Raw genomic sequence first — 144,179 nt, forward strand, 5'->3', positions numbered from 1 at the left:
CAATGCACCCCAGAACAGCAGGATATACATTCTTTTCAAGTGCTCATGGATCTTTATCCAGGATAGACCATATGTTGTGTCACAAAGCAGATCTCAATAAATTCAACAAAATCAAAATTATACAAAGCACTTTCTCTCATCATAATGGAATAAAGTTGGAAATCAATAAGCGGCAAACAAAAGGACAATTCACATATATATGGAGATTAAACAACACACTCTTAAATAATCAGTGGGTCAAAGAAGTAATTTCAAGAGAAATCAGTAAATATCTCAAGATGAATGACAATGAGAATACAACATATCAGAATCCATGGAATGCTGCAAAGGCAGTGTTGAGAGGAAAATGTATAGCCCTTAATGCTTACATTAAAAAAGAGGAAAGAGCTAAAATCAATGACCTACACAGCTGGATGAACTAGAAAAAGAGCAGCAAGCTAATCCCAAAGGAATTAGAAGGAATGAAATAACAAAAGATCAGAGCAGAAACAAATGAAATTGAAAGCAACAACAACAGAAAAAACAATAGAGAAAATTAACAAAACCAAAAGTTAGTTCTTTGAGAATATTAAGAAAATTGACCAACCCTTAGCTAGAATGACTAAGAAAAAAAGAGAGAAGATGCAAATAAATGAAATAAAAAATGAAAAAGGGGAACATTACTACTGACCCCATAGAAATGAGAGATCATAAGAGGATACTATGAACAACTTTATGCTAAAAAACTAGACAATGTAGATGAAATGGAAAATTTCCTAGGAAAGTACAAACAACCTACACTGATGCTAGAAGAAATAGAAGACCTCAACAAACTAATCACAAATAGATTGAAATAGTCATCAAATAGCTCACCAAAATGAAAAGCCCGGGACCAGACAGTTTCACAGGTGAGTTCTACCAAGCATTCAATGATGATTTAATACCAATCCTACTCAAGCTTTTCCAAAAAATTGAACAAGAAGGAACACTACCAAACTCATTCTATGAAGCCAATATCATTCTAATACCAAAGCCAGTTAAAGATATTAGAAAAAAAAATTGCAGACCCATTTCTCTAATGAATACAGATGCAAAAATCCTCAATAAAATACTTGCTAATTGAATCCAACAAAACATTATAAAATTTATTCATCATGATCAAGTGGGTTTTATACCAGGCATGTAATTCTGGTTCAACACAAGAAAATCAACCAGCATAATACATCACATTAATAAATCAAAGAAGAAAAATCATATGATCTTATCAGTTGATGCAGAAAAAGCATTTGACAAAATATAGCCTCCTTTCTTGATAAAAATACTACAAAAAATAGGAATTGAAGGAAACTTTCTCAATATGATAAAGGCCATATATAAAAATCCACAGCTAACATTGAACTCAATGATGAAAGACATAAAACTTTCCTTTGGAGATCAGGGACAAGACAAGGATGCCCACTGTCACCACTGTTGCTCAATATAGTGTGGGAGATTCTAGCTAGAGCAGTCAGGCAAGAAAAAGAAATAAAAGACATCCAAATTGGAAAGGAAGAATTAAAACTTTCACTAGTCACAGATGATATGATTGTATATTTAGAAAGACCCAAAAAATCTACAACAAAGCTGCTAGACCTAATGAATGACTTCAACAGTGTCAGGATACACGATCAATACACAAAAATCAGTGGTGTTTCTATACACTAATAATGCACAATTTGAGGAGGAAGTCAGGAAAAAAATTCCATTTACAATAGCAATTAAAAGAATCAAATATTTAAGAATAAACTTAACCAAGGATGCAAACCACTTGTATTCAGAAAACTGTAATGCATTGCTAAAAGAAATTTAAAAAGACCTAAATAATTGGAAATCATTCCTTGCTCATGGATTGGAAGACTAAATATCATTAAGATGTTAGTTCTACCAAAATTGATATACAGATTCAATGCAATCCCAATAAAAATTCTACCAGCATTTTTTAAGCTAATGGAATACACCACTATCAAATATTTCTGGAAGGGTAAGAGGCCCCGATAGCCAGAAACATCTTAAAAAAGAAAAGTGAAGTTGGAGGAATCTCACTTCCAGACTTTAAATCATATTATCTAGGTGCAGTGATAAAAACAGCATGGTATATGGGGACCTCATATTTTTTTAATGTAACATAAAAAATAAATAAAGACAAAAAAAAAGTTTCACAACAATGCAAGGTATTGGTGGTAGGGTGAGGTATGAGAGCACTGTATGATGTTATGTATGTTTGTTTTGTAAGTTCACAACTATTACTATACATTTATTGTTTATGTATGAGTGATATAATTCAATAAATTCTTTTAAAAGTAAAAAAAACACAGCATGTTTTTGGCATAAAGACAGACACACAGTCCGATGGAACAGAATGGGTGGTTCAGAAACAGACACTCACATCTATGGCCAAGTGATTGTTGACAAGCCTGTCAAGCCCTCCCAGCTGGGGCAGAAAAATTTATTCAACAAATGGTGTTGTGAGAACTGGATATCCATAGCTAAAAGAAAGAAAGAAGACCCTTATCTCAAACCTTATACAAAAATTAACTCAAAATGGATCAAAGACCTAAATAGAAATGGAAGTACAATAAAGCTCCTAGTAGAAAATGTAGAGAAACATCTTCAAGACCTGGTGGCAGTGGTGGATTCTTTAACCTTACAACAAAAGCACGAGCAATGAAAGAAAACATGGATAAATGGGACTTCCTCAAACGTAAACATTTCTGCGATTCAAAGGACTTCATCAAGAAAGTGAAAAGGTAGCCCAGTCGATGTGAGAAAATATTTGGAAACCAGTTACTGGTTAAGGGTTTGATTTACATTCTATATAAAGAGATCATACAACTCAATAATAAAAGAGCAAGCAATCCAATTTAAAAATGGACAAAAGATTTAAATAGACATTTCCCCAAAGGAAATACAAATGGACAAAAAGCACATGAAAAAATGTTCCATATCACTAGCTATTAGGGAAATGCAAATTAAAACAACAATGAGATATCATCTAATGCCACGTAGAATGGCTATTATTTAAAAAACAGACAACAATAGTTCTGGAGAGGATGGGTAGAAATAGGAACATTCTTTCACTGTTGGTGGGAGTGTAAAATGGTGCAGCCTCTGTGGAAGACAGTTTGGCAGTTCCTCAGGAAGTTAATATAGTACTGCCATATGATCCAGCAATTCCTCTACTAGGAATATATCCAGAAGAACTGAAAACTATGACAGGAACAGACATCTGCACATCAATTTTCATAGCAGCATTGTTCACAATTGTCAAAAGATGCAAACAACCCAAGTGTCCACCAATGAATGGATAAACAAAATGTAGTATATACATACAATAGTATACTATGCAGCAGTAAGAAGAAATGAAATTGGGACATATGTGATAACATGGATGAATCTTGAAGACATTATACTAAGTGAAGTAAGCCAGCCACAAAAGGACAAATATTGCATCGTTTTATCAAAATGAACTAAATGCAAATAATAAACACATGGAATTAAAACCTAGAGTATAGGTTATTAGGTGATAAGAGAAGGGTTGAGAAGTACTATGGATGCTTTATGTATTTAAAGTTTTAATTAACTTTACAGTAAAAGTGTGGAGATGGATTGAGTTGATAGTAACACATTATAGTGAGTAGCAACTGGTTTTAAGTGGGATTGTGGCTGAAAAAAGTCTGCGGAAGTAAATGTCAATAGAAAGAAAATTAAATAATAATCTAGGGACTGAATAACACAGTGAACCCAGAGGCAGTTGAGAATTGTGGTTAAGGATACAAATGCAAGAGAGTCCTTCTGTGAGCTAGAGGAGATATATATCACTATTGCAGGGTGATGGGAATACAAAGAAGCATGGGAAAACTACAATTGTTGTGAACTATAGACTGTGGTTAACAGCAATACTATAATATTCTTGCATCAATGCCAAAGCTGTACTGTGTTGATAATGGAGGTATATATGGAAAAAGTATGCAAATGTATGCTATGGACCATGATTGGTGGTAGTAGTCTGATGATATTGTCTCATAATCTGTAACAAATGTCACACCAGGGTGTGGAGTTGTATGGGAAATCTACACATCTGTATGATTGTTTTGCAAGTTCACAATATCTGTAACAAAAATACATTTTCTAAAAATAGTATGAGTTGGGGAAAAATACATCAAATGTAAGATAAGGACTATAGTTAGTAGTAATATTTTGATGATTCTCTTGCATAGTTTGTAACAAATGTTTCACAACAATGCAAAGAGGTGGTGGAGGGGTGATGTATGAGACCCCTGTGTGATGTTATGTATATTTATTTTGTAAGTTCACAATCTTTACTGTACACTTATTGTTTATGCTTGTTCATGTATGAATGATGTATTTCAATAAAAAATAAAAAATTAAAAAAACTAATTTATCTAAAAAGTTATATAGAAGGAAGAAAATAATAGTGCAAATTTGTGACAAAGAACAAAAATTACATTAGAGAGGATTAACATGGAAAAGATGTTTTCAATGAAAAGACAATTAAATTGATGATATTGTTAAAGAAAATATGGAAGCAGTCACAAATAATTTATACCTGTAATGAAAATGGACACACCATTATGGTTTTTGCAGAATTTAATAGATAAAAAATGTACATTATGAATACATGTTAATAGCAACATGAAGTAACAAATTCCTATAAAATGCATTTTACAAAACACAGAAAAATAAATAGAAAATGTAGGTATTCCTACCTGTGTTGAAAAATTGAGTTTTTGGTGAGTGGATGTAGCTCTAGTTCAGTGGTTGAGCACCTGATCCCCATGTATGAGGCTCTGGGTTCAATCTCTGATACCTCCTAAAGTAAAAAACAAAAAATAATTGTTTTTTTTAATGAATCTTTACACAGAAGATATCAACAAACATAGATACCATAAATAACCAATGATAACTCTTAAGTATATGATACCACAGTTACACAAAAGCTTCAAGGTAATAGAAAAATTGGACCGCTTCACTATATTAACTTGATAGCAAAACCAGTAAAGTACATGGAAATAACAAGCAAAATCACTCTTGCTAACACGGATGAAGAGAAAAATCTTAAATATAACATATATGGTGATTTAAAAAATAGTCACTACAGCATGTACAATGTGGTTTATTTCAGAAAGGCAACATTGGTTTAACATCTGAAAAAAACGTAGTTTACTTCATAAACATAAAGAGAAAGCATGTACTGTCATAACAATACAAAAATAATAAAATGCAACACCATTATCTATAAAAACTATTAATATTAGAAAAATAGGAAAAAGCAAGTAATAATGCATATAGAACCCTTAGGATAACTTTTATTCAACCTGGAAAGGAAACATAAGCCAGTGAAAGTAAGTAAAAAAAAAAAGTAACAATGAAATAACTGGGTAAAATACATAGGATCATAATTGCATAAAATCAAGAAAGTTACTAAGATGAACTTTCCTACATCAATTGTATTTCTATTAACAGCAAAAATAATTACAAAAGGAAATTAAATAATTTGACAAAAGCATAAATGTGAAATACCTATATTTTTGTAAGATTTGAATATAGAAAAATATAAAATATTCTAGAGAAACTAAAGAAAACTTAAATGTAGAGGGATATTCCATAAAATTGTTTGAAAGATTCATATCGTAAAGGTAACAAATGTTTACAAATTACTTTAAAGGTTAATGCTGCCCTAAACAAACCATGGCAAAGTATTTCTTTAATAACTTTACTGAAATTAAATTCATATAACATAAAATGCAACCATTTAAATTGCTTACTTCAGTGGTTTTTCATATACTCACAGAGTGTCGCAGTGTGGGCTCGCCCGGAGGGCCGCTGCAGGGGCGGTGTGGGCTCGGGCGGAGGGCTGCAACACACGGAGGGGCCTTCCGAGAAGGCGCTCCGGGGCCGGCAAGGTGCGGAGGACGAGCGGTAGGAAGAAGACTACCGAGGAGACCAGGATCTGTGCGCAAGTCTGATTTATTCAGGAAGTACAGCAGTTAATATAGGGTGAAGATGGGGAAGGGGCAGGGGGCGTGGCTGGGGGCGGCAGACGGCTGATAGGTTCATGCAGGGGTGCATCACTGGTTGCGGGCAGAAGACGGGGTAGCCAGGGTTCTCGGCGGCAGCGAGGTGGGGCTGTCATGGCGCAGCGGTGGCCCTCGGGGGAGAGGCGGGGTTAGGCCACCGAGGGGGAAGTGGGTGCAGCTGGGCAGAGGGGCGGGCAGTACGCCCGAACCCCAAGCGGAGGGCCTTAACGCCCGTTCCCGCCACCCGGGTCCTACTCGCACCGGTGCCTGGAGACGAGCCGACCCTTGCTGTCGCCGTGCTTCCACACGGTGCCACCCTACATTTCCCCCTTTTCTTTTATTAAGCGCCAAAGAAGGTGGAAGAGGAAGGGCCAGCACTCATTTTGTTGGGGGGGGCCTTGCCAGGCAGCGCGTTCGAGAAGCCTGTCTTGGGGGGGGTGAAGGTGGGTGGCGGCGGCCGCCGGGCCCTTTCAGCTTGGGCTAGGTGGAGTAGCTGCAGAACTTGTTGGCGGAGAGGGTCGGGCTCGGCATTCAGGGTCATCGTGGCCATCCGAGGGGCGAGGTGTCGCTGGCGATGTTTCTCTCTCCGGGTCAGGCAGTTCGGTGGTGGCGGGCCGGATGAGGCATCCTGGGATCCAGATGGGCTGGGCGGCGTCATCTGGAAAGACACAAGCAAAACCCCTTCCCTGGGCAAGGAGGGGGGCAGACCCTGACCAGATGTTAGTCTTGGGGTCTTTCCACTGAACAAGGGGGGCCTGTGTGGGCCGGTAGGACAGGCCCCAAAGAGCATGTACTGGGGAAAGGCCATCCTCATCAAAGCAGAGGAGGTTGTGGTGCATTAAGGCAGAGGTGACAATTTCTCCAGGTGTGTGGCAGGGATGGTTGCTCCTTTCCTTTTGAATAAGATGCTTGAGGAAGAGATGAGTGCATTCAACCATGCCTTGACCTTGGGGGTTGAACGGAATTCCAAAGTGATGAGTGATGTTGTATAGCCTCAGGAATGCGGCGAAGGAAGCGCTGCGATATGCTGGTCCATTGTCGGTTTTTAGGTCCCATGGGACTCCCATGAAGAGGATGGCTTGTCTGAGGGCCTGAATGCAGTGCTTGGCTGTTTCTCCTGGGAGGCAGGATATTTCTGCCCCGGTGTCAAGGATTCCCTCGAACCATTGGCCTTCAACCTCTAACTCCATTATTGGTTTCTTGGGTCCCAGTGGAACGGTCCACATTATGGCAGGGGGTGGTGGTGTGGGTGAGCGGCCTCTTGCTGGCGGGGCTGAGGCCTGCCCCCTCTCGCGTTTAAAGTCTGTCATTGGCTGTTGGCGGTGCGGCAGTCACGGGCCCAATGGTATCCTTTGCCACAGCGGGGACGCGGGGTGGGAGGCGCGCGTGGTCTGGCTCCTCCGGTGTCTCGAGGCGTGTTCGTGGATGGTCGTGGTCGGGCGGCATGAGGGCATTCGCGGGCAAAATGTCCGGTTTCTCTGCATTTGAAGCAGTCGGAGGAGAGGGACATGGCCGTGGCTATGGCCTGAGCCAGCGCAGTGGCCTGCAGGTCTATGTGGGAGCAGGCCAGGATCCAGTCATGTACTCCCCTTTCCTTCATTGGTAGGATGGCTTGTCGGCAGGCATTGGTGGCCCCTTCCAGAATGAGTTCCCGGGCAAGGGCTTGTTGCGCACGCTCGCCAGGGACCTTGCGCTTGCAGGCCTCCTGAACCCGGGATACGAAGTCGGCGAAGTCTTCATCTTTTCGTTGGACTAGCTTGGCAAGTGGCTCAGGTCTGGTGGCGGAGCAGCTGCGGAAAGCGCGGAAAGCCAGCTCGCGAAGTTGGAGCCAGAACTCGGGGGGGGCGTTGTGATATTGGCCAGATTGGCGAATTGGCCCGTGCCTGTGTAAGCTTCCGGGGGATGGGCATTGTGTGCCACTTGCTTTTCTGCCTCTGATGTAAAGTGAGCACGCCAGTCGATGAATTGGCCGGGGGTTAGAATGGCCTGAGCGAGGGAAACCCAGTCATACGGAACTGCGAGCTGAGTGCTAAGCTCCTCAAGCAAATGTTGGGCGTACGGGCTACCGAGGCCGTCCTCTTTAACAGCCTTGCGGAGGTTTTTTATTTCGTCGGCTGTAAAGGGGTACCAATCCTGCGGACGGTGCCGCGAGGGGGCGGCATTCAGCGGGTATAAGAGCGGCGTCTGATGCGCGGGGGCCTCTGCCCGCGGGGGCCAAGTACCCATGGGCCCTCTGGCGGATGAGGGATCCGCGGCGGGGGGTGCCCAGGGGGTGGGGCAAGAACGTGGCTCGTCCCAAGATGGCGGCGCCTCACAAGATGGTGGACTGCCCCAGGGGGTAGGCGGCTTGTAAGATGGCGGCCGCTCCTCTTCCGGTGGGGGCCAAGATGGCGCCGTGGCCGGAGGGGGCGGGTATAGGGGGAGGGACTTCCCTTTATCCTCCCAAGAAGAAGGCGGAAGTTCGCCATCTTGGGGCGAGGTAGGCATGTCCGGTTTGGGGGGGCAAGAGTCCAGGGCGTTGTTGAGGCGGCTGGACAAGGACTCGGTGTCGGAATCACTGTCTGACTGAGACCCCTCTCCCTTGCTCTTACCGCAGGTGCAGTGGAAAGCGTCCTGATTGACGGGGGTGCCCTGGAGGCACGAGCAAATGGCGATGAGTGTGGGGAGAAGGCTGGGGGGAAAACGCTTGTTCTCATACTCCATAGCCGCCGTGACGTGGTCAATGAGGTTAGTGTACATGTCCGGGTCCCACAGCTGGCAAGTGGAGAGCCAGGGGTTGAAAGGCAGCAAAAGGTCCCAGTACGTTTGGAGCTGCTTTACTGAGACATTCATATGATTGGTGTCTAAAAGGCCGGCAAGGGCCCTAACCTGAGGCGCCTGGCGGGAGGCCACCCATGGCGCCGATGGTGGGGCCTAGCGAAGACGGGGGTCCTTACCTTGCAGGCGAGGCGGATGGGGGTCCGGCCGGGAAGTTGTTGCCCCCACGTTGGACGCCAAATGTTGCAGTGTGGGCTCGCCCGGAGGGCCGCTGCAGGGGCGGTGTGGGCTCGGGCGGAGGGCTGCAACACACGGAGGGGCCTTCCGAGAAGGCGCTCCGGGGCCGGCAAGGTGCGGAGGACACGCGGTAGGAAGAAGACTACCGAGGAGACCAGGATCTGTGCGCAAGCCTGATTTATTCAGGAAGTACAGCAGTTAATATAGGGCGAAGACAGGGGAGGGGCAGGGGGCATGGCCGGGGGGCGGCAGACGGCTGATAGGTTCGTGCAGGGGTGCATCACTGGTTGCGGGCAGAAGACGGGGTAGCCAGGGTTCTCGGCGGCAGCAAGGCGGGGCTGTCATGGCGCGATGGTGGCCCTCGGGGGAGAGGCGGGGTTAGGCCACCGAGGGGGAAGTGGGTGCAGCTGGGCAGAGGGGCGGGCAGTACACCCGAACCCCAAGCAGAGGGCCTTAACGCCTGTTCCCGCCACCCGGGTCCGACTCGCACCGGCGCCTGGAGACGAGCCGACCCTTGCTTTCGCCGCGCTCCCACACAGTGCCACCCTACACAGAGTTTGCAATTATCACCATTATCTAATTTTAGAAAATTTTCATCACCCCAAAAGAAATCCTTTCTCTGCTAGAAGTCATTCCCATTCCCACCTCCTCTTAGTCCTTGGCATCCACTAATCCACTTCATATCTATATGGATTTGCCTAGTTGAGACCCTTAATGAATGAAATCATAGGATATGTGATCTTTTGCTATGTATGGATGCCAAAATATAAAACTGAAAAGAAGCCAGATGCAAAATAATTCCTACAGTATGATTCCCAGTACATAATTTTTAAAAAGTCAATACAAATCTATGGAGTTAAAAATAGATGACAGTGAGTTTTGGCCAGACATAGCAAATGGAAACTAGCAGGGGTAGGGCTTCTTAGTTGCTGGATTTATTTTATTATTACTGAGTTATGTTGAAGTTACAAGGGTGTATATTTGCTTTGTGATAAATCATCTGATGAGATATTAATGATTTGGTTTTTGGTGTGTGCATTGTATTTCAATACATGTGTTATAATACATTATCATTATTAGAACAAATAATAAAATTTGTTATAAGACTTTCACAATCTTAATATCATCTCCACTTCATGAACTATAAAGTCATTTTTGGACTCCAAACTCAGCTGTTTTAACTCAAAATCTAATGCTTACAAATCTAGTGTCTTGAAGATATACAACTGACTGCTCAAAGGCCATCAGAGCATAGCCTAGCACAGTTAATGTACAATTTCTTGGATCTGTCATTTATAATGGAGAAAAATGTATAACTCAGTTATGTTTTATAGGAGCAATTCATGAAACAATGTCATTTTCCAAATAAGCATATTACGAGAATATTGTGAAAATGGATAATGAGATTTTTCATGTTATATTTGTAATTGCCCTGGTTATTGTGAGCAACAAGTATACCATTCTTAACTAAAGTTAACTGGCATCTCATGTCACTAATTTCAGTATCTTTCTACATGTCTATAATGCAAACAAACTTATTAATACTATTCTTCCAAATTTTTCTTTTTTATAGCTTTCTTCCTCTATACAGCATCATTCAGAAAAACTTACTTTCTGTTGATAATTAAGAACTTTTTCCATAGCCATGGATGAGTATTGTTTTCACAAAGAGTCCAACCCATAATTCTAAAGATAGGGAACTCAGCAAATTCTATGAGAAAACAAATTCCATTTAAATAATCATTTATTAAAATTAATATTTTAATGCAGATAGTGTTTCCTTTTATATGTTCATTGATTTTCAAAACCTGATGACAATGCTGGGTTTTATTCTTACAACAAAAATATATTAAAGTTTAAAACAACTTGTTCATATTACCAAAAATTTTCAAAATGCTTTTAGTTTTGACTGCAAATTGACTCAAATTTTTATACCTTATAATTTTATTTCTCTTCTTATGTTAATGTTAACAGTGAAAACTGGGATTTATATCAGTTAGTAGTTAATCAGGTTAACAAGATTAACATAACAATGATTTTTAAAGGTTTCCAGAGACTGACATTTCTCCCTCTAAATGAACGATTTTTCTATGTTTTTTAGAGTTAGGGTTTTGTAAAGGAAATTAAGTCATTACCAATGAGGAGATAAAAGACATGAAGACCAAAATTTGTTTTCTGGGTCCCACACAGTTCTTTAACTAGATTAGTCTCACTTTTATCTATTTCTATACTGGTGGAATACCAAGGGCCCAGACTAGGTGGCATAGCCAAAGATTTCACTGCTACTCTCTGCTAAGTACAAGTATAAATACTGGAAATGAAGAAAGACATAAGCAAAAGACAACTCTGAAAGGGATAAGAGAAAGACAATATTATTTGGGACCCCAAGACTGGACAGAAAACAAACTGGCAGGGTACCTATATCCTCCAACCAACAAAGGAAAGAAACATAGGACTGGAATTTCCCAACCTCCAACCTGGTAACAGAAGTTAGCTTAGGTAAAGGCATTCCTTCTCTGAATTATAAAAGAATCATGGGGGAACAGATGTAGCTCGAGCAGTCGAGCACCTGCTTTCCATGTATAAAGTCCTGGGTTTGATTGGTGGTATCTCCTAAAAACAAAAACAAATTTGAAAAAACTCTTATCAACGAGCAAATGTTTCTCAGTGGTGGAACACCTGCTTCCCATGTACGGGGTCCTGAGTTCAATTGTTGAAGGTAACTCCTGAAAAAAAAAAGGATCCTGCAACACCACCAGGTGAACCCAGCACTGCTGGAGAGAGGCGTCTACCAAGAGATCTACCAACAGTAAGTAGGCGAAGGAAGAGCTGCTCTTCCCCCAGCAAAGAGTATCCATAAGAGCAATGCCACACACAGGAAGTCTTTTCAACCCCAAAGTCAGCAGACACACCTCCCCCACACAGACACCAAGCTCTAGTGGCACTAGCAAGGAGGATCTGGCAGGTGAGTTTATACTTATCTCACAATCAAACATTTACATTTTTTAGAAGTTAATACAGTTTGGAACAGCTCATAGCATTCATTTGAAATTGTCATGAGATACTCTTGAGACTGCAACTATGCAAAAGAATGACAATCCAAGTCCCAGTCTATGTTACAATAGATGGTACTAATAAAGCTAACTACTAAAATAGTTGGGAGATTATTTTTAATTATGCTATTTTTTAAAGCTGTAGTATTTAGGATCTTCTTCCATTACCCAGTAGGACATATAAACAGAAAATTATTACGTATATACAATATTTGTACAACACCATAAACCATCTTGACCTAATTTACATTTGTGGAATACTCCTCAAACAGCAAATACACATTCTTCAAATGCACACAGTTCATCCACATTTGGCGCCATAAAACAAACTTCAACAAATATTAAAAAATTGAACCATAAATACATTCTTTGATTATAATGGAGCATAATTAGAAATCAATTAAAAAAGTTATGGAGACTCTAAAGAATTCAAGAGATCAAAGAGAAAGTCACAAGGAAATTAGGAAAAATATTGAATATAATGATATGAAAATTTGTGGTATATATCTTAAGCAGTAGAGTTAAATTAAAATTTAATAAAAGTGAATATGTCTTCAGCTAATCATCTTAGTGTCCACTTTAAAAAATAGAAAGAGAAAATACATTTAAACTCAAACCAAGAAAGAAGAAATATGTGAATATATGAGCATAAATCATTGAAAATGGGAAACGATAAAGAAATGAAGCAAATTTTTTTTCCTTTGGAGGATCAATTAAGGTAATAAACCTCAGCCAGGCAGATCAAACAAAAAGAGAAGAAACAAATTTTTCACACAGAAATGAAAGAGGAGAAATATCTACAAAACTTACTTTTATAGAAATATTAATATATTATGAACAATTATATGCTAATGAACAGGAAATTTGGGTGATGAAAACCATTTCCTGGAAAGATACCTAAAATCACTCAAGAATTGATACTAGAAAATATGACCAGCAATATCAAGTGTTAATAAAGATGTGAAGCAATTGAATTTGTAAATGAGTTTAGAAGAGGAAAATGTAAGCACATGGAAAACAATATGCCAAGTTTTCTTTTTAAAATTTCTTCTAAAAACACACTTCACCTATAAGCCAGCAATTCCAATATAATTCCACAAAAATTGAAAACATATGTTCCTATAATTTCTTGTACAAAATTCATAAAAGCAAACTTCTGGAAGCAATTCAAATGGCATCAACAGGTGACTAGATAAACATGTTATGCAATGTGTACTCACTGTATTAATATACAAGAAAAAATGGTTGGTATATGCCTAAATTTGAAAAATATATATATACTATGTTGAATGAATAATTCCCATTACAAAAATAACTGACGGGTTGCAACTGTGGCATGGGAGGATCACTGGTGTTGGGTGTAGGTGATAGGGGAATGTGTGGGGAGGGTGTACTTGGAGCATACTTCTACGGAATATGAATGTGCTCATGTGGTCATGGGGTGTTGTCTCAGTGGGTGGAGACCCACACAATAACTGACAGAATATTGAATTTCTATCCCAAGGAGTCTCTATACATTCTCTAATAGAGTGGCAAAAATCTTTAGAATATATGGGCCATGCCTTGTGAAGGAGGACAGACCTATACGCTAGGCCCTTTGATATTGATGCTTGTACTTATGAACCTCATTCTTGTGAAATTGAAACTTAGCCTGGTTTTATATATTGCCTAAGAGTTACTTCCTGAAAGCCTCCCTGCTGCTCAAATGTTGCATCTGTCAAAGCCTAACTCAGCATATATGCTCATTACCTTCCCCGCCAGCACAGGACACGACTCCAGGGATGATCCTCCCTGGTGCCAATGGATTATTACTTAGCACACACTAGCAATGCATTTGGAAAAAGTCCATTATCAAAAGGGGGAAACTTTAAATACAAATGAATTTTTATGGCTAAGAGATTTCAAAGTGAGTTGGGAGATCATTCCAGAAGTTATACTTATGCACATCTCAGGAGGATCTCACTGACTGCCACAGTTATCAGTGTCTCAAGCAGGGGGCTTCTGTGGGTACTAAAGAAATCTAAACTCTATAGGCAGGAAAGACAATCCCAGGAATTCAGGACCCTGTCAGTGGGCTTTATATTGGAATATATGATAACCTATCCCCAAAACATATCAGAGTTGGACTCATTTATAATTTTCCTACACATGGTTCATCTGCCCCTTTTATATGAAACTATAATTAGAACTATACCAATGAAATGTGTCCCAGAGACTTAAACTGTCTAGCTGTTAATATGCCAGTTGAGCCTTGAATCTCAGCAGAGTTGTAGCTAATACCTATTCTCCAGTTCATCAGACCTGTCCAGTACAACTAACAAAAGGATGATAATGGACAATATCAACACCAAAAAAAGAAAGAAGGAAAAAACAGAGATTATCTGCAACTGCAAGCAAGTCAGTGCCATCCATCTGCCCCAGAGATCTAAGCCCCTTCTCAACTGGAAGCAGAATGGACATTACCACGTCAAAATCCTCAAGATAGAGGAATGGATAAGGGGGAATGTAACTATAGACTGAGGTAGACTTATTATTCTAGTAATGAAAGAACTTGTAACTTTGATATAAAGGCAGTGGTCAACAGATGTTCTAAATGGAGGGAGAGGGAAGAATTTGTATAATATGGGACATTTTGGGGACACTGGAATTGTTATGTATGACATTGCAATGATGGGTACAGGCTATTATACACTTTGTCAAAAGCTATAAAATGAACAGTACAAAGTAAAAACCATAATGTAAACTATAGATGATGGTTAGAAGCAATGCTTCAAAATATGTTCATCAATTGTAATAAATGGACCACATATATGAAAGATGCCATTAATGGGAAAAAGTGTAGGAGCAGTAGGGGTGGGGTATATATGAATTCCCTATATTTTCAATGTAACATTTATGTAATCTAAAGTTCCTTTAATTAAAAAAAGATAACTACAATGATATATCATTTCACACCTATTACAATGACCATTATTAAAAAGACAGAAAAGTAAGTGTTGGAGAAGATGTGGGGAGATAGAAATGCTTATTCACACTTGGTGGGAATATGAAATGGTACAGCCACTGTGGAAGACTGTTTTGCTATTCCTAAGGAAGTTGAATATAGACTTGCCACGTAACCCAACAATACCATTACTAGATATATACCCAGAAAATAGACATCTACACACTGATGTTCACAATGGCATTAACCACAATTGTCATAAGATGGAAATAACCCAGATGTCCATCAACCAATAAATGGATAAAGAAATTGTGGTGTGTACATACAATGTAATATTATGCACTGTTAAGAAATGAAGATGTGAAGCATATGACAACATGGATGAAACTGGAGGACATTATGGTGGGCCAAAATAGTCTATTCAAAAAATGGTGCTGGAAGAAATGGTTAGCAATGTCAAAAAGAAAAAAGAGGACCCTTATCTCACACCTTATACAAAAATTAACTCAAAATGGATCACAATCCTAAACATAAAAAGCAACAACAATAAAACCTCCTAGAATAAAATGTAGAAAAACATCTTCAAGATCTTGTGGTAAATGGTAGCTTTTTAAACTTTACATCCAAAGCATGAACAAAAAGAGAAAAAATAAATAAATGGGACCTCATCAAAATTAAACTCCTTTGCACCTAAAAGGAATTTGTCAAAAGAGTGAAATGGAAACCAAATCAATGGAAGAAAATATTTTACAATCACATATCTGATAAAAGGTATATGCATGACATATAAACAGATCACACAACTCAACAATAAAAAGACAAACCATGCAATTAAGAAAAAAGGACAGAAAGTTTTAAAAAAATAATTTTTACTGCTATTCATTGATCACAGGTTTGAAACCTCAAATAGTGACCATTTATGAAAACACATCACTCATTCTTTATTAGATAATTTTCCTAACAAACTCTTGTCACTTAATGGAGACAAGTAGAGAATGTGTAATCTGCAAAAAGAGAAAATCTTTTAGATTCATTACTTCCCTTTGCTGTGAAAGTCACAGACACATGGTTAGGGGCCATCTTCCTGCACTCTCCTTCCCCCACCACCTATTCAATTTGTGTGCAGATGTTTCAGTCTGTTTTCATTCCATAGCCCCGGTGGTAGTGTTAGTTATGAAGAAAAGGCCCAACTATACCTTGAACCTGGAAACAAGGAACAAGCATCTCCAAATGCTTATGAGGGCCAGAACTCTTAGTGTCAGAATTCCCCCTCTAGGGATCTTATAAATAGAGTACAGACTTGTCTCTTCCCTCAGGTATAAAGTAGGGTGTGCCTTCCACCGGCCCTGACAAACCACAGTGGCATCTCTTCCCCGGCTCTTTTGGATCCTTTGTATTGTGTAAGTAATAAACTGGTCATTTGCTGAAGCTGTCTGTTGTACCAGAACCTGTATTCTCACAGTAATGCACCACATACCAATTCCCACTACATTTATAAAATGCTCATATAAGAAGAGCAGAATTATCTCCTCTTAAGACAGAAGGGCTATGGCAGTTTGAAATTATTTTCAAAAATCCAAAAAAGAAATATTATGTTTGTAATCCAATCTATTACTCTGGGTGTGATATCCTTTGATTGCATTAAATTTAGTTTGTGGCCCTTTGATTAGATTACATGGTAAGATCAATTTAGGGCTTTTGATTGGAGTACATCAGTGAGGTGTGACACAGGTTAAGTCTCCTCCCACTTGCAGCATCTTATATAAATTGAAACATACAGACAGACACACAGAGGAAATGGATGCCAGCGTATTTGATTCTGCAATGTGTGAGAGAGAGGACTGCAGGAAAACAGAATCCCCCAAGAGGCTGAGAGTGTCTGGGCCAACAGAGCAGCTCAAGAGGAGACAGTAAGACCTCAGCAGAGATCGGCAGCCATCTTGCTTCACCACATGTCTACAATACAAGAATCCAAGTAGGTGATTTTGGTGAGAAACCACTTCTTTCTGTGCCCTGATTTGGACTTTTTATCCTTGGAAATGTAAGCTTTTACCACATATAAATCTCCTTAATAAAAGCCAAAACATTTCTGGTACTTTGAATTGGCACAACTTTGGCAAACTAAAATTGGCTTTCTGATCCATATTTATCTGACACAGATTCCTTATGTTATCTCATAGATTCACTTAACAGGAATTATTTTGACTGTATGATCACCACTACTAATATTAATTTAAGAAAGATAATTGCCAGAATCTCAGGGATGAATTTCCATTGTAACAACAGAAAGTCTGTAGGGATTAAATAGGGAAAATATGAAAGGTTTAAAGCAAATAACTGAATTTTATGACTACATATATGAGAACAGACTCTCAGAAAAAGTCAGGTGATCAAAACAGTACCCAAAATGATTGAAATCATTGTCTCAGAATACAAAGTTGGTTTGTTTGGTTATAGTACTTAATGAGCTATTTGAGACTACATATTTTAATAATAACCTCTACAATAATAGCCTCCAGAACTCTTATAACAGTACATATGGGAAGATGGCTTTGGGCTCAACTCAATCACAAATTAAAAAAAAAATGGAGGAAGGGCAAAAAGCTGACTAAGGAGATGCTTTGGGCATTCATAGTCCAGGAGAGTGCTGTGCACGCTCCAGAAGGGTAAGCAATAGAGAGCAAAGAACCCAAGATAGAAAACCGTGAATTACTATTCCCCATGGCTGGGAATGACATCCATCCCCCACCCTCAAGGCAAAAATCCTGGATAAAGCCCATGGTTCACAGCAGCCAAATGAGATGGGAAAAGATATCTTCCTCCCTAGAAAGAGGGAGGGTGTGGGAGGACAGAAAATGATTTTCCTTCATGAATTTCACCCATAGAGTTGGCTTTGAATTCCAGCTCTGGCCAGAGTAGAATCATGGGCAAGTGGAGGTTAAAAAAGACCCCTCTGTGGAAACATTCGCCAACAAGTGCCATCTGTTGGCTGGCTGAGAAACTGCAAGGAGAAAATAAAAGCACGCTTTTTGGAGTCTTTTGTCTGAGATGATTTGGATCAGATATGCACCCCATTGGTGAATCCCTGACCCAATTTTGATACTTACACTGGGCAATTTTAGAATAAGTTGAACCAAAAATCAAAGAAGAGCCATGAAACAAAACCAGTAGGCAAGAGACAGAAACTGACCGTCAGAATAAATTCAACAACATACTCAGATGCCTAGACATCAGCAAAAATTTACAAGCCATACTAAGAAACAGGAAGAGATGGCCCTGCCAAAGGAAAAAACCAGAAATCCTAATGAGACACAAGATTTAAGACAATTAATCAATGAAAATCACATGAATCTCTTATATCAATTCAAAGTGTTGAAGAAAAATATGTGTAAATTGATACAAGATATTAAGAACACCATGGGTTAGTATAAAGAACAATACTAAAGCCTACAAAGAAAAGTAACAGGACTTATGGGAATAAAACATATGATGGGTGAAATTAAAAATAAAATAGAGGCAAATAACCTTAGATTTGAACTGGTGGAAGACCGAATTAGTGATTTGCAGGATCGAGCACCTGAACTTGAAAAGACAAGAGAATAGAAAGGAAAAAGAATGGAAAAATGGAATAGCATCTCAGGGAATTGAATGGCAATGTGAAACAGAAAAACATATATGTTATCAGCGTCCTAGAAGAAGAGAACAGAAAAGGGTCAGAAAGAATATTTAAGGAAATAATGACTGGAAACTTCCCAAAGCTTATGGAAATAATAAATATCAATATCCAAGAAAGACAACATCCCCCAAACAGAATAAATCTGAATAGACCTATTCTGAGAAAACTAGTATTCAGAATGAAAAATACCAGAGAAAAAGAAAGGATCTGAAAGCAGCACAAGAAAAGCAATGCATCACTTACAAGGGATCGTCAATAAGACTAACTTCCAATCTCTCAACAGAAACAATGGAGGTGAGAATGCAAATGGCATATTAAGGTACTGGAAGAGAAAAACTGCTAGCCAAGAATTTTTTATCTGGCAAAACTGTCCTTCAAAAATGAGGGTGAGTTTAAAGTCTTTACAGACAAACAAAAACTGAGCAAGTACATTACCAAAAGACCAGATATACAAGAGATAATAAAGGCAATGCTTCAGTCAGAAAGCAAAAGATAGAGGCAATAGACTTGGAGAAAAGTGTAGAATAGAAGATTATTAGTAAAGGAAACTGAAAGGTAAGAAGAGAGACCTAGTAAGATATAGCCGTGGTAAGTCAAATAATAAAATGGACAAAGCAAGAAATGCCTTTATAGAAACAACACTGAATGTTAATGGATTGAACTCCCCAATCAAAGACATAGACTGACAGAACTGATTAAAAAAATAACACTATCTATATGCCTTCTATGAAAGACTTACTTCGGATAATAGGACACAACCAGGTTAAAAGTGAAGGGTTGGGAAAAGATATTACATGCACTTCATGGAAGATCTGGAGTAAGGTACTAGTATCAGATAAAATAGATTTTAAATACAAAACTGTGATAAGGGATGAATCAGGTCATTATATATTAATAAGTGGTACAATTCAACAAGAAGAAATAACTATAATAAATATTTATGCACCCAAGAAACATGAGGCACACATTGGCAAACTGAAGGGAGAAATAGATGTCTCTCCAATAATAGTGGGAGACTTCAGTGCACCACTCTCAGTACTAGATAGAACATCTGTACAGAGGAAAGATAAGGAAACAGAAAGCTTGAATAATATAATAAATGAGCTAGATCTAGCAGACATTTATATAACATTATACTCCAAAACAGCAGGATCTACACTCTTTTAAAGCACTCATGGATCCTTCTCCAAGATAGACCACATGTTGGGTCACAAGACAGGCCCCAATAAATTTAAAAAGATTGAAATTATAAAGAGCACTTTCTGTGATCATAATAAAATGAAGTTGGAAAACAATAACATATGGAAAAATGGAAATTTTGTTAATATATGAAGATTTATCAAAACAGTCTTAAATAATTAGTGGGTGAAAGAAGAAACTGCATGAGAAATCAATAAATATCTCAAGAAGAATGAAAAGGTGAAGACAACATAACAAAACCTATGGTAGACCACAGAGGCAGTGCTGACAGGGAAACTTACAGCCCTCAATGCTTACATTAAAAAAAAAGGAGGGCAAAAATTGCAGATCTAATTGCAAATCTGGAGGCACACACACACACACACACAAAAATAGCAAACTTTCCCAAACCAAGCCAAAGGAAAGAAACAATAAAGATCAGAGCAAAAATAAAAGAAATTGAGAATAACAACAGTAACAAAAAATGATAGAGAGAATCAACAAAACCAAAAGTTGGTTTTTGAAGAAGATCAACAAAATCAAACCCTTAACTAGACTGATAAGAAGAAAAGAGAGAAGATGCATATAAATAAAATCAGAAAAGGTATGGGGACACTGCAACCAACTCCACAAAATAAAGACATCGTATGTGGATATTATGAAGAGCTGTATGCCAAGAAAGTACACAATGTAGGCAAAATAGAAAAGTTCCCAGAAACACACTGTAGCAGTCTGAGATTATTTGTGAATCCCAAAGAGAGAAAAATTATGTTTCTAAACTAATCTATTCCTCTGGGTGTGATATCCTTTGATTGCATTAAATTCAGCTGAGGCTTCTTTGATTGGATTATCTGTTAATATTGAGTTAGGGTTTTTTTATTTGACTGCCTCAGTGGGTATAACTTAGGTTGAGTCCCACCCCCTTGCTGGGCCTGATATAATCAGACAATACTCAAGAAGACATGAAAGAGAGAGCTTTGTCATTTTTTATCCTTCCATATGATAGAATGGAAAGGCTCAAACAACTAAAGCTCCATGGAAAGATGAATGATTTTTCCTGACAGCTTAGAGCTGAGGTTGGGAAGAGACCAAGACTGATATAGGAGTTCCAGAATGAAGCAAGCCCTAAGCCAAGGGAGAGAAGAATTCACCTAAGTACTAAGCCTAAAGAGGAAGAGTAAGCCAAGAGGGGAAGGCAGACACCAGCCAGAGATGAGTGACCAACTTCTTCAACAAGTGGCAACTGACTTTCATGAGAAAGCAACCTTGAATTGTGCTTCTTACAGCCATGTAGCTGTAAACTTTTATCTCTAAAAAATACCATTTATAAAAGCCAACAGATATCTGATAGCTTGCATCAACAACCCTTTACTGAACTACTATGCACATGGCCAACCTGTGATACTAGAAAAATTAGAAGACCTCAACAAATGAGGAAACTGAAACAATCATCAAAAACTTCCCAAAAATGAAAATCCAAGGATGAGATGGCTTCACAGATTGATTCTAACAATCATTTGAAGATGATCTAATAGCAGTCTTGCTCAAGTTCTCCCAAAAAATTGAACAGGAAAGAATGCTACCAAACTCAATCTGTGAAGCCAATATCACCATAATATGAAAGCAGATAAAGATACTAAGGGAAAAAAAATTACAGATTTTCTAATAGACACAAAAGTCCTCACCAAAATACCTACAAACTAAGTCCAAAAGCACATTAAAAGACTCACATACTACACTCAAGTGGTTTTATGCCAGGAATACACAAGTGGTTCAACACAAGAAAAAAAAATTAGTTTAATAAACCACATTAATAAATTGAAAAAGAAAAATTACATGACTCAATTGACACAAAAAAGTTATATGACAAAATACAGAATCCTTTCTTGATGAAAACCGTCCAAAAGATAGGATTAGAAAGAAGCTTTCTCAACATGGTAAAGCACATATATGAAGAACCCAAAATTATACAAATGGTGAAAGACTGAAAACATTCCCACTGAGATCAGGAACAAGACAAGGATGCCCACTGTCACCACTCTTATTCAGTATTGAGTTATTTCTTGTCTATAGCAATTAGACAAGAAAAAGAAATAATAAGACACCGAATTATTAAAGGAAGAAGTAAAATTTTACTATTCTCAGATAAAATGATACAAATTCTAGAGAATCCTAAAAAATCTGCAACAAAGCTTGTAGAACCAATACACAAGTTCAGCAAAGTGGCAGAATACAAAATTTATACTCAAAAATCAATAGTGCTTCCATACATTACAGATGCGCAATCTGAGAAGGAAGTCAGAAAAAAAATTCCATTTAGAAGACTGACTAAAAGAATAAAATATTTGGAAATAAACTTAACCCAGGACATAAAGACCCTGTATTCAGAAAACTACAAAACATTACTAAGAGAAGCCAATATGAATGGAAGGATACTCCATGTTCATAGACAGGAAGACCAATTATTGTTAATACATCAAATCTACCCAAACTGATTTACAGATTCAACACAATCTAAAAAAATGGCCAACTGCCTTTTTTGAAGAAATTGGAAATCCATCTATCAAATTATTTGGAGTGGTAAGGGGTCCTGAATAACCAAAAATGTCTTTTAAAAAGAACGATGTTGGAAGACTTTCACTTCCTGACTTTAAAGCATATTACTTAGCTACAGTGGTAAAAACTGCATGGTACACAGAGATAGAGAGATTGGCCAATGGAACTGAATGAAGAACTCAGAAATAGAGCCTCACGTCTATGTTCAAGTGATTTTTGACAAGACTGTCAAGCCCTTCCAACTGCACCAGAATAGTCTGTTCAACAAATGGTCCTGTGAGAACTGGATATCCATATCCAAAAGAAATATCTCACAGCTTACACAAAAAATAACTCAAAATGGATCAAGGACCTAAATATAAAAAATAACAACCATAAAACTACCAGAAGAAAATATAGGAAAATATCTTCAAGATCTTGTGGTAGGTGGTGGGTTCTTAAACCTTACACCCAAAGCAAAAGCAACAAAAGAAAATATAGATAAATGGGACCTCCTCAAAATTAAACACTCTGACCAGGGGAGGCAGGTTCCAAGACCCTAGCACTTGGGGCTGCAGTGTTCCAACAAAGGTCCAGGAGCATAAAACTATCTAAAGAGATTTGAAAAATGGCAACAAACTTAACTGTCAGCATCTTTAGTTGAAAATATTTGGCTGTGGAATATGTCAATTCATTTATCCCTAAGAATCCGCTGCAAGAACTATTTAAATATGCTTGGAAGTATATGGTGAGTAATTATACAAAGTTTCAGATCGTGATATTGGGATCCATTAGACAGCTCATGAGGCCCCATGTTTCTTGTTCTCTTTACCTGGATTTTTGAAAAAGGGCAAAATTGGAAACATGGGAAGGCTAATGGAAATGTTTTAAATCTCTTTCTTTAATCACTTTCTTATCCAGCTGCCTTTGATTTGTGAAACCTATTATTTGACAGAGTATGTCAGTGTTCCTTATCATTGGGAAAGAATGCCATATAGTATTTGATTCTGGCAAGATGTGTTTGCTGTGCAGTGATTGAGGACACCTGGCACTGTTTCCTGCATGGGCTCTTATACCACACAAGTATATATTTAAGTATATTCATAAAATTCATCATGAGTTAGAGGCTCCATTTGGAATGAGATCACATCCTCTGAAAACCCTAATTCTTGGAAGTGGATTTTTCACTGGACTCATGCTTTTGTGTGACCATGTAATATTATACTTCTTTAGGCATGGATAACCATGTAGTTGATAAAAACTGTTGTTGTCCATAGTGCTTATGATACTCCTCTCAACCCTTTAAATCTCATCCCATTCTATGCTGTTTCTTGGCGTCATGAGTTTTACCACATGATCTTCATTAGAAACTATGGTTCAACATTTAATTTGTGAGACAGAAGTTTTGGATGGACTCTACATTTATTCCACATGGGAGGTCCGCGGTTCAAACCCCAGGCCTCCTTGACCCGTGTGGAGCTGGCCCACGCTCAGTGCTGATGCACGCAAGGTATGTCCTGCCATGCAGGGGTGTCCCCCGCGTAGGGGAGTCCCACGCACAAGGAGTGCACCCCATAAGGAAAGCCACCCAGCACGAGAGAAAGTGCAGCCTGCCCAGGAATGGCGCCACCCACACTTCCCATGCCGCTGATGGCAACAGAAGCGGACAAAGAAACAAGACGGCAGCAAATAGACACAGAGAACAGACAACCAGGGGAGGGGGGGAATTTAAATAAATAAATAAATCTTTAAAAAAAAAAGAAAGAAAAGGACTAAATAATCATTTTCATAGACCTTCAAATTTTCTGAATTGAAAATAGAAGCTCACATTGCTCCTGTGGATGCATGTGCCTTGTCTGCTGAGTGATAAAAGGAACATTAACACCTTTAATTATATTTCTAGTGGGAACTTCTACTTTACATATAAGTTCTCTATATGTAGAAAAAAAGTAAGTATTTATTTAAGTACAGTTTTTTGAAGAAATTTTAAAGACCATATTACTAACCTTATAAAAAAAGTTTAAGTACTGGAGGAAGTATTAATTTATCTCCTTTCTGCTGTAATACTATAGGCCTGGAGTTGGAACTGGACTTCAAGTCTTTTAAATAGATAGGACCCATTTTAGAAAGCTCCTAGAACTGTAGCAGTTGGATATTGTTTATGAATTCCAAAAATAGATATTGGATTATGTATGTGAACTGGTCTGTCCCTCTGGGCATATTAGATTGGATTGGATTCAGAGGTTTCACTTTTACTTGATTGAATAATGATAAGGTTTTGACAACACCAAATCAATAGTCCCCCTGGTAAGCAGAGACTCACAAAGAAAATGACAAGGCAGAAGGATCAGTTGGAGTTTTGATATTGCAGCCCTGGGAAGTAAACACACAGGAAAAGAACAAAGGAACAGAGATGGCTGATGAAAGACATGGCAGAGGCCCTGGGAAGAGAGAAAGAGTGCCTGATAGTCTACAGCTGACCTTGTGGACAGAAGAGAGCAGCTGAGCCTGGAGAGAAATGAGCCCTGGGAGAGAAAGGAGATTTATCCCAGCCTACAGCTGATGTTGGAAGAAGCTGGGACCATGTAGCCTTAAGAGGAAGAGGAAGTCTGAACCTATGCAGATGTTGGCAGCCTCTTTCTCTAACACGTGGCAACAGACTTTGGTGAGGGAAATAGCTTATGCTTTCTGGCCTGGTAACTTTTATCTTCTACGTTAAAAAAATACCCTTTATGAAATCTAACAGATTTCTGATATTTTGTTTCAGTACCCCTTTGGCTAAGTAATACAGCCTCATATTGAATTTTAAACATGTTTTTGAAGTTGTGTAAAAATCAAAATATCCTGGGTTGAATCACATAAGTTGCTGAAATGAATGACTGAAGCTCCTGAAACAGTAGTAGCCAGCCCTGAACTTCTTAATTTATTTTTCTTCTCCTGCCCCCCTCATCCTGCTGTTTTTGCTGTGTCCATTCACTATGTGATCTTCTGTATCTATTTCTCTCTTTTTTGTCTTCTCTTCTCACCTTTCTCCCCTATGATTCATGAGGATTTATTCTAGGGACCTGGCATGGAGTGAGTTTCCCTGCCAATTGCACCACCTCAGTTCCTGGTCTTTGCTGCATTTCACCCTGACTCTCCCCATCATCTCTCTTTTGTTGTGTCATCATCTTGCTGCATGACTCATTTGTGTGGGCACTGGCTCACTGCGTGGCACTTGGCTTGCTGCACAGGCACTCGGCTCACCACATGGGCACTCATGGACACTCAGCTTACCATGCAGGCACTGGCCTGTTGCACAGGCTCACTTGCTCCATTTGAACTTTGAGCTATTGAGATAAATGTGATTTTTGCCTGATAGAAGAATTTAGCTGTTGATATTCATTCTTAAGATTTCCACAACAGAGACAAGAAAAATAACTTTCTCACACTTTTTGTATGTCTGGTTGTGGCAGCCAAGACTGAATGGAAAGTCTAAAAACAAAAGAAAGGAGAAATTATCTCTGCAATTCAGAAATAAACTTATAAACAGTGAATAGCCTTTTCACAATTGCTAAAAAATGGAACCAATCCAAGTATCTATCAAGTGATGAATGGACATAAATATGTGGTCTATACATACATGGAATACTATTCAGCTGTTGCAAGAAATGAAATCGGATTGCTATGAAAAAATGGATGAACCTTGTGACAATTATTGAGTGAAACAAATAACAAATATCTACAAATTACTTTGAAGCTTAATACAGTCCTAAACAAAATCATGTGTTTTTAATAGATTTATTGAAATGAAATTCATTTAACTTAAAATTCAACCATTTAAATTACATAATTCAGTGGTTTTTCATATGCTCACAGAGTTTGCCATCAACATCACTATCCAGTTTCAGAAAATTTTCATCAGCCCTAAAAGAAATCCTTTCTCCATTAGCAGTCATTCCCTATCCCACCTCCCCCCAGCCCTTGGCATCCACTAATCCACTTTATACCTGTATGGATTGGTCTATTCCAGACACTTCACATAAATGAAATCATAAGATATGTGATCTTTTGTAACATATGAATGCCAAAAGATAAAACTGAAAAGAAGACAGACACAAAATAACACCAACAGTATGATTTCCAATCCATATATTTATTTATTTATTTTGGTGCTGAGGCCTAGGGATTGAACCCAGGAACTCATATGTGGGAATCCAGAATTCAACCACTGAGCAACATCAGTTTCCTTGAGTTGGCTTTCTTGTTTGCTTTTTCCTTGTTGGGTGTTTTCATTTTCTCAGGTGGCACTGGGAACTGAACCCAGAACCTCCCATGTGGGAGGTGGGTGCTCAACCACTCGAGCCAATTCCACTCTTAATACATAAAGTTTTAAATTCAATACAAATCTATGGTGTTAAAAATAGATGATTAACAAGAGAGGGTCTTATATGAGTTGCTGATTTTATTTTATTTTATATTATTGAGTTATGTTGAGATTGGTTACAATGATGTGTCTATTGTGATAAATCAGCAAGAAATAAATTAACAATTTTTGATTTTTGTTTGGTGTATGTTATATTTCAAAACTTGTTTTTATTATGTTATATTAGCCCAAACAATAGAATTCCTTAAAAGACTTTTGCAATCATATGATTTCCATTTCATGAAATATAAAGACCCTTCAAGGACTCCAAACTCAGGTGTTCTAACTAGAAAATGCATGCTTACAAACATAGGGAATTGAAGATTCACAACTGACTGCCTGGAAGCCATGTGAGCTTAGCATAGCACAGTTATATGTATTATTTGGTGGATTTTTCATTCTGTAATGAAGAAAAATGCATAATTAAATTATATTTCATAAGGGTGTTTCATGAAACTATGTTATTTTCCAAATAACAGTATTAAAAGAATATTTTGAAGATGGATAATGACATCTTCCATGAAAATTCATAATTGCACTGGTTATTTTGAGCAATGAGCATACCATTCTTAATTAATGTTTATATTGACTTATCATGTCACTAATTTCAACATTTTCCTACATTTCCATAATGCAAACAAATTTATTAATATTGTTCTTCTAAATGGTTCTTTTTTTATAGGTTTCCTTCTTCTATAACATTGTTCAGTAAAACTTACTTTCTACGGATAAGTGAGATCTTTTCCCATTGCCATGGTTGAGTATTGTTTTTACGAGAGAGTCCAATCCATAATACTAATGAAAAGGGTCTCAGCATATTCTACCAGAAAACAAAGAAATTCCATTTAAATCATCATTTCATAAGATTAATATTTTTAATGCAGGTAGTGTTTTCTTCCATATGTTCATTAATTTTCAAAACAAGATGCGAATGCTCGATTGAAAACCAATTATTCATATTACCAAATCAAAAGTTTAAACTTCTGACTACAAAATAACTCATAAATTTTTATACCTTATAGTTTTATTTTTCTTCTTATGTTTATGTTGACAGTGAAAATTGAGATTTATATCATTTAGTAGTCAACTAGCTCCACAACCTGAACATAATAATGATTTTTTAAAGTTTCTGGATACTGTGACATTTTCCCTCTAACTAAATATATTTTTCTATGTTTCTTAGAGTTAGAGTTTTGTGAAGGAAATTAAGGCATTGCCATTGAGGAGATAAATGACATGAAGGCCAAAATTTGTTTTCTGGGCTCCACACAATTTTTTAACTAGATTAGTCCTACTTTTATCTGTTTCTATATTGCTGGAATATATAGGTAATGTCAGACTCAATGGCACAGACACATTTTTCACTGCTACTGTCTGCTAAGTACAAGGATAAACACTGAAAATGAAGAAAGACATAAGCAAAAGACAACTCTGAAATTGGAAGAGAAAGGCAAAATTATGTGGGCCCCCAAGAGGGTAAAACAAACAGGCAGTGTATTTTATGTCCTCCACCCAACAGAAAAAAGAAATGTAAGCCTACAATTTCCCAGGCCCTAAACCAGTAACAGAAGGTGGCTCAGGTAAATTCGATCCTTCTCTAGATAATAAGAGTCCTGCAACAACGCCAGGTGAACCCAGCACTACTGGAGAGAGGCATCCACTAAGAGATCTGCCAACAGTAAGTGGTCAAAGGCAGAGCTGCTCCCCCAGCAGAGAGGATCCATAAGAGCAATGCTGCTCCCAGGAAGTCTCTTTGACCCAAAAGTCAGCAGGCACACCTCCCCCACACAGACACCAGGCTCCAGTGGCACTAGCAAGGGGGGCCCTGCAGGTGAGTTTACAACTATCTTACAATCAAACATTTGCATTTTTAAGAAGTTAACACCTTTTGGAAAAGTTAATAGTATTTGTTTGAAATTTTCGAGATTCTCGAGAGTACAACTTTGCAAGAGAGTGACAACGTAAGTCACAGGCTACGTTACAGTAGGTGGTACACATAAGGTTAACTACTAAAATGGTTGAGAGATTATTTTTAATCCTGTCACTTTTAAAGCTGTAATATTTAGGATTCTCCCACTTAAAAAATAGAAAGAGAAAATAAAATTAAAACCAAATCAAGGAGGAAGATATGTGTACATATGATCGTAAATCAATGAAAATGGGAAAAAATAAGTAAATAAAACAAAAATAAGATTCTTTGAAAGATCAGTTAAGTTGATAAACCTCCAGCCAGGCAGATCAAACAAAAAGAGAAGACACAAATTCCACACACAGAAATGAAAGAGGAGAAATATCTATATATCTTACTGATGTAAATATATTAATATATTATGAACAATTGTATGCTAAGAAATAGGAAATTTGGGTAACGAAACCATTTTCTCGAAAGACATCAAAGATCACTCAATGAAATGATAAGCTGAAAATGTGACTAGCAAAGCCAAGTGTTAACGAAGATGTGAAGCAAGTGAACTCACAAATGATTTTAAGAGGAAAATGTAAACACATGGAAAGCAATATACCAAATTTTCTTTTCAAAATTTCATCTAAAATATACTTCACCTATAATACAACAATGCCAATATAATTCCACAAAAATTGAAAACTATGCCCCCATAACTTCTTGTACAAAATTCATCACGGTAGTTTTCTTCATAAAAAGTAAAGTTCTGGAAGCAAATTAAATGTCCACCATCAGGTGACTAGATAAACAACTTATGGAATGTACATAGTGTATGGATAATAGCTAGTGTATGGAAATATATAGAGATTTAAATGTCCAAGTATAATATGGTGCTATTGAATAGAAATGTGATTGAATTATATAATGTACTAATATAAAAATTAATACCAGTAAATTTGACCATGTGATCTTGGTGCAAAAAAAAAATTGAACTGTGGAACTCAAGTGATGTAAAGAAACAGACAAACACATACACATACCTGTACACCCACATACTTAATTTATGACAAAGGTGCCAATAAACAGAAAGGAGACATTATCATCCTTGCTATACATTATGCTCCATCAATTAGATAGCGATATAGAAAGGTCAACTTTTCTTCTAATGTGCAGCACTATAAGAAGAACATCAGAAGAAAAAAAAACTAATAGACTGGAGGTCTAACACTTAAAATCTTACCATTTCTTCTTCAGTATCCATATAAAACAGATGAGATTTCTTTGTAGCACAGGCCATCAAACTCTCTTTCCATGTTTTGAGTTCAGGACTAATGTAATAACAATTGTTGGAATATGTAAACCACTCCTCTGGACAATGCCAACAATGAGAGGCTGAAGAAAGATTATGAATTACTATACAGAAACCATTTGAATTTTAAAAGGAAAATTAATTGGCATTTTTGCACAGAAAACATATATGCATATAAATTTACGCACACCCTCACAGGCTGACATAGATAAAACACCCCCACACACACTCACAGATAAGGGTCAGTCTATTAAACCCTAACTTATGTACCCATATAAAGCAATCTATCAAAAACTTCACACTATACATGTCCTGAAAAGCACAGAGCACTCACCAGCATTTGATTAGAATAGGAATATATTTGCTTGTTTTCATGTTGTAGAATATTAAAACAAATTGGCATAAGTGATTTTAAATGAATACCCCTCAGTGTGGAACAAGAAATGTCCTTATAAAATTTTTTATTTGTGAAAATTTATTCCTCAATTTTATAATTTTTAGATTCATTTTTATGTATCCTAAGACAGACAAAATGTAACATGTACCAATATATGAGAAATTTAAAAACCATTACATACCTTCCTGGGATCTTTTTATCAGGGAATCATTTTTCTGTTCCTGTATTTCTGTAGCTAGAAATATAATTGTAATTCTTATGAAATTAATACTGCTATTAATAAATCAAATAGTTTTAGACTCAGTTTGAAATTTCAAGTATTATTTAGAAAGTAGACCGTTGCTGAATAAAATAAATATTTTACCTGGGAAAATTAATAAAGCAATTGAGGTTTGGGAGATAAAATTTCAAAAGCCTAATGGACCAAAACCTTCGTGTTCAAAATTTGGTTTAATGACTGCCAAAAATTAATTTGCATTTCTCAGTTTTTTCAGTAACCTTGCTACTTCTACAGCAAGTCTTTGTATGACATCAGAAGCTGCATATATATAAATACAATTAGATTTCAAAATAAAAACTCTCTGCAACCATTCTATAACTTAGACTTTGACAAATTCAGATACCCTTCTACATCATTCAAATACATACGTTTAGTCCAAATAAATACATTAAAATGACACTTTTATATCTAGCTCATAATTTATGAAATATTTCGAGGCATTTTCAAAATCTTGAAAATGAAAATTTCCTTATGACCTTTCAAAAACTCACTTACATGGAGTAATAATTATGACTACCGTGGTTATTACAGAGGCCATCAAGACAACGCACAATATTCCCAGGATCCCAGCAATGCGTCTTCCCGGAGGTGATGAAGAATCTGCAGGGAGAGCAGGTCAATAGAGGCAAGTGTTTGTTTTACACACACAGAGTCATATTCTCAACTGCTGGACCCACACCCACCCTTGTAATGTTTCTCTCAGAATATACCACTGAATTTTCAAGAAATATAATGATCCACAAGTCTAATTACCATAGCTCTTCAGAATTCAGACTGAAATACCATATCCACACTTTGAGCACTGATCCAAAAAATGAAAAAAAAATTGCTTTTTCTCTAAATCTGACTATCCATGTTGCATGTCTATAATCTTTGCTTTCCCTTCTCCTCTGCCCCCCAAGTGCACATCCTAGAGCAATTATATTGAGAAACTATTAAAGGTTTTACCTTTGCATGGTGAATTCTTGTCTTTCTTTTGAAGATCATGAGAAGCATTTTGAAGGTTTAATTCCACATAGGTTATTTGCTGCTCAGGGTCTGAAATGGAGAGTACACCCTTAGGTTTGATTTGCTTCCTCTTCGGGTTCTTGGCCAGATTCAGTTCTGTGTAGGTCATTCTGTCGTTATCCATCTGGGCAGCTCAGTGCTCACAGAGACTCTACTCTGGTATAACTGCTCTTAAGTTGATACCTGATGTATTTAGAACAGATCCCTAGTCCACCCACAACAATGGAGGGAGGGGAGCAGGTGCGCTGAAGACAGTGGCCACTTCTCAGCTCAAGAATCTAAAGGTCTGGTTCTAAATGACTCAGAGATTTAAACATGCGTCTCATGGTATAGTAAGTATGTCTCTAAATATTCTGCATTTGACAAAATACTATTGGTTGGATTGATGTAAAGCTAAAATGTTGAACAACAAAAAAAGTTCATAAAGGGTATATGGGGACTTCATGTTTTCTTAATATAATTTAAAAAATAAAGAAAAAAGTTCATAAATAAGAATAGCTTCATTTCTTAAGAGTCAGATTCTACTGAAATATTTTAACACTATAACACCAATATTAGAGTTTTATTTTGGAAAGAATTATGCATCAATCTTCATGGTAGTTTTGAAATCCAATGACAATTACTGAGAGTTCTGGAAATGGGGGGAGTGGAAAATTAACATACATTTAATTTATTACATTAAATTATTTTGATTTACTATTATTCATTTATTTATTAAAGGATATACAGTATTTTCTATGATCTTTTTCTTATTAATGAGGGTGTGGAAAGTTTTTAGAACTCATTAAAAATTTAAGGAAACATTTTATATGTTTAAAAACGTCATATGACACACTAAATTTACCTACATCCTAAAGAGTATTGGAAACACCGCCCCAAAAAAATAGCATTTTAAATATTTATTTTGGAGAAGGAATTTTCAATGGATTTAATGATAAAAATAAATGACCATAAGTTCACAAATAAATGTGCAGAGCACGTATGGAAGCAGGTAGCGGGCTCAAGCTTCCAGAGTGATACTATGGTGTCAAAGCTCCAAGAGTTCCTTCGGTTATATAAGTAATTGCAATCATTGTTAATGCAATTTCATAATTTAGTCAAATGCTCTGGCAGCTAGAATTTAAGTCTGATTTGAAACTTAAAATGTGTGGCCTTTAAATAATTATAACTGTCTCTAGGACCTAGTTTTCTAATGTAAAATACAAATAAAAAATATCAAAAGTAATGTCTAAAACACTTAATAATCAACTTCTCAATAAATGTTTAGTTTAATTATTATTTTAGTCACAGATGCCATGTTATTCTTTCTGATTCATATCAGTTAGAAACTGTAAAACAATCCATTACAAAGGAGTCTCTTAAAAGACCGTGACTCTTTTTTTGTTTGATTTTTGCTGGTTTACCTTCAATTTTTAAGTCTTTGGGGATTAATTAAGTTTAGATTAGATTTTATGGAAGCTAGATGATTCTGATTTTTTGGGAAAAAAACAAACTATATGTATTTAAACGAATTTTTATGAGGATTTATGTTTTGCTTTCCATCAGTCAATTAATTCCTTTTTAAGAACAGTTATAAAGTATGGGTTAATTAAATATAAAAGAATTCATTATTATACAATGACAAATTTTTGACCAATTATTAAATTCAAAATTAATGATTCATTGTCATGATGATTATACAATTTCCATTTAAAATACATTCATTAACAAACTCAAATGTGTGTGTGCATGCATTTGACAAATCTCCACACGAAATTATCAGAATAATTTATGACGTGATCTAAATATTTCATATCTGAGGCATGCTTTTTATCCTGAATTATTCAAAGAAAGACTCCAATGTTCCACTTTGTTTTTCTTATATATGAATCCTGTAGCTGCAGCAGGCACAGCATTTAGCATCTCCCACTCAATGAGGTGGGGCAGCAGGCAGACAGGGGGGCAGTGGACATACATACCTCCATCAGCCAGAAAGTCATGCATCCTTGGCTGACTCTCCTAAAGAGGCTGGCATAGTTGGGTAAGAAAGGAGATGTTTAAAGGATCAATCCAGGGCCAGAGCAAACCATATCTGTCCTCTTCACTGACTGTCCTGTGTTGACTCAGAGTGAAGTCAGAGGGTAAAAAGCAGGTGGTTCATGAAAGTGTCACCTAAGGGATGAAGAGGAAATTCTCATAATTGGGTTATTTTAAGCCAGCTTATCACCCTGCACACCTACAGAACATACAAGACTTCAAACTCCTATTAAAAATAGCTTGAAAGGTGTGACAGTCCCTTTCAAGGGACTCTTGAGAAAATTGTTTCACCTTCGATGGGTTTTGGTGGGAGAGTTCCATTTGAAAACAGTAGTACTATTTGATTTGTTCATCTTGATGTAGTTATTAAAGCATTACGGACATTTTGAAAAATTGCAATTTTAACAGAAGGACATATAAAAGTAAAATTGCTTTTAAAAAACCATGCAGGTTACTTTCCTTCTCAATCAAAGATTCTGCAAATTTAGTCCATGTTAACACTATCTTAGATGTCTAAGCCCAACATTTAGGGTTGTTTGCTGAATCTTGACATGCTATACTTCTTTTTTATATTTCTCTCCTACAACCTTTCTATTATTATGTCAAATAATCAAAAAGAATATCACCATTTTCAATAGATAAAGATTTTTGTCACTAATTATTCTGAGGAATTACTACGTTTTCTACATTATTAAAACTGACACAAGACCCTAACTCTAGAACTTATCACCTTGATTTCTCGGCTCTAGTTCCTAAAATTCTGTGTTCAATTGTATTCTTTTAAAATGAATTATTTAATCTTCAGATATTCCTTGATAAAAATTAATGGTCTTGTAAGGAAAAACACTACAATATCAGAATATGTCACATTGCTAAAAATTGAAATGCCAAATACATACTCATTATGTTGCTTATTTATTCAATTTCAACAATAAGTAATAGTATTTTAATAGGAATCTTTAGGTGAAAATGACAAAATTCACGTCAAACTATGTAGGGAAATGAAAAACTCTTTTTTAAAAAAATCTCTTCTAAACAAAGTAGGGGAGGCATAAAAAGGAAACTTTTAACCCACAAGATGAAATAACACAAGAGCATAGGAATAAATAAAATTTAAAATCTTAAGTATCTACTTGTACCAAATAGAATTATTTTAATCATTTCTCATCTTGAACCAATAAAGGGAGAAATGTTAGTTTGTCATCTAGCATTCCTAAGGAAATTCACTTCCCTGCCACTGTTAGAAGATTGGGGACTGATTCAACGCCAAACCTTAAGCTTTGTTATTTCTAAGAAATAAGGCACATAAATCCATAGTTTCGTTCCTGGATTCTCTACTTATTTTTGTGCCCTCAATAACAATTTTTAATGCTGGCTAGCTATATGTGTACTTTTATTCATTAAATTCTCATAAACTGAATTGATAATATTCTTTCTGTGCCTAAATATATTAATTTTTGTGCATATATATACAAATATATAATGACACCAATACATGCCTGTGACCTATACACAAATATTTAAAGCAACATTTTTATAAATGCCATAAATTAGAGCAACCAAGATATATTCCAACAGGTGAATGGATAAACTGTGGTAAATGCGTACAATGGGATATCATTCATTGATAAAAAGAAATGCACTATTAAGCCATAAAAAGACACAAAAGAAACTTAAATCATATTTCCAGGGACGATAGCCAGTCTGAAGAAGCTACAAACTATACCCTTCCGACCTTATGACAATCTTGAAAAGGTAAATCTATAGAAAAATATCAGCACTTGCTGGAAGTTCAGGAAATGGGGATGAGGAATGAATAGGTAGAGAATGGGGCATTTTAATAAAGAATAATTTTGTGTGATAGTGGAATGGTGGATACATGACATTACCCATTTGCCAAAGCCTATAGAATTGTAAAACACAGATTGAAACCTAATATACCTGTATAGTTTGATATTGTTTATGAATTCCAATAATAGATATTGGATTGTGTTTTTAAACTGGTCTATTCCTCTGGACATATTAGATTGTATTAGGCCCAGAGGTTATACTTTTTATTATTAATTCAAGATTAGGGTTTTTATTTGACTATGTCATTAGGACAACTCAATTGAAGTCCCTGCCTATAGCCAGCCTACACCTGTGGCTATATAAAGAGATGCTTAATCAAAGACAGAGATGTAAACGCATGGAGAAGGAAAACACAGAGGGTTTAGTTTTGGGCACCGGAGCCCTGGGGAGAGAGCCAAGCACTTTGCCTGATAGTTTGCAGCTGCAGAGACCTGTGCCCTGAACACCTGAGAAAGTCCCTAAAGAAGGGAGCCCAGGGAGAGAGACAAGCCTTCTCCTACCTATCGCTGAGAATAAAAGGAGCTGGGACTACAGAGACTTAGGAGTAACAGGAAGGCTGAACCCTGGCAGAGACTGGCAGCCATCTTGCTCCAACATGTGACAACAGACTTTGGTGAGGGAGGTGACAAGGCTTTATGGCTTTGTGACTATAAGCTCTTACCCCAAATAAATACCCTTTATAAAAGTCAACAAATTTCTGGTACTTTGTATCAGCACCCTTTGGCTGACTAATACAATACCCTATGAGTTTTAGTTAATCTTTTATTAACATTGGCTCATCAATTGTAACAAATGCATCATACCAAAAGAGTATGTTAATAATAGAGAAACATTGGGGTTGAGGGAAGGCGGGTATACAGGAATTCTGCACTATCCCTATAAGTTTTCTGTACACCTAAAACTGCTCTAAATATTAAAGTTGTTACAAGCAAGAGAGAACTTCCTTTATCTGAAAGAGAATTTATACACATAAAAAAAGGAGCTTCATACTTATAGCTTTATTTCAAAGATCAGATACATGGCAATAATACCTCTTCTCTTCAATCTCTGAAGGAAGGATCTAGCAAGTATAGTATAGGAATAAAGAAATAAAATATATACAGTTTTTTAAAAGGTTTGTTTTATTTATTTACTCCTTCCTAACACCTCGTTTCTTGCATTTGCTGTGTCTGTTTATTGTGTGCCAGTCATCTTTTTTTTAGGAGGTAATGGGAATCAAACCTGGGACTTCCCTTGTGGGAGGGAGGAACCTAGCCATGTGACCCACCACTGCTCACTGCTTGCTGTGTTTCTCATTATGTTTTTCTCCATGTGTCTCTTATTGATTCATCTTGTTGCATCAGCCCACTGTCCTGCTTCTCTTCTTTAGAAGAAATCAGGAACCAAAACTAGACCTCCCATGTGGTAGGCAGGAGCTCAATCACTTGATCCACATCTACTTCTCCTAGATTTTTAAAGTAAAAAAAATACAAGTGTACTTATTTTTAGATTATCAATTGTGTGTGAAGTAAAATCAAATTGATCCAAAGATAAACGTCTATAAATAAGAGACTTCTATAAATAAGAACTCTTGGTCAAAAATTTAGTGCATGAATATAAATTGTATTCATATACCAAATGAATATCTATTATCTATAAACATCTATTTAAAAGTTAGTGTACCACAACAACAACTGAAAAAAAAAACAGCAACAAAACTTTCAGAATTGCAGGGAAAGAATTGTGAGTATGGACAGTAATACAATGGAATATACAGTGCAATGAAATTGTCAAACCCTAAATATGGAGAAATAAGAATGCAATTTTAAAAGCATAACATTGAGTTAAAAAGCAAGACATTAAATAGCATATATGATTAACTTCACTTACAATCTAACAAAAGAGCAAATTACATTACATTGTTTAGAGATGTGCATGTACTTAGAAACACTAGAGGAAAAAAGCAAGGATATTGTCATCATTAAAGAGTAGATAGTGGTTGCAAATTTTAGATGAAGGGAATTTTTATTTAAAAATGTATATGTGTGATTTTTCAAGATATATTCTTTGACTTTTCGTAGATGGTAAAGAAGTTATGTCTCTAGTGCTGTGTTCAGCTGTGGAAAGTTATTTAATGAGTTTCTACTTATGCATTTATATTTCAAAATAAAAGAGATAAAACTCAGTATTGTTGCTGCCTTTCAAATGTGCCTGGAATGATCCTGATTTTTTAGATAACAGTCCCTCAGGCTCTCATTCCAGGTTTTTCTATACTTAGAAACTAAATAACAACTGCTGCTGTAGGTAAGCCACATATGTGAGCAAAACACACAAGGAAGTGCTAGAGAAAGAATATGAATTAATATTTGAAAAAAAATTGCATTTTAATATAGAAATTTCTTGGTATTCATTCATGAGAATAAAGAACTTATTTGCGAATACATGTGTGCACATACACATACATAAATGAAAACAGTGTAACCCTTACTCCACTACTTGTACTATGTAACATTTAAAATGTATCTTAAATAAACATGTCCTTAAAAATTTCCAGAAAAAGTAACAGCAGTACTTAATCTTAAAAACTAGAAATACATAGTAGTGTACCACATAATAGAACATTCAGATTTAAGTTACTCGAAGAATGGAGGGCATAGTGTTTTTAAAAATAATGTTTACTTCTAATCATTGATCACCTAAACAGTGACTTATTGTGAAAAGACATCACTCATTCTTTATTCGGTACTTTTCCTAATATTCTCTTGTCACATCTAAAGACACAGAGAATGTATAACTGCAAACTGAGAAAATCTTTTAGACTCATTTCTTCCCTTTCAGTTGAACTCACTGCCACGTGCCCAGGGGTCATCTTCCAGCCCTTGCCTCCCCCACTGCCTATTCTATTTGTGTGCAGACGTTTCAGTCTGTTTTCATTCCATAGACTTGGGGAGATGTTAGTTTTAATGAAAAGACACAACTGTACTTTAAAACTGGATCCAGGATCAAGCAGCTCCGGATGCTAACGAGGCAGGAACTCTGAGAGGCAGGGTTCCCTCTCCAGGGATCTTACAAATAGACCACAGTTGGCAGCCCAGATTTGTCACTTCCATCTGATGTAAAGTGAGTGTGCAGAACTGTCCTCCACCAACCCTGACCAGCCGTGATGCGATCTCTTCCCTTACCCTTTGTACCCTTTGTACTGTGTCAGTAATTATGTGGTCACTTGCTGAAGATGTCTGCTGTGCCTGAACCTAGTTTCCCATGATGCAACATGAACCAACTCACACCACAATTACAGAATGCTCGTATATGAAAAAAGAGAATTATCTGAAATAATATTAAGACAGAGGGTCTATGGCAGTTTGAAGTTATTTCATGAATCCCAAAAAGTAAAATACTGTGTTTATAAACTAGCCTGTTCCTTTGATTGCACTGAATTTAGTTGAGGGGTCTTTGATTAGATTACTTTATGACTTTGACTGAGGGCTTTTCATTAGTGTACATCAGGTTAAGTCTCCACCCCCTTGCTGGATCTGATATAAATGCAAACATACAGAGAGACACACAGAGGAAATGGAACCAGCATATTTGATTCTGCAGTGTGTGAGAGAGAAGATTCTAGGAAAATGGAATCCCTGCAGAGGCTGATAGTGCCTGGGACCACGGAGCAGCTCAAGAGGAGACGGTGAGCCCAGAAGGCAAGGCTGAGACCTCAGCAGAGCTCAGCAGCCATATTACTTCACCACATGGCTGCAATGCCAGAATCCACAGTAGGTGACACTGGTGAGAAAGCACCTCGCCTGGAGCCCTGATTGGGATGTTTCACATCATTGGAGGTGTAAGCTTTTACCCCAAATAAATCCACTGCGTAAAAGCCAAAACATTTCTGGTACTTTGCATTGGCAGATCTTTGACAAGTTAAAACAGAGCCTTTCAGATACGTATTCATCTGGCACAGATTCCTTACATTGTCTCAGTGATTTTTTTAACAAGAATTATTATGACTCTGTGATAACCACAATGATGATTCATTTCAAAATGTTGGCCAGAATCTCAGCAATGAGTCTCCAAAGTAGGAACAGAGAATCTACAGGGATAAAAACAGTGAAAATGTGAAAGAATTAAATCTGTGGAAATAATTGGATTTTATGTGTTGGCCTGTAAGAGAACAGGAGGTCAGAAAAAGTGAAGACAGCAAAACAGTACCCAAACTGAGTAAAATAACTGTTTTAGAAAACAAGGTTGCTTTGTTGGATTATAATACTTAATGAACTATTTGAGAATGCATGTCTTAATAATTCCTGTGTGATAATGGTCTCCAGAACGCTTATTTTATAATTTAATTTAATTTATTATTCTATTAATGTTTGTATATTATCTATTACAACAAATCAAATATTTTACAAAGGCATTCTGTTTTCTTGAGAAAGCCAACAATAGGACTGTTTAGAAATCTATGAATTAGTTATAACTTTAAAGTTTCATGGTCATTTATTTACTATTACTATTTATAAACATTAAATATTGAAAACAACTTGCAAAACTGATTGTGACGGTTTGAAGTTGTACCATCACATTCTTAAATTGAATCCCTTGTTGAGCATGTATCCATTTTAGGTAGGATCTTTTCATAAGGCTACTTCAGTTAAGGTGATCCCCCTGATTCAGGATGGGATTTAAATTACTGGAGTCGTTTATAAGCATAATGAATACAGAGAAAGAGAAAGCCACAGAAGCAAGAACTGAAACCCAGAAGAGAAGGGAGAGAGCAAAAGATGCCACCATGTGCCTTGCCATGTGGCAGAGGAGCCAAGGATCGCTGTTAGCCAGTCCTTGGGTAGAAAGCATCACCTTGATGATGTCCAGATTTGGACTATAAACCAATAAAACTATAAACCAATAAATTCCCATCACTCAAACCAAATCATTTCATGGTATTTGCTGGATACACAAGGAAACTAAACCACTGACCTTTCATAAAAGTTTGAAATAAAGTATCAATTAAGTGTATTAACATTTAAATTGTATCAGTGTTTGCTCCCATCCCTTGTCTAATAGGGGATACACCTCTTAGCAGGATAACTGCTACCATCTCAGTTTGGTAAATATTAGGTTCCTTGTAATGATGTATATTCAAAGTTAGGAACCTGGCCTTTATCCAGAACATATTTTTTCTTCCACCCCTTTCTAACTGTAATGACTTAGAAAGAACCGCCTCTCCTTGTGCTGCCTTTCTCCAAATTTCCAAGCAGTTTATCTTAATAAGTTAAGTCATAAGTTACCCAAAAGATATATATGGCTTGGGATCCTGGGTTAGGGGAAATCAAACAGCCAGCGGCAAGTGAAGCAGTAGAGGACATAGATGAGAGCTCTAAGGGGTTGAAAAGTTCTGACAATTCATACACATTTTCAGGGCTAGCCAAAGTCATCTGGATTTGCTCTTAAACATCTTTTTCTTTTTTAATTGACATTGTAATAATATTACATTAAAAATATATATATATGAGGTCCCATTGAACCCTACCACCCCCACCCCACCTCTCCCCCGCCCCAGCAACACTCCCTCCCATCATCATGACACATCCATTGCATTTGGCAAGTACATCTCTGGGCACACCCACACCCCATGGTCAACGGTCCACACCATGGCCCACACTCTCCCCCATTCCATCCAGTGGGCCCTGTGAGGATTTACAATGTCCGGTGATTGCCCCTGAAGCACCATCCAGGGCAGCTCCAAGTCCCAAAGACGCCTCCACCTCTCATCTCTTCCTGCCTTTCCCCATACCCATCAGCCATCATGTCCACTTTTCTCAATCCAATGCCACCTTTTCTATGTGGACATTGGATTGGTTGTGTCCATTGCACCTCTATGTCAAGAGGAGGCTCAGATTCCACATGGATGCTGGATGCAATCCTCCCACTTTCAGTTGTAATCACTCTAGGCTCCATGGTGTGGTGGTTGTCCTTCTTCAACTCCATCTTAGCTGAGTGTGGTGAGCCCAATAAGTCAGATTGTAGGTGCTGGAGTCTGTTGAGGCTCAGGACCTGGCTATCACATTGTCAGTCCAGAGATTCAAATCCCCTAAATATATCTTAAACCCCAACACTAACTGCACCTCCAGCACATTAGCATGAAAGTCTTATGAAGAGAGATCCTATCTGAGTCCAGATTCATCACACATAAACACCAGTTCCAAAGAGGGGCCATCTGACCTGGTAGTTAACCCCATCGGCCATGACCATAACTCCCATGGGTCTCTTTAGCCCTCGAAGGAACCGATATCTGGGGGTTGTATCTGCTTTATCTGTCTCTCAGCCTCTGCTCAGTTGTGCATAAGGGCAATCCTTCTGACAGCCTCCAGACTCTTTTTTAGAGACTCGTAGCCATATAAACTCATTTCTCCTTTCCATTTCCCCCTTACATTAGGTCAAACAGCATTTTAAAGTCATGTTATTTTATGTAGACAGGGATATTCCGCTGATCCGCGTTGAACCTTCCGTATGAGGTCATTTTCCAGTTGCATCATCAGTTGGTAGTTGATAGTGGTCCCTCGGTGCCAGGGAGGCTCATCCCCGGGTGCCATGTCCCACGCTGGGGGGAAGGCATTGCATTTACATGCTGAGTTTGGCTTCGAGACTGGCCACATTTGAGTAACATGAAGGCTGACAGGAGGAAATTCCCAGGCACAATGCTGCTCTAGGCCTTGTTCTTATTTTAGGCTTATCAGCTCACAAGCATAGTCATTAGCATCATGGGCTCACTGTTGAACCCTCACTCCCTCCTGGTCCCCACCACTGCACCTGGGAGACTGTCGCTGCTCCCCTAGGGACCATGACAGAGCACCACTGGCCAGGAACCCAGTACCCCCCCTGCTGTGGTTTTTAATTGTTGCCACTATAAGTATATCCAAACATTGCCATGCACCCTGGGCATATGTTCTGTACAGCTCCCTGTCAGCCATATATCCCCTGTCAATGGTATCCCATACCAGTATTCCTCCATTGCCTTTGTTGAACCACTCTGTGATCCAGAACTCCCTGAAATTTGAAGCCCAATATAATGTCAGGGTCCCTTACTAGGAAATGGCATATAGCGATGGGTTTAAAGGTTATATAAAAAATACGTGTTGACTTGGAAAAAATTCTACATCCTATCCCCCCCCCCCCAATTATTGAGCTTCTCTTCACAGGAGCCCTAGACCACAGCAATGCATATATATAGTATACAGCACTCCCATACATCCACCACAAAACCTTTCCCTTCCACAGCGATACTCTTACACCCTATTCACATCATATTTACTTAACGTAATGTACAGAGTCTGAGACAATAGCTTTCAAACAAGGTGACATTTGTGCTTACATTGTGGTGCATACTTTAGGATACACAGTTTTTTACATTCTTAGTTATCCTATGTTTTACATTATGGTTTACATTATCAGTCTGTCATCTCCTATATGTTATGGTGTAATATTACATGTTTTATATCCATCCTTGTGTACTCTCACGAAACTCCTCTCTTACCCCCCATTTACCTTGGTTACACACATTTAACGTCCATTTTCCCTTCCACCTTGGTGCCCACAGCGACAGCCAGCCTCCATTTCCCAAGGAACCACTTCCAGCTATAGATGGAATAGTGTTCAGAGTCTAACTTGCTCAACTGCCCCAATGCCCTGGGAGCCACCCTTTCTTTTGAGGGATACAGTTCCCTCTATTTGATGGCATTAGTCCTCTCCAGGATGTGGGTCCACCCCCACTCTCACTACTTGGGTTTCTACCCCATTGTGTCACCCACTCTGGCAGAATGAGCATTTAGACATTGCCCAGGAGCCCGTCCTGCATCAGACCCTCCCCTCCGAGCGTTCTAAGCAGGTAACCCTCTTTATTATATTTTGATATGATTTTCTCGGCATTTTACTCTCCACCAACACCTGACCCTCTCCTGTGTTCGTATGCTACCCCTCCCTCCCCCCACTTTTGGGCAATGCTACCCATCCGCCCATCCCCAGCCTCCCTCAAACCCGCAAAGCCCCAACCAAAGGCAACCCCTGCCTCCCTTTTATCTCTTCTTTGTGTTCATACTTACCACCATCTCGTCTTAAATTCCACCCCTGCAGACATCGGCTCACATCCTTCCTCCACCCTCCTATTTCCTGTAAGCCTATCGTTCAGTCTCTTGCTATCTAGGGCAGCTTGGTTATTTCAAATCATTGAGATCATGTAGTATTTGTCCTTTAATGTCTGGGTTGCTTCACTCAACATAAGGTTCTCAAGATTCATCCATGTTATCACATGTGTTTGTAGTGTGTTTGTTCTTACAGCCGAGTAGTATTCCATTGTGTGTATATACCACATTTTATTGATCCACTCATCTGTTGATGGGCATTTGGGTTGATTCCAACTTTTGGCGATAGTGAACAATGCTGCTATGAACCTTGGTGTACATATATCGGTTTGCATCCTTGTTTTCAGTTCTGCTGGGTATATACCCAGCAGTGGTATTGCTGGGTCATATGGCAAATCTATGGCTAGTTTTTTGAGAAACCGCCATACTGTCCTCCAGAATGGTTGGATCCTTCTGCATTCCCACCAGCAGTGGATGAGTGTTCCCCTTTCTTCACATCCTCTCCAGCACTTGTATTCTTCTGTTTTTTTCATAACTGCCAATCTTATGGGTGTAAGATGGTATCTCATTGTGGTTTTGATTTGCATTTCCCTGATAGCTAGAGATTTGGAACATTTTTTCATGTGCTTTTTTGCCATTTGTATTTCTTCTTTGGAGAAGTGTCTGTTTAAGTCTTTTTCCCATTTTTTAAATGGGTTGTTTATCTTTTTATTTTCAAGATATAGGAGTTCTTTATATATGCAAGTTATAAGTTTCTTATCAGATATATGATTGCCAAATATTTTCTCCCACTGTGTGGGCTCCCTTTTTACTTTCTTGACAAACTCCTTTGAGGTGCAAAATGCTTTAATTTTGAGGAAGTCCCATTTATCTATTAGTTCTTTTGCTGCTCGTGCTTTTGGTGAGATATACATAAATCCATTACCTATTACAAGGTCCTGTAGATGTTTCCCTACACTGCTTTCTAAGGTTTTTATGGTCTTGGCTCTTATATTTAGGTCTTTGATCCATCTTGAGTTGATCTTTGTATAAGGTGTGAGATGGTAATCCTCTTTCATTCTTCTACATATGGCTATCCAGTTCTCCAGACACCATTTGTTGAATAGGCCACTCTCTCCCAGTTGAGAGGGTTTGGTGGCTTTATCGAATATTATGTGGCTATATATGTGAGGTTCTATATCAGAGCTTTCAATTCGATTCCATTGGTCTATGTGTCTCTCCTTATGCCAATACCATGCTGTTTTCACCACCGTAGCTTTGTAGTATGTTTTGAAGTCAGGTAGTGTGATTCCTCCAATTTCATTTTTCTTTTTCAGTATGTCTTTGGCTATTTGGGGTCTCTTTCCTTTCCAAATAAATTTCATAGTTAGTTTTTCTAGTTCCTTAAAGAAGGCTGTGTTGATTTTTATTGGGATTGCATTGAATGTGTATATCAGTTTTGGTAGGATAGACATCTTAATAATGTTCAGTCTTCCTATCCATGAACAAGGAATAGTCTTCCATTTATTTAGGTCTTCTTTGATTTCCTTGAACAATCTTGTATAGTTCTCGGTGTATAAGTTCTTTACTTCTTTAGTTAAATTTATTCCTAAGTATTTGATTTTTTTATTTACTATTGTGAATGGTATTTGTTTCTTGATTTCCTCCTGATCTTGCTCATTATTGGTGTACAGAAATGCTACTGATTTTTGCGCATTGATCTTATAACATGCAACTTTACTAAACTCATTTATGAGTTCTAGAATCTTTGTTGTAGATCTCTCAGGGTTTTCTATTTATAGGATCATGTCATCTGCAAATAATGACATTTTGACTTCTTCCTTTCCAATTTGAATGCCTTTTATTTCTGGCTCTTGCCTCAGTGCTCGAGCAAGTACTTCTAAGACAATGTTAAATAGGAGTGGAGACAGTGGGCATCCTTGTCTTGTTCCTGAGTTTAGAGGGAAGGAGTCTAGGATTTCTCCATTGTACACAATATTGGCTTTAGGTTTTTCATATATACTCTTTATCATGTTCAAAAAATTTTCTTTTATTCCAATCTTTTGGAGTGTTTTTATCAAGAAAGGGTGCTGTATTTTGTCAAATGCTTTTTCTGCATCAATAGATATAATCATGTGATTTTTTTCCTTCAATCTGTTTATATGGTGTATTACGTTGATTGATTTTCTTATGTTGAACCATCCTTACATACCTGGGATGAATCCCACTTGGTCGTGGTGTATAATTCGTTTAATGTGTTGTTGAATACGATTAGCAAGTATTTTGTTAAGTATTTTTGCGTCTAGGTTCATTAGAGAAATTGGTCTGTAATTTTCCTTTCTTGTGATGTCTTTGTTTGGCTTTGGTACTAGGGTAATGTTGGCATCATAGAAGGAGTTGGGTAATGTTCTTTCTGTTTCGATTTTTTGGAATAGTTTCAGTAGGATTGGTGTCAGTTCTTTCCGGAATGTTTTGTAGAATTCACCTGTGAAGCCATCTGGCCCTGGGCTCTTCTTAGTTGGGAGATTTTTAATAACTGATTCTATCTCTCTGCTTGTGATTGGTTTGTTAAGATCATCAATTTCTTCTTTTGTCAATATGGGCTGCTTATGTGTTTCTAGGAATTTGTCCATTTCCTCTAGATTGTCATTTTTGTTGGAATATAGTTTTTCAAAATATCCTCTTATGATAGTCTTTATTTCTGTGGGGTCAGTGGTGATATCGCCTTTCTCATTTCTTATTTTGTGTATTTGCATCTTCTCTCTTTTTTTCTTTGTTAGTGTCGCTAAAGGTTTGTCAATTTTGTTAATTTTCTCAAAAAACCAGCTCTTGGTCTTGTTTATCTGTTCAAGTGCTTTCTTATTTTCTATTTCATTTAGTTCTGCTCTTATCTTTGTTATTTCCTTCCTTCTTCTTCCTGTTGGGTTACTTTGTTGTTGTTTTTCTAATTCCTTCAAATGTGCAGTTAGTTCTTCAATTTTTGCTCTTTCTTCTTTTTTGATATATGAATTTATGGCTATAAACTTCCCTCTCAGTACTGCTTTTGCTGCATCCCATAAACTTTGGTATGTTGTGTTATCATTATCATTTGTTTCAAGGTAGTCATTGATTTCTTTTGAGATTTCCTCTTTGACCCACTGTTTTTCTAAGAGTGTGCTGTTTAATTTCCAAATTGTGGTGTGAAATCTGGGCTTCTGTCCCTTGCAAATCTCCAGCTTGACTCCACTGTGGTCAGATATAATGTTTTGTATGATTTCTATCTTTCTGAATTCGTTCAGCCTTTCTTTGTGGCCTAGCATATGATCTATCTTGGAGAATGATCCATGTGCGCTTGAGAAAAATGTATATCCTGCTGTGTTTGGGTGTAGAGATCTATATATATCTATTAGATCCAGCTCCTCTAATATACTGTTCAGATGTTTTGTTTCTTTGGTGATTGTCTTTTGAGATGTTCTGTCCAGAGTTGATAGTGGTGTATTAAAATCCCCCACTATAATTGTAGATGTATCTATTGTTTCACTTAGTTTTTCCAGCATTTGCCCGACATATTTAGAGGCACCCTTGTTAGGGGCATAAATATTTATGATTGTTTGATCTTCTTGACAGATTTTCCCTTTCACTAAAATGTAGTATCCTTCTTTGTCTCTCACAATTGTTTCACATTTAAAGTCTATTTTGTCTGATATTAATATAGCTACTCCTGCCTTTTTTTGGTTATTGTTAGCTTGTATGATTGTTTTCCAGCCATTCACTTTCAATCTCCATGCGTCTCTGGGTCTAAGATGTGTCTCTTGTAGACAGCATATGGATGGGTCATATTTCCTTATCCAATGTCCCAGTCTGAATCTTTTGATAGGTGAGTTTAATCCGTTGACATTCAGTGTTATTACTATCAAGGAATTATTTGTGTTAGCCATATTTTGACTGGATTTGTGTTTGTCATATTTTGTTTGTATATATATATTTTTTGTCTTTTTTGTTGTTGTTGTTGGTCTTATACTCTCCTCCAACTCTGCCTTTCCTGTTTTTTCCTTTCTTCCTGCAGAACTCCCTTTAGAATTTCTTGAAGGGGAGGTTTCTTGTTGGTATACTCTTTCAGTTTCTGTTTGTCTGCGAATATTTTGAACTCTCCATCATGTTTGAATGCTAGTTTAGCTGGATAGAGTATTCTTGGTTGGAAATTTTTTTCCTTTAGTACCTTGACTATATCATACCACTGCCTTCTTGCCTCCATGGTTTCAGATGAGAAATCAGCACTTAATCTAATTGAGCTTCCCTTGTATGTGATGGTTTTCTTTTCTCTTGCTGCTTTTAGGATTTTCTCTTTGTCTTGAGTATTGGATAATTTGACAAGTATATGTCTTGGGTTGGGCCTGTTGGGTTTTATGACTAGTGGAGTGCGCTGTGCTTCTTGGATATGTACATTTGTCTCTTTCAGTAGATTTGGGAAGATTTCAGCCATTATTTCCTGCAACACTCCTTCTGACCCCTTTCCCTTCTCTTCACCTTCTGGAATGCCTATAATACGTATGTTTGAGCGTTTTGCATTGTCATTCAGGTCCCTAAGTCCTACTTGGATTTTTTCTATCTTCTTATTGACCCCTTCTACTATCTGTTTGATTTCTGATGTACTGTCTTCCACATCACTAATTCTCTGCTCTGTCTCTTCTAGTCTGCTGATATTTGCTGCAAGTGTATTTTTGATTTCTTGAACTGTGGTGTTCATTCCCATCATATCTGTTATGTTTTTTCGTATGTCTGCAATTTCCCCTCCAAGTGATGTCTTCATGTTGTTAACCTCTTTCATTACTTCGTCAAATTTGGCGGTGATAAATGTTCTGAGATCTTTCATTGCTTGTGCCAAGTTTTGCTCCCCTTCGTGATTATTGGTTTGTTGGTTGGATTCAGCCATGTTTTCCTGATTACTGGTTTGGTTTGTAGATTTTTGTTGCTTTCTGGTCATCTCTTTATCTTGACGGATTTAATCAGTTCCTTAGCTTCTTTGTCTGCTCTTGGAGGTTAATTAGCTGTTATTTTTGCATAGGTGTTATATATTCTCTTTGTCACTTTTTTCTTCTTATTCTAGTTTCTTGTTGTTGGTTAAGTTCACGCTGCGCGGGTGGGACACGGGGTTCCCAAGGGTGGGCGAGCGCTCTTCGCACCCCTCCATGCGCCCCGACCCTTAAACATCTTTTAATAATTGTCAAAATAAATAAGAGACTTACTATAAAAGGTAGTTCTTTGTATCTTGCCCTTTTGTATCCATCCCTTTCGAATCCACAGTTAAAAATTATAGCAACAATATCAAGAATAATTTTTGCTAAAACCACTAATGGATCAAAATATCCCAAAATCTGGAATAGGTACGAGGGAATAAACACCAAACATAATCGTATATAAGGTTCTGAAGTGTATTATGTTAAATAACTTTTCGTTTGTTTCATTAAAAGTTGTAGTCAATTTAGGCAAAGATTACAGCAAGATATGACATCTGTCATATGAGTGGTTCATAAAATGAGAGTGGTTATACTTCTGAATCTTGTTTACATCACCTTCTATGCATATTATGTAATACATAAATGTCCTGGTTTTGCTTCTTAAGAGGTTACCAGCTGATGGTTCCAAGTTTCCAAGAGAAACACATATGGAAACCTGGTCTATGCAACTAGCCCTGTCATTAAAAGAAACAGGATAAAGTCATATGCCTAACATGTTATAAAGGAATAGCATATGATGTGCAATTATAATAGAGAAAAAAATAAGCCAAATTCTGTATAAGTATTTTAAAATTCCTCAGTAAACAAAAATCGAAGAGGATTTTCCTGTATTTCCAAATAAGGTAATGTTGGACATACCTTATAATGATCTTCATCATTTGAACTACTTAGTAAATACAGTTGCAAACCCTGAGTTGCAGACCCTCCTTTAAAAAGTTTTCCCTCTTAACACATACCCCTTTCTGGGATGGTTAAGATCACTTGGCACAGTAAGGAGCTTCACCCAGGAAGACACCTGAGAGGGAAAGCATGAGCTCCCTGCCTCCTCCGTCATTTTTTCTTTTCTTTAGGTTGAGGTTTTATGTCAAAATATTAAGTCTTGTAAGGTCTTAAAGTAATCCTGTCACAAAATAAGGCAGCTTAAAGCTGTAGAAACGTTTAATTCTTTGTCAAAGTTTGTTTTTCTGTTCTTATTTGCTTTAACCAGCTGTCAGCATCTTTTTTAGAGATCAGTTTTTTCTTCATAACGACACCGGCATGTGGCTGTTTGGCTCTCCAGGTATGGTTACAGCCTAAACATGTAACACTGACAAGAGCTCCACTGTTGTTTCACACACTTGAACACGCTGAGCTAGTCCTAGTGTTTTCTGCACATTTCAGCAGATCTTGGAGAGGCAGTACTGGAACTCCACACCACAGTCATTCTTGCTTTTGCCACAGGTCTCACAGCACCTGTCAGGTTGGTTGCAGCACTTTGTCAGGGAAGGGATGTCAGAGTTAAGATGAAAACCAAACATCGGGGACCGACATCCATTCGGGATTTATAACTGTAATGTGGGGATGACTTAGATCCGTCACTGCACTTGTAAGGACAGAGCCCATCCTTGACTCCAATGAGGTCCAAGGCGGCATTCAGGGACGTGTCTATCTTGTGCACGTCGTTCCGGATGATCTTAAGGGTGGCCCTCCAGTCAGAGGTCTGGGCCTCCCCTTGGCAGGTCAGGGTGGCCACCAGGAGCAGGAGGGTGAGCACGGGCCACGGAAGCACAGGCATCTGTGCAGCGCCGGGCCTTGCCAGGCTCTATGGGTCCCTGGAGCTGCAGCCCAGGGCACGCCCCCATGGAGTCCCGGGGATGCCCATTTTATTTTATTTTTAAAGAAGCTTTAGAGTACATAAATGATACATCCAAATATAGGGGGATTCCCATACAGACCACCCCTCCCCTCTGACACTTTTCCCCATCAACAACATCTTTCTCTAGTAAGGCACATTTGTTGGACTTGATGAGCACACACTGAAGCATTGCTACTCACCATGGTCAACAGTTACATTAGAGTTTGCACTTTGCACAGCACATTTTTATTCATTTCAACAAAATGTGAAATGGCCTGTATCCATCATTGCAATGTCATGAAGAACAATTCGAACACCCAATGTTTCACCCTCTCCCTTCCCTCAGAATCTCTGGGGACCTCTGCCTTTTTATCAGTGTTACAAGACCATCCATTGCTAATATAGTAAAAAGTCTACTCTAGTCCAAGTTGCATTCCTACACTTCTGTTTGTTCATTCCTCTATCTTTAGGATTTGGGGATGGTGATGTACACTCTGTGTGTTATTGAAAGGGTGCTTAGATCCCATGGGTCAAATGGATGGAGACATCTTCCTTGCAGTTGAAGATCCTCTGTTTTTTGAGATGTCCATTGTACATCATTGTCATTTTATTAGTTGTTCTGGGTGAGTACAATGAACTGGAGTGTAGGTGTTACAATGCTGCTGAGATTCAGTGCTCAACTAGCACCTAAACCATAGTCCACATGTTAGAGGGAAATGGCTCTCATTGGGACATGGAGTCTATGATGGTAGGCAAGACATTTATTGAAAAGTTCTCCTGGTGGAGGGGGCCTGAAGGATAGACTTCAGCCCAACCATGGAAGGAATGTTAGGAATTTATACAGTATTACAAAAGGAGGGGGGAATTGTTAGTCTATGTGGTGGGGTTAGAGACTGAGAAGAGCTCAGGGCCAATGACTGTTAGAAAAAGCAAATTCTGTCCCATGTATGGTTAATGGGTTAGTGGACTAGAAAATGATGAATTCTGGGAATATAAGAGGGGCTGTCTAAACTTGGGTCAGGAGGGAGTGGAGATACTTATCTCACCATGTTTTGTGTGATGTGGTTCCTTTGTTCTTGTGAGGAGATGGTTGTTTGCATTTATGCACATAGGCTATGGTTTGCTCCATCAGTCATGTGGTCCCTGGATGGGTGTTACCTTTACTTGTGTCACAGTCTGTTAATCATATATTGTGAACCTTTCAACAGGGAAACTCTCTTTGATGTGTGTGTGTGTGTGTGTGTGTGTGTGATGAGGGACCTGGGGAACTGGGGGTGTCGAGTGTTGGACTGGACACGAGGGTCAGGGGATTTGAGGCATCAACTCATCTGGCTACTTCCTTCTCTTTGGGGTTGGAGAGAGGTTCCCTTCCATCATGCCTGGTGCATTTTGTCTTTTGGTCCTACAGGGGTTGGTACTGCTGTTCATGCAGCAGGAAGATGCCATTTATGTATTACTTAATTGTTGACTGTATAGTTCACTATATGAACCAGACAAGAAGCTATAAGAGGAATGACAAAAAAGAAGAAGTAATATTTTTAGTAGCGGTGTTAAAATGGGTAAAATGATTAATTTTAGGTATGAGGAAAAGTAAGAGAGAAATGAGGATAACCATGATTATTTCTATAGCTCTTGTTTTGGGCTTTTACAATGATTTCCATGGTTTCCTTAAATTTTGAGATTTTCTTCCACCTGTCCTGTTCTGTTAATATAGAAACAACAGGTTTAATTTGTCATTGCACAAGTGCTTCCTGTGACAGCAGTGAGGACATCCAGTGCTCTTCTATTTTGTATGACTACCAATGCCAAGCTATTAATTTCTAAGTGTTGATTGTTTATGGCCTGTGTGGTGGCATTCCAAGATAATTGCAATTAGAGGGAGATAGTCAGGATTGCTCACTCTAACACTGGAATACCCTCAACCAGAACAGACTGCAAAGCTGCCATGTCCTAGGCTGGGGTTTTCTAGGATTGGATTATCATGGGCATGATATCCAAATTCTGGGTTTCCTAAAAAGTGCCTTTTTTCCATTCATCTAGTTGTTGAGGCTGAACTGAGGTTTCAAGAAAAGAGCCAAGGTTAGGTATCTGTCCAGAGGAGGCCATGTCTTTGGATTTTAGGATGGTGGCATTTGGGATGATAGATGCTATAGTGCAAGTTTCCACCCACTCTGTAAGAAGGGAAAGGTTAGCTATGCATTATTACCACAAAGAAAATAAAAACTTGTACTAGCAAGCGTTACTGCTTTTGAGGGGACCGAGGGGGATGAAATAACAGTGTGGGTGATTGGGAATGCTCAATATTTGGAATCCGCCATACATTACATTAACACAAAGAGGAGAATAATAGGGTTTGCAAGGATCATATGTTAGTTTGGCTTGACAGAGGAGATTTTGGAAAAGAAAGGTGAAGAAATTTTTAGGTTTTTTCCTGGGTTTTAATCTGATTAAGTTGTATAATTGCCCCAATGGTGCTCCTACTCCAAACAATTCAGTCTGTCTATAAGAGCTATTATAGCACAGATTTACTACTATTTTTGTCACTTATTTGTGTATGGTTGTGTTTGATTAATGCCTGACTCATTCCAAATAGGGTGAGTTTGACTATTTTGGAATGACTCAAGCATTAATCAAACACATTTACAGATAATAAAATTCAGCCTTTTGTAGGTATACAGTTCTATGAGTGTTGACCAACGTACACAGTTATGTAGTCACCACTACCATCAAATATAGAATATTTCCATCACTCCAAAAAGTTCCCTCATGCTTCTTTGTAGTCAATCCCCTCACTCCCATCCCATGGAAACCACTGACATGTTCTTCATCATCATAGTTTTGAGTTTTTGAGAATGCCATATAAACATAATCATAGAGAGGGCAGTTGTGGTTCAGTCGTTGAATACCTGCTTCCCATGTACGAGGTTCCAGGCTCAATCCCTGTTCCCTCCTAAAAAAAAAGAGTAATCATACAACCTTTTATGTCTGACTTGTTTCACTTAGCAAAATACTTTTGAGTTTCATCCATGTAGTTCTGTGTATCAGTAGTTAGTTCCATTTATTGTTCAGTAGTATCCTATTACATGAATGTAAATATTTTATTTATATGTTATGCAATTGATAAAAATTACAGTTATTTCCAGTTTGTGGTGATTATGAATAAAGTTGTTATAAATTTAAAAAAAGAAGATGTTTGCTTGGCACCTTTAAATCTGACTGCCAGTGCAGCATAGTAGTGTTAAAGAGTAGAGTATAATTAAGGGATGCAGTGGATACATAGTCTAAATTATTTTCATGAGGTTGGGTGGACAGGTTTTAAAGCTAAGAAAGGTCTGTGCATTAGGACTGTGACCATACCAAAGGAAATTGAAAAAATGCACAGCCTTGAATTGCGCTTTTTACGGCCCTGTGACTTTAAGCTTTTATCCCAAATAAATACCATTTCTAAAAGCCAATAGATTTCTGACACTTTGCATCAGCAACCCTTTAGTGGACCACTATGCACACAAACCAACCTCTGACACTAGAAAAAAATAAAGACCTCAACAAACCAATCAAAGTGAAGAGACTGAAATAATCATCAAAAACTTCCCAGAAATGAAAAGCCAAAGATGAGATGGATTCCCAGGTTAATTCTAACAATCATTCAAAGATGATCTAATACCAATCTTGCTCAAGCTCTCCCTAAATTGAACAGCAAAGAATGCTACCAAACTCAATCTGTGAAGCCATTATCTCCATAATACCAAAGCAGATGAAGATACTATGAAAAAAGAAAATTACAGACATATTTCTCTAATAGACACAAAATCCTTACCAAATTTACCTACAAACTAAGTCCTAAAGCACATTAAGGGAAGTGGATGTGGCTCAACGGTAGAGCGTCTGCCTACCACATGGGAAGTACAGGTTTTGAACCCAGGACCTCCTGACCCATGTGATGAGCTGGCCCACATGAAGTGCTGATGCACGCAATGAGTGCTGTGCCATGCAGGGGTGTCCCCCACACAGGAGAGTGTGCCAAAAGGAGAGCTGCCCCATGTGAGAAAAGTGCAGCCTGCCCAGGAGTGGCACCGCGCACATGGAGAGCTGACATAGCAAGATGACGCAACAACAAGAGACACAGATTCCTGAGGGGCTCACAAGAATACAAGTGGACACAGAAGAACACACAAGGAATAGACACAGAGAGCACACAAATGGGGGAGGGGGGCGGGGAATGGGAGAAAATACATAAATAGGAAATCTTTTAAAAAATAAATAAATAAGGCACATGAAAAGATACATACACTATACTCAAGTGTTTTTATGCCAGGTATGCAAGGGTGCTTCAACACAAGAAAAAAATTATTTTAATAAACCACATTAATAAATTGAGGAAAAATTACATGATCCTCTCAAGTGCCCAAAAAGGTTATATGGGAAAATACAGAATCCTTTCTTGATGAAACACTCCATAAGATAGGATTAGAAAGAAGCTTTCTCAACATGGTAAAGCACATATATGAAAAACCCAAAACTATACTCGATAGTGAAAGACTGATAGCATTCCCACTGAGATCAGGAACAAGACAAGGATGCCCACTGTCACCACTCTTATTCAGTATTGTGTTAGAAGTATTATCTAGAGAAATTAGACAAGAAAAAGAAATAATAAGACACCCAATTATTAAAGGAAGAAGTAAATCTTTTATGATTCTCAGATAAAATGATAAAAAATCTGCAACAAATCTCATAGAACTAATAGACAAGTTCAGCAAAGTGGCAGGATACAAAATTAATATGCAAAAATCACTAATGCTTCCATATATTATAGAAGAGCAATCTGAGAAGGAAGTCAGAAAAAAAATTCCATTTAGAAGACTGACTAAAAGAATAAAATATGTGGAAATAAACTTAACCCAAGACATTAAGGTCCTATATTCAGAAAACTACAAAACATTGCTAAGAGAAACCAAAGAAGACCTAAATAAATGGAAGGATATTCCATGTTCATAGACAGAAAGACTAATTATTGTTAATACATCAAATCGACCCAAACTGATTTACAGGTTCACCACAATCCCAATAGAATGCCCAACTACCTTGTTTTGCAGAAATGGAAAATTCATTACCAAAATTATTTGGAAGGGTAAGGGGTCCTGAATAAGGAAAAGTGTCTTTGAAAAAGAAGAACGATATTGGAAGACTTTCATTTCCTGACTTTAAAGCATATAACTTACGTACAGTGGTAAAAACAGCATGGAACTGGCATAAAAATAGGGATTGACCAATGGAACTGATAGAAGAACTCAGAAACAGAGCCTCACATCTATGTTTAAGTGATTTTTTACAAGGCTGTCAAGCCCTTCCAGCTGGACCAGAACAGTCGATTCAACGAATGGTCCTGTGTGAACTGGATGTCCATATCCAAAAGAAAGATCTCACAGCTAATAAAAAAAAAAAAAAAAAAAAAAAATCACCTCAAAATGGATGAAGGACCTAAGCATAAAAAGTAACAACCATAAAACTCCTAGAAGAAAATGTAGGGAAACATCTTTAAGATCTTGTGGTTGGTAGTAGGTTCTTAAACCTTACACCCAAAGCAATAGGAAAAAAAGAAAAAAATAGATAAACGGGACCTCCTCCTCAAAATTAAACACTCTGACCAGGGGAGACAGGTTCCAAGGCCCTAGCACTTTGGGCTGCAGTGTTCCAACAAAGGTCCAGGAGCATAAGACTATCTAAAGAGATTTGAGAAATGGCAACAAATGTCAGCAACTTTAGTTGAGAATATTTGGCTGTGGAATATGTCAGTTCCTTTATCCCTGAGAATCTGCTGCAAGAACTATTTAAATATGCTTGGAAATACATGGTGAGTAATTATACAAAGTTCCAGATTGCGATATCGATCCATTATAGCTCATGAGGCCCTGTATTTCTTGTTCTTTTTACCTGGATTTTTGAAAAAGTGCAAAATTCAAAAGAATATTTTGGAAATATGGGAAGGCCAATGGAAATGTTTTAAATCACTTTCTTTAATCACTTTCTTATCCACCTGCCTTTGATTTGTGAAACTCATTCTTGACAGAGTGTATCAGTTTTCCTTGCAATTGGAAAAGAATGCCAAGATGGTATTTGCTTCTGGCAAGATATGTTTGCTGTGCAGGGATTGAGGGCACCTGGCACTATTTCCTGCATGGGCTCTTACCCCACAGAAGAATATATATAAGCATATTTATAAAATTCATCATGAGTTAGAGGCTCCATTTGGAATGGGATCATATCCTCGGAAAACTCTAATTCTTAAACTTGGATTTTTCATTGGACCCATGCTTTTGTTACCATGTAATTCTTCCTTGAGCATGGATAATCATGTAGTTGATAAAAACTGTTAATGTCCATAGTGGTTATGATATTCCTCTCAACCCTTTAAGTCTCATCCCATTCTACATTGGTTCTTGGCACCATGATTTTCACCACATGATCTTCATTGGAGACTATGGTTCCACATTTACAATGTGGGACAGAAGTTTTTGATGGACTCTGTTTATTGACTACACTGAAAAGAAGAAGTTTAAGAAAAGGACTAAATCATCATTTTTCATAGATGTTCCTGAAGATACACATTTTCCTGAATTGAAAATAGAAGCTCCCTTTGCTTCTGTGGATGCATGTGCCTTGTCTGCTAAGTGATAAAAGAACATTAACACCTTTAATTGTATTTCTAGTGGGAACGTCTACTTTACATACAAGTTCTCTATACATAGAAAAAAAGTAAAAAATTGTTTAAGTACAGTTTTTTTAAGAAATTTAAAGGCCATATTACTAACCTTTTAAAAAATGTTAAGTTCTGGAGGAAGTATTAATTTATCTCCTTTCTGCTGCAATACTATAGGCCTGGAGTTGGAATTGGCCTTCAAGTCTTTTAAATAAATAGGGCCCATTATAAAGAGCTCCTAGAGGAATGGTGTTAGTCTCTGTAGCAGTTGGATATTGTTTATGAATTCCAAAATTAGATATTGGATTATGTATATGACTTGTCTGTCCCTCAGGGCATATGAGATTGGATTGGATTCAGAGGTTTCACTCTTACTTGATTGAATAATGATAAGGCTTTGCCTGGGCTACATCAAGCGTCTGCTTGGTAAGCAGTGACTAACAAATAAAATGATAAGGCATTAGATTAGTTGGAGTTTTGATATTGGAGTCCTGGAAAGTAAACACACAGGAAAAGAACACAAAGGAACACAGTTGGCTCATAGACATGGCAGAGGCCCTGGGAAGAAGAAATAGTGCTGATAGTCTACAGCTGACTTTGTGGACAGAAGAGAGCAGCTGAGCCTCGACAGAAATGAGTCCTAGAGAGAAGAGACTTATCCCAGACTATAGGTGATGTTGGAAGAAGCTGGGACCATGTAGTCTTAAGGGAAAAGGAAGCCTGAACCCTTGCAGATGTTGGCAGCCATCTTTCCTTAACATGTGAAAATAGATTTTAGTGAGGGAAATACCTTATGCTTTATGACCTGGTAACTGTAAACTTCGACCCCCCAAAAATACCATTTATAAAGCCTAACAGATTTCTGGTATTTTGTGTCAGTACCATTTTGACTAAGTAACACAGATTTCTATTGAATTTTAAACATATTTGAGTTTGTGTAAAAATCAAAATATCCTGGGTTGAATCACATAAGTTGCTGAAATGAATGACTGAAGCTGCTGAAACATGTGTAGGCAGCCCTGAGCTTTTCCACTTTTTATTATAAATTTTATTTTTCTTCTCCGGGTCCCCCCACCCCCTGCTCTTTTTGCTGTGTCCATTCACTATATGATCTTCTGTATCTATTTCTCTCTTTTTTGTCTTCTCTTCTTGCCTTTCTCCTCTAAGATTCATGAGGATTCAATCCTGCTGACCTGATGTGGAGAGGTTGTCAATTTCACCCCCTCAGTTCCTGGTCTCTGCTGCTTCACCCTTACTCTCCCAGTCAAATGTCTTTTGTTGTGTCATCATTTTGCTGCGTGACTCACTTGTGTGGGCACTGGCTCACTGTATGGGCACTTGGCTTGCTGCACAAGCACTCAGCTCACCATGTGGGCACTCATGCAGGCACTTGGCTCACCACTTGGGCACTCAGGGGCACTTGTCTCATCAAGCAGGTACTGGATCATTGTGTGGGCTCACTGCCCACCATGTAGGCACTTATGACACTTGATGTGCCATAGAGGCACTCAAGCAAACTCTTGCTCACTGTGAGTGCACTAGACTCTCCATGACGGCACTTGGCTCGCCACGCGGGCACTGGTTTGCAGCACAGGCACACTTTCTCTTCTTCTATTTCACCAGAAGCCCCAAGAATTGAACCTAGGTACCCCTGTATGGTAGGCAGAGGCCTTATCACTTGCCACATCCACTTCCATCTACTTTTCTTAGGAGCTGATCATTTGGGGTCATTCTCTCTTTGAGGAGTCTTTCTGATTGTAATACGCTATTGGCACTAGTAATTTAAAGCTTTTCTGTATTGATGCAAGTGGAATAATTTAGTCTAAAGATTTTCCAACTTACTTAAAATTTTTAAATTGAGCTTTGTTTCTGCTATTTAAACTTTCATTTTTGTATATCAAGTTCTCTTTGGCCTTTAATCTATAATTCAAATCTATGTGAACAGCCTTGCTCTATTTGAACCTTGAGCTGTTGAGGTAAATGTGATTTTTGCCTGATAGAAAATTTAGCAGGTAATATTTGTTGCTAAGAGTTCCACGACAAAGACAAGAAAAATAAGGTCTTAACACATTGTATGTGTCAGGTTGTGGTAGCCAAGACTGAATGGAAAATCTAACAAGTAGTGAAAGGGGAATTAATCTTTGCAATTCAGAATCAAACTTGCAAACAGTGAATAGCCTTTTCACAATTGCTAAAAAATGGAAGCAGTCCAAATATCCATCAAGAGATGAATGGAGGGGCGGCGGTTTTGGCCCAGTGGTTAGGGGGTCCATCTACCACATGGGAGATCCGTGGTTCAAACCCCGGGCCTCCTTCATCATGTGGAGCTGGCGCATGTGCTGTGCTGATGCGCTCAAGGAGTGCCCTGCCATGCAGGGGTGTCCCCCACGTAGGGGAGCACTGCGTGCAAAGAGTGCCACCCGTAAGGAGAGCTGCCCAGCGTGAAAGAAAGTGCAGCCTGCCCAGGAAAGGTGCTGCACACATGGAGAACTGACACAACAAGATGATGCAACAAAAAGAAATACAGATTCCCATGCCACTGACAACAACAGAAGCGGACAAAGAAGATGCAGCAAATAGACACAGAGAACAGAAAACCAGGGTGGGGAGGAAGGGGAGAGAAATAAAAAAATAAAAAATAAAAAATAAAAAAATAAATAAATCTTAAAAAAAGAGAGAGATGAATGGACATAAAAACGTGGCCTATACATACATGGAATACTATTCACTGTGGCAAGAAATGAAATTGTATTACTATGACAAAAATGGATGAATCTTGTCGAAGTTATTGAGTGAAACAAATAAGAAATGTTCACAAATTACTTTGATGCTTAATACAGTCTCCAACAAAATCATGTCAGGGTATTTCTTTAATGACATTATTGAAATGAAATTCATATAATTTAAATTGCATAATCCAGTGGTTTTCCATATGCTCACAGAGTTTGCAATCAACTCCACTATCCAGTTTTAGAAAATTTCATCACCCCTAAAAGAAATCCTTTTTCCAGCAGTCATTCCCTTTCCCACCTTCCCTCAGTCCTTGGCATCTACTAATCCACTTTATATCTGTATGGACTGGTCTATTCCAGACACTTCATATAAATGAAATCATAAGATATGTGATGTTTCGTGACATATCAATGCCAAATTTTCAGATAAAACTGAAAAGAAGCCAGAGTCAAAATAATACCAACAGTATGATTTCCAATACACAAATTTATTTATTAACTTTTTTGGTGCTGGAGCCCAGGGATTGAACCCAGGAACTCACATATGGGAATTCAGAATTCATCCACTGAACAACATCAGTTTCCTTGAGTTGGCTTTCTTGTTTGCTTTTTCCTTGTTGCGTGTTTTCATTTTCTCAGGTGGCACTGGGAACTGAACCCAGAACCTCCCATGTGGGAGGTGGGTGCTCAACCACTAGAGTCAATTCCACTCCCTAATACATAAACTTTTAAATTCAATACAAATCTACAGTGTTAGAAATAGATGATTAACAAGAGAGGGTCTTATATGAGTAGCTGATTTTATTTTATTTTATATTATTGAGTTATGTTGAGCTTACAAGGATGTATCTACTTTGTGATAAATCAGCAAGAGGTAAATTAACGATTTATGTTTTTTGGTGTATGTTATATTTCAAAACTTGTATTTAATACATTATAATTATTAGACCAGACAATAGAATTCATTATGAGACTTTTGCAATAATAGGATCTCCATTTCATGAAATATAAAGTCCCTTCAAGGACTCCAAACTCCGGTGTTCTAACTCAAAAATGCATGCTTACAAATATAGCGTCTTGAAGATTCACAGCTGACTGCCTGGAAGTCATGTGAGACTAGCATAGCACAGTTATATGTATGATTTGAGCTGTTCATTCTGTAATGGAGAAAAATGCATAATGAAATTACATTTTATAAGGGTGATCCTCACAGCTGCTTTACAAATAACAGTATTAAAAGAATATTTTTAAAATGGATAATGACGTCTTTCATGAAACATTCATAATTGCACTGGTTATTTTGAGCAATGAGCATACAATTCTTAACTAATGTTTATATTGACTTATGTCACTAATTTCAATATTTTCCTACATTTCCATAATGCAAACAAATTTATTAATATTATTCTTATGAAAGGTTCATTTTTTTTATAGGTTTCCTTCTTCTATAATATTGTTAAGTAAAACTTACTTTCTGTGGATAGTTGAGATCTTTTCCCATACCCATTGTTGAGTATTGCTTTTAAGAGAGAGTCCAATCCATAATCCTAATGAGAGGGATCTCAGCATATTCTACCAGAAAACAAAGAAATTCCATTTAAATCATCATTTCTAAACATTAATATTTTTAATGCAGGTAATGTTTTCTTCCTTATGTTCATTAATTTTCAAAACAAGATGCGAATGCTGAATTGAAAACTAATCGTTCATATTACCAAATCTCAAGTTTAGACTTTTGACTCAAAAAACTCATAAATATTTATTACTGATATTTTTATTTATCTTCTTATATTTGTGTTGACAGTGAAAATTGAGATTTATATCATTTAGTAGTCAACCAGCTCCACAAAATTAACATACAAATGATTTTTTAAAGTTTCCATACACTGTGACATTTTTCCTCTAACTAAATGTATTTTTCTATGTTTCTAAGTTAGAGTTTTGTGAATGATTGAGGTATTGCCATTGAGGAGATAAATGACATGAAGGCCAAAATTTGTTTTCTGAGCCACACACAATTTATTAACGAGATTAGTCCCACTTTCATCTGTTTCCATATTGCTGGAATATATAAATAATGTCAGACTTGATGGCACAGGTACATTTTTCACTGCTACTCTCTGCTAAGTACAAGGATAAACACTGAAAATGAAGAAAGACATAAGCAAAAGACAACTCTAACAGGCAGGAAGAGAAAGGTAAAATTATGTAGGTCCCCAAGGCTGGTAAAACGGACAGGCAGGGTATCTTATGTCCTCCACCCAAGAGAGAAAAGAAACGTAAGCCTAAAATTTCCCAGGCCCTAACCCAGTAACAGAAGGTGGCTCAGGTAAATTCGATCCTTCCCTGGATTATAAGAGTCCTGCAGCAACGCCAGGTGAACCCAGCAGTACTGGAGAGAGGCATCCACTAAGAGATGTGCCAACATAAGTGGTCAAAGGCAGAGCTGCTCCTCCCCCAGCAGAGAGGATCTATAAGGGCAATGCTGCTCCCAGGAAGTCTCTGACCCAAAAGTCAGCAGGCACACCTCCCCCACACAGACCCCAGGCTCCAGTGACACTAGCAAGGGGGGCCCTGCAGGTGAGTTTACAACTATCTCACAAGCAAACATGTACATTTTTAAGAAGTGAACACATTTTGGAGAAGTTCATAGTATTTGTTTGAAATTTTGGAGATTCTCGAGAGTACAACTCTGCAAGAGAGTGACAACCTAAGTCACAGGCTATGTTACAGTAGGTGGTACGCATAAGGCTAACTACTAAAATGGTTGGGAGATTATTTTTAATTATGTCGCTTTTAAAGCTAGAATATTTAGGATTCTCCCACTTAAAAAATAGGAAGAGAAAATAAAATTAAAACCTAATGAAGAAGGAAGATATGCACATATGATCCTAAATCAATGAAAATGGGAAACAATAAGTAAATAAAACAAAATAAGATTCTTTGAAAGATCAAGTAAGTTGATAAACCTCCAGCCAGGCAGACCAAACAAAAAGAGAAGACACAAATTCCACACTCAAAAATGAAAGAGGAGAAATACCTACAAAACTTACTGACGTAAATACATTAATATATTATGAACAATTGTATGCTAATGAACAGGAAATTTGGGTAATGAAACCATTTTCTGGAAAGACATCAAAGACCACTCAATGAAATGATAAACTGAAAATACGACTAGCAAAGCCAATGTTAACAAGGATGTGAAGCAAGTGAACTCGCCAATGATTTTAAGAGGAAAATATAAACACATGGAAAACAATATACCAAATTTTCTTTTCAAAATTTCATCTAAACATATACTTAACCTATAATAAAGCAATTCCAATGTAATTGCACAAAAACTGAAAGCTTATATCCCCATAACTTTTTGTACAAAATGCATCGTGGTAGTTTTCATCATAAAAGTAAACTTCTGGAAGCAATTCAAATGTCCACCAACAGGTGACTAGATAAACAAGTTATGGAATGTGCATTCATTGTATTAATATATAGGAAGAAATAGTTAGTGTATGGATAAATCTGAGAAGTATACTATGTTGAATGAATAATTCCAATAACAAAAATAATATACTGTTTGATTCAATTCATGTGATCATTGACAGAGTAAGAACCAAACGATGAAGTTAGAAATAAGTTTGAAATTGAGGTTTGAATAGATATAGACACCCAGGTATTTTATGGGTTAAAGGGAATATTCTGTCTTGATTGGGGAGGTAGCTTCATAGGTATATACAATTTTCAAAAGTCATTGAATTATGTGCTTAAAATTGTGCAGTTGAATGCAAGTGAAACATGGTAAAAAAACCCACCAGATGAATAGATGAGATCACCACCTTAACATAAACACCCACATGTACATCAACACGCAAATGAATAAGCAAATTTGTTAAATAAGTACAATTACTATTCAACAATAAAAAGGAATGTGTTCTTGAATCACCTGTGGATGAATCTCAAAATAATTATCTTGAATGAAAGATCCAGGCAAAAAAGTTTATGTATCACATGACTCTATTTTGTTTCGGTCTAAAATATTCCAAATAATTCATGGTAAATAAAGCAGATCCATATTTGCCTTATGATCCTACAAGTTGTATAAATATATCAAAACTTATGAATTATATGGTATAAATATGTGCAATTAATTGTATATCAATTATACCTCAAAAATGTGCTAAAACAGGAAAAAAAGAAACTTCTTTATTCAGACAGAGTTCTCATAAAAACAACAAAAACAAGAGTAAACCTAAACAATGTTGAAATGTTCCCTTCTGTTACAGGTAAATAAGACCATGATGTCCTATATCACTATTTTTAATTAACTTTCAATGGACAGCTTTTCAATGGAAAAAATGAAATAATTAAATATATATCAATGGGAAAGAAGAAGTGAAACTGACACCTTAGAGATTTAAAAGTCCAAGTGTAATATGGTGCTATTGAATAGAAATGTGATCGAATTACATAATGTACCAATATAAAAATTAATACCAGTAAATTTGACCATGTGATCTTGGTGCAAAAAAAAAAATTAAACAGTGGAACTCAAGTGATGTAAAGAAACACACAAACACATACACATACCTACACATCCACATACTTAATTTATGACAAGTTGCCATTAAACAGAATGGAGAGATTATCATCTTTGCTACACATTATGCTCCATCAATTAGATAATGATATAGAAAGGTCAACTTTTTTTCTAATGCTCAGCAAACACAAAGAGAACATCCAAAACAATAAAACTAATAGATTGGAAATCTAACACTTAAAATCTTACCGTTTCTTCTTCAGTATCCATATAAAATAGATGGGATCGCTTAGAAGCACAGGCCATCAAACTCTCTTCCCATGTTTTGAGTTCAGGACTAATGTAATAACAATTGTTGGAATATGTAAACCACTCCTCTGGGCAATGACAACAATGAGAGGCTGAAGAAATTTGTGAATTACTGTATAGAAATCATTTGAATTTTAAAAGGAAAATTAATTGACATTTTTGCAAAGATATAAACATATGTATGCACACAAATATATGCACACCCTCACAGGCTGACATATATAAAACAACCCCACACACACACAGATAAGGGTCAGTCTCTTAAACTCTAATTTATGTACCCATATAAGGCAATCAGTCAAAATCTTCACCCTACACATGTCCTGAAAAACCCTGAACAATACTATTTGATTAGAATACGAAAATATTTGCTTGTATTCATATTATAGAATATTACAACAAATTGGCAAAAGTGGTTTTAAATGAATACCCCTCAGTGTGGAACAGTAAGGAATGTTTTTATATAATTTTTTATTTGTGAATATTTATTGCTCAATGTTAATTTTTAAATTCATTTTTGTGTATCCTGAGACAGAAAAGATATAACATGTACCTATATGTGAGAAATTGAAAAACCATCACATACCTTTCTGGGATCTTTTATGCAGGGAATCATTTTTCTGTTCCTGTATTTCTATAGCTAGAAATAGAATTGTTATTCTTATGAAATTAATACTGCTATTAATAAATCACAATAGTTTTAGATTCCTAGCTTGAAATTTCACCTATTATTTAGAAAGTAGACCAGTGTTGAATAAAAAAAATATTTTACCTGGGAAAATTAATAAAGCAATTCAGGTTTGGGAGATAAAATTTCAAAAGCCTAATGGACCAAAACCTTCTTGTTCAGAATTTGGTTTAATGACTGCCAAAAATTAATTTGCATTTCTCGGTTTTTTCAGTAACCTTGCTTCTTCTAAAGCAAGTCTTTGTATGAGATCAGAAGTTGCATATACATAAATACAATTAGATTTCAAAATAAATACTCTCTGCAACCATTCTGTAATTTAGACTTTGACACTTCAGAATACCCTTCCACATCATTCAAATAATGACGTTTAGTCCAAATAAATACATTAAAATGACACCTTTATATCTAGCTCAAAATTTATGAACTATTTCGAGGCATTTTCAAAATCTTGAAAATGAAAATTTCCCTATGACCTTTCAAAAACTCACTTACATGGAGTAATAATTATGACTACCGTGGTTATTACAGAGGCCATCAAGACAACGCACAATATTCCCAGGATCCCAGCAATGAGTCTTCCCGGAGATGATGCGAAATCTGCAGAGAGAGCAGGTCAATAGAGGCAAGTGTTTCTTTTACACACACAGAGTCATATTCTTAACTGCTGGACCCCAAACCCCCACCCACCCTTGTAATGTTTCTCTCAGAATATAATTTTCAAGAAATATAATGTTCCGAAAGTCTGATTGCCATAGCTCTTCAGAATTCAGACTGGAATACCATATCCACACTTTGAGCACTGATCCAAAAAACGAAAAAAAAAATTAGCTTTTTCTCTAAATCTGACTATCCATGTTCCATGTCTATAATCTTTGCTTTCCCTTCTCCTCTGGCCCCCAAGTGCACATCCTAGAGCAGTTATATTGAGAATCTATTAAAGGTTTTACCTTTGCTGTGTGAATTCTTGTCATTCTTTTGAAGATCATGAGAAGCATTTTGAAGGTTTAATTCCACATAGTTTATTTCCTGCTCGGGGTCTGAAATGAAGAGTATACCCTTAGGTTTGATTTGCTTCCTCTTCGGGTTCTTGGCCAGATTCAGTTCTGTGTAGGTAATTCTGTCATTATCCATCTCAGCAGCTCAGTGCTCACAGAGACTCTGCTCTGGTATAACTGCGCTTAATTTGATACCTGGTGTGTAAAGAACAGTTCCCTAGTCCACCCACACTAATGGAGGAGGGGAGCAGGTGCGCTGAAGAAAGTGCCCATTTCTCAGTTCAAGAATCTAAAGGTCTGGTTCTAAATGACTCAGAGATTTAAGCAAACGTCTCAAGGTAGAGTAAGCATGTCTTAAAATATTCTGCATTTGACAAAATACTATTGGTTGGAGTGGCGTAAAGAAAAATTGTTGAGCAATAAAGTTCATAGGTAAGAATAGCTTTATTTCTTAAAAGTTAGATTCTACTGAAATATTTTAACACTCTGACACCAGTGTTAAAAATTAGAGTTTTATTTTGGAAAAGATTATACATCATTTTTCATGATACCTTTGAAATCCAATGACAAATCCTGAGTTCTCTGAAGATGGGGGATGTGGAAAATTAGCATACATTTAATTTATTACACTAAATTATTTTAATTTACTAATGTTTGTTTATTTATTAAAGGAGATACAGTATTTTCTCTGATCTTTTTCTTATTAATGAAGGTGTGGAAAGTTTTTAGAACTCATTAAAAATTTAAGGAAACATTTTATATGTTTAAAAATGTTATATGACATACTAAATTTACCTACATCTTAAAGAGTATTGGAAACACCACCCCCAAAAAATGGTGCTTTAAGTATTTATTTTCAGAAAAGGAATTTTCATTGATTTAATGATGAAATAAACGACCATAAGTTCACAAATAAATGTGCAGAGCACGTATGGAAGCAGATAATGGGCTCTAGCTTCCAGAATGATACTATGGTGTCAAAGCTTCAAGAGTTCCTCTGGTTATGTAAGTAATTGCAGTCATTGTTAATGCAGTTTAATAGTTTAGTCACACACTCTTCCAGGTAGAATTTAACTCTGCTTTAAATCTTAAAATGTGTGGCCTTTAAATAATTATAACTGTCTCTAGGACCTACTTTTCAAATGTAAAATACAAATAATAATATAGCAAAAGTAATGTCTGTAAAGCACTAAAATAATCAACTTCTCAATAACTGTTTAGCTTAATTATTATTTTAGTCAGAGTTGCCATGTTATTTTTTCTCATTCATATCAGTTAGAAACTGTGAAACAATTCATTAGGAAGGAGTCTCTTAAAACAGCGTGATTCTTATTTTGTTTGGTTGCGTTTTTTTTTTTTTTGGTGGTTTACCTTAAATTTTTTAAGTCTTTTGAGATTAATTAAGCTTAGGTTAGCATTTTATCGAAGCTAGCTCATCCTAATTTAAAAAAAAAAACTGCACGTATTTAAAATAATTTTTATGAGGATTTATGTTTTGCTTTCCATCATTCGATTAATTCCTTTTTAAGAACAGTTATAAAGTACAGGCTAATTAAATATAAAATAATTCATTATTATGCAATGACAAATTTTTTACCACTTATAAAATTCAAAATTAATGATTCATTGCCATGATGATTATACAACTTCCATTTAAAATACATTCATTAACAAACTCAAATGTGTGTTTGCATGCATTTGACAAATCTCCACAGGAAATGTTTACAATAATATATGAAATGATTTAAATATTTCATATTTGAGGCATGCTTTTGATCCTGAATTATTCAGAGAAAGACTCCAATGTTCCAAATTGTTTTTCTTGTATATAAATCCTGCAGCTGCAGCAGGCACAGCATTTAGCATCTCCCACTCAATGAGGTGGGGCGGCAGGCAGACAGGGGCAGTGGACATACATACCTCCGTCAGCCAGAAAGTCATGCATCCTTGGCTGACTCTCCTAAGGAGGCCTGGCATAGCTGGTGAGAAAGGAGATGTTTAAGGAACCAATCCAGGGCCAGAGCAAACAATATCTGTCCTCTTCACTGACTGTCCTGTGTTGACTCAGAGCGAAGTCAGAGTGTAAAAAGCAGGTGGTTCATGAAAGTGTCACCTAAAGGATGAACAGGAAATTCTCATAATTGGGTTATTTTTAAGCCAGCTTATCACCCTGCACACCTACAGAACATACGAGACTTCAAACTCCTAATAAAAATAGGAGTCTGTCTTGAAAGTTGTGACTGTTCCTTGCAAGTGCCTATTAAGAAAATTGTTTCACCTTCGATGGGTTTTGGTGGGAATGTTCCATTGGAAAATAGTTCTGTTCTAGCTGTTCATCTTGATGTGGTTATTAAAGGATTACTGACATTTTGAGAAATAGCAGTTTTAACAGAAGCACATGTAAAAGTAACATTGCTTTAAAAAACTATGCAGTTAACTTATTTCATTCTCAATCACAGATTCTGCATATTTAGTCCATGTTAACACTAACTTAAATGTCTAAGCCCAACATTTAGGGTTGTTTGCTGAATCTTGACATGATATGCTTCTTTTTTTTTAACAATTCATTTTATTTTATTTTTATTTTTATTTTTTAAAAAGATTTATTTATTTCTATCCCCTTTCCCCTCCCCCCCAGTTGTCTGCTCTCTGTGTCCATTCGCTGTGTGTTCTTCTGTGACCGCTTCTATCCTGATCGGCGGCACCAGGAATCTGTGTTTCTATTTGTTGCATCATCTTGTTGTGTCAGCTCTTTGTGTGTGCAGTGCCATTCCTGGGCACGCTTCATTTTCTTTCCTGCTGCGCAGCTCACCTTATGGGGCACACTCCTTGTGCATGGGGCTCCCCTACACAGGGAACACCCCTGCGTGATACGATATTCCTTGCGCACATCAGCCCTGCGATGGGCCATTCTCCACACTGGTCAAGGAGGTCCAGGGTTTGAACCTTGGACCTTCCATGAGGTAGGTGGACGTTCCATCTATTGGGCCAAGATATACTTCTTTTTTCTATCTCTCTACCACAGCATTTCTATTATCATGTCAAATATTCAAAGAGCATATCACCACTATCAATAGATAAAGATTTTTGTCACTAATTAATCTGAGGAATTACTACATTTTCTACATTATAATAACTGACACAAGACCCTAAATCTAGAACTTATCCCCTCTGTTTCTCGGCTCTAGTTCCTAAAATTCTGTATTCAGTTATTTTCTTTTAAAATAAATCATTTAATCTTCAGATATCCCTTGATAAAAATTAATGGTCTTGTAAAGAAAAACACTATAATATCAGAATATATCACATTGATGAAAATAAAAATGTCAAATATCTACTCATTATATTATTTATTCATTCTACAATAATAAATAATAGTATTGTAATAGGAATCTTAAGGCAAAAATGACAAAATTCACGTAAATCTATGTAGGAAATGAAAAGCTCTTTTTAAAAAAAAAAAAAATCTCCTCCAAACAAAAGTAGGGAAGGCATAAAAAGAAGACTTTTAACCCACAAGTGAAATGACACAAGAGCATGGGGGAAAAAATTTAAATCTGGATTATCTACTTGTACCAAATAGAATTGTTTTAATCATTCCTCATCTCGAATCAAGAAAAGGAGAAATGTTTGTTCATTTGCTACCTAGTATTCCTAAGGAAATTCACCTTCCTGTCACTGGTAGGAGATTGAGGACAGATTCAATGTCAAACCTTAAATTTTGTTATTTCTAAGAAATATGGCACGTAAATCCATAGTTTCATTTCTGGATTCTCTACTTATTTTTGTGCTCTCAATAATAATAGCTAATGCTGACTAGCTATATATGTATTTTTATTTGTTATATTCTCATAAACTAAATTGATAATATTTTTGTGTCTAAATATATTAATTTTTGCATATATATACAAATATATAATGAATCAATACATGCCTGTGATCTATACACAAATGTTTATAGCAACATTTTTATAAATGCTAAAGATGAGAGCATTCAAGATACATTCCAACAGGTGAATGGATAAATAAAGTGTGCTATATCCACACAATGGGCTATCATTCATTGATTAAACAAAATGTGCTATCAAGCCACACACACACAAAAATAAAACACAAAAGAAACTTAAATGCATAATTCCAGTGAAGGAAGCCCGTCTGAAGAAGATTCAAAATGTAACATTCCATCTATATGACATTATGGAAAAGGTAAATCTACAGAAAAAATATCGACACTTGCCAGAAGTTCAGGAAATGGGGCTGAGGAATGAATAGGTGGAGAATGGAGCATTCTAATATAGAGTGATTTTGTATGATAGTAGAATGGTGGGTACATGACATTACTCTTTTGCCAAAGCCCATAAAATTGTAAAACACAGATTGAACCCTAATATACCTGTACAGTTTGATATTGTTTATGATTTCCAAAATAGATATTGGATTGCATTTTTAAACTGGTCTGTTTCTCTGGATGTATTAGATCGTATTAGACTCAGAGGTTATACTTTTTATTATTAAATCAAGATTAGGCCTTTTATTTCACTATGTCATTAGGCCAACTCAGTTGAAATCCCTGCCTATAGCCAGCCTACAGCTGTGGGCTATATAAAAGAATGCGTAACCAAAGACAGGGATGTAACTACATGGAGAATGAGAACACATAGAGTTTAGTTTTGGGCTCTGAAGCCCTGGGGAGAGAGCCGAGCACTTTACCTGATAGTTTGCAGCTACAGAGACCCGAGCCCTGAACACCTGAGAAAGCCCAAAGAAGAGAGCCCAGGGAGAGAGACAAGCCTTCTGCTAGGCTGTAGCTGGGAATGGAAGGAGCTGGGACTACAGAGACTTAGGAGTAACAGGAAGGCTGAACCCTGGCAGAGACTGGCAGCCATCTGATTGCTACAATATGTGGCAATAGACTTTGGTGAGGGAAGTGACTTAACTTTATGGCCTTGTGACTATAAGCTCCTACCCCAAATAAATCCCTTTTTAAAAGTCAGGAGAGTTCCGTACTTTGCATCAGCACCCTTTGGCTGACTAATACAATTCCCTATTAGTTTTAGTTAATAATATCATATTAATCATTGGCTCATCAATTGTAACAATTCTATCATGCCAAAACAATATGTTAATAATAGAGAAACATAGGGGCTGAGGGAAGGCAGGTATATAGGAATTCTGTCCTATCCCTGTAAGTTTCATGTACACATAAAATTGCTCTAAATATTAAAGTTGTTACAACCAAGAGGGAACTTCCTTTATCTGAAAAAGAATTTATGCATACATAAAAAAGAACTTTATACTTAAAGCTTTATTTCTAAGATCAGATACATGGCAATAGTATGTCTTCTCTTCAACCTTTGAAAGAAGGATCTAGCAAGTATAGCACAGAAATAAGGAAATAAAATTTATAGTATACAGTTTTTAAAAATATTTATTTTATTTATTTATTCCTCCCCAACTCCTCATTTCTGCATTTGCTGTGTCTGTTTTTGTGTGCTGGTCATTGCTTTTTTAGGAGGTACTGGGAACCAACCTGGGGCCTCCCATGTTGGAGGGAAGATCCTAATCATGTGACCCACCACTGCTCCCAGCTTTTTTTGTTTCTCATTATGTTTTCCTCCACATGTTTCTTGTTGCATCATCTTGTGCATCAGCTCACCATCTGGAATCCCTTCATCAGAAGGAATCAGGAACCAAAACTAAACCCGTGTGGTAGGCAGGAGCTCAATCACTAAATCCACATCTACTTCTCCCAGATTTTTAAAGTAAAAAAAAAAACTAATTATTTTCAGATTATCTGTAGTGTGTGAAGTAGAATCAAATTGATCTAGAGATAAACTACTATAAATAAGATCTCTTGGACAAAAATTTAGTGGATGAATATCAATTGTATTCATATATTAAACGAATATCTATTGTCTATAAACATTTATTTAAAAGTTAGTGTATCACAACAACAACCAAAAAAACAAAAAAACCACCAACAAAACTTTCAGAATTAAAGAGAAAGAATTGTGGGTATGGACAGTAATACAATAGAATATACAGTGCAATGAAATTGTCAAACTCTATATATGGAGAAATAAGAAAGCAATTTAAAAGCATAACATTGAGTTAAAAAGCAAGACATTAAAGAGCATATATGATTAACTTCACCTACAATCTAACAACAGAGCAAATTACGTTACATTGTTTAGAGATGTGTATGTACATAGGAAAACTAGAAGAAAAAAGCAAGGATGTTGTCATCATTAAAGAGTGGATACTGGTTGCAAATTTTAGATAAAGAAGGGAATTTTTATTTTAAAATGTATATGTATGATTTTTCAAGATACATTCTTTGACTTTTCCTAAGTGGTAAAGAAGTTTTGTCTTGAGTGCTGTGTCCGGCTGTGGAAAGTTATCTTATGAGTTTCTTCTTATAACCTTATATTTCAAAATAGAAGAGATATAAACCAGTATTGTTGCCTGTTTTTCAAATGTACCTGGAACAATCTTGATTTTTTAGATAATAGTCCCTCAGGCTCTCATTCCAGGCTTTATCTATATTTAGTAATGAAATAATGACCACTGCTATAGGTAAGCCACATATGGGAGCAAAACACATGAGGTGCTAAAAAAGAATATGATTTAATATTTGAAAACAAATTTCATTTTAATATAGAAATTTCTTACTATTCATTTATGAGCATAAAGAACATATTTGTGAATACATGTGTGCACATATAGATACATAAATGAAAACCATGTAGCCCTTACTCTACTACTTGCACTACGTAACATTTAAAATGCATTTTAAATAAACATGTCCTTATAAAATTCCAGAAAAAAGTAACAACAGTGCTTAATCTTAAAAACTAGAAATACATAGTAGTGTACCACATAATAGAAAATTCAGATTTAAGTTACTAGAAGAATGGGGGCATAGTGTTTTTAAAAATAATATTTACTTCTAATCATTGATCGCCTAAACAGTGGCTTATGGTGAAAAGACATCACTCATTCTTTATTCGGTACTTTTCCTAATATTCTCTTGTCACTTCTAGAAACGAGTATAGAATATATAACTGCAAAATGGGAAAATCATTTAGATTCATTACTTCCCTTTGCTGTTGAAGATACAGACATGCTGAGCAGCCATCTTCCAGCCCTTGCCTCCCCCACTGCCTGTTCTATTTGTGTGCAGGTGTTTTAGCCTGTTTACATTCAATCACCTGGGGCGATGTTAGTTCTAATGAAAAGACCCAACAGTATTTAAACCTGGATGCCAGGATCAAGCAGCTCCAGATGTAATGAGGCAGGAACTCTGAGAGGCAGGGTTCCCTCTCCAGGGATCTTACAAATAGACCACCCTTAGCAGCACAGATTTGTCACTTCCCTCCGATGTAAAGTAGAGTGTGCGGAAATGTCCTCTACCAACCCTGACCAGTCGTGATGGGATCTCTTCCCCTACCCTTTGTACCCTTTGTACCGTGTCAGCAGTAAAGTGGTCCCTTGCCAAAGGTGTCTGCTGTGCCTGAACCTGATTTCCCATGATGCAATATAAAGAAACTCACAGAACAATGATAAAATGCTCATATATGAAAAAGAATTAACTGAAATAATATTAAGACAGAGGGACTGTGGCAGTTTGAAATTATTTTATGAATCCCAAAAAGTGAAATACTTTGTTTAGAAACTAGCTTGTCTCTTTGATTGCACTAAATTTAGTTGAGGGGCCTTTGATTAGATTATTTTATGAGTTTGACCACGGGCTTTTGATGAGTGTACATCAGGTTGATTCTCCACCCCTTGCTGGGTCTGATATAAATGGACACAAACAGAGAGACACACAGAGGAAAAGGAAGCTGGCATATTTAATTCTGCAGTGTGTGAGAGAGAAGATTGCAGGAGAACAGAATCCCTCCAGAGGCTGAGAGTGGCTGGGCCCACGGAGCAGCTCAAGAAAGACAGTAAGCCCAGAGGGCAAGGCAGAGACCTCGGCAGAGCTCAGCAGCCATCTTTCCACATCACGAGGATGCAATGCCAGAATCCACGAGAGGTGACATTGATGAGTAAGCACCTCTTCTGGTGTCCTGATTGGGATGTTTCACATCCTTGGAGGTGTAAACTTTTACCCCAAATAAATCCACTGCATAAAGCCAAAACATTTCTGGTACTTTGCATTGGCAGTTCTTTGACAAGTTAAAACAGAGCCTTTCAGACACATATTCATCTGGCACAGATTCCTTATGTTGTCTCAATGATTTATTTAACAAGAATTATTATGACTATGATAACCACAATGATGATTCATTTCAAACGTTGATTGATGGCCAGAATCTCAGCAATGAGTCTCAAGGTAGGAATAGAGAATCTACAGGGATAAAAACAGTGAAAATGTGAAATAATTAAATCTGTGGAAACAACTGGACTTTATGTGTTTGCCTATAACAGAAGAGGAGCTCTGAAAAAAGTGAAGAGAGCAAAGCAATACCCAAACTGAGTGAAATAATTTTCTTAGAAAACAAGAGTGCTTCTTTGGATTATAGCACTTAATGAACTATTTGAGAATATATATATTAATAATTACTGTGGGATAATGACCTCCAGAACTCTTATTTTATAATTTAAATTAATTTTTTTCTATTAATGTTTGTATATTATCTACTACAACAAATCAAACATTTTATAAAGATATTCTGTGTTCTTGAGAAAGCCAACAATAGGACTGCTTAGAAAATCTATGAATTAGGTATAACTTTAAAGTTACCTGGTCAGATATTTACTATTATTATTGATAAAGATCAAGTATTGAAAACAACTTGCAAAACAGACTGTGATGGTTTGAAGTTGTACCATCACATTCTCAAGTCTAATACATTTTTGGGCATGGATCTATTTTAGGTAGGATCTTCTGATGAGGCTACTTCAGTTAAGGTGTGACCCACCTGATTCAGGACGGGATTTGAATTACTGGAGTCCTTTATAAGCAGAATGAATACAGAGAAAGTAAAAGAGAAAGCCACAGAAGCAAGAACTGAAACCCAGAAGAGAGGGGAGAGAGCAAAAGATGCCACCATGTGCCTTGCCATGTGGCAGAGGAGCCAAGGATCGCTGTTAGCCAGTCTTTGGAAAGAAAGCATCACCTTGATGATGTCCAGATTTGGATATTTTCTCAGCCTCAAAACTATAAACCAATAAATTCCCATCACTCAAACCAAACCATTTCATGGTATTTCCTGGAGTAGCTTAGGAAACTAAAATTTCACTGACTTTCAAAAAAGTTTGAAATAAAGTATCAATTAAGGGTATTAACATTTAAATTTGTCAGCATATGCGCCCTTCCCTTGTCTAATAGGGGATATAGCTCTAGGCAGGATAGCTGCTACCATCTCAGTTTGGTAAATATTAGGTTGCTTATATTGATGAATATTCAAAGTTAGGAACCTGGCCTTTATCCAGAACATATGTTTCCTTCTGTCCCTTTCTAATTGTAATGACTTAGAAAGAACCACCTCTCCTTGTGTTGCCCTTCTCCAAATTTCCAAGCAGTTTATCTTAATAACAAGTCATACGTTACCCAAAAGATTTTTATGGCTTAGGAACCTGGGTTAAGGAAAATCAAATAGCCAGTGGCAAATGAAGCAGTAGAGGATATAGATGAGAGCTCTAAGGGTTTGAAAAGTTCTGACAATTCAGACACATTTTCAGGGGTAGCCAAAGTCATCTGGGATTTGCTCTTAAACATCTTTTAATAATTGTCAAAATAAATAAGAGATTTACTATAAAAGGTAGTTCTTTGTATCTTGCCCTTTTATCCATCCCTTTCGAATCCACAGTTAAAATTATAGCAACAATATCAAGAATAATTTTGGCTAAAACGACTAATGGATATTTTTAAAATATCCCAATATCTGGAATAGTTACTAGGGCATAAACACCAAACATAACAATATATAGTATTATGTTAAATAAGTTTTCATTTGTCTCCTTAAATCTTATATCCCATTTAGGCAAAGATTACAGCAAGATATGACATTTGTCATATGAGTGGTTCATAAAATGAGAGTGGTTACACTTCTGAATCTTGTTTACATCACCTTCTATGCATAATTTGTAATACATAAATGTCCTGGTTTTGCTTCTTTAGAGGTTACCAGCTGATAGTTCCAAGTTTCAAGGGAAACACATATGGAGACCTTGTCTTTGTAACCAGCCCTGTCATTAAAAGAAAAGTCATATACCTAACATGTTATAAAGAAATAGCATATGATGTGCAATTAAAATAGAGAAAAAAATAAGCCAAATTCTGTATAAGTATTTTTAAATTCCATAGTAAACAAAAATAAGAGGGTTTTCCTGTATTTCCAAATAAGGTAATGTTGGACATACCTTATAATGATCTTCATCATTTGAACATTTTTGTAAATACAGTTGCAAACCCTGAGTTGCAGACCCTCCTTTAAAAATTTTTCCCCTCTTAACAAACCCCTCTGGGATGGTTAAGATCACTTGGCACACCAAGGCAGCTTCACCCAGGAAGACACCTGAGAGGGAAGGCATGAGCTCCCCGCCACTTCCTTCACTTTTTCTTTTCTTTAGGTTGAGGTTTTAATGTCAAAATATAAAGTCTTATAAGGTCTTAAAATAATCCTGTCACAAAATAAGTCAGCTTGAAGCTGTAAAAACATTATTTTTTTGTCAAAGATTGTTTTTCTGTTCTCATTTGCTGTAGCCAGCTGTCAGCATCTTCTTTAGAGATCAGTTTTTTCTTCATAACGACACCAGCATGTGGCTCTTTGGCTCTCCAGGTATGGTTTACAGCCTAAACGTGTAACACTCCCAAGCAAGAGCTCCACTGTTGTTCCACATGCTTGAACAAGCTGAGCTAGTCCTAGAGTTTTCTGCACATTTTGGCAGATCTTGGAGAGGCAGTACTGGAACTCCACACCACAGTCATTCTTGCTTTTGCCACAGATCTCACTGCACCTGTCGGGTTGGTTGCAGCACATTGTCAGGGAAGGGATGTCAGAGTTAAGATGAACACCAAACCTCGGAGAGCCACATCCATTCGGTGGGGAGGGTTTATAACCATAATGTGGAGAAGGCTTCCGTCTGTCACTGCACTTGAACGGACAGAGCCTGTCCTCGACTCCAAGGAGGTCCAAGGCGGCGTTCAGGGACGTGTCTATCTTGTGCACATCTTTCCGGATGATCTTAAGGGTGACCCTCAGGTCAGTGTTCTGGGCCTGCCCTTTGCAGCTCAGGGTGGCTGCCAGGAGCAGGAGGGTGAGTGAGGGCCACAGAAGCACAGGCATCTTTGCAGCGCCAGGTCTTACCAGGCTCCATGGGTCCCTGGAGCTGCAGCGCCGGGCACACTCCATGGGGTCCCGGGGACGCCCATTTTATTTTATTTTTAAAGAAGCTTTAGAGTACATAATTGATACATCCAAATATAGGGGGATTCCCATACAGACCACCCCTCCCTTCTGACACTTTTCCCCATCAACAACATCTTCCTCTAGTAAGGCACATTTGTTGGACTTGATGAGCACACACTGAAGCATTGCTACTAACCATGGTCAACAGTTTACATTACAGTTTGCACTTTGCACAGCACATTTTTATACATTTCGACAAAATGTGAAATGGCCTGTATCCATCATTGCAATGTCATGAAGAACAATTCCAACACCCTATGTATCACCCTCTCCCTTCCCTCAGAGTCTCTGGTGACCTCTGCCTTTTTATCTGTGTTACAAAATCATCCATTGCTAGAATAGTAATAAGTCTACTTTAGTCCAAGTGGCATTCCCACACTTAACTTTGTTCATTTGCTTTGTGACTCACTTGTGTGGGCACTGGCTCACTGTGTGGGCACTTGGCTTGCTGCACAAGCACTCGGCTCACCATGTGGGCACTCATGCGGGCACTTGGCTCACCACTTGGGCACTCAGGGGCACTTGTCTCATCAAGCAGGTACTGGATCATTGTGTGGGCTCACTGCCCACCATGCAGGCACTTATGGGGACACTTGATGTGCCATGCAGGCACTCAAGCAAACTCTTGCTCACCGTGTAGGCACTAGGCTCTCCATGAGGGCCTTTGGCTCGCCACGCGGGCACTGGCTTGCAGCCCAGGCACACTCTCTCTTCCTCTTTTTCACCAGGAGGCCCCAAGAATTGAACCCAGGTCCTCCCGTATGGTAGACAGAGGCCTAATCACTTGAGCCACATCCAGTTCCACCTACTTTTTTAGGAGCTGGTCATTTGGGGTGATTCTCTCTTTGAGGAGTCTTTTTGATTGCAATACAGTATTGGCACTAGTAATTTAAAGCTTTTCTGTATTGATGCAAGTGGAATAATTTAGGCTAAAGGTTTTCCAACTTACTTGAAATTTTTAAATTGAGCTTTGTTTCTGCTATTTAAACTTTCATTTTTGTATATCAAGTTCTCTTTAGCCTTCAATCTATAATTTGAATCTATGTGAACTGACTTGTTCTAGTTGAACCTTGAGCTGTTGAGGTAAATGTGATTTTTGCCTGACAGAAAATTTAGCAGTTACTATTTGTTGCTAAGAGTTCCATGACAGAGACAAGAAAAATAAGGTCTTAACACATTGTGTATGTCAGGTTGTGGTATCCAAGACTGAATGGAAAATCTAAAAACAAGTGAAAGGGGAATTAAACTTTGCAATTCAGAAACAAACTTGCAAACAGTGAATAGCCTTTTCACAATTGCTAAAATATGGAACCAGTCCAAGTATCTATCAAGAGATGAATGGAGGGACAGCGGAATTGGCCCAGTGGTTAGGGCTTCCTTCTACCACATGAGAGACCCGAGGTTCAAACTCCGGGCCCCTTGACCCATGTGGAGCTGGCCCACACACGGTTATGATGCGTGCAAGGAGTTCTCTGCCACGCAGGGGAGTCCCCCACGTAGGGGAGCACCATGCACTAAGAGTGCCACTCATAAGGAGAGCCGCCCAGTGCAAAAGAATGTGGAGCCTGCCCAGGAATGGTGTCGCACAACAGAGAACTGACACAACAAGATGACGCAACAAAAAGAAACACAGATTCCTGTGCCGCTGACAACAACAGAAGCGAACAAAAAAGATGCAGCAAATAGACACAGAGAACAGACAACCGGGGTGGGAGATGGGGGAGAGAAATAAATAAATAAATAAATAAATAAATAAGTCTTAAAAAAAAGAGAGAGAGATGAATGGACATAAAAACATGGTCTATACATACATGGAATACTATTCAGCTGTGAAAAAAATAGATGAACCTTGTGGAAGTTATTGAGTGAAACAAATAACAAATGTTCACAAATTACTTTGAAACTTAACACAGTCCCCAACAAAATCATGTCAGGGTATTTCTTTAATAGCTTTATTGAAATGAATATTATATAATTTAAAATTCAACCATTTACATTGCATAATTCAGTGGTTTTTCATATGCTCACAGAGTTTGCAATCAACTCCACTATCCAGTTTTAGAAAATTTTCATCAGCCCTAAAAGAAATCCTTTCTCTATTAGCAGTCATTCCCTTTCCCACCTTCCCTCAGTCCTTGGCATCTACTAATTCACTTTATATCTGTATGGACTGGTCTATTCCAGACACTTCATATAAATGAAATCATAAGGTATGTGATGTTTTGTGACATATCAATGCTAAATTTTCAGATAAAACTGAAAAGAAGCCAGAGGCAAAATAATACCAACAGTATGATTTCCAATACACATTTTTTCTTTTTTTTTTTGGTGCTGGGGCCCAGGTATTGAACCCAGGAACTCACATATGGGAAGCAGAATTCAACCACTGAGCAACATCAGTTTCCTTGAGTTGGCTTTCTTGTTTGCTTTTCCCTTGTCGTGTGTTTTCATTTTCTCAGGTGGCACAGGGAACTGAACCCAGAACCTCCCATGTGGGAGGTGGGTGCTCAACCACTAGAGTCAATTCCACTCCCTAATACATAAACTTTTAAATTCAATACAAATCTACGGTGTTAAAAATAGATGATTAACAAGAGAGGGTCTTATATGAGTAGTTGACTTTATTTTATTTTATATTATTGAGTTATGTTGAGCTTACAAGGATATATCTACTTAATGATAGATCAGTAAGAGGTAAATTAATGACTTATATTTTTTGGTGTATGTTATAGTCCAAAACTTGTTTTTAATACATTGGAATTATTAGACCAAACAATAGAATTCATTATGAGGCCTTTGCAAGCATAGGAGCTCCATTTCATGAAATATAAAGTCCCTTCAAGGACTCCAAAATCCGGTGTTCTAACTCGAAAATACATGCTTACAAATATAGCGTCTTGAAGATTCACAGCTGACTGCCTGGAAGTCATGTGAGACTAGCATAGCACAGTTATGTGTATGATTTGATGGATTTTTCATTCTGTAATAGAGAAAAATGCATAATGAAATTACATTTTTTAAGGGCGATCCTCACAACTACTTTACAAATAACAGTATTAAAAGAATATTTTTTAAATGGATAATGACATCTTTCATGAAACATTCATAATTGCACTGGTTATTTTGAGCAATGAGCAAACCATTCTTAACTAATGTTTATATTGACTTATGTCACTAATTTCAATATTTCCTACATTTCCATAATGCAAATAAATTTATTAATATTATCCTTATGAAAGGTTCATTTTTATAGGTTTCCTTCTTCTATAACATTGTTCAGTAAAACTTACTTTCTGTGGATAGTTGAGATCTTTTCCCATACCCATTGTTGAGAATTGCTTTTAAGAGAGAGTCCAATCCATAATCCTAATGAAAGGGATCTCAGCATATTCTATCAGAAAACAAAGAAATTCCATTTAAATCATCATTTCTAAAGATTAATATTTTTAATGCAGGGAATGTTTCTTCCTTATGTTCATTAATTTTCAAAACAAATGCAAATGCTGGATTGAAAACCAATCGTTCATATTACCAAATCTCAAGTTTAGACTTTTGACTACAAAAAACTCATAAATTTTTATTACTGATAGATTTATTTATCTTCTTATATTTGTGTTGACAGTGAAAATTGAGATTTATATCATTTAGTAGTCAACCAGCTCCACAAAATTAACATACAAATGATTTTTTAAAGTTTCCGGACACTGCGACATTTTTCCTCTAACTAAATGTATTTTTCTATGTTTCTAAGTTAGAGTTTTGTAAAGGAAATTGAGGTATTGCCATTGAGGAGAAAAATGACCTGAAGGCCAAAATTTGTTTTCTGGGCCATACACAATTTTTTAACTAGAGTAATCCCACTTTTATCTGTTTCCATATTGCTGGAATATATAGATAATGTCAGACTTGATAGCACAGGCACATTTTTCACTGCTACTCTCTGCTAAGTACAAGGATAAACACTGAAAATGAAGAAAGACATAAGCAAAAGACAACTCTAACAGGCAGGAAGAGTAAGGCAAAATTATGTAGGACCCCGAGGCAGGCAAAACAGACAGGCAGGGTATCTAATGTCCTCCACCCAACAGAAAAAAAAAATGTAGGCCTAGAATTTTCCAGGCCCTAACCCAGTAACAGACGGTGGCTCAGGTAAATTCAATCTTTCTCTGAATTATAAGAGTCCTACAACAACACCAGGTGAACCCAGCAGTACTGGAGAGAGGCATCCACCAAGAGATCTGCCAACAGTAAGTGGTCAAAGGCAGAGCTGCTCCTCCCCCAGCAGAGAGGATCCATAAGACCACTGCTGCTCCCAGGAAATCTCTTTGACCCAAAAGTCAGCAGGCACACCTCCCCCACACATACACCAGGCTCCAGTGGCACTAGCAAGGGGGGCCCTGCAGGTGAGTTTACAACTATCTCAAAATCAAACATTTATATTTTTAGGAAGTTAACACAGTTTGGAACAGCTCATAGTATTTGTTTGAAATTTTCGAGATTCTCGAGAGTACAACTGTGCAAGAGAGTGTCAACTTAAGACACATGCTATGTTACCATAGGTCGTACACATAAGGTTTACTACTAAAACGGTTGCAAGAATATTTTTGATTATGTCACTTTTAAAGCTAGAATATTTAGGATTCTTCCACTTAAAAAATAGAAAGAGAAAATAAAATTAAAACCAAATGAAGAAGGAAGATATATGCACATATGAGCCTAAGTCAATGAAAATGGGAAACAATAAGTAAATAAAACAAACATAAGCTTCTTTGAAAGATAACTAAGTTGATACACCTCCAGCCAGGCAGATCAAACAAAATGAGAAGACACAAATACCACACACAGAAAAGAAAGATGAGAAATATCTACCAATCTTACTGATGTAAATATATTAATATATTATGAACAATTGTATGCTAATGAATAGGAAATTTGGGTAACGAAACCATTTTCTGGAAAGACATCAAAGACCACTCAATGAAATGATAAGCTGAAAATGTGCCTAGCAAAGCTAAGTGTTAACGAGGATGTGAAGCAAGTAAACTCGCAAATGATTTTAAGAGGAAAATGTAAACACATAGAAAACAATATACCAAATTTTCTTTTCAAAATTTCATCTAAAAATACACTTAACCTACAATACAGCAATTCCAATGTAATTGCACAAAAACTGAAAGCATATATCCGCATAACTTCTTGTACAAAATGCATCGTGGTAGTTTTCTTCATAAAAGTAAACTTCTGGAAGCAATTCAAATGTCCACCATCAGGTGACTAGATAAACAAGTTATGGAATGTGCTTTCATTGTATTAATATATAGGAAGAAATAGTTAGTGTATGGATAAATCTGACAAGTATACTATGTTGAATGAATAATTCCAATAACAAAATAATATGCTGTTTGATTCCATTCATGTGATCATTGACAGAGGAAGAACTAAATGATGAAGTTAGAAATAAGTTTGAAAGTGAGGTTTGAATAGATATAGACACCCAGGCATTTTATGGGTTGAAGTGAATATTCTGTCTTGATTGGAGTGGTTTCTTCATAGGTACATACAATTTTAAAAAGTCATTGAACTATGTGCTTAAAATTGTGCAGATGAACACAAGTGAAACATGGTAAAAAAACCACCAGATGAATGAATGAGATCACCGCCTTAATATAAACACCCACATGTACATCAACACGCAAATGGATAAGCAAATTTGTTAAATAAGTACAATTACTATTCAACAATAAAAAGGAATGTGTTCTTGAATCACCTGTGGATGAATCTCAAAATAATTATCTTGAATGAAAGATCCAGGCAAAAAAGTTTATGTATCACATGACTCTATTTTGTTTCGGTCTAAAATATTCCAAATAATTCATGGTAAATAAAGCAGATCCACAGTTGCCTTATGATCCTACAAGTTGTATAAATATATCAAAACTTATGAATTATATGATATAAATATGTGCAATTAATTGTGTATCAATTACACCTCAAAATGTGTTAAAATACGAAAAAAAGAAACTTCTTTATTCAGACAGAGTTCTCATAAAAACAACAAAAACAAGAGTAAACCTAAACAATGTTGAAATGTTCCCTTCTGTTACAGGTAAATAAGACCATGATGTCCTATATCACTATTTTTAATTAACTTTCAATGGACAGCCTTTTCAATGGAAAAAATGAAGTAATTAAATATATATCAATGGGACAGAAGAAGGGAATCTGACACCTTCATAGATGATAGAATTGCATGTGGAGAAAACATAAAGGAATTCCCAAATAAACATTTGGATATAAAACTGAGTTTTGCATGATTACTAGATATATGGTCAATGTACCCAAATAGATTGTAGAGTGATATATTTGCAACAGCAGAAGAGTGAATATAAAAGAAACCTGGAGTCAAATAAAATGAAATGTGCTAGATATATACAAAACTACAAAATAGCCAAAGGAGATAAGAAAGATGAAAACACACTAATGCATAATATCAAAAAGATGTCAATTTTCAACAATTGATCTGTTGACTAAATGTAATTTCCATAAAATCACAGCATACTTTTATGAGTGCATTTATATAGAGATTGAAAAGTCCAAGTTTAATATGGTACTATTATTGAATAGAAATGTAATTGAATTATATACTATACTAATATAAAAATTAATACCAGTAAATTTGACCATGTGATCTTGGTGCAAAAAAAAAAATTGAACAGTGGAACTCAAGTGATGTAAAGAAACACACAAATACATACACATACCTATACACCCACATACATAATTTATGACAAATTGCCATAGAATAGAATGGAGAAATTATCATCTTTGCTACACATTATGCTACATCAATGAGATAACGATATAGAAAGGTCAACTTTTCTTTTAATGTGCAGCAAACACAGAGAGAACATCCGAAAAAATAAAACTAATAGATTGGAAATCTAACACTTAAAATCTTACCATTTCTTCTTCAGTATCGATATAAAATAGATGGGATCGCTTAGAAGCACAAGCCATCAAACTCTCTTTCCATGTTTTTTGTTCAGGACTAATGTAATAACAATTGTTGGAGTACGTAAACCACTCCTCTGGACAATGCCAACAATGAGAGGCTGAAGAAATTTGTGAATTACTGTATAGAAATCATTTGAATTTTAAAAGGAAAATTAATTGACATTTTTGCACAGATATAAACATATGTATGCACATAAATGTATGCATACCCTCACAGGCTGACATATATAAAATAAACTCCACACACACACAGATAAGTGTCTCTTAAACTTTAATTTATGTACCCATATAAAGCAATCATTCAAAATCTTCACCCTATATATGTCCTGAAAAGCCCTGAACAATACTATTTGATTAGAATACAAAAATATTTGCTTGTTTTCATATTACAGTAGAATATTACAACAAATTGACAAAAGTGATTTTAAATGAATACCCTTTACTGTGGAACAACAAGGAATGTCCTTATATAATTTTTTATTTGTGAATATTTATTGCTCAAATTTATAATTTTTAAATTTTATTTTGTGTATCCTAAGACAGAAAAGATATAACATGTACGTATATACGAGAAATTTAAAAACCATTACATACCTTTCTGAGATCTTTTTATCAGGCAATCATTTTTCTGTTCCTGTATTTCTATACCTAGAAATATAATTGTTATTCTTATGAAATTAATACTGCTATTAATAAATCATAATAGTTTTAGATTCCTAGCTTGAAATTTCAAGTATTATTAAGAAAGTAGACCACTGTTGAATAAAAAATATTTTACCCGGGAAAATTAATAAAACAATTGAGTTTTGGGAGATAAAATTTCAACAGCCTAATGGACCAAAACCTTCTCATTCAGAATTCGGTTTCATGAGTGCCAAAAATTAATTTGCATTTCTCAGTTTTTTCAATAAACTTGCTTCTTCTAAAGCAAGTCTTTGTGTGAGATCAGAAGCTGCATATATATAAATACAATACTCTCTGCAACCATTCTGTAACTTAGACTTTGACAAATTCAGAATACCCTTCCACATCATTCAAATACATACGTTTAGTCCAAATAAATAACATTAAAACAAGACTTTTATATCTAGCTCATAATTTTTGAAATATTTCCAGGCATTTTCAAAATCTTGAAAATGAAAAATACCCTATGACCTTTCAAAAACTCACTTACATGGAGTAATAATTATGACTACCGTGGTTATTACGGAGGTTTTCAGGACCAGGCACAATATTCCCAGGATCCCAGCAATGAGTCTTCCCAGAGGTGATGCCAAATCTGCAGGGAGAGAAAGGGTCAATAGAGACAAGTGATTGTTTGACACACACAGAGTCATATTCTTAACTGCTGGACCCCAAACCCACACCCATCCTTGTAATCTTTCTCTCAGAATATACCACTGAATTTTCAAGAATATAATGCTCCAAAATTCTGATTACCTTTGCTCTTTAGAATTCAGACTGGTATACCATATGAACACTTTGAGCGCTGATCCAAAATATGACAACTAAATTAGCTTATTCTCTAAATCGGACTATTCATGTTCCATGTCTGTAATCTTTGCTTTCCCTTCTCCTCTGCACCCCAAGTGCACATCCTAGAGTAATTATATTGAGAATCTATTAAAGGATTTACCATTGCATGGTGAATTCTTGTCATTCTTTTCAAGATCATGAGAAGCATTTTGAAGGTTTTGATCCACATAGGTTATTTGCTGCTCAGCGTCTGAAATGGAGAGTGTATCCTTAGGTTTGATTTGCTTCCTCTTCGGGTTCTTGGCCAGATTCAGTTCCGTGTTGGTTACTCTGTCATTATACATCTGGGCAGCTCAGTGCTCACAGAGACTCTGCTCTGGTATAACTGTGCTTAAGTTGATACCTGGTGTGTATAGAACAGATCCCTAGTCCACCCACACCGGTGGAGGGAGGGGAGCAGGTGCGCTGAAGACAGTGGCCATTTCTCAGTTGAAGAATCTAAAGGTCTGGTTCTAAATTATTCAGAGAGTTAACCAAATGTCTTAAGATATAGTAAGCATGCCTTAAAATATTCTGCATTTGACAAAATACTATTGGTTGGAGTGGTGTAAAGCTAAATTGTTGAGCAATAAAAATGTTCATAAGTAAGAATAGCTTTATTTCTTAAAAGTCAGATTCTAGTGAAATATTTTAACATTCTAACACCAGTGTTAAAAATTTGAGCTTTATTTTGAAAAAAATTACACATCATTTTTCATGATAATTTTGAAATCCAGTGACAAATACTGAGTGCTCTGAAGATGGGGGAAGTGGAAAATTAGCATACATTTAATTTATTACACTAAATTATTTTGATTTACTAATATTCATTTATTTATTAAAGGAGATACAGTTGTACTATTATTTTTTGCTTATTAATGAGGGTGTGGAAAGATTTTAGAACTCATTAAAAATTTAAGGAAAAATTTTATGTGTTTAAAAATGTCATATGGCATACTAAATTTACCACATCCTAAAGAGTATTGGAAATACCACCCAGAAAAATGGTTCTTTAAGTATTTATTGTAGAGAAGGAATTTTCATTGATTTAATGATGAAATAAATGACCATAAGTTCACAAATAAATGTGCAGAGCCGTTATGGAAGCATGCAATGGGCTCGAGTTTCCAGAATGATACTATGGTTGTCAAAGCTCCAAGAGTTCCTTGGTTATGTAAGTAATTGCAATCATTGTTCATGCAGTTTATAATTTAGTCAAATGCTATTCCAGGTAGAATTTAACTCTGCTTAAACCTTAAAATGTGTGGCCTTTTAATAATTATAACTGTCTCTAGTACCTAGTTTTCAAACGTAAAATACAAATAATATATCAAAAGTAATGTCTGTAAAGCACTTAATAATCAACTTCTCAATGAATGTTTAGTTCAATTATTATTTTAGTCACAGTTGCCATATTATTCTTTCTCATTCATATCAGTTAGAAACTATGAAACAATCCATTAGGAAGGAGTCTCTTTGTTTGTTTTTTTGTTTGTTTTTCTTTATTTGGTGGTTTACCTTAAATTTTTTAAGTCTTTGGGGATTAATTAAGCTTAGGTTAGCATTTTATCGAAGTTAGCTCATTCTGATTTAAAAAAAAAAACTGCACGTATTTAAAAGAATTTTTATGAGGATTTATGTTTTGCTTTCCATCATTAAATTAATTCCTTTTTAAGAACATTTATAAAGTGTGGGCTAATTAAATATAAAATAATTCATTATTATACAATGCCAAATTTTTTACCACTTATAAAATTCAAAATTAATGATTCACAGTCACAATGATTATGCAATTTCCGATTAAAGTATATTCATTAAAAAGCTCAAATATGTGTTTGCATGCATTTTTCAAATCTCCACAGGAAATGATTAGAATAATTTATGAAGTGACCTAAATATTTCATATTTGAGGTATGTTTTTTATCCTGAATTATTCAAAGCAAGACTCCAATGTTCCACTTTGTTTTGCTTATATATGAATCCTGCAGCTGCAGCAGGCACAGCATTTAGCATCTCCCACTCAATGAGGTGGGGCAGCAGGCAGACAGGGGGCAGTGGACATACATACCTCCGTCAGCCAGAAAGTCATGCATCCTTGGCTGACTCTCCTAAAGAGGCCTGGCATAGTTGGGTAAGAAAGGAGATGTTTAAAGGATCGGTCCAGGGCCAGAGCAAACCATATCTGTCCTCTTGACTGACTGTCCTGTGTTGACTCAGAGTGAAGTCAGAGGGTAAAAAGCAGGTGGCTCATGAAAGTGTCACCTAAGGGATGAAGAGGAAATTCTCATAATTGGGTTATTTTTAAGCCAGCTTATCACCCTGCACACCTACAGAACATACGAGACTTCAAACTCCTAATAAAAATAGGAGTCTGTCTTGAAAGGTGTGACTGTCCCTTGCAAGTGCCTATTAAGAAAATTGTTTCACCTTCGATGGGTTTTGGTGGGAGTGTCCCTTTGGAAAATAGTACTGTTTGAGTTTCATCTTGATGTGATTATTAAAGGGTTACTGGCATTTTGAGAAGTAACAGTTTTAACAAAAGCACATGTAAAAGTAACATTGCTTTAAAAAAACTATGCAGTTAACTTGTCTCATTCTCATTCACAGATCCTGCAAATTTAGTCCATGTTAACACTAACTTAGATGTCTTAGCCCAACATTTAGAGTTGTTTGCTGAATCTTGACATGATATGCTTCTTTTTTTAAACAATTCATTTTATTTTATTTTTATTTTTTTAAAAGATTTATTTATTTCTCTCCCCTTTCCCCTCCCCCCCAGTTGTCTGCTCTCTGTGTCCATTCCCTGTGTGTTCTTCTGTGACTGCTTCTATCCTTATCGGCGGCAGCAGGAATCTGTGTTTCTTTTTGTTGCATCTTCTTGTTGTGTCAGCTCTTTGTGTGTGCAGTGCCGTTCCTGGGCACGCTTCACTTTCTTTCCTGCTGGGCGGGTCACTTTATGGGGTGCACTCCTTGTGCGTGGGGCACCCCTACATGGGGGACACGCCTGCGTGGTAAGATACTCCTTGCGCACATCAGCACTGTGCATGGGCCATTCTCCACACGGGTCAAGGAGGCCCAGGGTTCGAACCTTGGACCTCCCATGAGGTAGGCGAACACTCTATATATTGGGCCAAGATATACTTCTTTTTTCAATCTCTCTACCACAGCATTTCTATTATCATGTCAAATATTCAAAGAGCATATCACCACTATCAATAGATAAAGATTTTTGTCACTAATTAATCTGAGGAATTACTACATTTTCTACATTATAATAACTGACACAAGACCCTAAATCTAGAACTTATCCCCTCTGTTTCTCGGCTCTAGTTCCTAAAATTCTGTATTCAAATTTTTTCTTTTAAAATAAATCATTTAATCTTCAGATATCCCTTGATAAAAATTGTCTTGTAATGGTCTTGTAAAGAAAAACACTATAATATCAGAATATATCACATTGCTAAAAATAAAAATGTCAAATATCTACTCATTATATTATTTATTCATTCTACAATAATAAATAATAGTATTGTAATAGGAATCTTAAGGTGAAAATGACAAAATTCATGTAAAACTATGTAAGAAATGAAAAGCTCTTTTAAAAAAAAAAGTTTCTTTTAAACAAAAGTAGGGAAGGTATAAAAAGAAGACAGTTAACCCACAAGATGAAATGACACAAGAGCATGGGGAAAATAATTTAAATCTGGATTATCTACTTGTACCAAATAGAATTGTTTTAATCATTCTTCATCTTGAATCAAGAAGAGGAGAATGTTTGTTCATTTGCTACCTAGTATTCCTAAGGAAATTCACCTTCCTGCCACTGGTTGGATATTGGGGACAGATTAAATGTCAAACTTTAAGCATTGTTATTTCTAAGAAATATGGCACGTAAATCCATAGTTTCATTTCTGGATTCTCTACTTATTTTTGTGCTCTCAATAATAATAGCTAATGCTGGCTAGCTATATGTGTATTTTTATTTGTTATATTCTCATAAACTAAATTGATAATATTTTTGTTTCTAAATATATTAATTTGTGCATATATATACAAATATATAATGCCATCAATGTATGACTGTGACCTATACACAAATGTTTATAGCAACATTTTTATAAATGCCAAAGATTAGAGCAATCAAGATAAATTCCAACAGATGTGTGGATAAACAAACCGTGCTATATCCACACAATGGGCTATCATTCACTGATAAAATGAAATGGACTATCAAGCCACAAAAAGCACAAAAGAAACTTAAATGCATATTTTCAGTGAAGGAAGCCCATCTGTAGTGGATTCAAACTGTAACATTCCATCTATACGACATTCTGGAAAAAGTAAATCTACAGAAAAAATATCGACACTTGCCAGAATTTCAGGAAATGGGGCTGAAAAATGACTAGGTAGAGAATGGGGCATTTTAATATAGAAAAAATTTGGATGGTAGTGGAATGGTGGGTACATGATATTACTCATTTGTCAAAGCCCATAGAATTGTAAAGCACAAATTGAACCCTAATATATCTATACAGTATGATATTGTTTATGAATTCCAAAATAGATATTGGATCGTATTTTTAAACTGGTCTGTTCCTTTGGATGTATTAGATCATATTAGATTCAAAGGTTATGCTTTTTATTATTAAATCAAGATTAGGCCTTTTATTTGACTATGTCATTAGTCCAACTCAGTTGAAGTCCCTGCCTATAGCCAGCCTGCAGCTGTGGGTTATATAAAGGAATGCGTAACCAAAGACAGGCATGTAAATACATGGAGAAGGAGAACACACAGGGTTTAGTTTTGGGCTCTGGAGCCCTGGGGAGAGAGCCAAGCACTTTGCCTGATAGTTTGCAGCTGCAGAGACCAAAGCCCTGAACACCTGAGAAAACCCCTAAAGAAGACAGCCCAGGGAAAGAGATAAGCCTTCTGCTAGCCTATAGCTGGGAATGGAAGGAGCTGAGACTACAGAGACTTAGGAGTAACAGGAAGGTTGAACCATGGCAGAGACTGGCAGCCATCTTGCTACAATATGTGGCAACAGACTTTGGTGTGGAAGTGACTTAGCTTAATGGCCTTGTGACTGTAAGCTCCTACCCCAAATAAATTCCTTTATAAAAGTCAAGAGAGTTCTGTACTTTGTATCAGCACCCTTTGACTGACTAATACAATTCCCTATGAGTTTTAGTTAATAATATATTAATCATAGGCTCATCAATTGTAACATTTGTAGCATACCAAAACAATATATTATTAATAGAGACACATTGAAATCGAGGGAAGGCAGGTATATAGGAATTCTGTACTATCCCTGTAAGTTTTCTGCACACCTAAAACTGCTCTAAATATTGAAGTTGCTACAACCAAGAGAGAACTTCCTTTATCTGAAAGAGAATTTATGTACATAAAAAGGAACTTCATACTTAAAGCTTTATTTCTAAGATCAGATACACGGCAATCATGCGTCTTCTCTTCAACCTTTGAAAGAAGGATCTAGCAAGTATAGTACAGGAATAAAGAAATAAAAGATATACAGTTTTTTAAAAGATTTATTTTATTTATTTACTCCTCCCTAACCCCTCGTTTCTTGCATTTGCTGTGTTTGTTTTTGTGTGTTCTTCATTTTTTTTTTTAGGGGGTACTGAGAACCAACCCAGGACCTCCCGTGTTGGAGGGAAGATCCTAATCATGTGACCCACCACTGCTCCCTGCTTTGTTTCGTTTCTCATTATGTTTTCCTCCATGTGTCTTTTGTTACATCATCTTGTTGCATCAGCTCACCATCCTGCTTATCTTCATTAGAAGGAATCAGGAACCAAAACTAGACCTCCCATGTGGTAAGCAGCAGCAGCTCAATCTCTTGATCCACATCTACTTCTCCCAGATTTTTAAAGATAAAAAAAAACCTAATTATTTTTAGTTTATCTATAGTGAGTGAAGTAGAATCAAATTGATCCAGAAATAAATTTATATAAATAAGAACTCCTGGCCAAAAATTTAGTGGATGAATACCAATTGTATTCATATACCAAATGAATATGTATTGTCTACAAATATTTATTTACGATTTAATGTACCACAGCAACAACCAAAAAAAAAAAACACCAACAAAACTTTCAGAATTAAAGAGAAAGAATTGTGGGTATGGACAGTAATACAATGTAATATACAGTGCAATGATATTGTCAAACTCTAAATATGGAGAAATAAGAACGCAATTTAAAATCATAACATTGAGTTAAAAAGCAAGACATTAAATAGTGTATATGATTAACTTCACCTACAATCTAACGATAGAGCATACTGCCTGAGATTGTTTAGAGATGGGTATGTACATAGGAAAACTAGAGGAAAAAGGCAAGGATATTGTCATCATTAAGGAGTGGATACTGGTTGCAAATTTTAGATTAAAAAAAGAATTTTTATTTAAAAATGTATATGTGTGATTTTTCAAGATATATTCTTTGACTTTTCCTAAGTGGTAAAGAAGTTTTGTCTTGAGTGCTATGTTCGGCTGTGGAAAGTTACTTTATGAGTTTCTTCTTATACACTTATATTTCAAAACAGAAGAGATAAAAACCAGTATTGCTGCCTGTTTTACAAATATACCTGGAACAATCTTGATTTTTTAGATAATAGTCCCTCAGGCTCTCCTTCCAGATTTTATCATATTTAGTAATGAAATAATGACCACTGTTGTAGGTAAGCCACATATGGGAGCAAAAACACACGAGGTACTAGAGAAAGAATATGATTTAATATTTGAAAACAAATTTCATTTTAATATAGAAATTTCTTATTATTCATTCATGAGAATAAAGAACATATTTGTGAATACATGTGTGCACATACACATACATAAATGAAAACCATGTAGCCCTTACTCCACTACCTGCACTATGTAACATTTACAATGCATTTTAAATAAACATGTTCTTATAAAATTCCAGAAAAAAGTAACAGCAGTACTTAATCTTAAAAAATAGAAATACATATTAGTGTACCTCATAATAGAAAATTCAGATTTAAGTGACTAGAAGAATGGGGGGAATAGTGTTTTTAAAAATAGTATTTATTTCTAAACATTGATCGCCTAAACAGTGGCTTATGGTGAAAAGACATCACTCATTCTTTATTAGGTACTTTGCCTAACATTCTCTTGTCACTTCTAGAAACAGGTATAGAATGTATAACTGCAAAATGAGAAATTCTTCTAGACTCATTACTTCCCAATATTTTTGAAATTACAGACACATGCTGAGCAGCCATCTTCCAGCCCTTGCCTCCCCCACTGCCTATTTTATTTGTGTGCAGGTGTTTTAGTCTGTTTACATTCCTTAGACCTGGGCAGGTGTTAGTTCTAATGAAAAGACTCAATTGTATTTAAACCTGGATGCCAGAATCAAGCAGCTCCAGATGCTAATGAGGCAGGAACTCTGAGAGGCAGGGTTCCCTCTCCAGGAATCTTACAAATAGACCACCCTTAGCAGCACAGATTTGTCACTTCCCTCTGATGTAAAGCATAGTGTGTGGAAATGTCCTTTACCAATGGTGTCTGCTGTGCCTGAACCTAATTTCCCGTGATGCAATATAAAGCAACTCACACCACAATGATAAAATGCTCATATATGAAAAAGAGAATTATCTAAAATAATATTAAGACAGAGGGACTGTGGCAGTTTGAAATTATTTTATGATTCCCAAAAAGTGAAATACTTTGTTTAGAAACGAGCCTGTGTCTTTGATTGCACTAAATTTAGTTGAGGGCCCTTTGATTAGATACTTCATGAGTTTGACTGTGGGCTTTTGATGAGTGTACATCAGGTTGAGTCTCCACTCCATTGCTTGGTCTGATATAAATGGACACAAACAGAGAGACACACAGAGGAAATGGAAGCTGGCATATTTGATTCTGCAATGTGTGAGAGAGAAGACTGCAGGAGAACATAATCCCTCCAGAGGCTGAGAGTGGCTGGGCCCATGGAGCAGCTCAAGAAAGACAGTAAGCCCAGAGGGCAAGGCTGAGACCTTGGCAGAGCTCAGCAGCCATCTTGCTTCACCATGAGGCTGCAATGCCAGAATCCATGGGAGGTGACAGTGGTGAGTAAGCACCTCTTCTGGTGTCCTGATTAAGATGTTTCACATCCTTAGAGGTGTAAACTTTTACCCCAAATAAATCCACTGCGTAAAAGCCAAAACATTTCTGGTGCTTTGTGTTGATAGGTCTTTGCAAGTTAAAACAGAGCCTTTCAGATACATATTCATCAGGCACAGATTCCTTATGTTGTCTCAATGATTTATTTAACAAGAATTATTATGACTGTGATAACCACAATGATGATTCATTTCAAAATGTTGATGGCCAGAATCTCATCAATGAGTCTCCACGGTAGGAACAAAGAATCTACAGGGATAATAACAGGGAAAATGTGAAAGAATTAAATCTGTGGAAACAACTGGAGTTTATGTGTTTGCCTGAAAGAAAACAGGAGCTCAGAAAAAAGTGAAGACAGCAAAGCAATCCCCAAACTGAGTGAAATAATTGTCTTAGAAAACAAGGGTGCTTCTTTGGATTATAAGACTTAATGTCTATTTGAGAATATATATATTAATAATTCCTGTGTGATAATGGCTTCCAGAACTCTTATTTTATAATTTAATTTTTTTCTATTAATGTTTGTATATTATCCATTATCTTTTGATGAGCCTACTTCAGTTAAGGTGTGATCCACCTAATTTAGGATGGGATTTGAATTACTGGAGTTCTTTATACGCAGAATGAATACAGAGAAAGAGAAAGAGAAAGAGAAAGAGAAAGCCAGAGAAGCAAGAACTGAAACCCAGAAGAGAGGGGAGAGAACAGATGCTACCATGTGCCTTGCCATGTGGCAGAGGAGCCAAGGATCGTTGTTAGCCATTCTTTGGGAAGAAAGCATCACCTTGATGATGTCCAGATTTGGATATTTTTGCAGCCTCAAAACTATAAACCGATAAATTCCCGTCACTCAAACCAAACCATTTCATGATATTTACTGGAGTAGCCTAGGAAACTAAACTACTGACCTTTCACAAAAGTTTGAAATGAAGTATCAATTAAGGGTATTAACATTTAAATTGTGTCAGCATTTGTTCCCTTCCCTTGTTTAATAGGGGATGCATCTCTTGGCAGGATAGCTGCTGCTATCTCAGTTTGGTAAATATTAGGTTCCTTGTAATGATGTATATTCAAAGTTAGGAACCTGGCCTTTATCCAGAACATATTTTTCCTCCTGCCCCTTTCTAATTGTAATGACTTAGAAAGAACCGCCTCTCCTTGTGCTGCCCTTCTCCAAATTTCCAAGCAGTTTATCTTAATAAGTTAATTCATAAATTACCCAAAAGATATATATGGCTTGGGATCCTGGGTTAGGGAAAATCAAACAGCCAGTGGCAAGTGAAGCAGTAGAGGACATAGATGAGCGCTCTAAGGGGTTGAAAAGTTCTGACAATTCATACACATTTTCAGGCGTAGCCAAAGTCATGTGGGATTTGCCCTTAAACATCTTTTAATAACTGTCAATAAAATAAGAGATTTACTATAAAAGGTAGTTCTTTGTATCTTGTCCTTTTGTATCCATGCCTTTTTAATCCACAGTTAAAAATTATAACAACAACAACAAGAACAATTTTTGTTAAAACCACTAATGGATATTTTAAAAATATTCCAAAATCTGGAATAGGTACTAGGGAGTAAACACCAAACTTAACAGAATATAAGGTTCTGAACTGTACTATGTTAAATAACTTTTCATTTGTTTCATTAAATCTTTTATCCAATTTAGGCAAAGATTACAGCAAGATACGACAACTGTCATATGAGTGGTTCATAAAATGAGAGTGGTTATATTTCTGAATTTTGTTTACATCACCTTCTATGCATATTATATAATACATAGATGTCGTGGTTTTGTTTCTTTAGAGGTTACCAGCTGATGGTTCCAAGTTTTCAAGAGAAACACATATGGAAACCTTGTCTGTGTAACTAGCCCTGTCATTAAAAGAAACAGGGTATACTTATATGCGAAACATGTTATAAATAAATAACATATGATGTGCAATTAAAATAGAGAAAAAAAAATAAGCCAAATTCTGTGTAAGTATTTTAATACTCTGTAGTAAACAAAACTCTAAAAGATGATTTTCCTGTATTTTCAAATAAGATAATACTGGACATATCTTATAACGAGCTTCATCACTTGAACTTTTTTGTAAATACAGCTGCAAAAACTGAGTTGCAGACCCTCCTTTAAAATTTTCCCCTCTTAACACACACCCCTTTATGGGATGGTTTACGATCACTTGGCACAGTAAGGAACTTCACCCAGGAAGACACCTGAGAGGGAAGGCATGAGCTCCCCGGCACCTTCCTCACTTTTCCTTTCTTTAGCTTGAGGTTTTAATGTCAAAATATAAAGTCCTGTAAGGTCTTAAAACAATCCTTTCACAAAATACGGCAGCTTTAAGCTGTAAAAACTTCTAGTTCTTTGTCAAAGTTTAAGTTTTCCTGTCCTCATTTGCTGTAGCCAGCTGTCAGCATCTTCTTTAGAGATCTGTGTTTTCTTCACAACAACACGGGCGTGCGGCTCTTTGGCTCTTTGGCTCTCCAGGTATGGTTTACAGCCTAAACGTGTAACACTGCCAAACAAGAGCTCCACTGTTGTTCCACACGCTTGAACATGCTGAGCTAGTCCTAGTGTTTTCTGCACATTTAGGCAGATCTTGGAGAGGCAATACTGGAACTCTGCTCCACATTCTTGCTTTTGCTGCAGGTCTCACTGCACCTGTCAGGTTGGTTACAGCACTTTGTGAGGGAAGGGATGCCAAAGTTAAAACGAACACCAAACATCCATTCAGTGGGGAGGGTTTATAACCGTAATGTGGGGAAGCCTTAGATCTGTCACTGCACTTGTAGGGACAGAGTCCGTCGTGGCCTCCAGGGAGGTCCAAGGCGGCGTTCAGGTATGTGTCTATCTTTTGCCCGCCGTTCCAGATGGTCTTAAGGGTGGTCCTCCAGTCGGAGGTCTGGGCCTGCCCCTGGCAGCTCAGGGCGGCCACCAGGAGCAGGAGGGTGAGCAGGAGCCGCGGAAGCACAGCCATCCGCGCAGTGCCTGGCCTCGCCGGGCTGCACAGGTCCCTGGAGCTGCAGAGCGGGGACGCCCCATGGAGTCCCTCGGAGGCCCGTTTAATTTGAAAGAAGCTTTAGAGTACATAAATGATACATCTAAATATAGGTGTATTCCAATACAGACCACCCCTCCCCTCAGACACTTTCCCCCATTAACAACATCTTTCTCTAGTAAGGCACATTTGTTGGACTTGATGAGCACACACTGAAGCATTGCTACTCACCATGGTCAACAGTTTACATTACATTTTGCACTCTCTACAACACATTTTTATAGGTTTCGACAAAATGTAAAATGGCCTGTACCCATCATTGCAATGTCGTGAAGAACAATTCCAACACCCAGTGTATCACTCTTTCCTTTCCTTCAGAGTCTGTGGTGACCTCTGCCTTTTTAATCTGTATTACAAAATCATCCATTGCTAGAATAGTAATAAGTCTACTTTAGTCCAAGTTGCATTCCCACACTTAACTTTGTTCATTCCTCTATTTTTAGGATTTGGGGGTGGTGACGCCCACTCTGTGTCTGATTGGAAGGGTATTTAGAGCCCATGGGTCAGATGGATGGAAACATCTTCCTTGCAGTTGTAGATACTCTGTTTCTTGAGATGGCCATTGTACATCATTGCCATTTTATTAGTTGTTCTGGGTGAGTACAATGAACTGGAGTGTAGGTGTTACAATGCTGCTGAGATTCAGTGCTCTACTGGCACCTATACCATGTTAGAAGAAAATGGCTCTCACTGGGACATGGAGGCTGATGATTGAAGGCAAGAAGTTTATTGAGAAGTTTTCCCAGCAGCAGGGACCTGAAAAATAGACTTCAGCCCACCCCTGGAATGGGTGTTAGGAATTTATACAGTATTACAAAAGGAGGGGGGAATTGTTAGTCCATGTAGTGGGGTTAGAGACTGAGTAGAGCTCAGGGCCAATGACTGTTGGAAAAAGCAAATTCTATCCCTTGTATGGTTAATGGGTTAGTGAGCTAGGAAATGATGAATTCTTGGAATGTAAGAGGGGTGACTAAGTTTTGGTCAGGAGGCAGTGGAGATCCTTATGTCACCATGCTCGGTGCCATGTGGTCCCTTTGTTCTTGTGAGGAGATGGTTTACATTTATGCACATAGGCTGTGGTTTGTTCCATCAGTCATGTGGCCCTGGGAAGGGGTTGCATTTCCTTGTTTCGCAGTCTGTTAATCATACATGGTGAACCTTAAAATAGGGAACCTCTCTTTGATATATGTGTGTTTGTGATGAGGGACCTGGGGACCTGGGGGTTTTGGGTGTTGGGCTGGACATGAGGATCAGGGGATCTGGGGCATCATCTCATCTGGCTACTTCCTGCTGTTAGGGGTTGAAGAAGGGATCTCTTCCATCATGCCCGGTATGTTTTGTCTCTTGGTCCAGCAAGGGTTGGTACTGCTGTTCAGGCAGCAGGAAGACGCCGTTTACGTATTCCTGAATGTTGACTGTACTGTTCAGTGTATGAACTAGACAAGAAACTGTAAGAAAAAAGGCCAAAAAGAAGTAATACTATTAACAGTGGTGTTAGAATGGGTAAAATGACTGATTTTAGGTGTGAGGAAAAGTAAGAGAGAAATGAGGATAACCATGATTATTTCTATAGCTCTTGTTTTGGGTTTTTACAACGATTTCCATGGTTTCCTTAAATTTTGAGATTTTCTTCTACCTGTCCTGTTCTGTTAATATAGAAACAACAAGTTTAATTTACCATTGCACAAGTGCTTCCTGTGACAGCAGTGAGGACATCCAATGCTCTTCTACTTTGTATGACTACCAATGCCAAGCTATTAATTTCTATGTGTTGATTGTTTATGGCCTGTGTGGTGGCATTCCAGGATAATTGCAATTAGAGGGAAATATTCAGGATTACTCGCTCTCACTCTGGAATACCTGCAACCAGAACAGACTGCAAAGCTGCCATGTCCTAGGCCAGGGTTTTCTAGGTTTGGATTATCATGGGCATGATATCCAAATTCTGGGTTTCCTAAAAAATGCCTCTTTTCCCATTCATCTAGTTGTTGAGGCTGAAGTGAGGTTTCAAGAAAAGAGCCAAGGTTAGCTATCTGTCCAGAGAAGGCCATGTCTTTGGATTTTAGGATGGTGGCGTTTGGGATGATAGATACTACAGTGCAAGTTCCCACCACTCTGTAAGAAGGGTTAGGTATGCAGTATTCCCACAAAGAAAATAAAAACCTGTACTAGCAAGTGTTAGTGCTGCTGGGGGGACTGAAGGGATGAAATAATAGTGCAAGTGATTGGTAATGCTGAATATGTAGGATCTGCCGTATATTACATTAATGCATATAGGAGAGTAATAGCGTTTGGAAGGATCATATGTTAGTTTGGTTTGACAAAGAAGATTTTGGAAAAGAAAGGTGAAGAAATTTTTAGGTTTTTTTCTGGGTTTTATCTTAGTTTAGCTGTATAATTGCCCCGATTGTGCTTCTACTCCAAATAATTTGGTCTGTCTATTAAAGCTAATAAAACACGGTACATCTTCACTATAATCTTTATCACTTATTCGTGTAGGTGATAGTGTTAAAGAGTAGAGTATAATTACAGTATGTAGTGGGTATATGGACTAAATTAGTTGCAAAAGGTTGGGTGGACAGATTTTTAAAGCTAAGAAAAGGTCCATTAGGAATGTGACCATACCAATGGAATTTGAAAAAATGCACAGCCTTGAGTTGTGCTCTTTACAGCTTTGTAACTGTAAGCTTCTATCCCAAATAAACACCATTTCTAAAATCCAATAGATTTCTGATACTTTTCATCAGCAACCCTTTAGGGGACTACTATGCACACAAACAACCTCTCATACTACATAAAATAGAAGACCTCCACAAACCATTCACAAGTGAAGAGATTGAAACAATCATCAAAAACTTCCCAGAAATGAAAAGCCAAGGATGAGATGGCTTCACAGGTTAATTCTAACAATCATTCAAAATGATCTAATACCAATTTTGCTCAAGTTCCCCCAAAAAATTGAACAAGAAAGAATGCTACCAAACTCAATCTAGGAAGCCAATATCACCCTAATACCAAGGCAGTTAAAGATACTGTGAAAAAAGAAATTTACAGAACAGTTATCACTACCAAAATACCTACAAGCTAAGTCCTAAAGCACATTAAAAGACACATACACTATACTAAAGTGGTTTTATGCCAGGTATGCAAGAGTGGTTTAATGCAAGCAAAGAAATTAGTTTAATAAACCTCATTAATAAATTGAAGAGGAAAAATTACATGATCCTACCAAATGACACAAAAAAGTTATATGACAAAATACAGAATTCTCTCTTGATGAAAACACTCCATACAATAGGATTAGAAAGAAGATTTTTCAACATGGTAAAACATGTATATGAAAAACCAAAACTACACTCAGTGGTGAAATACTGGAAGCATTCCCACTGAGATCAGGAACAAGACAGGGATGCCCGTTGTCACCACTCTTACTCAGTATTGAGTTATTTCTTGCCTAGAGCAATTAGACAAGAAAAAGAAATAATAAGACACCCAATTATTAAAAGAAGTAAAACTTTTACTGTTCTCAGATAAAATAATACAAATTTTAGAGGATCCTAAAAGATCTGCAACAAAGGTAATAGGACTAATAGACAAGGTCAGCCATGTGGCAGGATACAAAATTAATATGCAAAAATCAGTAGTGCTTCCTTACATTATAGATAAGCAATCTGAGAAGGAAGTCAGAAAAAAAATTCCATTTAGAAGATTGACTAAAAGAATAAAATATTTGGAAATAAACTTAATCTAGGACATAAATGTCCTGTATTCAGAAAACTACAAAACTTTGCTAAAAGAAACCAAAGAAGGCTTAAATAAATGGAAGTATATTCCATGTCCATAGACAGGAAGACTAATTATTGTTAATATGTCAAATCTACCCGAACTGATTTACAGGTTACCACAATCCCAATAAAATGCCCAACTGCCTTCTTTGCAGAAATGGAAAATCCATTTACCAAATTTATTTGGAAGGGTAAGGAGTCCTGAAAAAACAAAAATGTCTTTAAAAAGAACGATGTTGGAAGACTTTCACTTCCTGACTTTAAAGCATATTACTTAACTACAGTGGTAAACACAGCATGGTACTGGCATACAGATAAATAGATTGGCAAATGAAACTGAATGAAGAACTCAGAAATAGAGCCTCACATCTGTGTTCATGTGATTTTTGACAAGGCTTTCAAGGCCTCCAGCTGGCCCAGAAGAGTCTATTCAACAAATGGTTCTGTGTGAACTGGATGTCCATATCCAAAAGAAAGATTTCACAGCTTATTAAAAAAAAAAGAAAGAAAGAAAAACTCAAAATGGATCAAGGACTTAACATAAAAAGCAGCAACCATAAAACTTCTAGAAGAAAATGTAGGGGAAACATATTCAAGATCTTGTGGTAGGTGGTAGGTTCTTAAACCTTCCACCCAAAACAAGAGCAACAACAACAACAACAAAATAGATAAAAGGGACCTCCTCAAAATTAAACACTCTGACCAGGGGAGGCAGATTCCAAGGCCCTAGCACCTGCTGCTGCAGTCCTCTAACAAGGTCCACAACCATAAAACTATCTAAAGAGATTTGAAAAAGGGCAACAAATTTAAGTGTCAGCATCTTTAGTTCAGAATATTTGGCTGTAGAGTATGTCAATTCATGTATCCCTGAGAATCCTCTGCAAGAACTATTTAAATATGCTTGGAAATATATGGCGAGTAATTACATAGACTTCTAGATTTCAGTATGGGGATCCGTTATAGCTCATGAGGCCCTGTATTTCTTGTTCTCTTCACCTGGATTTTTGAAAAAGTGCAAAATTCAAAAGTATATTTTGGTAACATGGAAAGGCCAATGGAAAAGTTTTAAATCACTTTCTTTAATCACTTTCTTATCCAGCTGCCTTTGATTTGTGGAACCTATTATTTGATGGAGGGTGTCAGTATTCTTTACAATTGGGAAAGAATGCCAAGATGATATTTGCTTTTGACAAGATGCAACTGCTGTGCAGTGATTGAGGACACATGGCACTATTTCCTGCATGGGTTCTTAAACCACGAAAGCATATGTATAAGTATATTCATAAAATATATCATGAGTTAGAGGCTCCATTTGGAATGGCATCACATCGTCTGAAAACCCTAATTCTTGAAACCGGATTTTTCATTGGACCCATGCTTTTGTGTGACCGTGTAAATCTTTGGGCATGGATAACCATGTAGTTGATAAAAATTTTTGTTATCCATAGTGGTTATGATATTCCTCTCAACCCTTTAAATCTCATCCCATTCTACACTGGTTCTTGGCATCATGATTTTCACCACATGATCTTCATCAGAAACTATAGTTCAAAATTTACACTGTGGGACAGACATTTTGGATGGACTCTCTGCTTTTGCCTACACTGAAAGAAGACATTTAAGAAAAGGACTAAATAACCATTTTTCATAAACCTTCCTGAAGATACGCATTTTCCTGAATTCAAAATAGGAGCTAACATTGCTTCTGTGGATGCATGTGCTTTGTCTGTGAAGTGATAAAAGAACATTAACACCGTTAATTATTTTTCTAGTGGGAACTTCTACTTTACATACAAGTTCTGTATATGTAGAAAAAAAGTAAATATTTATTCAAGTACAGTTTTTTTGAAGAAAATTTAAAGGTCATATTACTAACCTTTTAAAAAATGTTTAAGTTATGGAGGAAGTGTTAATATTTCCTTTCTGCTGCAATACTATAAGCGTGGTGTTGGAATTGGCCTTCAAGTCTTTTAAATAAATAGGGCCCATTTTAAAGAGCCTCTAGAAGTATGGTGTTAGCCTCCGTAGCAGTTGGATATTGTTTATGAATTCCAAAAATAGATATTGGATTATGTACATGAACTGGTCTGTCGCTCTGGGATATTAGATTGGATTGGATTCAGAGGTTTCACTCTTACTTGAGTGAAAATTGATAAGGCTTTGATTGGGCCATATCAATAGTCCCCTTGGTAAGCAGTGATTCACAAATAAAAAGACTAGGCAGAAGAGTCAGTTGGAGTTTTGATATTGACGTCCAGGGAAATAAACAGTAAGAAGAAGAACACAAAGGAATAGAGGTGGCTCATAGACATGGCAGAGGCCAGGGAAGAGACAAACAGTGCCTGGTTGTCTACAGCTAACCTTGTGGACTTAAGAAGCAGCTGAGCCTGGAGAGAAACGAGTCCTGGGAGAGAAAGTAGACATCCCAGACTAGAAATGATGTTGGAAGAAGCTGGGACCATGTTGCCTTAAGAGGAAGAGAAAGCTTGAACCCATGCAGATGTTGTAGTAATCTTTCTCTAGCACATTGCAATAGACTTTGGTGAGGGAAATAACTTACACTTATGCCCTGGTAACTATAAGCTTCTATCCCCCCAAAATACCCTTTATAAAACCTAACAGATTTCTGATATTTTGTGCCAGTACCCATTTGGCTAACTAATACAGCCTCATATTGAATTTTAAACATTTTTAGAATATCCTGGGTTGAATCACATAAGTTGCTGAAATGAGTGACTGAAGCTGCTAAACCAGGTGTAGCCAGTCCTGTGCTTTTCCACTCTTCTTAGGAGCTGACCATTTGGCGTGATGCTCTCTTTCTTTGAAGAGTTGTTTTTTATTGCAATGCACTATTGGCACCAGTAATTTAAAGTTTTTCTATATGAATGCAAGTGGAATATTTTAATCTAAAGGTTTTCCTACTTACTCAAAAAATTTAAATTGAGCTTTACTTCTGCTATTTACACTTTCATTTTTGTATATCAAGTTCTCTTTATCCTTCAATCTATAACTAGTTTCTATGTGAACTGACTTGCTAAATTTGCACTTTGAGCTGTTGTGACAAATGTCATTTTTGCCTGATAAAAAAAATTAAGCAGTAAATATTTGTTGCTAAGATTTCCATGACAGAGGCAAGAAAAATCAAGTCCTCATGCTTTTTGTATATCTGTTTGTGGCAGCTAAGATTGAATGGAAAGTCTAAAAACAAGAGAAAGGGGAAATAGTCTTTGCAACTCAGAAATAAACATGTTAACAGTGAATAGCCTTTTCACATTACTAAAATATGGAACCAGCCCAAGTGTCCATCAACTGATGAATGACCATAAAGATGTGGTATATACCTACATGGAATACTAGTCAGATGTCACAAGAAATGAAATTGGGTTGCATATGACAAAATGGATGAGCCTTGTGGAAATTATTGAGTAAACAAATAACAAACGCTTACAAATTACTTTGAAGCTCAATGCAGTCCCAAACAAAATTAAGTTAGAGTATTTCTTTAACAGCTTTATTGAAATAAAATTCATAAAACTTAAAATTCAACCATTTAAATTGCATAGTTCAGTAGTTTTTCTTATGCTCACAGAGTCTGCAATCAACATCATTATCCAGTTTTAGAAAATTCTTATCACCCCTAAAAGAAATCCTTTCCCCATTATCAGTCATTCTCTTTCCCCTCAGCCCTTGGCATCTACTAATCCACTTTCTATCTGTATGGATTGGCCTACTCAGGACACTTATATGTAAATGAAATCATAAGGTATGTGATGTTTTGTGACATATCGATGCCAAAATATAAAATTGAAAAAAAAAACCAGACACAAAATAATACCAACAGTATGCTTTCCAATACATAATTTTTTGTTTGTTTGTTACTGGGGCCAGGGATTGAACCTAGGAACTCATATGTGGGAAGCCAACATTCAACCACTGAGCAACATTGGCTTCCTTGGGGTGGCTTTCTCATTTGGTTTTTGCTTGTTGTTTGTTTTCAGTTTCTCAGGTAGCACTGGGGACCGAACCTTGAACTCCCCTTGTGGGTGGTGTGTGCTCAACCACTTGTGCCACTTCCACTCCCTAATACATAAAGTTTTAAATTCAATACAAATCTATGGTATTAAAAATAGATGATTGTGGGATTTGGCAAGATAGAGTGGATGAAGTAGCAGGAGAAGGACTTACGAGTTGCTGGTTTTATTTTATATTTTTGAGTTATGTTAAAGTTACAAGGATGTATCTACTTTGTGATAAATGATCAAGAGGTAAATTAATCATTTCTGCTTTTTTGGTTGTGTGCTATATTTAAAAACTTGTATTTAATACATTATAATTATTAGGTCAAACAATAGAATTCATTACAAGACTTTGCAATCATAATATCTCCATTTCATGAAATATAAAGTCCCTTCGAGGACTCCAAACTCAGGTGTTCTAAGTCAAAATCCTATGTTTACAAACATAGCTTCTTCGACATTCACAACAGTCTGCCTGGAGACCACGTGAGTTTAGCATAGCACAGTTGTATGTATGATTTGGTGGATTTTTCATTCTGTAATAGAGAAAAATGCTTAATTCAATTACGTTTTATATGGGTGATCCATGAAACAATGTCATTTTCCAAATAACAGTATTAGAAGAGTATTTTGAAAATATTAATAACATCTTTAATGAAATATTTATAATTGCACTGGTTATTTGGGGCTATGAGCATAACTTTCTTAACTAACGTTTATAATTTTATCATGTCACTGATTTCAATATTTTTCTACATTTCCATATGGAAACAAATTTATTAATATTATTCTCCTGAATAGTTTTTTTTATAGCTTTCCTTCTTCTATAGCACCATTAAGAAAAACTTACTTTGTGTGGATAATTGAGACCTTTTCCCACAGCCATGAATGAGTACTGCTTTCACGAGATAGTCCAACCCATAATCCTGATGAAAGGGATCTCAGCACATTCTATCAGAAAACAAAGAAATTCCAATTAAATAATCATTTTATAAGACTAATATTTTTAATGCCAGTAGTGTTTTGTTCCTTATGTTCAATGATTTTTATTGTTAGAATAGGATCCAGCATTTGCATCTTGTTTTGAAAATTATTGAACATAAAGAATCAATCAAATATTTACATTTTTAAGAAGTTAACACAGTTTGGAACAGCTCATAGCATTCATTTGAAATTCTCATGAGATACTCTTGAGACTCTACAAGAGAGTGACAACCTAAGTCATATGCTATGTTACAGTAGGCTGTGCAATAAGGTTAACTACTAAAACAGTTGGAAGATTATTTTTAATTATGTCACTTTTAAAGCTGTAATATTTAGTATTCTTCTCTCAGTACTCAGTAGAACATACAAACAGAGAGAAAATCATTAATTATATACAATATTTGAACAACAGCATAAACCCTCTTGACCTAATTTACGTTTATAGAACACTCCTACAACAGCAAAGAAAACACATTCTTCAAATGCACATAGGTCATCCATATTTGGGGCCAAAAAACAAACTTCAACAATAGTTAAAGAAGTGAACCATACGGAGTAAGTTCCTTGAATACAAAGGAACATAATTAGAAATCAATAAAAAGAAATTATGGAGACTCTAACTCAAGGGGTCAAAGAGAAAGTAACAAGATAAAGTAGAAAAAAAATTAAATAGAATGATATGAAAATTTGTGGCATATATCTAAATCAGTACTGAGAGTTAAATTTATAGCATTTAATGAATATTTAATAAAAGTGACAATGTCTTAAATTAATGAGATTAGCTTCCTCTTAAAAAATAGAAAGAGAAAATAAAATTAAAACCAAATCAAGAAGGAAGATATATGCATATACGATCCTAACTCAAGGAAAATGGGAAACAATAAGTAAATAAAACAGAAATAAAGTTTCTTTGAAAGGTCAATTGAGTTGATAAACCTCCAGCCAGGAAGGTCAAATGAAAAGGGAAGATAAATATTCCACACACAGAAATGAAAGAGGAGAAATAACTACATATCTTACTGATGTAAATATATTAATATATTATGAATAATTGTTTGCTAACAAACAGGAAATTTGGGTGATGAAAACCATTTTCTGGAAAGACATCAAAGACCACTCAATGAAACAATAAGCTGAAAATATGACTAGCAAGCCAAATGTTAACAAGGATGTGAAGCAGGTGAACTCACAAATGATTTAGAAAAGGAAGATGTAAACACATGGCAAACAATATGCCAAGTTTTCTTTTGAAATTTTCATCTAAAATTATACTTCACCTATAATACAGCAATTCCAATATAATTCCATAAAATTGAAAGCATATGTCCCCATAACTTCTTGTACAAAATTAATCATGGTAGTTTTCTTCATAAAAGTAAACTTCTGGAAGCAATTCAAGTATCCACCAACAGGTGACTAGATAAAAAAGTTATGGAATGCGTACTCACTGTATTAGTATACAGGGGGAAAATGCTGATATATGGATAAATCTGAAAATAATACTATTGAATGAATAATTCCAATAACAAAAATAATATACCATTTGATTCCATTCATGTGATCCATGGCTGAAGAATTAAATGATGAAGTTAGAAATAAGTTTGGAAGTGAGGTTTGAATAGACATAGACACTCAAAGTATTTCATGCATTGAAGGGAATATTCTATCTTGATTGGGATGGTGGGTTCATAGGTACATACATTTTTCAAAAGTCATTGAACTGTATGCTTAAAAATGTGCACTTGAATGCAAGTGAAACATGCCTCAATTTAAAAAACCACAAAACGAATAGATGAGATCACCATGTTAGTATAAACACCCAAGTGTACATCGACACGCAAATGGATAAGCATGCTATGGTAAATTCGTACAATTACTATTCAACAATAAAAAGGAATGTATTCTTGAAGCACCCATGGCTGAATCTCAAAATAATTGTTTTGAATGAAAGATCCAGGCAAAAGAGATTATGTATCATATGACTCTATTTTTTAAAAATCTAGAATATTCCAAATAACTCATGGTAAATAAAGCAGATCCAAAGTTGCCTGATGATTACACAAGTTGTATACATATATCAAAACTTATGAATTATATGACTTAAATATGTGCAATTCATTGTATATCAATTATACCTCAAAAATGTGTTACAATAGAAAAAAAATGAAACCTCCTTATTCAGCTAGAGTTATCATCAAAACAACAACAACAACCATAGTAAACCTAAACACTGTTGAAATGTTACCTTCTGATAAAGGGAAATAAGACCATGATGTCCTATGTCACTATTTTTTATTCAACTTTCGACTGGATACCCTTTACAATGAAAAAAATGAAGAAATAATTAAATATATATCACTTGGAAAGAAAAAGTGAAACTGACACCTTCATAGATGATAAAATTGTATATGGAGAAAACTTAAAGGAATTCCCAGATAAACATTTGGATTTTACAAGTGAATTTTGCAAGATTGCTGGATATAATCAATGTACCCAAATCAATTGTAGAGTGATATATTTGAAACAGCAGAAAAGTTAATATAAGAGATAACTGGTGTCAAATAAAATGAAATGTGCTAGATATACACAAAACTATGAATAGCCATGGAAGAAAATAAAGGAAGGACTAAAACATGTTAATAAATAATATCAAAAAGATGTTAATTTTCAACAATTGATCTCTTGACTAAATATAATTTCTATAAAATCACAGCATACTTTTATGAATGCATTTATATAGAGATTTAAAAGTCCAAGTGTAATATGGTACTAATGAATAGAAATGTGATTGAATTATATAATGTACTAATATAAAAATTAATACCAGTAAATTTGACCATGTGATCTTGGTGCAAAATAAAATTGAACAGTGGAACTCAAGTGATGTAAAGAAACACACAAACACATACACATACCTATACACCCACATACTTAACTTATGACAAAGGTGCCATAGAACAGAATGGAGAAGTTATCATCTATGCTATACATTATGCTCCATTAATTAGGTAATGATATAGAAAGGTCAACTTTTCTCCTAATGTGCAGCACCACAAAGAGAACATCAGAAAAAAAATAAAACTAATAGATTGAAGAGCGAACACTTAAAATCTTACCATTTCTTCTTCAGTATCCATATAAAACAGATGAGATTTCTTAGAAGTACAGGCCATCAAACTCTCGTTCCATGTTTTGAGTTCAGGACTGATGTGATAACAATTGTTGGAGTACATAAACCACTCCTCTGGACAATGCCAACAATGAGAGGCTGAAGAAAGATTGTGAATTACTGTACAGAAACCATTTGAATTTTAAAAGGAAAATTAATTGACGTTTTTGCACAGACATAAACATATATATGCACATAACCTGCACACACACCCTCACAGGCTGACACAGATAAAACCTACACACACATACAGATGAGGGTCAGCCTCTAAAACACTGATTTATGTACCCATATAAAGCAAACAATCAAAACTTCAGCCTATACATGTCCTGAAATGCACTGAGCAATACCATTTTATTAGAATAGGAAAATATTTGCTTGTTATCATATTATAGTAGTAGAATATTACAACAAATTGGCAAAAGTGATTTTAAATGAATAGCCCTTAGTGTGGAACAACAAGGAATATCCTTATATAATTTTTTATTTGTGAAAATTTATTGCTCAATTTTATAATTTTTTAATTCATTTTTGTGTGTCCTAAGACAGAGAGAAAATGGAACATGCACCAATATATGAGAGATTTAAAATTCATTACATACCTTTCCGGGATCTTTTTATCAGGGAATCATATTTCTGTTCCTCTATTTCTGTAGCTAGAAATACAATTGTAATTCTTATGAAATTATTACTGCTATTAATAAATCACAACAGTTTTAGTTTACTAGCTTGAAATTTCATGCATTATTTAGAAATTAAACAACTGCTGAATAAAAAAACATATTTTACCAGGGAAAATTAATAAAGCAATTGAGGTCTTAGAGATAAAATTTCAACAGCCTAATGGAGCAAAATCTTTTTCTGTTCAGAATTTGGTTTAGTGACTGCCAAAAATAAATTTGCATTTCTCAGTTTTTTCAATAACCTTGTTTTTCTAAAACAAGGCTTTTATGAGATCAGAAGCTGATTTAGATTTCAAAATAAATACTCTCTGCAACCATTCTGTAATTTAGACTTTGACTAATTCAGAATAACCTCTACATTACTCACACACATACATTTAGTCCAAATAAATACATTAAAATGAGACTTTTATATCTAGCTCCTAATTTATGAAATATTTCGAGGTATTTTCAAAATCTTTAAAATGAAAATTCCCCTTATGACTTCTCAAAAACTCGCTTACATGGAGTAATAATTATGACTGCCATGGTTATTACAGAGGCCATCAACACTACGCACAATATTCCCAGGATCCCAGCAATGAGTCTTCCTGGAGGTGATGCAATATCTGCAGGGAGAGGAAGGGTAAACAGAGGCAAGTGTTTGGTTTACACACAAAGAGTGATATTCTTAAATGCTGGACCCCAAACCCATACCCACCATTGTAATCTTTCTCTCAGAATATACCACTGAATTTTCAAGAAATACAATGCTCGAAAAATCTGATTACCATTGCTCTTCAGAATTCATACTGGAATACCAATCCACACTTTGAGCACCAATGCACAAAAATGAAAAATAAATGAGCTTATTCACTAAATCTGACTACCCATGTTCCATGTCTATAATCTTTGCTTTCCCTTCTCCTCTGCACCCCAAAAGCACATCCTAGAGCAGTTATATTCAGAATCTATCAAAGGTTTTACCTTTGCATGGTGAATTCTTGTCATTCCCTTGAGGATCATGAGAAGCATTTTGAAGGTTTAGTTCCACATAGGTTATTTCCTGCTCAGGGTCTGAAATGGAGCAATTAGTACCCTTAGGTTTGATTTGCTTCCTCTTTGGGTTCTTGGGAAGATTCAGTTCTGCGTAGGTTATTCTTTCGTTATCCATCTCGGCAGCTCAGTGCTCACAGAGACTCTGCTCTGGTATAACTGCACTTAAGTTGATACCTGGTGTGTATAGAACAGATCCCTAGTCCACCCACACTGGTGGAGGGAGGGGAGCAGGTGCGCTGAAGACAGTGGCCGTGGCCATTTCCAAGTTGAAGAATCAAAAGATCTGGTTCTAAATTACTCAGAGATTTAAACAAGCGTCTCATGGTGTAGTAAGTATGTCTTTAAATATTCTGCATTTGACGAAATACTGTTGGTTGGAGTGATGGAAAGCTAAATTGTTGAGCAATGAAATAGTTCATAAAGGAGAATAGCTTCATTTCTTAAGAGTCAGATTCTACTGAAATATTTTAACACTATAACACCAATATTAGAGTTTTATTTTGGAAAGAATTATGCATCAATTTTCATGATAGTTTTGAAATCCAATGACAAGTACTGAGAGATCTAAAGACAGAGGAAATGGAAAATATGCATACATTTAATTTATTACTTTAAACTGTTATGATTTAGTGATATTCATTCTTTATTAAAGGAGATATGGTATTTTCTATGATCTTTTTCTTATTAATGAGGGTGTGGAAAGTTTTTAGAATTCATTAAATATTTAGGGACACATTTATATGTTTAAAAACGTCATATGACACGCTAAACTTACCTACATCCTAAAGAATATTGGCAATGTCACTCAGAAAAGTGGCATTTTAAATTTTTATTTTGGAGAAGGAATTTTCAATCGATTTAATGATAAAAATAAACGACCATAAGTTCACAGATAAATGTGCAGAGCACGTATGGAAGCAGGCTCAAGCTTCCAGAATGATGTTATGGTTGTCAAAGATCCTAGAGTTCCTTCGGTTATGTAAGTAATTGCAGTCATTGTTAATGCAATTTCATAATTTAGTCAAATGCTCTGGCAGCTAGAATTTAACTCTGCTTTGAAACTTAAAATGTGGGGCCTTTTTGTAATTATAACTGTCTCTAGGACTTAGTTTTCTAATGTAAAATATAGATAATAATATACCAAAAGTAAGATCTGTAAAACACTTAATAATCAACTTCTCAATAAATGTTTAGTTTAATTGTTATCTTAGTCACAGTTGCCATGTTATGCTTTCTGATTCATATCAGTTAGAAACTGTAAAACAATCCATTACAAAGGAGTCTCTTAAAACAATGTGATTCTTTTTTTGTTTGATTTTTGCTGGTTTACCTTCAATTTTTAAGTCTTTGAGGATTAAGTAAGCTTAGATTAGATTTTATGGAAGCTAGATCATCCTGATTTTTTGAAAAAAAAAACCTGCATGTATTTAAACGAATTTTTATGAGGATTTATGCTTTGCTTTCCATCAGTCAATTAATTCCTTTTTAAGAACAGTTATGAAGTATGGGCTAAATAAATATAGAAGAATTCATTATTATACGATGACAAATTTTTTACCAATTATAAAATTCAAAATTAATGATTCATTCTCATGATGTTTATACAATTTCCATTTAAATTATATTCATTAGCAAACTCAAATATGTGTGTATGCATTTGACAAATATCCACAAGAGATGATTAGAATAATTTATGAAGTGATCTAAACATTTCATATTTGAGGCATGCTTTTTATCCTGAATTATTCAAAGAAAGACTCCAATGTTCCAAATTGTTTTCCTTATATATGAATCCTGCAGCTGCAGCAGGCACAGCATTTAGCATCTCCCACTCAATGAGGTGGGGCATCAGGCAGACAGTGGGCAGTGGACATACATACCTTCATCAGCCAGAAAGTCATGCATCCTTGGCTGACTCTCCTAAAGAGGCCTGGCATAGCTGGGAAGAAAGGAGATGTTTAAGGAACCAATCCAGGGCCAGAGCAAACAATACCTGTGCTCTTCACAGACTGTCCTGTATTGACTCAGAGTGAAGTCAGAGTGTAAAAAGCAGGTGACTCATGAAAGAGTCACTTAAGGTATGAACAGGAAATTCTCATAATTGGGTTATTTTTAAGCCAGTTTATCACCCTGCACACCTACAGAGCATAAGAGACTTCAAACTCCTATTAAAAGTATAGCGTCTACCTTGAAAGGTGTGACTGTCCCTTGCGAGTGCTATTGAGAAAATTGTTTCACCTTCAATAGGTTTTGGTGGGAGAGTTCCATTCGAAAATAGTAGTACTATTCGATTTGTTCATTTTGATGTGGTTATTAAAGAATTACTGACATTTTGAAAAATAGCAGTTTTAACAGAAGCACATGTAAAAGTAAAATTGTTTTAAAAATACCATGCAGTTAACTTGTTTCATTCTCAATCACAGATTCTGAAAATTTAGTCCATGTTAACCCTATCTTAGATGTCTAAGTCCAACATTTAGGGTTGTTTGCTGAATCTTGACATGATATAATTATTTTTTATGTCTCTCTACTACAACATTTCTATTATGATGTCAAATATTCAAAAAGTATACCACCATTACCAATAGATAAAGATTTTTATCACTAATTATTCTGAGGAATTACTACACTTTCTACATTATAATAACTGACCAAGACCCTAACTCTAGAACTTATCACCTTGGTTTCTTGGCTCTAATTCTTAAAATTCTGTTTTCAGTTTTTCTTCTTTTAAAATGATTTAATTTTCAGATATCTCTTGATAAATGTTAATGGTCTTGTAAGGAAAAACACTATAATATCAGAATATATGACATTGCTAAAAATTGAAATTCCGAATACCTACTCATTATGTAACTTATTTATTCATTATGCATTAATAAATAATAGTATTTTAATAGGACTATTTAGGCGAAAATGACAAAATTCACATCAGACTATGTAGGGAAATGAAAAGCTCTTTCTGAAAAAATGTCTTCTAAACAAAATTAGGGAAGGCATAAAAAGGAGATTTTTAGCCCACAAGATGAAATATCACAAGAGCATGGGAATAAATAAAATTTAAAACATACATTATCTACTTGTACCAAATAGAATTATTTTAATCATTCCTCATCTTGAATCATGAAAAGGGAGAAATGTTTGTCTGCTTGTTATCTAGCTTTCCTAAGGAAATTCACTTGCCTACCACTGGTAGGAGACTGGGGACAGATTCAAAGCCAAAACTTAAGCTTTGTTATTTCTAAGAAATATGGCACATAAATCCACAGTTTCATTCCTGGATTCTCTACTTATTTTTGTGCCCTCAGTAACAATAACTAATGCTGGCTAATTATATATGTATTTTTTAATATTATATTCTCATAAGCTAAATTGATAGTATTCTTTCTGTGTCTAAATATATTAATGGGTGCATATATACAAATTTATAATGACATCAATACATGATTGTGACCTATACACAAATGTTTATAGCAACATTTTCATAAATGCCAAAAATTACAGCAACCAAGATCTATTCCAACAGGCGAATAAATAAACTGTGGTGTATCCATACAATGGGATATCATTCACTGATAAAAAGAAATGCACTCTCAAGCCACACATGAAAAAAAAAAAACCACAAAAGAAACTTAGATGCATATTTCCAGGGAAGGAAGCCAGTCTGAAGAGGCAACAAACTGTACCTTTCTGACTATATGACATTCTGGAACACATAAATCTATAATAAAAATATAAGACCTTACCAGAAGTTCAGAAATTGGGGATGAGGAAGGTGGAGAATGGGGCATTTTAATATAGAATCATTTTACCTGATAGTGAAATGGTAGATACATGACATTACTCATTTTCCAAAGCCCATAGAATTGTAAAACACAGATTGAAACCTAATATACCTGTACAGTTTGATATTGTTTATGAATTCCAAAAATAGATATTGGGTTGTGTTTGTAAACTGGTTTGTTTCTCTGGGCATATTAGATTGTATTAGACCCAGAGGTTATACTTTATATTATTAAATCAAGATTAGGGCTTTTATTTAACAATGTCATTAGGACAACTCAGTTTAAGTGGGCTATATAAATGGATGGTTATCAAAGACCAATTTATGGTTATCAAAGGGATATAAATACATGGATAAGAAGAACACTGAGAGTTTAGTTTTGGGCACTGGAACCATGGAGAGAGAGCCAAGCTCTTTGCCTAATAGCCTGCAGCTGAAGAGACCAGAGCCCTGAACACCTGAGAAAGTCCAGAAAGAAGGGAGCCTCAGGGAGAGAGACAAGCCTTCTGCTAGCCTGTAGCTGAGAATGTAAGGAGCTGGGATTACAGAGACTTAGAAGTAAAAAGGAAGGCTGAACCCTAGGAGAGACTGGCAGCCATCTTGCTCCAATATGTGGCAACAGACTTTGCAGTAACTTAACTTTCTGGCCTTGTGACTGTAAGTTCTTACCCCAAAGAAATACCCTTTATATAAGTCAACAGAGTTCTGGTACTTTGTATCAGCACACTTTGGCTGACTAATACAATACCTTATGAGTTTTAGTTAATAATATCGTATTAATCTTTGGCTCATCAGTTGTAACAAATGCATCATACCAAAACAATATACTAATAATAGAGAAATATTGGAGTGGAGTGAAGGTAGATATATAGGAATTCTGTACATTCCCTGTAAGTTTTCTCTATGTCTAAAACAGCTCTAAAAATGAAAGTTGTTGTAAGCAAGAGAGAACTTCCTTTATCTGAAAGAGAATTTATACATATAGAAAAAAGAATGTCATACTTAAATATTTATTTCTGAGATCAGATACAAGGCAATAATACCTCTTCTCTTCAACCTTTGAAAGAAAGATCTAACAAGTATAGTACAGGAATAAAAAAATAAAAGATAAACAAATTTTTTAAAGATTTATTTTATTTATTTCTCCCCACCCTCTCGTTTCTTGCATTTGCTGAAGCTGTTTGTTTTGTGCTGCTCATCTTTTATTTAAGGAGGTAATGGGAACCAAACCTGGGACTACCCATGTGGGAGGGAGGAGCCTGGTCATGTGACCCACCTCTGCTCCCTGCTTTGTTGGGTTTCTCATTATGTTTTCCTCCATGTGTCTCTTGTTGTGTCATCATGTAGCATCAGCTCACTGTCTTGATTATCTTTTTTAGAAGACATCATGAACCAAAACCAGACCTCCCATGTGGTAGGCAGGAGCTCAATCATTTGAGCCATGTCTGCTTCTCCCAGATTTTTTAATTAAAAAAAAAAAAACTGTAATTATCTTTAGATTACCTATTTATTGTGTGTGAAGGAAAATCATATTGATACAAAGATAAAATTCTATAAATAAGAAAGTTGAAACAAAAACTCTTGGCCAAAAATTTAGTGTATGAGTATCAATTGTATTTATATACCAAATGAATATCTATTGTCTATAAACATTTATTTACAAGCTAGTGTACCACCAAGGCAACCAAGAAAAAAAAAAGACACCAACAAAACTTTCAGAATTGCAGAGAAAGAATTGTGGGTATGGACAGTAATACAAACTCTAAATAGGGAGAAATAAGAATGCATTTTTAAAAGCTTAACATTGAGTTAAAAAACAAGACATAAAATAGCATATATGAATAACTTCACTTACAATCTAACAACAGAGCATACTACATGACATTGTTTAGAGATGTGGATGGACACAGGAAAACTAGAGGAAAAAAGCAAGGATATTGTCATCATTAAAGAGTGAATACTGCTTGCAAATTTCAGATAAAGAGGAAAATTTTTATTTAAAAATGTATATGTGTGATTTTTCAAGATATATTCTTTGACTTTTCCTAGGTCGTAAAGAGGTTTTGTCTCTATTATTGTGTTCAGCTGTAAAAGTTATTTTATGAGTTTCTACATATATATTTATATTTCAAAACAGAAAAGATAAAAATCAGTATTGTTGTCTATTTTTCAAATGTACCTGGAACAATCTTGACTTTTTAGATAAAAGTGCCTCAGGCTCTCATTCCAGATTTTTCTGTATTTAGTAATGAAATAACAACTACTGCATAGGTAAGTCACATATGGGAGCAGAACACACAAGGAGGTGCTAGAGAAAGAATATGAATTAATACTTTAAAAAAATTGCATTTTAATATAGAAATTTCTTGGTATTCATTCCTGAGAATAAAGAACACATTTGTAAATACATGTGTGTACATAAATAAATGAAAATCATGTAACCCTTACTCTACTACTTGCACTATGTAACATTTAAAATGCATTTTAAATAAACTTGTCCAGAAAAAAAAGTAGCAGCAGTACTTAATCTTAAAAACTAGAAGTACGTAGTAGTGACTCACATAATAGAAAATTCAGATTTAAGTTACTAGAAGAATGGAGGGCATAGTATTTTTAAAAATAATGTTTACTCCTAATCATTGATCATCTAAACAGTGATTAATTGTGAAAAGGCAACACTTATTCTTTATTAGGTAATTTTCCTAGCAATCTCTTGTTACTTCTAGAAACATGGAGAGAATGTAACTGCAAAATGAGAAAATCTTTTAGACTCATTACTTCCCTTTGCTGTTGAAGTCATGGACACATGCTCAGGGGCCATCTTCCACCCCTGCCGCCCCCACTGCCTATTCTATTTGTGTGCAGATGTTTTAATTGGTTTTCATTCCATAGACCTAGGGAGATGTTTATACCAATGAAAAGACACAACTGTACTTTAAACCTGGATGCCAGGAACAAGCAGCTCCAGATGCTAATGAGGCAGGAACTCTGAGAGGCAGGGTTCCCTCTCCAGGGATCTTACAAATAGACCACCTTTGGCAGCAAAGATTTATCACTTCCCTCTGATGCAAAGTAGAGTGTGCAGAACTGGTCCTCTATCAACCCTGACCAGCCATGATGGGATCTCTTCTCCTGACATTTGGAGCCTTTCTACCTTGTCAGTAATAAAGTGGTCACTTGCCAAAGGTGTCTGCTTTGCCTGAGCCTGATTTCTCATAGTGCAACATGAACCAACTCAACACCATAATTATAAAGTGTTCCTATATGAAAAAGAGAATTATCTGAAATAATATTAAGACAGAGGGTCTGCGGCAGTTTGAAATTATTTTATGAATCCCAAAAAGTGAAATACTTAGTTAACAAACTAGCCTATCCCTTTGATTGCACTAAATTTAGTTGAGGGGCTTTTGATTAGATTACTTTATGAGTTTGACTGAGGGCTTTTGATTAGTGTACATCAGGTTGTGTCTCCACCCCCTTGCTTAGGCTGATATAAATGGAAGCATACAGAGAGACACAGAGGAAATGGAAGCTGACATATTATATGATTCTGCAGTGTGTGAGAGAGAAGATTGCAGGAAAACAGAATCCCTCCAGAGGCTGAGAGTGGCTGGGACCATGGAGTAGCTCAAGAGGAGACAGTAAGGCCAGAGGACAAGCCTGAGACCTCAGCAGAGCTCAGCAACCATCTTATTTCACCACATGGCTACAATGTCAGAATCCACAGTAGGGGACTTTGGTGAGAAAGCACCTCTTCTGGTGCCCTGATTTGGATGTTTTACATCCTTGCAGGTGTAAATTTTTACCCCAAATAAATCCACTGTGTGAAAGTCAAAACATTTCTGGTACTTTGCATTGGCAGGTCTTTGACAAATTAAAACAGAACCTTTCAGATACATATTCATCTGGCACAGATTCCTTATGTTGTCTCAATGATTTATTTAACAAGAATTATTATGACTATGATAACCACAATGATGATTCATTTCAAATGTTGATTGATTGCCAGAATCTCAGCAATGAGTCTCCATGATATGAACAGAGAATCTATAGGGATAAAAACAGAGAAATTGTGGAAGATTTAAATCTGTGGAAATAACTGGAATTTATGTGTTGACCTGTAAGAGAACAGGAGCTCAGAAAAAGTGAAGACACCAAAACAGTACCCAAATTGACAGAAATAATTGTCTTCGAAAACTAAGTTGCTCTGTTGGTTTATAATACTTCATGAGCTATTTGAGAATGCATATCTTAATAATTCCTGTGTGATAATGACCTCCAGAAGTCTAATTTTATAATTTAATATTATTTTCTTTTTAAAGAAGATTTAATTTACCTAAATGATACATCTAATTATAGGGGGATTCCCATACAGACCACCCATCCTCTCTGACACTTTTCTCTATTAACAGCATCTTTCTTTAGTACAGCACATTCATTGGATTTGATGAGCACCTACTAAAGCATTGCTACTAAACATGGTCAACAGTTTATATTACAGTTTGCACTTTGCACTACACATTTTTATAGGTTTCGACAAAATGTAAAATGGCCTGTATCCATCATTGCAACGTCATGCAGAACAATTCCAGTGCTCAATGTTGCATCCTTTACCTTCCCTTAGAATTTTTGGTGACCTCTGCCTTTACATCAATGTTACAAGATCATCCATTGTTAGAATAGTAACAAATCTACTTTAGTGCAAGTTCCATTCCTACACTTATGTTTGGTTTTTCCTCTGTTATTAGAATTTGGGGATGGTGATGCCCACTCTGTGTCTGATTGAAAGGATGCTTAGATCACATGGGTCAGATGGATGGAAACATCTTCCTTGCAGCTGTACATACTCTCAGTTTTTTGAGATGGTCATTGTACGTCATCACCATTTTATTAGTTGTTATGGGTGAGTACAGTGAACTGGAGTGTAGGTGTTACAATGCTGCTGAGATTCAGTGCTCAACTAGCACCTATACTATAGTCCCCACATAGGAGGAAAATGGCGCTCACTGGGATGTGGAGGCTGATGACTGCAGGCAAGAAGTTTATTGAGAAGCTCTACCAGCAGAGGGGCCTGAAGGATAGACTTCAGCACACCCTGGGCAGGATGGTTAGGAGTTTATACAGTATTGTGAAAAGTGTGTGTGTGGGAGATTGTTAGTCCATGTGGTGGGGTTAGAGACTGCATATAGCCCAGAGCCAATGATGGGTTGAAAAAATAAATTATTTCCCTTGTGTGGTTAATGGGTTAGTGGGCTAGGAAATGATGAATTCTTGGAATGTAAGAGGGGCTGACTAAGCTTTGGTCAGAAGGGAATGGAGAGTCTTATGTTACCATGCTCTGTGCCTAGTGGTTCCTTCGTTCTTGTGAGGAGATGGTTTGTTCCACTGGTCATGTGCCACTGGATGGGGGTTGCCTTTTCTTGTGTCACAGTCTGTTAATTATACACTGTGAACCTTACAATAGGAAACCACTCTTTGGTGTGTGTGTGTGTGTTCGTGCGTGTCATGAGCGACCTGGGGACCTTGGGGTGTAGGTTGTTGGGCTGGGCGAGAGGATCAGATGATTTGGTGCGTCAACTCAGTCTGGCTACTTCCTGCTGTTAGGAAGTGGAGAGGGGTTCTCTTCCTTCATACTTGGTAGGTGTTGGCTTTTGGTCTCGCAGGGGTTGGTACTGCTGTTCACCAGCAGGAAGACGCTGTTCACATATTCCTGAATTGTTGACTGTACTGTTCGGTATATGAACCAGACAAGCTGGAAGAGAAAAGACCAAAAGGAAGAAGTAATACTATTAGTAGTGCTGTTAAAATGGTAAAATGATTGATTTTAGGGATGAGGAAAAGTAAGAGAGAAGTGAGGATAACCATGATTGATTTCCATAGCTCTTGTTTTGGGCTTTCTGAATGATTTCTAAGTTTTCCTTTAAAATTTTGAGATTTTCTTCTACCTGTCCTGTTCTGTTAATATAGAAACAACAAGTTTTATTTATGATTGCCCAAGTGCTTCCTGTGACAGTGGTGAGGACTCCAATGCTCTTCTATTTTGTGTGACTACTGATGGCAGGCTGTTAATTTCTAATTGTTGATTTTTTATTCTCTTTGCGGTGGCATTCCAGAATATTTGTAATTGGAAGGAGATATTTGGGATTACTTACTCTAGTGTTGGAATACCTGCAATCAGAACAGAGTGCTAAGGTGGTATGTCCTAGCCTAGGTTTTTCTAGGATTGGATTATTATGGGTGTGATATTTAAATCTGTGTTTCCTAAAAAGTGCCCTTTTTCCATTCATGTAGTTGTAGAAGCTGAAGTGAGGTTTCAAGAAAAGAGCCAAGGTTAGGTATTTGTCCACAGGAGGCCATGTCTTGGGATTTTAGGATGCTGGCTTTTGGGATGATAGATACTATAATGCAAGTTCCCGTCCACACTGTAGGAAGGGTTAGGTATGCGGTATTCCCACAAAGAAAATAAAAACCTGTACTAGCAAGCGTTAGTGCTGTTCAGGGGACTGAGGGGTTGTAGTAATAGTGTGGGTGATTAGGAATGCTGAATATTTGGATTCTTCCATATATTACATTAATGCATAAAGGAAAGTAAGAGGGTTTGGAATGATCATATGTTAGTTTGAGTTTAACAGGGGATTTCAGGAAAGGAATGGTGAAGACATTTTTAGGGATTTTTCTGGGTTTTAATCTGGTTAAGATGTATAAATGCCCTGTTTGTGTTCCTACTCCAACATGATCTGCCTATAAGAGCTATTAAAGCACAGTACATCCTCACTATAATTTTTATCACTTATTCATGTAGGTAGTGTTTAATTACTGACCAATCATTCCAAAATAAGGTTAAGTCAAGATGTTTGCTTAACACCTTTAAATCTGTCTGCTAGTGCAGCATAGTAGTGTTAAAGAGTAGAGTGTAATTATAGGATGTAGTGGGTATATGGCCTAATTAGTTGCATATGTTTGGGTGGACAACATTGTATTTTTCCTTTATCCCCCAACCGTGGCTTTTTTTGTGTGCTGTCTGCTCTGTGTCCATTTGCTGTGCATTCTTCTGTGTCTGTATTTTTATTTATTTGTATTTCCCCTCCCCCCCTTGTGACTTGCTTGCTGTCTGCTTTCTGTGTCCTTTCGCTGATCCCTCTTCTGTGTGTGTTTTTTTTTTTTTTTGCTTGTCTCCCTTTTATTTGCATCATCTTGCTGAGCCGGCTCTCCATCGTGCTTGTGGGTGAGGTGGCACTCTGCAGTGCTTGTGGGCTGGGCGGCGCTCCCCAGGGTGTAGGCGAGCCTGCCTTCACAGAAGGCCCCGGGACGCGAACCCCAGGGCCTCCCATATGGTAGATGGAGCCCAACTGATTGAGCCACAGCCGCTTCCCAGAGGACTGGTTTTCAATGCTAAAAAAGGTCTGTCCATTAGGACTGTGACCATACCAATGGAATTTGAAAAAAACGGCAGCCTAGAATTGGGCTTTTTATAGCCATGTACCTGATAGCTTTATCCCAAATAAATACTATATTTAAAGGCCACAGATTTCTGGTAATTTGCATCAGCAAACCTTTAGGGGACTACTATGCATACAAACAACCTCTCATACTAGAAAAAGTAAAAGACTCCAATAAACGAATCACAAGTGAAGAAACTGAAACAACCATCAAGAACTTCCCAAAAATGAAAAGCCAAGGATGAGATGGCTTCACAGGTTAATTCTAACAATCATTCAAAGATGATCTAATACCAGTCTTGCTCAGTTTCTACCAAATAATTGAACAGGAAAGAATGCTACCAAACTCAGTCTATGAAGCCAACATCACACTAATCTGGAGCAGATAAAGATACTATGAAAAAAGAAAATTGCAGACCAATATCTCTAGTAGACAGAAAATCCTCACCGAAATACCTACAAAGTCCAAAAGCATATTAAAAGAATCATACACTATAATCACATGGTTTTATGCCAGGTATGCAAGGGTGATTCAGCACAAGAAAAAATTAGTTTAAAAGGCCCCATTAATAAATTGAAGAGGAAAAATTACATAATTTTCTTAATTGACACAAAGAAGTTATATGACAAAATACAAAATCCTTTCTTGATGAAAGCAATTCTAAAGAGAGGATTAGATAAAAGCTTTCTCAACATGGTAAAGCACATATATGAAAAACCCAAAACTATACTCAATGGCGAAAGGCTGAAAGCATTCCCAATGAGATCAGGAACAAGACAAGGATGCCCACTGTCACCACTCTTACTCAGTATTGTGTTAGAAGTACTACCTAGACCAATTAGACAAGAAAAAGAAATAAGACACCCAATTATTAAAGGAAGAAGTAAAACTTTTACTATTCTCAGACAAAATGATACAAATTCTAGAGAATACTAAAAAATCCACAACAAAGCTAATAGAACTAATAGACAAGTTCAGCAAAGTGACAGGATACAAAATTAATACACAAAAATTAGTAGTACTTCTTTACATTAAGATGAGCAGTCTGAGAAGGAAGTCCGAAAAAAAAAATGGTTAGAAGAATGACTAAAAGAACTCAGAAATTGAGCCTTACACCTATGTTCAAGTGATTTTTGACAAGGCTGTCAAGCTCTTTCAGCCAGACCAGAAAAGTCTATTTAACAAATGGTCCTGTGAGAACTGGAAATCTATATCCAAAAGAAAGATCTCACAGCTTACACAAAAAATAGCTCAAAATGAATCAAGAACCTAAACATAAAAAGCAACAACCCTAAAACTCCTAGAAGAAAATGTAGGGGAAACATTTGCAAGATCTTGTGGCAGGTGGTAGGTTCTTAAACCTTACACCCAAAGCAAGAGCAACAAAACAAAAAAAATAGATGAAAGGGACCTCCTCAAAATTAAACACTTGGATGAAGCGAGGCAAGTGGCGAGATCCTAGCACCTAGTACCACAGTCCTCCAGCAAATGTCCAGAACCATAAAACTATCTAAAGAGATGTGGTAAATGGCAACAAACTTCAGTGTCAGCATCTTTAGTTCAGAATGTTTGGCTGTGGAGTATCGATTCATAAAGCCCTGAGAATCCTCTGCAAGAACTATTTAATTATGCTTGGAAACGTATGGTGATTAATTGTACTGGGTTCCAGATTGCAATATGGGGATCCGTTACAGCTCATGAGGCCCTGGATTTCTTGTTCTCTTTATCTGGATTTTTGAAAATGTGTAAAATCTTGTTCTTTTAGCCTGGATTTTTGAAAAAGTGCAAAATTCAAAGCATATTTTGAACATGGGAAGGCCAATGGAAATGTTTTAAATCACTTTCCTTAATCACTTTCTTATCCAGCTGCCTTTGATTTGTGGAACCTATTATTTGACAGAGGGTATCAGTATTCCTTACTATTGGTAAAGAATGCCAAGATGGTATTTGCTTCTGACAAGATGCAACCGCTGTGTGATTGAGGACACTTGGCACTATTTCCTGCATATGCTCTTACACCACAAGAGATGATATATAAGTATATTCATAAAATATATCATGAGTTAGAGGCTCCATTTGGAATGGGAGCTCATCTGCTGAAAACGCTAATTCTTGTGGATTTTTCACTGGACTCATGCTTTTGTGTGACCATGTAATTCTTCTTTGGGCATGGATAACCATGTATTTGATAAAAACCTTTGTTGGCTATAGTGGTTATGATATTCCTCTCAACTCTTAAATTTCATCCCTTTCTATGCTGGTTCTCGGCATCATGATTTTCACCACGTGATCTTCATCAGAAACTATGGTTCAACATTTACAGTGTGGGACAGAAGTATTGGATGGATGCTCTGTTTTTTGCCTACACTGAAAAGAAGAAGTTTAAGAAAAGGACTAAATAACCATTTTTCATAGACCTTCCTGAAGATACACATTTTCCTGAATTGAAAATAGGAGCTAACATTGTTTCTGTGGATTCATGTGCCTTGTGTGCTAAGTGATAAAAGAACATAATCATCCATGTTTTCTCTAATACATACATTTAGCCCAAATAAATACTTTATACTGAAAATTCTATTTCTAGCCCTTATTTATGAAATATGTAGAAGCATTTTCAAAATCATTAAAATGAAAATTTCTTATGACCTCTCAAATACTCACTTACATGGAATAATAATTATGACAGCCATGGTTATTACAGATGTTTTCAAGACAAGGCACAATATTCCCAGGATCCCAGCAATGAGTCTTTGTGGACATGATGGAAAATCTACAGGGAGAGAAAGGGTAGGTGGAGGTGAGTATTCTGTTTACATACAAAGAATCATCTTCTTAAATGCTGGACTCCAAACCCACAACCACCATTGCAATGTTTCTCTCAGAATATACAATTGAATTTTCAGGAAATCTAATGCTCTAAATAAAAGTCAAATACCATTGCTCTTCAGAATTTATACTGGAATACCATATTCACACACCAGCTCTGATCCACATAAAGAGAAAACAAATGAGCTTACTCACTAAATCTGACTATCCATGTTCCATGTCTATAATCTTTGTTTTCCCTTCTTCTCTGCACCCCAACGGCACATCCTAGAGCTTTTGAGACTCTATTAAAGGTTTTACCTGTGCTGTGTGAATTCTTGTTGTTCCCTTGAGGACCTTGAGAGGCATTTGAAGGTTTAATCCCACCACATAGGTTATTTCCTGCTCAGAGTGTGAAATGGAGCAATTAGTGCCCTTAGGTTTGATTTGCTTCCTCTTTGTGTACTTGGCCAGGTTCACTTCTGTGAGGGTTACTGTTTTGTTATCCATCTCGGCAGCTCCGTGTAAATGAGACTCTGCTCTATGATAACTGCACTTAAGTTGATATATGGTGTGTATACTAACACATCCCTAGTTCACCCACAGTGAGTGGGGCAGCGGGGAGGTGCGCTGAAGATAGTGGTCATTTTTCAGTTGAAGAATTTAAAGGTCTGGTTCTAAATTACTCAGAGGTTTAAAGAAGTGTTTCATGGTATAGTAAGTATTTCTTAAAATATTCTGCATTTGACAAAATACTATTGGTGAGAGTGAAGTAAAGCTAAATTATTGACACAAAGAAGTTCATTAACAAGAATAATCTGATTTCTTAAAATTCAGATTATACTGAAATATTTTAACACTAAACATGTGTTAAATATTAATGTTTTATTTTGTAAAAATTTATCTACTAACTTTTATGATATTTTGAAATCCAGTAACAATTAAATACTGAATTCCCCAAAGATGGAAGAAAAAGAAAATTAGCAAACATTTAATTTATTACACTAAATTATTATGATTTAGTGATATTCATTATTTATTAAAGAGATACAATCTTTTATTTGATATTTTTTTCTTATTAATGAGTTGATGGAAAGTTTTGAGAACTCTTTAAAAATGAAGGAAACAGTGTTTATGTCTAAAAACATCATATAGCTTACTAAACTTATTTACAACCCAAAGAATATTGGAAGCACCACCCAAGAAAAAAGTCATTTTTAATATTTATTTTATAGAGATAATTGTCAATGGCTTAATGCTAAAATATAGGACCATAAGTTGACAAGTCAAATGTGCAGAATTTTTTGGAACCATGTAATGAGTTCAAATTTCCTGAAAGATACTCTGGTTGTGAAAGATACTGAAGTTTCATTTATTTATGTAAGTAATAGCAATCATTCAGTTACATTGAATAATTCAGTCAAAGGCCCTAGCAAGAGTAATAACTAGAATTTAATTCTGGCGTTGAAACTTAAAATGTGTGGCCTTTGAATAATTACTTAGTGTGTCTTTTGGTGTTTCTTAAGTTTAGATTAGCATTTTATGGAAACTATTACATCCTAATTTTTTAAAAAACCAGACTGCATGTATTTAAACAAATTTTTATTACAAATTATGTTTTGCCATGTATCGTTTCATGAATTCCTTTCTAAGAACACAGTTATAAAATGTAGACTAAATAATTTTAACTTAATTCATTATTATACAGTGACAAACTTTTGACCAATTATAAAATTCAAGATTAATGATTCAATGTCATGATGATTATAGGATTTCCATTTAAATTATTTTGATTAACAGACTCAATGTATGTGTGTGTGCATTCATTTGACAATTCTCCACAGGAACAAATTAGAATAATTTAAGATGTACTCCAAATATTTCATATTTAGGTGTGCATTTTATCCTGAAATATTCAAATAAAGGCTCCAATGCTCCCTTTTGTTTTTATTATATATGAATACCACAGCAGCATGCACAGCATTTGGAATCTCCCACTCAAAAAGGTGGGTGAGCAGACAAACAGGGGGCCAGTGGACACACATTCCTTCCTCAGCCAGAAAATCATGCATCCTTGGCTGACTCTCCTAAAGATGCCTGGCATAGCTGGGAAGAAAGGAGACATTTACAGGATCAGTCCAGAGCCAGAGGAAAAAATATCTGTGCTGTTCACAGACTGTCCTGTGTTGACTCAGAGTGAAGTCAGAGGGTAAAAAGCAGGGGGCCCATGAATGTGTCACTTAAAGTATGAAGAGAAATTCTCATAATTGGGTTATTTTTAAGTCAGTTTATCACCCTGCACACCTCTTTCAATTGCTGTGAATAAAATAGTTTCACCTTCTATTGGTTTTGTTAGGAGAGTACCTTTGGAAAAAGTAGTACTATTCAACTATGTCTTCTTGATGTGGCTATGGAGAGATTAGTGACATTTTGAAAAATCCCTGTTTTGACAGAACCACATAAAAAATTAATATTGCTTTTTAAAACAAAATGGTAGTCAACTTGTTTCAAATCAATCGTGGATTCTGTGAATTTAGGCCATATTAACACTATTTTAATGTGTAAGCCCTACATTTAAGTTTGGTTGCTAAATCTTGCCTTGACATACTTCTTTTATATATCTCCCTATTATAAGTTCTATTATGATGTCAAATATTCTAAAATTCACATCACCATTATCACTAATATCACTAATTGCTCTGGGGAATGACTACATTTTCTGTGTTATAACAACTGACACGAGACCATAACTTCACAACTTACCTCCCTGGTTTCTCTGCTCTAGTTCTTAAAATTCTATATGCAAAATTAATTCTTTTAAAATAAATTATTTAATCTTCAGATATCTCCTGATAAAAATAAACTTCTCTTCTAAGGATAAAATATCACAATATTGAAATATGTCAGTTTGCAAAAAAGTGAAATGTCACATAGCTACCCATTATGTTACTTATTTATTCATTTCACAATCATAAACTATTTTATTTTAATATGAGTCTTTAGGTGAAAATGGCAAAGCACATCAAACTATGTAGGACAATTAAAAGCACTTTTAAAGATCTCTTCTAACCAAAAATAGGAAGAAAAAAATGGAGATTTTAACTCACAAAATGAAATGACATAAAAGCATGAAAATAAATAAAATTTAAATCTAGAATATCTACTTGTACCAAAGAGAATTATTTTAATCATTTCTCATCTTTAATCAAGAAAAAGGAGTTATATTTGTTCATGTCTTACCTAGCATTCCTAAGGAAACCACTTTCTTGCCACTGCTAGGAGATTGGGGACAGATTCAAAGCCAAACCTTAAGCTTTGTTAATTCCAGAATATGGAATTTAAATCCAGTCTTGTTCCTGAGTTCTCAATATTATGTGCCCTCAATAACAATAGCCAATGTTGGCTAGCAATAGTTGTGTTTGCATTCATTATATTTTCATAAGCTAAATTGATAATATTCTTTATGTGTCTAAATATATGTATGTATGCATCTATATACAAAATATAATGACATCGATACATGACTGCGACATACACACAATGATTATAGCAGCATTTTTATAAATGCCGAAAATTGAAACAACCAACATATATTCCAACAGATGAATGGATAAACAAACAATGGTATATCCATACAATCGGATATTATTCATTGATAAAAAGAAATGCACTATGAAGCCACAAAAAGACGCAAAAGAATATTAAGTGCATATTTCAAATGAAGGGAGCAAGTCAGAATAGGCTACAAATTGTACATTTCCAACTCTATGACATTCTGGAAAAGGTAAAACTATAGTAAATGTCAGTGTTTGCCAGAAGTTCAGGAAGTGGGGTCAAGGGATGAATAGGTAGAGAAAGAGGCATTCTAATATAGAATTATTTTGTGTGATAGTAGAATCACATCATGTGTGATAGATGACATTATACATTGGCCAAAGTCCGTAGAATTGTAAAGCACAGTGAAACCTAATACATACTATGTGCCTAGGTTAATAATATAGTATCAATATCGGTTCATCAATTGTAACAAATATATCAAACCAAAACATGATACAATAACAGAGAAACAGTGGGATGGAGGGAAAGAGGGTATATGGCAATTCTGTACTTTCCCTGTAAGTTTTCTGTACATCTAAAGCTGTCCTAAAAAATAAAGTAGTTACAAGCAAAATAGAACTTCCTTTATCTGATAAAGACAACTTATTTTTTAAAAAAGGAACTTCATACTTAAAGCTTTATTTCTGAGATCAGGAACAAGGCAATAAGAGTTCTTCTCTTCAAGTTTTGAAAGAAGGTTCTACCAAGTATAGTACAGGAATAAAGAAGTAAAGGATATGTAGATTTTTAAAGTAAGAAAATAACTGTAATCATTTGTAGTTATCTCTTGTGTTTGAAGGAAGGTCAAAATGATCCAAAGATGAACTACTATAAACAAGAAAGTTGAACAAAAAACCCATGACCAAAAATTTAGTGTAGGAATATCAATTTTATTTCAGTATGCCAAAAGAATATCTATGTGTCTATAAACAATTTATTTACAAGCTAATGCACCAAAACCACAACCAAAAAAAAACCCTTTTTTTAAAACCACTGACAAAACTTTTAGAATTGCACAGAAATGATTGTGGGTATGGACAGTAATACAATGGAATATTACAGAGCAATGAAATTGTCAAATGCTAAATACGGAGAAATAAGAATGCATTTTTGAAAGCATAACATTGAGTTATGACCACATAACTCAGAATAAGTTAAGACCTGAAATAACATATAGAATTTACTTCACTTCACCTACAACTAACAAAAGAGCACAATACATTACCCAGTTTAAAGGTATGTCTGTACATGGTAGAGATAGAGGAGAAAAGCAATAGTATTATCATCAAAAATGTATGAATACTGGTTGCATTTAGGGATAAAAAGGAGAATTTTTAAGAAAAAAATGTATACACATGATTTTTCAGGATATGTTCTATGTCTCATTCAGGTGTAAAGAGGATTTGTGTCTATTGCTGTGTTCAACAATAGATATTTTTTTGTCTGTAATTTTATTTTATTATTTTAATTTTTTTATTTTTAAAGATGATATAGATTATACAAATGTTCTATAAAAGAGTAAGGGATTCCCATATGCCCCACTCCCTCCACCTCCCACAATTTCACATGTTATCAACAACCTTCTTTAGTGTGGTCATTTGTTACAATGGATTAACATATATTGAAGTACTGCAATGAACCATGGACTACAGTTTACATTATACTTTCCACTCTGTCCAGCACAACTTTGAAGATATGTAAGCATACAGTGGCTTGTATCCATCACTCCAGTGTCATGTAAGACAACTTAAATGTCTTGAAAATGCCCCCACATGACTCCTAGTCTTCCCTCACCCATCCTTCAGAATCTCAGGTGGCCACTAAATTTATATCAATAAGAGTTTTTCTATTACTAGAACAATAATAAATCTAGTTTAGTCCGTTGTTCATTCCCCAGTGAGGATTTGGGGATGGTAATGCCCACTCTACTTCTCACTGAAAGGGGGCTTAGGTCCCACAGGGCATTCTGAAGGAACTATCTTGCAGGTGCAGACACTCTGTTCCTTAGGATGGGTGTTGTCCATCACCATCTCCTTGTTCGTTGCCCTGGCTGAGTGCAAAGAAAGGGAGAGCAGGGATTGAAACTCTGTTGAAATTCAGGGCTCAAGTGGTACATGGACAGACCAAAGATTTAAGTCTCTGGCACATTTATTTATCAAGTATAGTGCTAATTATAAGTTCAAATAAAAGGAGCAGAAAAGCCATGTGTAGGGAACCTATAAATGAGTCTAACTCTGTTACACTGGAGAGCATAAATTCCAAACTAAGGCCCAATGACAGGATGCTGAATTCCTGAGATTGTTTGCTCTGCTTATAGTTTCTGGATGTCTAGAACCCTCATGTGCCCCACTATTCGAAGGAGTATTTACTGTGGCAGTCAAGGATTCTGCTGAGCTGAGACATGCATAAGTATAAGCTCTAGAATGACTCTGAAATCTCTTAGCCATAAAGACACTTGTATTTAATATTTCCCACTTTGGTCAAGGTCTTTTTCCAGATGCATTGCTAGTTGGCAGTTGGTAATAATCCCTGGGTGCCAGGGAGACTCATCCCCAGGATTCATGTCCCACACCATGTGGGGGGTGGTGTTATTGTGTTTATCTGCTGTGTTTGGCTTAGAGATTGTCGACATTTGAGCAAAACAAAAGCTATCACTAGGTATTTCTTGGGCGGTATAGAATTCTAGGCCAAATTTCAATTTCACTAGAAAAGTTTTATAAGTACAATTATCAATATCAAGGGCCTGGCATAGTGGTCTGTCTTCCTTCACTAGGCACTGGCCCTGCCCTCTGTGGATTCTTGTGTCCTAATAGAGAATGTAGCAGAACTTCCCAGGATGGGAATTCAATATTCTAAATGATAAAAATAAGACATTGGGGGAATATATGGAAGAAAAGGTCACTGTATATACAAGACAACATATCTTACAGTGATTAAAGACACAATGTCTAAACTTTTTTCATTATTTCAAAAAATTTTTTAATTTTCTTTTTATTATATTGGGTTTCAAAATTATATCCTTTCCTTAATAATTTTATTTGGTTATTTTGTTGGCTTCATTTTTCAGAAGTTTTGGATCACAGAAGAATCACAACAGTGGCAGGGAACGATCACTGGTGCACGGTGTCATAGAAGGGGGAGGTATGCGACGGGGCCTGCCTCTAAGGCATAGGAGTATGTTCCAGTGTGCACGGGGCGTAGTCTTGGTGGGTGGAGATCCACACAATAACTCAAATTTCTTTTATGAATTTCTACTTATATATTTGTATTTCAAACGAGAATTTAAATCAGTGTTGTTGACTCTTTTTCAATACTTAAACAGAACAGTCTTGATATATTATTTTTTTATTTTTTTATTTTTTTAAATATTTATCTTATTTATTTCTCTCCCCAGCTTCAGGTCCTAATGAGGCAGAAACTCTGAGAGGCAGGGATCCCTCTCCAGGGATCTTACAAATAGATCACCGTTGACAGCACAGTTTTGTAACTTCCCTCTGATGTAAAGTAGGTTGTGCAGACTGTCCTCCACCAACCTGACCAGCCATGCTGGGGTCTCTTCCCAGCTCTTTTGGACCCTTTGTACTGCGTCAGTAATAAAGCGGTCACTTGCCCGAGGAGTCTGCTGTGCCTGAGCCTGGTTTCCCATGATGCAATATGAACCAACTCACTCCTCAATTATAAAATGCTCTTATATAAAAAAGAAAATTATCTGAAAAAAATAAAAAGACAGAGGGGCTGTGGCAGTCAGAAATTTTTTCTTATGAATACCAAACAAAGTAATATTTTATAAAGTAGCATGTCCCTTTGACTGCATTAAATTTAGAAGAGGGGCCTTTGATTAGATACTTCTTGAGTTTGACTGAGGGCTTTTGATTAGTGCTCATCAGTTTGAGACTCCACGCCCTTCTGGGTCTTATATAAATGGAATAATACAGACAGACACAGAGGAAATGGAAGCCGGCATATTTGATTCTGCAATGTATGAGAGAGAATATTGTAGGAAAACAGAATCCCTCAGAGGCTGAGAATGAATGAGACTACAAAGCAGTTCAAGAGGCTGAGTCTCCAAAAAAAGCCAGGAGGTTTTCAGAAGAGTTGCCCTTATACACACCTCAGCAGAGTCCCAGAGACAGATAAAGTACACACAACCTCCGGTTTTGGTTCTTCTGAGGGCTACTGAGACCCACAAGTCCTATGGTCATGGCAGATGGAGTTCAGTGCCATGTCAGTTGACCCTACTTTGGAGTTTGTGTTTCTGTGTGATGCAGCTGGACTCAGACGTGATCTTTGTTCACAAGCCTCTCCTGTTACTTTTACTAGATCTGTAGTTGGCACTGGAGTTTCGTGTACACTCAGAGGACCTGAATCTCTGGACTGACCATGTGATAGCCAGGCCCTGAGCCTCAACAGACTTGCAACTCCTACACTTTTGTTTATTGGACTTATCCCACTCAGCTAACATGGAGGTGAAGAAGGTCAACCACCACACCAGGGAGCCAAGAGTGCCTACAACTGAAAGCAGGAGAATTGCATCCAGCATCCATGTGGAATCAAAGCCCCTCTTGATATAGATGTGGAACGGACACAAGCATTGCAGAGTCCACAGGATGGAGGAATAGAGTATGGATTAGAGTGGACCTACTGATATTCTATTCATGAACTATTGTGATTAGTAATCAAAGAAAATGTGGCATTGGTGTGGAGAAAGTGGCCATGGTGCCTGCTGAGGGTAGGGAGTGGGAAGAAGAGATGTGATGTGGGGGCGTTTTTGGAACTTGGAGTTGTCCTGGGTGATGCCGCAGAGACAGTTACCGGGCATTGTATGTCCTCCCATGGTCCACTGGGTGGACTGTGGGAGAGTATGGGCTATGATGTGGACCATTGACCATGAAGTGCAGTGGTGCTCAGAGATGTATTCACCAAGTGCAATAAATGTCTCATGATGATGGAGGAGTTTGTTGTCATGGGGGGAGGAGTGGAATAGGAGGGTAGTGGGTATATGGGGACCTCATATTTTATTAATGTAACATTAAAAATAAAGACAAAGAAAAAAAAAAAGAAAAAAAAGAAAAAAAGAAGAGATGGTAAGCCTGGAGTCCGGGAAGGTGAGACCTTGGCAGAGCTCAGCAGCCATCTTGCTTCCCCACATGGCTACAGTGCCAGCACCAACAGTAGGGGACTTTAATGAGAAAGCACTTCTATTGGTGCTCTGATTTGGACATCGCACATCCTTGGAGGTGTAAACTTTTACCCCAAATAAATCCACTGTGTAAAAGCCAAACCATTTTGGGCACTTTGCGTTGGCAGGTCTTTGACAAATTAAAACAGAGCCACTCAGATCCGGATTCTTCTGGCACAGATTCCATATGTTGTCCCAATGGTTTACTTAATAAGAATGATTATGACTCTACAATAGCTACAATGATTATTAATTTTAAAATGTTGATGACCAGAATCTCAGAAATGGTCTCCATGCTAAAAACAGAGAATCTACAGCTATAAAAATGGACAAATGTGCAAGAATTAAATCTGTTGAAATAACGATTTTATCTGATTACCTATGAGAGAACAGGAGCACAGAAAAAGTCAAGACAACAGAACAGTACCCAAATTGACTGAAATAATTGTCTCAGGAAACAAGGTTGCTTTGTTGGATTTTAATACTTAATGAGCTATTTAAGAATGCATTTATTAATAATTACTGTGAGATAATGGCCTCCAGAACTCTTATTTAAAATTATATTTTATTTTATTTTTAAGGAAGATACAATTTACATAAATGATACATCGAAATTTAGGGGGATTCCCATATAGACCACCCCTCCCCTCTGACACTTTTACCCACGAACAACATCTTTCTCTAGTGAGGCACATTCGTTAGGCTTGATGAGCACATACTAAGGCATTGCTACTCACCATGGTCCACAGTCTGCATTACAGATTGCACTTTGCACTAAACATTTCTATAGGATTTGAAAAATGTATGAGGGCCTGTACCCATCACTGCAATGTCATGCAGAACAATTCCAATGCCCGATGATGAACCTTTTCTTCCCTCTCCCTCCCGTCAGAATCTCTGATCACCTCTGCCTTTATATCAATGTTACAAGATCATCTATTGCTGGAATAACAATAAGTCTACTTTTGCCCACAGTTGCATTCCCTCCTTATATTTGTTCATTCCTCAATCTTGAGGATTTGGGGATGGTGATGCCTGCTCAGTTGCTGATTGAGAAGGGGATTAGATCCCATGGGGCAGGTGGAAGGAACTGTCTTGCTTGCTGTTGTAGATACTTTCTGTTTATGGGGATGGCCCTTGCACATCATCATCATTTTTTCAGTTGCCCTGGGAGTGTGTGATGAACTGGAGCATAGGTGTTGCGATGCTGCTGAGATTCAGTGTTCAAATGGCATGACATAAACTATAGTGATATTTAGTAGCAATGCTTCAACATATGTTCATCAATTTTAACAATTGTATCACAGCAATGAAAGATGTTTTAAAGCAGGAAAATGTGGGAGGGATGAGAAGTAGGGCATATGAAAATCTCCTATACTTTTATGTAAAATGTATATAATCTAAAGCTTCCTTAAAAATTAAAAAAAGTTAAAAAAGGAAGTAAGGGCTAGAACTGAACCTAACTACACATTGGGAAGAACTGAAAAAGAATAGAAAATTTATCCTAAACGAAGCCAAAGGAAAGAAATAATAAAGATCAGTGCAGAAATAAAATTAAATTGTGAACAATAACAGCAACAACAACAAAAAATAAAATCAGCAAAAACAAAAGTTGGTTTATCAAGAAGATCAACAAAATCTCCAAATTCATAGCTAAACTGACAATGAAAATAAAGAGAAACACCATATAAATAAAATCAGAAATGAGAGAGGTGACTTCGTTATTGGCCTTGGGAAACTAAGAGAGATCATAAGTGGGTACCATGACCAACTGTATGTCAATGAATGAAACAATGTAGACTAAATGGACAAATTCCTAGAAACACATGAACAACCTACACTGACCCTACAAGAAATAGGAATCCTCACCATGCCAGTCACTAAAAGAGATTGAAACAATCATCAAAAACCTCAGAAAAATGGAAAGCTCAGGACCGATGGCTTCTCAGGTGAATTCTAGCAATCATTCAAAGATGAGCTAATACCATTCTTGTTCAAGTTCTTACAAAAATTGAACAGGAAAGAATGACAGCAAACTCATTTGATGAAGCCAACATCACCCTAATAGCAAACCAGAGAAAGATGCTATGAAAAAAAAAATTACAGAACAATTTCTCTAATAGGTAAAAAATCCTCACCAAAATATTGCAAAGAGAATGCAAAAACATATGAAAGAATTATACACCACTATCAAGTGGGTTTTTTCCCAGGTCTGCAAGGGTGGTTCAACACAAGAAAATCAATTATTGTAATAAACTACAGTACTAAATTGAAGAAGAAAAGTCACATGATTTCTCGATGGACACAGAAAAGGCATTTAATAAAATAAAGAACCATTTTTTGTGAAAACACCCCAAAACAGGAATAGAAGGAAAGTTTCTGAACCTGACAAAGTGGATCAATGAAAAACCCACGACTAACACTGTAGTCAATGGTGAAAGACTGAAAGGTCTCCCACTGAGATGGGAAATAAGACGAGGATGCACAGTTACCAGTGTTATTCACTATTGTGTGAAAGGTTCTCTCTAGAGAACCAGTGAAGCAAAAGAAATTATAAGGAACAGAAATAAGAAAAGAAGTAGTACAGCTTTTGCTATTCTCAGATGATATGATCCTAAATCTAGAAAATCCTGAAAAATCCACAAAAACTACTCAAAATAAACAATGAGTTCAGAAACTGGTGGGATAAAAGAATAATATCCTAAAATCAGTAAGTCTTCTATACATTACTAAAGAGCATTCTGAGGAAGAGTTCAGAGAAAAAAGTTCAGTTTAATTTAGACACTAAAAAATTAACTTCTCATACATAAAAGTAACCAAGGACATAAAAAAAGCTGTATTCAGAAAACTACAAAACATTGCTAAAAGTATGTATGGAGAAACAATTTTCTGAGAACATGTGTCTATATAGCAGTCTTTGGATACTTTTTTTAAATTTTTCTTTTATAATTTTCATTGGTTGTTCAATTTATTTCTCATGTCTGCTTGATGAACTCCGTGCTCTAAGTTAATCATATATCATACATATACAGTAACCATCCTCAATAACCTCGATATCAATTTATATTTTAAAATATACATACAAATTGTTCCACAAATATGACTGTTGCTACGCAATACATGGATGGAATGTTAACGCCCCTCTAGGGTTTTTAATAAAGTGATTTATCACCCTATAAAACAAAGTCAATTCAAATCAAAGGTGTTAAAATGGACGATTGTGAGCTTTGGCAAGATAAAGTGGATGGGAACTAGCAGTCATGGGGCTTCTGTGTTGCTGGCTTTCTAATATTTCATATTATTGACTTATGTTGAGGTTACAAGGGTACATTTGCTTTGACATAAACCATCAATGGTAAAATAATGATTTCTGTTTTTTAGTGTGTGTGTGTATTATATTTAAATATATGTGTTTTAATACATTATCATTGCTAGAACAAATAATAAAATTCATTATGAGACTTTTGCAAGTCTAATATTATCTCCATTTCATGAAATATGATGTCACTACAAGGATTCCAAACTCAGGCATTCTAACTTCAAAACACATGCTTACAAATAAAATGTCTTGGATTTACACAACTGTCTGCCTGGAGGCCATCTGAATGTAGAAAAGCACAGTTATACGCAGGATATGGTAGATTTTTCACTCTGTAATGGAAAAAAATGCATAATTCACTTATATTTTATAGGAATAAATCATAAAACAATGTCATTTCCAACTCACAGTATTGGAAGAATATTGTGAGAATGGATAATGATATTTTTCATGAAATATTAGTATTTGCCCCAGATATTCTGAACAATGAGTATTCCATTCTTAACTAATGTTTACACTTACATTACATGCCACTAATTTCTATATATTTCTCCATGTCTATAATGTAAACAAATTTTTTAATATTATTCTTTTGAACTTTTCTTGTTTTTATAGCTTTTCTTTTTCTATAAGCATCATTCAGAAAAAACTTACTTTTTCTTTAAAATTAAGCCATTTATTCATTGCCAAGGATGAGATGTGGTGTTACGAGAAAGTCCAACCCATGGTTCTACTGACAGGGAACTCAGCACATTCTATCAGAAAACAAAGAAATCTCATATAAATATGCATTGTTAAGATTAATATATTTAATGTAGGTAGTGTTTTCTTTCATATGTTCACTCTTTTTAAAGCATATTGAGAGCACTGGGTTCTATCCCAACAACAAAACAATACTAAAGTTGGAAAACATTGTTCATATTTCCAAAATCTTTCCAAATATTTATATTTTGATTAAAAAATAGTTCATAATTTTTATAATTTATAATTTTATTTTCCTTATGTTACTGTTAACAGGGAAAATTGAGATTTATGTCAGTTAGTAAGTAACCAGGTTTACAATATTAACATAACAGTGATTTTTAAGTTTCAGATACCTTGACATTTTTACATCTAAATAAATGTGTTTTTCTATGTTTCTTAGAGTTAGGGTTTTGTGAAGGAAATTAAGAGTTTGCCACTGAGGAGAAAAGTGATATGAAGGCCAAAATTTTTTTTCTGGCCCCCACACAGTTCTTTAAGTAGATGAGCCCCACTTTTATCTGTTTCTATACTGGTAGAATAACAAGGGTCCAGACTAGTTGGCACAGTAAAGTTTTCCCTGCTACTCTTTCCTACGTACAAGTATAAAGCCTGGAAATGAAGAAAGACATAAATAAAAAACAACTCTGAAAGTCAGAAGGGGAAAGGCACAATTCCTTGGAACACCAAGACTGAAGGGAATACAGGCTGGCATATCTCATTTTTCTCCACCCAAAAGAAAAAAGAAACATAGACCTGGAAATTCCCACCTCCAACCCAGCAATAGAACTTTGGCTCAGGAAAGGCAGACATCTGCACACCAACATTCATGGCTGTGTTTTTCACAATTGCCAAAATTTGGTAACAACGCAGGTGTCCATCAACTGATGAATGGAGAAACCAACTGTGGTCCAAACACATGATGGAATATTTTGCAGCTGCAATAAGTAAGAAGTCAAGACGCCTATGACAACATGGAAGAACCTGGAGGAAATTACGTTGAGTGAAGAAAGCCATATACAAACGAACAAATTATTGCATGACTGCACTACTATGAATTAACATACTGTATATTGTTAAGGAGTTAATAACTTGAATATAGGTCCCCAGAAAATAGAATGAGTTTAGGGAATAGAATGCTGAGGGTTAACTTGTGCAAAATTGCAGAGGGATTGAGAGCTGACGGTTAAGACGTCTGGAGGTTTTCATTTTGGAGTAATGAAAATGTTTAAAATTTTTTTTGTGGTGATGAATGAACAACATTGTGATTATACTAAAAGCTCTTAATTATACACTTTGGATAGATCCTATGTTTTGTGAGTACATCTTTAAAAGCTGCAAAATAAATAAGTAAATAAAAAAATGTGCAAGAATACCCAAAATAGTAGCAATGTACAGCAGGGGAATCATAGAGAGAATGAAAGGTGAAGAATTGTTCGTCTGTTTTTTGTTTATTATTATAATTATTATTGAAATAATGAAAATTCTTTAATAAAGATGGAAATGATGAAAGCACAACAATGTTATTATACCAAATGCCATTGATTGTACCCTTTGAATGAATTGTATGCTTTATGAATATATATCAAGAAATTTGATTTGTTTCAAGAAAGAGAATGAATTGTTGAAGTGCCCTGTAAGATGAACGAATCTCAAATTAATTATTTTGAATAAAAGTATCCAAACTAAAAGAACATGCATTGTATTACCCTGCTTATAAAGAATTCTAGAATTTCCATCTAATGCATGGTAAAGAAAGTAGACCCATAGTTTCCTGATAATTTCATAGTTTCAAAATGTTTCAAAACTTAATAATTATATGATTTTAATATGTGCAAATCGTTGTATATCAATTATACCTCAAAAATGTGTTAAAATAAAAAAGTGAACTCCCTTATTCATATAGAATTATCACCAGAACAACAACAAAAGCAACAACAAACCCATTCAATGGTGAAATGCACCCTTCTGAAATTTCTAAGACCTTAATGCCTTATGTCACTATTTTTAATCAGCTTTCCACTAGACAGCCTTTAACATGGAAAACAGTAAGAAATAATAAGAAGTACATTAATTGGAAAAAAAGAAAGTAGATTGACACCGTCGCAGGTGATAAAATTGTATATGTAGAAAACTCAAAGGAATTACCAAGTAAATTATGGATATTAAAAGTGAGTTTTACAGGATTGGTGTATATACGGTCATTGTAGAGAAATCAATTTTAGTGTGATATATTAGCAACAGCAGAAAAGTTAATATAAAGATAGCTGGAGTCAAATCAAGTGAAATATGGAAGATATACACAAAATTATAAAACTGACATGAGAGAAAATAAAGGAAGGCATAAAACATGTTAATGCATTATGACAATTTTCAATCATTTATCTGTTGACTAAATATAATTTCACTAAAATTACAGCATAGTTTTAAGAATGTATTCATGAAGAAAGTTAAAAATACAAGTGTGACATGGTACTCTTGAAGAAGACCAATGTGAAGGAATTATATAATGTAGAAATATAATATTTAATATGAATAAATTTGACGATGTGATCCTGGTGCAAAAAATATTGAACAGTGGAATACAAGTGATGTCCAAGTACACACACACACACACACACACACACATACTCGTCTACACTCACATACTTAGTTTATGGCAAAGGCGCCATGGAATAGAATGGAGAAATGATCATTCTTCTTAAACATTATGCTCCATCAATTAGATAATGATTTAGAAAGGTCAGCATCACAAAGAAAGGATGAGAAAAATAAACTTAATAGACTGGAGATCTGTCACTTAAAATCTTACCATTTCTTCTTCAGTATCCATATAAAATAAATGAGATTTCTTAGAAACACAGGCCATCAAACTCTCTTTCCATGTTTTGAGGTCAGGACTAATGTAATAACAGTTGTTGGAATATGTAAACCACTCCTTTGGACAATGCCAACAATGAAAGGCTGAAGAAAGATTATGAATTACTGTTTAGAAACCATTTGGATATGTTTTGCCTCTGTACACTCGAAGTATACTCTCAAATTGTCTTCAATTACTTTCTTTCAGGTTCTGGAACAACCAGACGAATTTATTTAACAAAATTATCCTTCCATCCCATTGATAGCAAACAAAATACATTCATTATCTTGCATACATATCTCCCTACAGTCAGATGCATCTTTTTATGTTATTTTATTTTATTTTTTTAAGAGATACTGGAGATTGAACCCAAGACCTTGTACATGGGAAGCAGATACTCAAACAACCAATGAGCTACATCCACTCTACCATTTGAACTTTAAATAGAAAAACTGATTGACATATTTGCATAGTTATAAACATATGTATTTACATACCCTGTATATACACCCTTACACGCTGACACATATAAAACAATCTCCTCACACACACAAACACAGAGAAAAGGGTCAGTCTCTTAACCCCTAATTTATATACCCATAAAAAAGCAAACAATTAAAAATTCCACCATATACATGTGCTGAAAATCACTGAACAATACCATTTCATTAGAATAGGAAAATATTTGCTTATCACTTTATAGCAGTGGAATATTACAACAAATTGGCAATAGCGATTTTAAATGAATAACCCTTACTGTTGAACAACAAAGAATGCCGTTAAATAATCTTTATTTGTGAAAATTCATTGTTCAATTTGATGTTTTTTTAAAAAATCATTTCTGTGTGTCCTGTGACAAAGTGTAACATTACAAATATATGAGAAATTTAAAAATCATTACTTACCTTTTTGGGATCTGTTCATCTGGGAATAATTTTTCTGTTCCTGTATTTTGGAAACTGGAAATACCATTGAAATTCTTATGAAATTAATTGCTATTAATAAATCAGAGTAGTTTTAGTTTCCTAGCTTAGAGGTTCATGTATTATTTAGAAATTAGAGCACACTTGATAAAAGAAATATTTTATCAAGGAAGATTAACAGATCAGGTAAAGTCTTGGCAAAAATAATTTCAAGAGCATAATAGACCAAAGCTACCTCTTGTACAGGATTTGGTTTAATGACTGTCAAAAATTAATTTGTATTTCTCCATATTTGTTTCAATAAACTTGCTTCTCCTAAATCAAGTGTGATTTGAGATCAGAAGCTCATACACATATATATATGTATATATATATGTATGTGTGTGTATGTGTATATAGACTTATTTTTCAAAATAAGTCCTCTCCACAAACATTCTTTTATTTACATTTAAACAAATTCTCAATAACCTTCCACATTTACTCAGATACATTTAGTGCAAACAGATCAGGTAAAGTCTTGGCAAAAATAATTTCAAGAGCATAATAGACCAAAGCTACCTCTTGTACAGGATTTGGTTTAATGACTGTCAAAAATTAATTTGTATTTCTCCATATTTGTTTCAATAAACTTGCTTCTCCTAAATCAAGTGTGATTTGAGATCAGAAGCTCATACACATATATATATGTATATATATATGTATGTGTGTGTATGTGTATATAGACTTATTTTTCAAAATAAGTCCTCTCCACAAACATTCTTTTATTTACATTTAAACAAATTCTCAATAACCTTCCACATTTACTCAGATACATTTAGTGCAAACAAATAATTTGAAATGAGAATTCTATTTCTAGTTCTTATTTATGAAATATTTAATTGCATTTTCAAAATCATCGAAATGAAAATTCCCTGATGACCTCTCAAAAACTCACTTACATGGAGTAGTAATTATGACTGCCATGGTTATTACAGAAGTTTTCAAGACGAGGCACAATATTCCCAGGATCCCAGCAATAAGTCTTTCTGGGAATGATGGGAAATCTACAAGGAGAGAAAGGGTAAATAGAGGCAAAGATACAAAGAATCATCTTCTTAAATGCTGGACCCCAAACCCACAACCACCACTGTAATCTTTCTCTCAGATTATACAATTCAAATCAGGAAATATAATGCTCCAAAAGTCAAATACCATTGCTCTCAGAATTCATACTGGAATGCCAAATCCACACACCTTGAGTTCTGATGCACAAAAATGAAAAAAGAAATGAGCTTATTTTCTACATCTGACTATCTATGTTCCATGTCTATAATCTTTGTTTTCCTTTCTCCTCTGCATATCCTAGAGCAGTTATATTGAAACTCTATTAAAGGTTTTACTATTGCTGTGTGAATTCTTGTCATTCCCTTGAGGACCTTGAGAGGCATTTTGAAGGTTTAATTCCACCGCATAGGTTAATTCCTGCTCAGAGTGTGAAATGGAGCAATTAGTGCCCTTAAGTTTGATATGCTTCCTCTGTGTACTTGGCCAGGTTCACTTCTGTGAAGGTTACTGTTTCGTTCTCCATCTCGGCAGCTCTGTGGTAAATGAGACTCTGCTCTATGATAACTGCACTTAAGTTGATATATGGTGTGTATACTAACACATCCCTAGTCCACCCACAATGAGTGGGGCAGGGGGAGGTGTGCTGAAGATAGTGGTCATTTTTCAGTTGAAGAATCTAAAGGTCTGGTTCTAAATTACTCAGAGGTTTAAAGAAGTGTTTCAAGGTATAGTGAGTATTTCTTAAAATATTCTGCATTTGACAAAATACTACTGGTTAGAGTGAAGTAAAGATAAATTATTGACGGATAAAGAAGTTCATTAACAAGAATAGTCTGATTTCTTAAAATTCAGATTATATTGATATATTTTAACACTAAACACATATGTTAAATATTGATGTTTTATTTTGGGAAAAAATATCCATTACCTTTTATGATAATTTGAAATCCAGTGACAATTTAAATACTGAGTACTCTAAAGATGGGAGAAATGGAAAATCAGCAAACATTTCACTTATTACACTAAATTATTTTGATTTAGTGATATTCATTTATTTAGGAAAGGAGATACAATATTTTATTTAGTCCTTTTCCTATTAACGAGTTGATGGAAAGTTTTGAGAACTCTTTAAAATTTTGAGGAAATATTTTTCA

The 144,179-nt window shown here is 36.2% G+C and overlaps 3 protein-coding genes and 7 pseudogenes across 4 annotated transcripts; 4 read left to right on the forward strand and 6 right to left on the reverse strand.

The window, feature by feature from the left end:
- Nucleotides 1-7,521: 7,521 nt before the first annotated feature.
- On the forward strand, nt 7,522-23,832 carry LOC101434518 (methylsterol monooxygenase 1 pseudogene; annotated as a pseudogene).
- A 2,728-nt stretch (nt 23,833-26,560) lies between these two features.
- On the reverse strand, nt 26,561-31,983 carry LOC101424698 (NKG2-A/NKG2-B type II integral membrane protein-like). The gene is made up of 6 exons (XM_004451228.4): nt 31,680-31,983; nt 31,227-31,331; nt 30,633-30,686; nt 29,986-30,137; nt 27,562-27,662; nt 26,561-27,242 (listed from the first exon to the last, which is right to left on the reverse strand). The coding sequence occupies exons 1-6, from the start codon at nt 31,861-31,863 to the stop codon at nt 27,125-27,127; spliced, it is 714 nt and encodes a 237-aa protein (XP_004451285.2). The 5' UTR covers nt 31,864-31,983; the 3' UTR covers nt 26,561-27,124.
- A 17,932-nt stretch (nt 31,984-49,915) lies between these two features.
- On the reverse strand, nt 49,916-50,467 carry LOC101425141 (group XIIA secretory phospholipase A2 pseudogene; annotated as a pseudogene).
- A 4,548-nt stretch (nt 50,468-55,015) lies between these two features.
- LOC105745468 (methylsterol monooxygenase 1 pseudogene) lies at nt 55,016-57,046 on the forward strand (annotated as a pseudogene).
- Nucleotides 57,047-60,436: 3,390 nt separating this feature from the next.
- LOC101425586 (NKG2-A/NKG2-B type II integral membrane protein-like) lies at nt 60,437-66,768 on the reverse strand. Of its 2 annotated transcripts, none has more exons than XM_004451230.3 (6): nt 66,444-66,768; nt 65,989-66,093; nt 65,392-65,445; nt 64,746-64,873; nt 61,431-61,531; nt 60,437-61,116 (listed from the first exon to the last, which is right to left on the reverse strand). In XM_004451230.3, exons 1-6 carry the CDS (start codon nt 66,625-66,627, stop codon nt 61,002-61,004), a joined length of 687 nt encoding a protein of 228 aa, XP_004451287.2. In that variant the 5' UTR covers nt 66,628-66,768; the 3' UTR covers nt 60,437-61,001. The 2 variants fall into 2 exon arrangements, with proteins under 2 accessions (XP_004451287.2, XP_004451286.2); XM_004451229.3 differs by having other exon boundaries at nt 64,746-64,897.
- Nucleotides 66,769-77,224: 10,456 nt separating this feature from the next.
- LOC131274737 (group XIIA secretory phospholipase A2 pseudogene) lies at nt 77,225-77,788 on the reverse strand (annotated as a pseudogene).
- Nucleotides 77,789-97,022: 19,234 nt separating this feature from the next.
- LOC101426641 (group XIIA secretory phospholipase A2 pseudogene) lies at nt 97,023-97,577 on the reverse strand (annotated as a pseudogene).
- A 2,130-nt stretch (nt 97,578-99,707) lies between these two features.
- Nucleotides 99,708-103,051, forward strand: LOC101435386 (methylsterol monooxygenase 1 pseudogene; annotated as a pseudogene).
- A 1,906-nt stretch (nt 103,052-104,957) lies between these two features.
- LOC101427070 (NKG2-A/NKG2-B type II integral membrane protein-like) lies at nt 104,958-111,615 on the reverse strand. Its single transcript, XM_004451231.3, has 6 exons — nt 111,262-111,615; nt 110,799-110,903; nt 110,215-110,268; nt 109,560-109,711; nt 106,310-106,410; nt 104,958-105,995 (listed from the first exon to the last, which is right to left on the reverse strand). Exons 1-6 carry the CDS (start codon nt 111,446-111,448, stop codon nt 105,878-105,880), a joined length of 717 nt encoding a protein of 238 aa, XP_004451288.2. The 5' UTR covers nt 111,449-111,615; the 3' UTR covers nt 104,958-105,877.
- A 12,469-nt stretch (nt 111,616-124,084) lies between these two features.
- Nucleotides 124,085-124,959, forward strand: LOC101427516 (methylsterol monooxygenase 1 pseudogene; annotated as a pseudogene).
- The last annotated feature ends 19,220 nt before the right edge of the window (nt 124,960-144,179 follow it).

Source organism: Dasypus novemcinctus, chromosome 20, assembly GCF_030445035.2.
Source record: "Dasypus novemcinctus isolate mDasNov1 chromosome 20, mDasNov1.1.hap2, whole genome shotgun sequence".
NCBI classification, from domain to species: Eukaryota; Metazoa; Chordata; class Mammalia; order Cingulata; family Dasypodidae; genus Dasypus; species Dasypus novemcinctus.

Bases quoted from the DNA above. Each gene is read 5' to 3' on its own strand.
- LOC101425586 (XM_004451229.3), bottom strand. From the start codon at position 66,627: ATGGATAATGACAGAATTACCTACACAGAACTGAATCTGGCCAAGAAC. The intron at 65,446-65,988 runs GTAAGTGAGTTT...TTCTATTTCTAG, and splicing joins AGTCATAATTATTACTCCAT to CTATAGAAATACAGGAACAG. The intron at 64,898-65,391 runs GTATGTGATGGT...AAATTTCTTCAG, and splicing joins GCATAAAAGATCCCAGAAAG to CCTCTCATTGTTGTCATTGC.
- LOC101427070 (XM_004451231.3), bottom strand. From the start codon at position 111,448: ATGGATAACGAAAGAATAACCTACGCAGAACTGAATCTTCCCAAGAAC. The intron at 110,904-111,261 runs GTAAAACCTTTG...CTCTCCCTGCAG, and splicing joins CAAGAATTCACCATGCAAAG to ATATTGCATCACCTCCAGGA. The intron at 110,269-110,798 runs GTAAGCGAGTTT...TTGTATTTCTAG, and splicing joins AGTCATAATTATTACTCCAT to CTACAGAAATAGAGGAACAG.
- LOC101424698 (XM_004451228.4), bottom strand. From the start codon at position 31,863: ATGGATAACGACAGAATGACCTACACAGAACTGAATCTGGCCAAGAAC. The intron at 31,332-31,679 runs GTAAAACCTTTA...CTCTCCCTGCAG, and splicing joins CAAGAATTCACCATGCAAAG to ATTCTTCATCACCTCCGGGA. The intron at 27,663-29,985 runs GTAAGATTTTAA...GTTTTCTGGTAG, and splicing joins TGGATACTGAAGAAGAAATG to AATATGCTGAGACCCTTTTC.